At 43.3% G+C, this 121,160-nt stretch overlaps 6 protein-coding genes across 15 annotated transcripts in view; 3 read left to right on the forward strand and 3 right to left on the reverse strand.

Moving 5' to 3' along the window:
• Positions 1–6,845: 6,845 nt before the first annotated feature.
• PHAF1 (phagophore assembly factor 1) lies at positions 6,846–45,205 on the forward strand. Of its 4 annotated transcripts, none has more exons than XR_004080984.2 (18): positions 6,846–6,893; positions 7,314–7,441; positions 12,212–12,294; positions 16,019–16,102; positions 20,439–20,482; positions 20,804–20,883; positions 25,266–25,360; positions 28,070–28,167; positions 29,821–29,933; positions 31,901–32,034; positions 32,685–32,768; positions 33,447–33,529; positions 34,304–34,347; positions 37,273–37,316; positions 38,654–38,712; positions 40,226–40,298; positions 41,328–41,791; positions 45,186–45,205. XR_004080984.2 is itself a non-coding variant. In XM_005152250.3 (17 exons), exons 2-17 carry the CDS (start codon positions 7,378–7,380, stop codon positions 41,415–41,417), a joined length of 1,272 nt encoding a protein of 423 aa, XP_005152307.1. In that variant the 5' UTR covers positions 6,846–6,893; positions 7,314–7,377; the 3' UTR covers positions 41,418–43,388. The 4 variants fall into 4 exon arrangements, 2 of the variants coding, with proteins under 2 accessions (XP_005152307.1, XP_030907708.1); XR_004080983.2 differs by lacking the exon at positions 45,186–45,205 and adding an exon at positions 43,129–43,393; XM_005152250.3 differs by lacking the exon at positions 45,186–45,205 and having other exon boundaries at positions 41,328–43,388.
• A 3,391-nt stretch (positions 45,206–48,596) lies between these two features.
• On the reverse strand, positions 48,597–60,434 carry B3GNT9 (UDP-GlcNAc:betaGal beta-1,3-N-acetylglucosaminyltransferase 9). The gene is made up of 3 exons (XM_031051955.2): positions 60,020–60,434; positions 52,829–52,871; positions 48,597–51,996 (listed from the first exon to the last, which is right to left on the reverse strand). Exon 3 carries the CDS (start codon positions 51,930–51,932, stop codon positions 50,661–50,663), a length of 1,272 nt encoding a protein of 423 aa, XP_030907815.2. The 5' UTR covers positions 51,933–51,996; positions 52,829–52,871; positions 60,020–60,434; the 3' UTR covers positions 48,597–50,660.
• Positions 60,435–64,444: 4,010 nt separating this feature from the next.
• TRADD (TNFRSF1A associated via death domain) lies at positions 64,445–76,114 on the reverse strand. 2 transcript variants are annotated; one of them, XM_034072731.1, is made up of 5 exons: positions 76,071–76,099; positions 74,086–74,237; positions 71,229–71,506; positions 69,378–69,567; positions 64,445–65,436 (listed from the first exon to the last, which is right to left on the reverse strand). In XM_034072731.1, the coding sequence occupies exons 2-5, from the start codon at positions 74,225–74,227 to the stop codon at positions 65,228–65,230; spliced, it is 819 nt and encodes a 272-aa protein (XP_033928622.1). In that variant the 5' UTR covers positions 74,228–74,237; positions 76,071–76,099; the 3' UTR covers positions 64,445–65,227. The 2 variants fall into 2 exon arrangements, with proteins under 2 accessions (XP_033928622.1, XP_033928623.1); XM_034072732.1 differs by lacking the exon at positions 64,445–65,436 and adding an exon at positions 68,151–68,689 and having other exon boundaries at positions 76,071–76,114.
• FBXL8 (F-box and leucine rich repeat protein 8) lies at positions 75,128–82,813 on the forward strand. 6 transcript variants are annotated; one of them, XM_034072728.1, is made up of 5 exons: positions 75,128–75,291; positions 75,367–75,553; positions 75,754–76,426; positions 80,666–80,896; positions 81,414–82,813. In XM_034072728.1, exons 4-5 carry the CDS (start codon positions 80,733–80,735, stop codon positions 82,387–82,389), a joined length of 1,140 nt encoding a protein of 379 aa, XP_033928619.1. In that variant the 5' UTR covers positions 75,128–75,291; positions 75,367–75,553; positions 75,754–76,426; positions 80,666–80,732; the 3' UTR covers positions 82,390–82,813. The 6 variants fall into 6 exon arrangements, 5 of the variants coding, with proteins under 5 accessions (XP_033928619.1, XP_033928620.1, XP_030907645.1 ...); XM_034072729.1 differs by having other exon boundaries at positions 75,372–75,553; XM_034072730.1 differs by having other exon boundaries at positions 75,132–75,217.
• A 1,238-nt stretch (positions 82,814–84,051) lies between these two features.
• Positions 84,052–106,792, forward strand: HSF4 (heat shock transcription factor 4). Its single transcript, XM_005152247.2, has 13 exons — positions 84,052–84,174; positions 88,023–88,131; positions 89,471–89,598; positions 90,880–91,004; positions 93,695–93,770; positions 95,403–95,467; positions 97,373–97,472; positions 98,150–98,274; positions 100,112–100,336; positions 102,179–102,284; positions 103,724–103,789; positions 105,243–105,330; positions 106,553–106,792. Exons 1-13 carry the CDS (start codon positions 84,052–84,054, stop codon positions 106,747–106,749), a joined length of 1,533 nt encoding a protein of 510 aa, XP_005152304.1. The 3' UTR covers positions 106,750–106,792.
• A 4,987-nt stretch (positions 106,793–111,779) lies between these two features.
• The window catches only part of DNAAF1 (dynein axonemal assembly factor 1), a 15,900-nt gene continuing 6,519 nt past the window's right edge, over positions 111,780–121,160 (reverse strand). The window contains 9 exon segments of the mRNA XM_031051933.1: positions 111,780–111,901; positions 112,209–112,554; positions 114,518–114,586; positions 116,860–116,969; positions 117,490–117,738; positions 118,867–119,081; positions 119,533–119,654; positions 119,910–120,076; positions 120,944–121,160. The exon segment at positions 120,944–121,160 is cut by the window's right edge and continues 5 nt beyond it. Of these exon segments, the coding sequence (XP_030907793.1) occupies positions 111,807–111,901; positions 112,209–112,554; positions 114,518–114,586; positions 116,860–116,969; positions 117,490–117,738; positions 118,867–119,081; positions 119,533–119,654; positions 119,910–120,076; positions 120,944–121,160 (1,590 nt within the window). The 3' untranslated portion in view covers positions 111,780–111,806.

The following is a 121,160-nucleotide window of genomic DNA, read 5'->3' on the forward strand; positions in this document are numbered from 1 at the left end:
ATGGATGCTCAGCCCTGCATGCAGGCTGCCTGTGGTTCTGTTCCGGGTCACTTGCTCCAACTCTGTTTGAGGACAGAGGCCAGGTTGAGGAAAGGGTACATGCAACATGTGGTGTTTGCATGCACAGACTGCTCCTAGCTGCCCTCTGCTTGCCTTCTGCTTGGGCTAGAACTACTGCTGCTGCCTCTGAGAACCCTCTTGAGCCCCTTCCTGGCAGGGACATCCCCGCTCAGAGCCACTCGCCCGATGCTCCCACACAGAGGAGAGGACAGATCCTCTTTCTAGTTCTGCTTTCAGTTCTGCTCTGCAGAGCACATCTGGTGTATGGCTGCTGGGACCTAATGTTGGTGGGACCATGGGGAGCATGACTGAAACCAGCAACCCCACCAACGTGTCTTTGTCACCAGCTCCTTCAAGCCTTCTCTATGTCTTGCCCTTTGGTTCTGCATCCCAGGCAGGGCATCCTGGTGGGACTACAGGATACCACACTGCAAAACAGGACCAGGACAAGAGAGAATAAACTGGAAAATGAGCCACTGTGGTCCAGGAGTGTGAGATGGTTGCAAAGGGAAAAGGAAGGACCTTGTTCCGGCTGCTTGCCTCAGCCTAGAAGGGATGCCAGTCATTCCTCAGGCTCTTCTAGCATGGCGCTGTAGCTGTAGCAGGACCTCTTCTGTTAGCAGACTGGGCTTGTGCTCTGCTAGGATGAATCTGTAAGAGACTTTCAGTTGTGTCAGACAGCAGGTTCTATGAAAAGCTGTTCTTGTTATTGCACTGAAGTTCTACCACCCTTTTAACATCCTGCCCTGTGACTCAGTGCTGTAGTCCATTGCTCAGGCTGGGGATTTTAACAGAGCAGCAAGTAGTGGATGTTTCCCACTTGGTGCCTGCTGTGGCATGTGGTGCAGGATCTGCTTCCCCATTACTCCCCAAAAATAGTTTCTTACTTTGAAGAAACCGTTGGTAAAGGTGATGCATCCATTGAAGGACATGGAGGGTTTGCACAGGAGACGGGTGGCTTGGCTGTGTGGCTCACCTCCCTCCTAAGAGGATTTTTGGTGTTTTATGTCTGTCAGCAGTGTGACCTGGATTCCATGTGACAGCAGCAGCAAGCACAGATATTGGCTTATGTGCAAAATGGGTCCTTTGGGTGCAAGACTTTCTTGTTGGGGCTGGGCTGCTGTGGAGATACTGCGAGGGCTGGAGCACCTCTGCTGGGAGCCAGGCTCAGAGACCTGGACTGGTTCACTCTGGAGAAGGCTTTGGGGATACCTTAGAGCAGCTCCAGTGCCTAAAGGGGCTATAAGAAATCTGGAGAGGGCCCTTTTGACAAGGGCCTGTAAGGACAGGACAAGGGGGAATGGCTTTAACCTGACAGGGGAGACTGAGCTGAGCTCTTAGGCAGAAGTCCTTCCCTGTGAGGGTGCTGAGGCCCTGGCACAGGTTGCCCAGAGAAGCTGTGGCTGCTCCATCCCTGGCAGTGTTCAAAGCCAGGTTGGACACAGGGGCTTGGAGCAATCTGCTTTAGTAGAAGGTGTCCCTGACCATGGCAGGGGGGTGGAATTGTGTGAGCTTTGAGGTCCCTTCCAACCCAAACCACTCTGGGGTTCTATTCCTGGCCAAGCACAGAATTACTTTGAAAATCGTTCTCAATGTGCTGCACATCCATGAGCCCAGCACACCCTGTGGCTGGTGAGGAGGAGGATGCTGTCCCAGACCATGCAAGCCCCAGATCATGGAGGGTCTCTGGACAAGGCTCACAACATGCTGGAGTTTTTGTGTGTACAGGTAAACAGACCATCAAAAAAGGCCCTTTCTGTTCCGGGTGACTCCATGGGTATTGCCCACCTTGGTGAGACCCAGAACAGCCAAAGCTCTCAGTTGTCAGATCAAACCCCGCCAGAGAGGTGGTATAACTCCTGCATAGAGTCCCAGCCCTTCCCCAGCACAGGAGCAAAGCCCCTCTTGCTCTATAGCCACAGGAGTTGCAAACACTGGCACTGTTTCTAACTGCAAACCCAAGGCTTATCAGCCGGAAATGCACCTCTGAAAAAATAAAAGCCGCTTCAGATCTTTACAGTAATATCCTTACCCCAGTGAAGCAGCACTGCCAAGTTTGGGTCTGTTTCCAGAGCATTTTTATGCAGCCAAAGGACGGATTTCCTTACGGACTGTTTTGCGCTGTTGTTGAATTTCATCAGGAGAGGGCAGCTCGCCCTTAATGCGAGCCACTGCCGCGTTTCCCCACCCCGGCTGCAGCCCCGCCGGCCTGGTGTGGTTTTGATCCCATCTTTTGATTGCTTTTGCATTTTTTCTCCCTTTCTTTTGTCCGTCTGGATCACAAAGCCCAGCTCCTCTCTGCTAACATCTGCCTGCAGATGTATGGGGTTTGGGACAGTCAAGTTAAAACCTAATAATTCACTACAGCTGCTGATCCCACCCCAAGCTGTGATGGCATTGTAAGCTTTTGGTAGCAGGAACCTGGGTGAACACACTGCTGCCATTCCTTCAGTCTGAAATAGTCACATTGTTCATTTATTTTTGTGGCATAAATAGAAGACTATGACATTTTGTACAGTTCATGTGAACACGTATATCAAGATTGAAGTAAAAGCTATGCTGTGGGTGCCCCATTGCTGGTAGTGTTCCAGGTTGGACGGGGCTTGGAGCAACCTGCTCTAGTGGAAGGTGTCCCTGCCCATCACAGGGGGCTGGAACTGGATGAGGTTTAGTATCCCTTCCAACCCAAACCAGTCTGGGTTTCTATGAATTGCTAACAACTGAGACAGTCTTTAAAATAAAAGTGAATATAAGCTTCCAAAAGCTGTGTATTGCTCCCTGAGCCTTGGGACCAAACTTGGGTATTTTCCATTAATTGCTCCCTAATCTGGAGAGTGAGAAGGATATTATTATTTTTCAATCTATTTTTTTGCCAGTGCCAAATGGCTGCTGAAATGATGATGCTTTGCTCCATCCACCTTGAAAATGCTGTTCAGCCTGGTGTCACTGGAGGGCATGGAAGGGCTGCTTGTGTCAAGTTGGTCTCCACTCATGAACTTTGCCAGCCCCAAAGCACCCAGTTCATAGTGGAAACATGTGGGGCAGCTCCATCCTCTGGGATAGCAGTTGCTCCTGGCCCCTGGACACAGTCCCCAGTACAGAGGTGTCTAAAGGGAAAACTGCCTGCCCATGCTCCTGAGCAGGTTGCTGGTGCTGGGTGTCCTTGGCACACAATAGGTGATGGGGGAAATGAGAATCTTCATAAGCACTACTCAGCTGTGCAAAAGCATCCTCAAAACAATTCAGTAGCTGGATCTCACCCAGGATGGCCTTTGTAGGAGAGGAGAAAGTCAGGAGAGGGGTATGCCTGGAGGAGATGGAAGTGATCCCAGCAGTCTCCAGCCCCTCTGCAGAGCAGATGGTCCCCTGTGCAAACCAGAACTGTCCTAAAAGCAATGGGATCAAAAGCAACCTTCCAGCTGCTTGACGTCAGTGCTGCAGCCACCCTCTGTACAGACAAAGCCCTGGGTGTGTTTTCTGCCTTCTAGAAACTCAGGAATTATTTTCTTTCTTTACTTGTACTTGTTCTTTATTTTCTTGGTGGAACAAGAGCTGCAGTCTGAAAGGGAGCCAGCCCCTCTGGGAATCCAAGGAGGATGCTGTATGTGCACAGGGGGTATTTTCCTGCACTCAGGGAATCAGAGGGCTCAGTCTTGGTGGTGGGTATGGGTGTGAGGAGGGGTTCTGTCTCCTGCTATGTCTGTGCTTGTTCTCCTTCTAGATGATGCAGTGGGATGTGTAGAGTACCACATTGGTTTGGGTTGGAAGGGACCTTAAAGCTCATCTGTTCCAATCGCCTGCCATGGGCAGGGACACCCTTCACTAGACCAGGTTGCTCCAAGCCCTGTCCAAGCTGGCCTTGAACACTGCCAGGGATGGGGCAGCCACAGCTTCTCTGGGCAGCCTGTGCCAGTGCTTTGCCATCATCATAGTGAAGAACTTGTATCTAACCTAAACAACCCCTGTTTAGGTTTCAACCCATTACCCCTTGTCCTGTCACTACAGTCCCTAATGAATAGTCCTTCTCCAGCACCCCTGCAGGCCCCCTTCAGATACTGGAAGCTGCTATGAGGTCTCCACGCAGCCTTCTCTTCTCCAGGCTGAACAGCCCCAACTTTCTCAGCCTGTCTTCACACAGGAGGTGCGCCAGTCCCCTGATCATCCTCGTGGCCTCCTCTGAACTTGTTCCAACAGCTCCATGTCCTTCTTACATTGCAGACACTAGCACTGCACACATTGCTCCAGGTGAGGTCTCACAAGAGCAGAGTAGAGGGGCAGGTTCACCTCCTTCGACCTGCTGGTCACGTTCCTTTTTCAGCCAGCTGTGATTCACTACTGCTCCATGCCTGCACCCTGGGATCTCCCTGCTCACCCTGGTCAGTCCCTGCACTCAACTAGAGAACACACAGCCCCCAGGCAGCTTTGCTCTGCCCTCCCAGTTATTTCAGGGTTTATTTTAAGCCTGGAGACGCAGGGAGGGCTGGCACTCTCTCTGGATGGCAGCTCCTTGTCCATGCACTGGTTATTATTCCACAGAGCAAAGCACAGAGCCTGCCCCCACCGTGCCTTGAGGCTTGGGGTGATGGGTGAAAACTGAAGGAGGGTAGAGGCACATCCAGAAATCACAGAATCCCAGACAGGTTTGGGTTGGAAGGAGCCTTAAAGCTCATCCAGTTCCAACCCCTGCCATGAGCAGGGACACCTTCCACTAGAGCAGGTTGCTCCAAGCCCCGTCCAACCTGGCCTTAACCAGTTAGATCAGGATTTATTTTGTTACCCAATTGTATCTGACCTTTAGCCTCATGGCTTTCCAGTCTCCAGACCTACACAGGGATTCTACCTCATACATCCAATATTTTTTTCCAAAGAATGCTGGGTTTTTTGCTTTAGTGAAGCCGTGCCTGTGTCATTCCCCAGTTTGCACCACTCAGCATCCAAAGGGCATCACCAAAGGGGTGAGTTGTAGAAGAGTTTTTACAAAGACCAGTGGATCTACATCCACACACTTTCCACCCAGCATCCCTATCCAAGGGGTGTGCATGCCCTGAGCCTGGTTAAGAGTAAGTGCTGGGGTGTCTTTCATGTCCTTTTAAATAGGTGGGATATGCAAGATTTATAGATAGGCATTTGTTCCTTCAAGTGCATTTCTTATGGATATCACTATATAGATACACATGTATACAAATACATGCTGTAGTCGGAGCACCACGGGTGGCTCATGAGGAAGGATCAGCCATTGCTCCCGGTAGATGAAAGGCTAATTTCTCTTTTTGAGCTAACAAGGATGTGTCAGAGGGCTCGAGGAAGGGAAGGAGCTGGCAGCACCTCTGTGCTGAGATGTCACCATGCTTGGATTTAAAAAAGGAAAAGCCAGCAAGACATGAATAACAAATACAGTAGTGTGCATCTGCCTTCAGGGAAAGCCAGCTTCCCTGGGCCTCACACCACACTGCACACACTGAAATCTTGCTTGCTTCTGCAGCAACATGACCTGAAGAGAAGTGCTGAGAAATGTGGTGTTTAGAGCAGTGCCTGGCCAAGGTCCTGCTCCCAGATGGGGCTGGTATTTCTTTCTTAACGCTTTGATTCCCCCTGACAGTGATGGCTTGATCTGCCCGTGGGAAGTGGAACACCTAGCTGAACTATTTTAGTATTAAATATTAGAAGCCCACAGCTCTGTGGTAAGCTGCATGAAGGGTTTTCCTATCTGGTGTTTTCTGTCATGCTGCAGCATATTCCGTGGGATGGATGTTCTGTGTGATGATGTCCTAGCCTGCTGCAAACCTCCACTGGGATGTTGTGGGGTTGTGGGATAGGCCAAGACAGGACCAAGCATCACCACCCCAAGGGATGCAGCAGAAGAGGGGGACAGCAGATGGGTATCACCCAAGGAAAGGTTTTTCTTCTACCACACTTTAATAAACATGGAAAAAAGAGGTCTCTTCCCCACTCAACCTGCCAGCAGAAGGAATTACAGACACTTCCAGACCCTCTGGATCCTCTTCACTTTCCAGCCCTACGCCAGTGGCTCGCTCACTTCTAAAGGCAAGTCTTGCCTTTTCTTGTTTACTTTTAATTCTCATGTTGGGCAGTGCTTGGCCTGTTTCCATTCATCTTGAATCAAGTTTCTGTTATGAAATCAGTGATGGTCTGATGCGGGGTGTCCAGAGTGGTGTCAGTATCTTGGTGTCTTGGAAGAGCTTTGTTACCCTCGCTAGCTGTGCACATGCTGCCTGCTTGCACATGGGGTTTTCTGGGTCTGAGTACAGCAGGCTCATGTGTGGTGACCACTGTCCCAGGGGAAACATGGGTTTCCTTAGGGACAAGGCACTAGGGTGGCACAGCTGTGTTCTCAAATAACATTGCAAACACAATGACCTCCTTACGACTTTCTTCCTCACTGAGTCATTCCTGAGCTTGTTCTGGTAACTTTGCTCGTGCCACTGACTAATTTCTCCTTAACTCTTTCTTCCTCCACCCTGGCCTTTCAACTGGAAAAACTGGATGGAGCTGGGCTGGTTTGGGTTTTTTTCTTTTAAACCGTGGCTTACCGTGGCTGGCTGCTGCACGGTGTCACCAGGGCTGGTGCTGTAGGTCTGCTGACAGGGGCAGGGGGTGGCGGCGGGGCTGCACCCCCCACTATCGGGACAGCCCCAACGCTCCCGAGCCGGGACCCGAACCCCGCGGCTCTCCTTGGCCAAGCCGACACCTTCCCCTCCCAACCACGGCTGGTGGGCGGGGCGTTCACTCCCTTGACCACGCCCTCTTCCCGCCCCGCGCGCTGGCTCGCCTGACGACAGCTGCAAAGCAGATTTTCAGCAGCCGCAAGTGAGGTGAGTTGCGGCCCCGCAGCGCGGGGTGGGGGGGGCTGTACTCCGCACTCCCCTCGGCCGGGCCCCGCCGGTACGTGCGGGACGGACGGACAGACGGGCGGGCGGGGGGGGGGGGGGGGGGGGGGGAAGCAGCGGTTCCGTTCCCTGGCGGGGCGGGCGGGGACAGCGGCTGCTTCCCCCGGGGGTGCGGGTTAGGGGGCGGTGGCGGCGGCTGCCCGCGCTTGGTGCCCGGCCCGAGTGGGGCCGTGAGGCATTGGAGGGAGGGTAGGGGGGGGCGCTAGTTGCCGTGGCAGCCGTGCCCGTGCTTCCCGCTCCGCCCGGCGCCGGAGGCTCCTCTGCATGCTCAGCGCTGCCCTCCGGGTGTCTGTCGGGGTCGGGGCACAGGCTGCCAGCGAGCTTCCTTCCGTCCCGTTTTCTCAGAGGTCCGGCGCTGCGACCGGGTGACCTGCCGTGCCAGCCCGCGGCCTCCGCGCTACCTGAGCCAATGCTAGATCTGGAGGTGGTGCCCGAGCGGTCTCTGGGGAACGAGCAATGGGAGTTCACCTTGGGTAAGTGAGTGCCCCCGCGTCCCCTGGGCGTGAGCGGGTGGTTCAGGGCCCCTCGTGGCCTGTGAGGTTTCTCCCAGCGCTTTCAAGGAGTTGTGAGAGTGAAAGGGAGGGGGAGAGTTAAAGCTCGCCTTTTTCTGTCACTAAAAATACTAATTTATAAGCTTTGATAGTTTTAAGCCTCATCCTCAGGTTTTGCAGTGTGTTGTGCTTTGTTTGTCAGCATGTGTGCCTTCTTTGTTTCCTTCTTTGTTTACCTTGTGTTGCCTTGCTATCTTAGACTAGCAATTTTTTAAATGATTGCTGAAAGAGGAGGCATATGTGTACTGACTGTCACCTGGGTATGTCAGGTGATACCTGGCATCTTCAGCTGTGCTAATGCTTAACATAAACGCTGTGCTTTTTCTGTACAAACCCTTCATAAATGAGTCAAGTTTCACAGCTTCTTTGTGTTGTTGCTGAATTGCGACATTACAGTGGGTAAAGTAAGCTCTTGAGAGCTTTTCTCCAGGTTAGATAACCAGTATTTCTCCTAGCCAATAATTTGTGCTTTTCATGGCTAGGAGAGGTCCTTCCCTACCAGTCAGTACTCTGTTTACTGTGATGAGAAAGAATTTTTCCCCAGCTGTTGGAAATCTGGCTGGTGCTCGGCCCATGCCAGTTCAATGTGCAGTTGAAACTCAGTGTGGATTCTTCAGATGACCTGTTTTTAAGCTGATACTGGTAGTCCTTAGCACTCTAGAAAATACTGTATCTGCCACTTTTCCAGAGTGATTGATAGAGATACCAGCATTGGTGTCTTAGTTTTTCTACATCTTTGCTGTTGCTTTGTCTGGAGCAAAGTTAATGGTAGTCGTAGTTTGGCTAATGTAAATGGGGCTCTGCATGGCAGCTGCCTGCATCTGCCAGAACTTGACCTGCCCTGCTGCTGCTGTTGTCACCTGTGATGACAACGGGGACATACTGTTCCCTAAAAACACTGTTACACTGCTGCCACAGGCTTGGGTCATACCAAAGGAGGGTTGATGTGACCTGGAGTTGTTTAGGTGGAACCCATCAAACAGAAAGGGCTGTTTATGCTGCTGTGGATGTTTATGCTGTACTTCTGGGTCAAGTACAACTTGATGGTTTCAGGCAGCATTAGAAGTGGTTTTGGAGACTAATCATAGTACTTCAGGTCCCACCCTTTGAAATATCGGTTGTCTCCTAAGGTGTTACTGTGCTCTTTCAGCTCTATGAGACCTTCTGTGATCCTTTAGTGCCTCTATTACTTGAAAAGAACTGCAGTCACAAATTATACACCCTGACAATCTTCTTAATAGCATCTTCCTTCCATTCTCCTTATAAAAAACAAGAAAGGAGAGAAAACTGTCTTGGTTTTTCCAGGAACCCCTAGAGAGCCCGTTAATGCAATCTCCTCGTTAAAATTATACACTGTGTCTTTGTCTGTGTACACACGCAGACACATGCATAGATGCAAGAGGGAGGAAACTCAGCTGTAATTCTTGGAGTAAACATAGCCACCATGTGATGTGTCTAATATATAATTAGCATGACCTGCTGGTACAGGGCAGGAGGCTGACTAGGTATTAAGATACCTAACTTTGTCCTGTGATGTTGTATGAAAATTGTCCCTGCTGATAAACCTGGTTGAACTGTGTTGGTGGTAACAAGTCTGGAAGTGCTGGTGTAAATGGGGCTGTGGCTGCCAGCGGTATTCCACTCATGGTTTATTTAGGTCTGCTCTTAGCAGAACTACTGGCAGTATTCCTGAACTGCTGCTGACTCTGGCTTCCAGTATTGTGTCCACAATGGAGATGACTGAGGGGAAATGCCAGGAAAATTTTTTACATGAGTTTTTTGATTCTGTTTTTGGCTCTGGTGTTGACTCACTATGTGACCAGAGCATAAAAAATTCAAGCAAGGCTGAGTTTTGTGTTCAATTAGATACCTGTGTCACTGCACCTCTCAGGCTACATTCCTACTGTTTTAAATGAGAACAATTAAATACTTGTTCTGTAGTGCCTGTAGCTGTATTATTAGTGTTCAAGATGTATGATTTCTAAAGCATACTTGCATTTTTCTTGCTTTTTATACTTTCTTTTCCTACTAAGTTTCACTTCTTTTATTTAATGCATTATGAATCATCTTCTCTTTTAATCTTTATTCACTCCTCTACCACTGTTGTCTTTAAGACATAGCTTTACTATAGGCTAACACTTTGAGCCCTGTTATTCATGACCAGTGCGTGTGAGAGAAGTGTCTTGTGCTGCTTGTATTGCTCCAGCATTTAGCAAAGGGAAGAGTCTCCAGTGAGAGAGTCCTAGCCTGATCTTTGTGGGTGTTACTTGCCGTGGCTCAATTTGGTTGACTGTCTGATGTACTGGATACTGTTTGTTTCCCTGTTCCCCCTGCCTGGTGAGCAGGGGAAAAAGAATTCTTTGTTTTCCTCTTTGACTGCAAAGGCTCATGAATGTTGAGGAAAAGGGGGTGTTGTGTGTGTGTGTGTGCATGAGAAGGGTGGAGAAAAATAACCCAGTTTCTTTACTCTTCCTTTGGCTCTCTGCTGATGGAGGCAAAGGGAGGATACTGGCTCCTCCACATACGTTTTAGGTTCTGCGAACTGTTCTTGGAGAACTTAAGCTCCTCATTGCAGCTTTGCTGAGCAGCTGCGTGACAAAATCTGCTCGATTCTCAGTCATTGAACACTGAACAAAATCAGTCCATGTCCATTTGCTTGCAGCTTGGGAAAGCTCTGAGTAAGAGAGTCACATGAGCCATCTGTTTGCACACTTACCAACCCAAGATTGCATCAGTTTACATTGGACTACAGACTGGACTTCATGTTTGTGTGCACTTTTTTTAACCACATGCTTTTTTACTGAAACATTACCTGTTTCAGACACTGGGTCATTCGCTGTCTTTGCTTGAACTTTTACCATTAGTTTGTTTTTTAAAAGAGCTCATGGTCTTACAAGTCTCCGAGGTACCCTGACTTTGAAAATTATTTTTATCCTTCTAAATAATCTTTAACTGTAGCTCTTACTAGATTAAGAAATGTGAAACTTTCACAACAGCATCTTTGATCTTGTTCCTGTTCTTGATCCTGTTGTTATTTATGTTTCTGTTCCATTTTGAAAATACGTAATACATAGTAGCTGTCTCTTTAAAACTCAGCTGCTTAGGTTACAAGGCAACTGCTATTTCTTAGATAATAGGAAACAGTGCTGCTTTATTGTGTGGCTCTGTGCATTTTAATTTTATTACTGTTATTAAGCTAATAGCTATTCTTTTTGATATTATATAATCTTCTGGTGTATAATTTCTAGCTGAAAAAAAAGAAGTTTTTACAGGCTACTGGGAAAAACAGTCACACAGAAACAGTTGTATATCGTATTTACAAAGTTAATTAGTAAATTTACAATTTTAATTAGCTTATCTATAAGCCTGTTCTGCTAAAACTTATTTCATAACTGCAGAAAAACTGCAAGGTATGGGTGTGACAAGCTTGTTAGTTTGGAGTGACAGTGAAAATACTGTATTTTTCTTTAGTGTTGTGCTAATATTGCATTAAAGGAGTACCTGTGGTGAGATAGGGGTGTGTATGTGATATATGGAGAGAGATAGGGCATTTTTTCACTTTGATACTGTAGATAATGTCTAAAGGGTGCTTTGGAACATAATGTACAGTCTGAGTGTGAGTGGTGTAGCTGGTAACTAAAAATTTGAAGGCCTGAATTGTTACCTCAAGAAAAGTGTAAGTCCCATGGTAAATTTTTCCTAATCAAGGCAACTTTCTTGATGTTTAAAAACTAGAAATAAAGAAGAACAAAGCAAGGAATGTGAATAAGGTGTCAGATAACTAATTAAATTGACTTGCAGTGATTAGTAGGGAAATAAAACTTCACAATTATGAGCTCATAACCTCTCTTTATAAAATCTTGCTTTGAATCCAGGGACACTCTCATGTTTTGTTTGGAAAGGCAACAAAGGATTTAAGTGTGATAAAGGTTGAGATGATCTGGAGCTATTCTTCCTGCAGAATCAGCTGTTTCCACTTTCAAAAATTTATAGCTGTAACGATAAGATACACACTGAAGAAAAAATAATACAAGAAGGAGCCCTTGAAATTGTGTTAGAAAGTGAATGACTATTAAGCCTATTACTTCAGCTGAACCAAATTGTTTAGTAAACTGAGAAAATAAAAGTTCCCTCCTTGAGACAAATGTAGCTGTATTATCAGCTAATGTGGCCTGTTAAGTTGAAGGGGAATCATTGCTCCGCTTCCATATTTTTGTCTGTCCTATAGGACTACTCAGTACTTCATCAAGCTTAATAGAGGGTGTGCCATAAAATGTGGTCTGGGAGCCTACTGAATGTGTAACAGAATGCTCTAACTAGCTCTAGTGCAGTTTGGAATAGGTTATTTTATCAGTAACTGGATTGTTGACCCCCAAAAGTAGAAAATTTCTTGTCTGGGTTGTAGAAAGATACATGCTTTTTCTATCTGAACTTTGCTGTTTGATTTTTTTGCTAGAGATACTTTTATATATGCCTGACTAACTGGTAGATAAATAACAACAGTTCTGTTTCAGAAAAACAGGTCTGTGCTGATTCTGTGAGTCAAGTAGGCTTATTTGTTGATTGCATACCTTTCTGTTGTAACGTCCTGTTTGCTGATGATGGCTGTTACCTCAGGCTGTTAACCTGTCTGTTAAAAAGCACTGATAACTGGTCTCAGAACTGAAAAAATACAACTGTTTGTATTCACAGGAATGCCATTGTCTCAGGCCGTAGCAATCCTTCAGAAACACTGTCGCATTATCAAAAATGTCCAGGTTCTCTACAGTGAGCAGGTGAGTAGTGTGTGTTCTGGCTAGGTCACTCACCTCCTTGTGTTGCAGAATTAAGGCATACGGGTGTATGCTGATACAGTGTCATGCTAACATTATGTGTTGTGTGAATTGTAGAGCTACATGAAATTGAATTACCCAGTTATTGCCACCACATCAGAGGTGTAGCTTTTAGAAGTTTCATGTCAAGCATAATAATCCTCAGAGCAGTGCAGTGATTTAACCATTTTTGTATATACAGTGGTGGGGTAGTATTGCTTTTTGTTCAAGAAGGGAAATGTTCTGTAATTAGCTGGATAACTTAATTCTAGTCTTTTTACATTATCTTTGTCAAGCATTGCAGTATTTTTGAAGTACTGAATCCCTCACTACTTTACACTTTTGGTTCAGTGGTGATGAATCCCCTGGAAAGGCTTCCATGCTTTGGATCTGCAGAAAATGGATGCAGTAATTTCAGGCAGCTATAGATGTTCTGATCTTTCTTCATAACTAGCACTAAGTTTCTAATGCATTTGACTTCCAGCAAAAATGGGCTAGAAGCGAAACCTTTTTGCTAGGTCAAATAAAATTAAAGAAGTGGAAGGGAAGAGGAGATGGGGCAAAGGAGGATTGTGACTCTTCAGATGTGTGTTATGTGAAATGTGTGTTAATCAGAAGATGGTATTCATATGTCATAGATTATAGATCTAGCAAAGTGCTAGAATGTCAGCTTGCATCAGAATACTGATTGAGGCAATAAATGCTGAGTGGCTAAGGAACAAGCTAGACTCTGGTGTTTAATGCTGGGTACATAGTTGACATAATTGAATTATCCTTTTTTATTTCACATTATGTAGTTTTATGGGGTTTGTTATGACTGAATTGCAAATTGAAAACCTAGCTCCTTGTACTGAATGCATGGGAGCATCTGTCTGGCAGCAAATGCATTCCTTGGTATTTGTGTGCTTTGGGGTTTTTCTTACCGTGGTGCATTCCAGAATTATTTCTTGGTTGGTTTAGATAAATGATGAGATTCCTGATCCTCTCAGGTGTAGAATCACAGAAGGATTAGTGGTCCAGTGCTAGAAAGCAAGGTATACCACTGAATGGCTTTTTAAGCCTCTCGGAAAGCTACCTTGTGCTTGACCATGTACACTACATTTTTATTCTGTTTGGGAGTTGTTAGGGGTTTTCTTCACAGACTGTAACATCTGCATAATCCAACAAAATAGTAGTTCTCAACTTTGTGGTATAGTCATGCTGATGATATTTTTGCCCTCTATATGTTATTCCAGTTCAGTTTGTGATACTGGTGCAATTTTTCTCCATGTACCACTCTGGGCCTGCAGTTGATTGTCTGGCTATATCCTCACCTGCATACAGAGCATCATGCACCTCATTAGCAGCCAAGCACAAAAAGCTGCTGCTGCAGATCTTAGAAGATTAAAAACTTAAAAACTTTGTCATGCACAGCATTTATATAGCTAAACTAATATCTGAGCAGCTTCCATGTCTTTCCAATTTCCATTCTGAAAGAATGCCTTAGAGTGTAGTGATCTAATGTTATGCAATGTTGTTGTGTGTAAAGCACAGAATTTCTGATCCTGGAACTCCAGCAGCAAGTACTCCCTTTCAAAACTTCATATGATAATTAAATGCAATTAGATTTGCCCACAGCTCTCTTTTAAACTTGACATAAACGGGATGCCCAAACTGTGCCAAAAAAAGCTTGATGAACCCTTTTCTGTGACTGAAAAATTTCAACTCCTTTTTGGTTTGTTTAAGTGGGGTACTTAATTGCCTTTGTATATTTTCCTAAGCCTCTTCCTCAGGATTTGTGTTGACAGGATTGTTCAGTGATAACAGTTTTTCCTGCAGCTTTATGTAGATTAGCAGCATAACCATACATGCGTGTTTCTTCCTTCAGAAAGGACTCTCCTGTTGCTTCCTGGCATCGTCTTTCATACTTGAGGTTCTCTTTTATGTATTAAGTCACACAAACGAAATTTGTGCCCTTGAAACTCTTCTGTTAGAAAATATGTCAGCATAGAACAGAAATGATTTGCTCTACCAATTACAAAGCTCTTCCTCAGATGTTGGTTTTTGTTGGCTTTTTTTCCCATCCACTCAAAAATGCTTGTAATGCCCTAATTAATTTTAGAATAACACTAAAAAGGTTCTGCTTAGAACCCAGTGAAATGCAAAGCATATCCCATATCTGAAGAACTGTGTTGGTGTATTTAAATGCCATATGACACATGGAGTTTTTGCTCTATCTGTAGCCTTTCTAAATTAGATTTACAAGGGATTTTAAAAAAGACCATCAGGATCAACATTACACCTTTATATCACAGGATCATGGCTACATTGCAATGCTGCTTCAGTTCCATGCAGTATAATGAAGGTTTGCAGCAGTAGCAAAGTGTTGATGCCTCTGTTCGAGGACTGAGAGGATTTCATTTAGAAGACAGCTTATACACCAGGTCTCTGGTGTTCCAAGAAAGATGAGCTTGAACTGAACCTGCTTCAGGAAAAGCTACTGGGGTGACCAGGGGGAATGGGAAATCTGTATCACAGGGCATTGAAAGCCCATGGCTTGTTTTGAGCTAGCAGTGTGAAGTCTAGGATCTGATTACTTCAATATATGGTTTCGAAAGGGGTAGGGAGTGCATGTGAGAATGCATAAGAAGTATTCAGGCTACAGGACAGCAGTCACTTGAAAATAAATAGTTGAGAGAATGTAGGATGAAAATTAGGCTTCTGACAACCAAAACACAGACCTGCCAGTAGAGCAAAGGGGAGAGTACAGTTTTTAAGATGACTTACATTTAATTCATCAAAAGGGCTGAATGGTGTGTCTGCCTGCATTAGAAGCCTGTATATGTCCCAGATGTCCCATTTGAATTCTGTCTTATGCTAGGTAACTTCTAGGTGTGCTTCCTTTTTTGGTTTGTTTTTTTTTTTTTTTCATCCTCTGAGGAGACAGTCATGGAGGATAGAGGTTTTTGAAGGAAATGTGTTTTAAATGGCACATGATCAAATAGCTGAATTAGGGCCAACTGTCTGTGTACAGGTAGATTGTACTGGTACAGGAGCGAGCAGCTTTCACAGTGTTGCAGCAGACTGAGATGTTGAAGAGCCTATAGTGACACCAGTGAAACTGGTGGAATGCCTTATATTGAATCCAGCAAACTGCAAATTGAGCCTTTAGTTATTATGATTCACAGTAACTAAGGAAACCTAAATTCCCAACAGAAGTTTGAAGGCTTCCTTTTGAAAAAGGCCGTGGCAGTATTTCAGTTGTGAAGTGGAAATCTCTCTCACCATCCTTTTGTCAAGTGTATGTTTGGTTCTGCTGTGAGACTTGGTGAGATGGGCGGTTATTTTTGTGTGCCAAGAATGCAACAGACTGTCCCTGCATGATGTCTCTGCTAAACTTTCAATGCTGATTTTCAAGTTGGGTTTGGTGTTGTCCCCATACCTCCAGTTAAAGTGATGGACAGCCACCCTGTTGGGAGTTTGTATGTCTTATGCAGGCACTTTATTTTTTTTTTCGTAAGGGAGCGAGGGGGTGAGAGTTTTGGCCAAATATTTTTTTGTTATGTTCATTCATTGAGCAGTGTTTGTTCACAGAGCATGTTTTTATTTTTTCAGAGTAACCAATTCATATTCCTACAGTGATATATATCTTAACAAAGGAGCTTTGAAATTATACAGCCTAACAGCTTTTCTTTCATATGTTTTACAGTCACCGCTTAGCCATGACCTCATCCTTAACCTGACTCAGGATGGAATCAAACTGCTGTTTGATGCTTTCAATCAGAGACTTAAGGTAATAAAACACCCTTCCTGCAAACAAACCAATGCAAACCAAAACCCTAAGATATGATGATGCTTCACAAAGCATCAGTATGTGGTTCTTTAGGCATTTAATTTGCTATACATAGTGCTCTCTTGTGTTAATGAACTGCATTTTGTCAGTTTGGAGGTTAAATCTTTGTTTATAGGATTAAGATGCTTTACATGGTACAGGGGACTGTAAGTATGCCATAGTATAGTGGTTCAGTGTGGTCTCATTTGTCCATCTTGCCTGAAGTTGTAGCAGAAGCTGCTTCCTCCTATTCTTAGCATTCAGTTGAGTTAGGTTCACAGAATACTGTGGCTACAAGTACATGCTTTCTTCCAGAAAGCCATATTCAGTCTTGTTGGAGCACCTGCCTCCTGCTCTGACTTCGATTTGTTCTGGATGAGTTTTTATTCTTGTGATCAAAGTTCTCAGCTGAGTAATTCTGCTTCATAGTATCATAGAATCGTTTGTGTTGGAAAGGACCTTATGATCATCCAGTTCCAACCCCTTTGTCGTGAGCAGGGACACCTCCCACTAGACAAGGTTGCTCAAGGCCTTGTCCAGCCTGGCCTGCTTCTGTGTTTTCAGGTGACCACATTCTACTTCTCTTTAGGGTGCTTTGTGTAGTTACAATGCAAAATGGGGGGCAGGCTGGTTAGTCATCTCCCATGGCATATATGTTAGTGACAAGTCTCATGAAAGCAGTGTGTTTCATCCATACAAAATGGGAGACTGTCATTTTGAAAGAATTTCTTAACTGAAACACTTAAAATATGTGTATGTAATGTCTTAGTTACTCAGGGTGGTCCCTTAGTAGAACCAGCTGTGGTGAACAGTTGTCACTATGGTTCTTGTTGGTGTGCATAAATTACTCTGTGACCAAGGTGTTGATTTGCCTAACTGGGTGAGAGTATCTTGCTCTAACAGCCATGCTATTTAACATCTGAAAGCAGAAGTGTGGGGTTCAATGTGATGCTGAAAAATGGAATGTTTACCCTTTGGGTAAGTCTGGAATATGGTACTTGCATCTGTACTTCCAAGCCTTGGAACAGTGCTACAGGAAGCCATTTTCTTCTTACTCATGTCTCCAATAAAACCAGCAGCAAAATGTCAGCTCTGTGCTTTATCTGTGCTATCAGCTGAAATGTGAGCTCTTCCTGTGCTTTAAATGTATCTATAAAATTGTTGAGTAGCAACCCAAATTAGTAGGTGTTGGAAGTACTTATTTCTCCATTAATCTGTTTTATATTAATTATAAAAATACACATTTTGAATAATAATTTTCAGTTCAAATTGAGTTCAGATGAGGGACAGCTGTGTGCTCTTTTACCAGATTTCAGTTTGGAATTACCTGATGGTAGTTTCTGTTCTTTAAGTTGTCCTGTAACAATGGGTTTTTTATTTTTGTCAAGGTTTAGAAGTGAACTATTCAGATTGCATATGTGAATTTGCAATTTTTTTTTAATTTTTTTTTTGTCAGATGGGCTTTGTCAGTGTAAGTTACACCTGCTGTACAAAACCTTCTCAAAATATATCTAATTCTTAAGGAAACTGAACTCAAAACTGACATAACACTTCAGGTGCCTAGCTTGCTTAGTGATGATTTTTGAAGTGTTGCAATCTTACAGTGTTTTTTATGTGCTCTAATTAGTTTATGCCATATCTCTTCAGCTCCACTGTCTGAGGGTCTGACTTTTGTCATTTCAGTGTCCAGTGTTCTAAGAACTGTGCTAGAGCTATTCCTCTCACCTTTTTCCACAGTGTTTTTTAAAATTTCTTTTAAAGAAAGAAAAAACAACTTATTCTGGTATGTATGTTTAGGTTTTTTAAAAAACAAAACAACCAAACCAGTCTTTCCTGGTATGTTGTGGTTCAGTGGTCTAGTGATACCTCTGTTTAACTATGAAGAGTAAAGCACTGCAAATGCATACAATACTGTGAAAACTATAGTTTTCAGATAGCTTTATAGAAGAAATTCTATGGGATCAGTTCAGAATTGAGCAACAGGACCTCTTAAAGAATAGGTGTAGAATAAGTTAAATGCGTGTTTTCAAGTTTGTATGATACTCTTTTCAGCGTTGCTCAGCAGCACTGGAAAAATCAGAATTTTTTTTGTTTTGTTTTGTGTGGCGTTTGGTGTTTTTATTTAATATACACTTGCTATTACATTTGATTGTGGAAAAGAGGTTGAAATACAGGCTGCTGAAGTGGGAAATCTTGACAGACCCAAAGAAGCTGATGAAGGAATAAAGCCATAGGAATATTCGTGAAAAGTTTCTGCTCTTTTTTTTTCAGAGAGGGTAGTAAGGTTTGTGTATAGTCTTTATTACACTCGACTTCCGCAGCCAGAGCACTGCAGGTTATGTGAGCTAATGGGAAGGAGCAGATTCAGGATCAGGTTCTGAAAACATTGCTATGAATTTTAGCAACAAGGTCTCTCACGCACACTCCCTCTGGGGTGGAAAAAGAGTTATATTTCAGTGTTGGTCTGTTACTGCTGGTTAGTAGTAACCTTCACATTTGGTTATGAGTCTTACTCAGTAATAGTTAACAGGGAGTGTGACAAAGCATCAGGTTTTACTCATTTAAACCACTTGCCTTCTGGCTATATAGTAAACCCATCACTGAATAATCCTTAGTCTTCTCAGGTTTTGTTCCTCTGCACATAGAATCACATTAACCCTTCTGTCAGTGTAGCTTCTGTAGTTTAAAAAAGAAATCCTTTTCTAGTGCTATGTTCCACTGCAATTTCTTCAATACTTCTCACTTCAGGAATACCCAGGACAGGGATGGGGAATTCTGGGAGCTGAGAGTGGTGTGCAGGGTTGCAGTGGGGAGATGATGTGCAGGGTCACAAAAAAATACAAAATCATTCCTAGCTTTTCATAATACTAGCCTTTGTTTTTAACAAGCTGTGCAGCAAAGGAAACCTGGACATGTCAAACTGCGTTTGTATGACAATGCTGGATAACCAGTTTTTTCCAAGAAGCATAATTCAAAGTATATTTATTGAGAAGAAATATTTGTTTGCTGCTTTTTATGTTTTGCCAGAATGTTCATTTGTTACTTGCTTTGTACTTTGCTTGTTGCTTATATCCTGAAATGTGTGGGCTTCTGAGAAAACAGAGTGGTTCAGAGAACTCTTCCAACTTTTTATGAGTCAACAGTGTACTGCTAAATGCTGATTTTTTTTAGGTTTTTTTTTTTTTTAGGTTTTTTTTTATATATATGGTGTTTTAAACATGTTTTATTTAGGGTTACTTGATGGATATCTTCCCAGACCAGTACTTCCTTCTTAGCTGGTGGTATTTTTAGGCTTTAAAGTCACATTTGGTAGCAAGCGCCCTGGGGAATTCTTTCTATTCTAGCTTCAGATAGAATATACAAAGCAATAAAAAGTGTTCTACCTTTTCTTTACAGCAGTTACAATATACTCTACATGTTTTCATTTTCGTGCTGACACAGCAACATACATAGGGTGGGAGAAGTTTGTGTTTAACCGCAGTTACTTGCCAAAAATGATCTGGCTAAAGCCCAGTCAAGCCTCAAACTCCAGCAGCAGTCACATAAAAATCATAGGAAATAAATCTCAGACACATGTTTGCAGTAATGTATCTAGAACAAATAATCAATATTTAATATTAATATTATTATTATAATTATATTAATTATAATTAATATTTAATATCTGTAGAGTGGAGCTCCTCAGAATATTCAATAAGGTCTAAAATACTTCATATATCAAAACTAGGTATTATCGCTTGCTCTGATTATCTGTAGGTTGCTCTTCTGATTATCTTCCATAATGCTTGGGGAAATTGCTAGGTGCCTGTATATAGTATTGAAATGGAATATTACTTAGTCTTGCCATGTTCATCTTTTACTTCAGAAAGAACTGGAAACTTAGAACAGTGCAGTCAGGTGTTCTTCAGGGTAGTAGGAGTAACCCAAGGAATGGCCTACTGATTAACATTCATTAGAGGATTCCCTAATTAGCTAACCTTTGCTATTACCTTCCTTTGAGCTTGCTTACAGAAATAAGATGCTGATGCATTAGTGAAAGCTTACTTTGTGCAAGTCAGTGCTGATTTACACAGGATCTGGAGGTCCGGTACTGAACCCACAGTTGTTCTTCAGTACTTGTTTCTGTTGCTGAGTCAGTTTTTTGAGTTTAAGTTGTCTCAGTGGGATTTATGCTAGCAGAATTCTGTTAAGGAGGTGAGTGAGCAGTACTAACTAGTCTTGCTTTTTGACAGGAATTTACCTCTGTAATGACTTGCAGATGTGTGAAGTATGGTAATATTTGTTTCCTGTGTTTCAGGTGATTGAAGTTTATGACTTGACTAAGGTGAAGTTAAAATATTGGTAAGTGATCTAAGACTTCACATGATTTTTTCTTGATTACAGTGACTTTTTTTGGTAATTTTATTAATCCTGAATTATTTTTTTTAGTCATTCTTGTTGAAAGAACAAAAAACAAACCCAGACAAAACCAAACAAAAAAACAGTCAAAAAGGAATGTAGATGATCATCATTTCTTGAACGTAGCACATGGTTAAATTACCAGTTTACTGTTGCCTTATGTCTTGGAGACTTTTTCCAATTTAAATGTGGTATTGCCATTAGTAAATGTTTGCAGTATCCGTTCAGTATTCTTAAGGCAGATTAATTTTGTTTCTTTTTCAGTGGTGTCCATTTTAACTCTCAGGCAATTGCTCCAACCATAGAACAAATTGATCAGTCATTTGGAGCAACGCATCCAGGAGGTAAGCCAAAGTATTTGAGAAACTCACCTAGATCGACAGGCTTCTTTCTAGGAAGTCTTTCCTCTATGTCTGCCTAGAAAAATATGTAAAAAGTGTTGTCAAATAATGAGAAGTTGTGTTCCAGAATGGTTATATTCTTGTAGCTGGGATACCATGTAATATGTACTGTAAATTTAATTGTGGCTTTCTGGAAGTGCAGTAGTATGGCTGAGAGTCATTGGCACAGAATGGTGTGTTCAGATATGATTAATGATGTGGTTTGAACTGCCAGTACCGGAAAATGGTGAGCTTTGTTGTCGATGCTGCTGTTTTCCTACATTCTTATGCATGGTCAGCCCAAAGTGTTCTTGGGGATTAACTATACCATGAACATACATTTGTGCTGATCTCTGCTTGGCGTCAGCCAGGGCTCAGGCTTCAAGCTTTGAGAATGTGGCTGAAGACCTGCTAAGGCAGGATCAAGTTTGAGCCTATGTACAGCTGGCTTGTGTTTCCGTGCACCTTCTTCCTGTTACTGGGAGCACTAGGGAGGTGTGAAGCCAGCTCATGTGCAGCATGACCAGAACCAGAATAAGTTTAATTAACCTGGCTGAACCCACTCTGACTCTTTCACAGCTTCTTGGCTGTCCAGCAGCTCTGAAACAGGAAAAAGACCATCTTTAAGCTCCTTGTTTACATATGAAAATGAGAAGTGTATTTCAGGGGTTTGTTAGGTAATGAAAACAGGCTAATGGTGAAACTTTGAAGAGGATATTTAGAATTAAACTGTTCAGGAACCCTTAAGAATAGGAGCCACAAACTGGCATAACAAGAAAGATTAATTCCATACAGGCAAGATGCCCTTTTTAGAGCATCACTTTCTATTTTTAGCTTAACTCAGTCCATTTGCAGTAGTCAGGCTGATGCCAAATAAGCTGGTGTTCTTTGTGATCGATGGTGGCTGCATATCCAGTCTTTGTCCCTGTTCTCTGCAGACAATCTCTTGCACATTACAGAATAGGATTTATTAACTGTGTAGGGTCATGTGGCTGAAGTAATATCATTACATAAAAGCCTGCTGTAGTAGATGAATATCAGATGGAGATAAATGAAGCTTGGATGATTTCTAGTTATAATATTCCAAGGACCAGATTTGGCATTTTTAAACTTCACTTCGGTCATTTCCTCTTAGTCAGAAACTCGGAGGTCTGTAGCTTGATCTGTTAGGGAACTAGTCTGTACAAGAAAGTATGTAGTATTTAGAAGTGGTGAAAGTGGTTCCATATCCTTGACAGTTTATAAGCGATGATGGTTTATTTGCAAATATTTAGAGGTTAAGTGCTTGCAAAATTGTGATATTGTGAATGATAAAAAGACCTACTCAGCTGTAAGAATTGCTTACAATAGGAAGAGCATGGTTTATTACCACATAAAATTGTGTATAAGCACTTAAATCATAGATTGGCACCACATGTCCTCATGCTCAGTTTGCCAGATCTTGCATGCTTGTCATATTCAATTAAGAAAACCTGTACATGTGCATGTGATGGTAGTTTTTCGTAACATCTTTTCATCCAGTGGCATCTAGATACGAAAATATGTTTATTAAAATGTTGCCTCTATTATCACTACACTAGCGCATTTGCTTATTCAGTTTTCTCACTGGAAGTTCAGTATCTTCCATTAGCAGCCTACTTAGCAGAAGTAAATGCTCTGTTTTAAGCTGCCTCTCATAATATGATACAGTTTGTATCATGGAATGCAAGTCTTGATAACCTTTTTTTTCTTTGAGGTTTCTGAAACAGAAAAGGCAGAAAACAGTGGTTTTCAGCATGTGGGAGGGATGATGGCTGTCCCATGAAAATTTGAGCTAGGGTGAGGACAGAAAGGTGGGAAACTTTCCTCTTAATGTGACCAAAGTACCAGATGCCAGGTTTCATGTATGAGAGTATGACATAACCACTCCTTTTCTCCTCTGTACTAGTACTCCCCCAAAACCCCAATGCAAGCTTTTTAAGTTAAAGTCTTTTGTTGTGTATCTCTATGTTAACCTCCACTAGAACTTCAAACCAGATGTTGTCTTTCACTTGAACCTAAGGTGGTTGCAGCAGAGCTTTCCTGGAACAGGATACAGTGGGAGTTTCAAAATGTATTTCAAAAAGCTAGCAACAATTTTGTGTTGAAACCGACCTTCAGTAAGCAGTTTTGGTTTGCCAAATCAGTGGTTTTAAAGAAAGTCATCAGGAAAATTGCAACCAGCTTCATTACTTTTTTGGCTAATGTTAGTATGAAACATTGTAGTGTCTTTGTCGTGAGGGTGATTGAAATATGACCACTTTGGAGGTCAACAGCATTGTCGAAACCAAGATTTGATCCCACATGCCCATGATTCTCTGACCTGAGCTCCTGCTGGGAGGCATTTGTTCTTGCCAGTGGTTTTGCTGAAATCACATGCTGTTCTGAGTCCTCATGGATGTGGCTGTTTGCTGAAGTGCCATTCAGCGTAGATGAGGGCTATGGAATTGGACTGAAGTCATAAGGTAGAAATAAAAAATATCCTTCCCTCCTGCCACAGTGGCTTTGCAAGTGTGGAGGAGGCCTGCCTTCTACGTATGTAACTCCAGGAGACTTCAGAGGTTGCCCAGGTTTCCCTGAGGTGCTGGAAAAGTCTTGTTGGTGTTGGTGACCTGGAAGGCAAACTCTCTCCCTTACCCTCACTCAGAGTGCAGCTGCAGAACAGCAGTCTTTCTGCTTCTATCTTCAGGGTACCTGTGTAGAAAACCAATAAATTAAAAAAAAATTGAAATAAAAAGGCTTACCTTTTTCAGCCTTGTGATTGTGACATACGGTCCTGAGGGAGATATGAGAGAACTTCCTAAGGATAAAAACATTCCTTGCCCTTTAAGCCTAAGCATCAACAAACTTTGCAGGGGATGGGAGGTGATGCGATTTGTATAATCAGATATCGCACTTGGCATGAATAGGGGAAAAACGCTTATCCAGCTGGCTGTGGGCTTTGGAAAAGATGAATCATAATTTATCACATGAGATTTGTGTAATTTTCCTGCTGATCAAAACATTTCCCCTTCCCCACATGGTTTCCTATGAGTGACAAGGAGGGAAAACGCTCTTAGCCAGCACATTCTGCAGAAAAGACAAATGATTACTTTTGAAAGCTTAATGCTTATTGCTCAACTATTATTTTTCTATCCTGGGTGGTCTGGCATTGTCTAGACATCTTGTGGCATGTCTCTCAAGTTGAACATTTGAAAGGCACTTTGGGATGGAGGGAAAATACATATTTATATGCATTTTTCTCTCTATTCTGTGTCATCTTAAATATAAAATTGTAAGGGAAAAAGAGAATATTAATTCAATTTCCCTTGGTAAAGTGGAAGAAAGCAGCTTCTCTTGTTGGAGCATTTCTTTATTGTTCTTCAGCCTCTACTGTTTTCAAACTGTTTCGCAAATGAACCAGCTTCTGTGTGTTACAAGAACATTGCGTTCCCTGCTGTGGCTACTGGACGCAGGTTGAAGTTTGGGAGCATCAATCCCTGAACTGTTCCCAAGCTCCCAGTCTGCTGGGATTGTTTTTAAGCTTTCCACAGTCTCACAAAACAGCATGTCTTGTTAGACAAGTACTGGCATGACTTCTGTTGCTGTTTGTAGTTGATATTGTGCAATTTATTGGAGTAAATCAGGAGATCTTGTGAAGTGGTGACAGCTGGAGGTCGCTATGTGTTCTGATTTATTACTGCTCTTTGTAAAAGCTGACCTATCAGCTGCTGTTTCTGGTGATACTATGCTTAATTACCACTGTAAATGGTCTAGAACCTGTGTGTAGGCAGCATTTCCTTCTTATGCCATAATACTTGGGAACGTGGGTAGCTGAACTGGGACACACAGGCAAGAGGCTCTGCTAGGATGAGAGGTAGGTGGGTAACTGCGGGCTCTGTCTTGGGAACGTGCTTCTCAGTGGTATGAAATATGAAATCTATCAGTGCTCTGGACACATTGGTCTAAAAAGACTTTTCAGGTTAATATTGTTAAAGTGTTTCACATAACAGTGAATAGAATTGGTTTGCACTTAGTGGCTATTTAAACTACTTTAGGAATATTAAGGTGTAATTGATTGTGCCATACTGTATAATTGTATCATTAGGGATAGGCTTGTGCCTACAGGCTTGCCTAGCCAACTCTAATGAATCTAGAGTTTCTCTTATTGCCATGTTTCTACTGCAAGAAATTGAAAGCAAAACTATTAATTGTCCTGTGTAATTGTGTTTCTCCTGCATTTTGAGGTGTAGTAGATTCACTGAGGTGGTGAAAGTGCTGTTAGATCTGAACTGGAGAATTCTTAGTTCATTTTGGTAACTCTGTGTTCACTTTCTTTTCCCTTTTAGTGTATAATTCAGCTGAGCAGCTCTTTCACCTCAATTTCAGAGGACTCTCATTTTCTTTTCAATTAGACTCCTGGACTGAAACTCCGAAGTACGAGGTCAGCAATCTTTCTTAGTTAATGGATACTCTTTTTGCCTCTGTGGTACTTGCAAAGTAACACCTGCTACATGTCTTGCCTGCAAGCAGAAGAAACCAGTGATTTGGAAGGAATTTAACTCCTCAGTTATGCTCTTATTTTTATGCTCTTATTCTCATGCAGTCATTTTGAAGTTAAAAATTTTATTCCTTTTAGCAGAAGGCATACGCTTAGAGGGTTTCCTTGCATCGTGAACTGGGGCTAGCAATTCTGTTGCTGAAAGGAGTCTGCTAAAAATGAGAATGCTGTCTGTGCAAATACATAAATATTAAGCAATCAACTGGAAGGCTGTTCTTTTATCAGATATTTTTAAATCTCATCAAAGTGATTATGTAACTGATCTAGTGTACAAGTTCATAAAATACATTTTCATCTTAAGTGTCCTTCAGCATGAGTGGTTTTAGAAAGCCAGATGAATGAGCTTTATTTGTAGTGCCTGTTTGCATACTCACCAGATGTTCAAATGAGTTACTTAATAATTGAACATATTGTTGTGTTCTGTGAAATCTTTGGAAATCACTGTCTGTAGTGGAAACATGATGAGGTCTCTGTGATTTCCACCTATGCTAACAAAAATGTATGTATCACTTTTGTGTGGGAATGGAAAGGCTCTCAGTTGTATTGTCTGTTCTTACAAGGTAAAACGAACACATGCTATATGGTATTAAAATAAAAAGGCACATATAAAGAGCCAAAACAAAGTGGGAGAAATCCACCAACATCATGACATGTCTCATGTTACACCCTGGTACTTAAGTAGTTGTGTGTTGATATGTGAGAGAGCAGGGAGTAGGTAACCAAGGGAAGTTATTATTTAGCAGTTGTGGAGGTCAGCTGGTTTTCAGGACCTTTGGAAAGTAAATAGAAACCTAATAAGTCAAACAAAGAATGTCCTGTCAAAGAGTAGTTGCCTTTCCTACAAGAGTTCCCAAGGCATTTGTAAATAAATAGCTGAGCTGCTAAGAAAGACAATTGCTATACCAAAGATCTGGAAAGATCATGAAGTATCTCAAATTGCAGGGTGCCCATAAGGATCGTTATGTCCAACTCTGTGCTTATTGCAGGACTGTCTGAAAACTGAAAGATGTTAAAATAAAACTGCTAGAATCAGTTCTGGTCAGTGCATCTGCATGTCTTGTTTAGTGTATGGCTCAATTATCTGAGAAAATAGGGATAGTTATGAAATGCTAGGTGTGAATAAGCCTTGAGAGGAAAATAGTGTGGTTCTTGGGGATGATACAGTTCTTAAGGAGAAAATACTCTTGCATTCTCAAGTCTTTCATCCAGTTGATTAAATGGGGTTAGTAAAATGTTTGCGCAGAATGAAAGGCAAAATTGTCCACAGGATTATAAATAGGTAGAAAAAGGATAGCTTAGAAAAGAGTAGTATGAAACAGTCCACAGGGAGAACAGCTATTTGTGAAGCCTTTCAGGGAGGAACAGTAGGGAAGATTGAAGAGTGAAATGAAATTTGAAGATGTCAAAATCTTGCAAGTTCAGAGAGGACTGTACAGGGATTCTAAACTTGTTAGCAAAGCAGTGTAACCTCTGCTTATGGAAATGAAAAAGCTCTGTAGAAAACTCTGGGCTGCTCACGTAGGTGGTAAACTGCAGGTGAGAATATGAAAGCCTGCTCACACTGTTAAGAAATGAGGCTCATACAGCTCAGGTGCTTCCATGGCTCTAGAGAAGATTTCTCTGTTGCTAAGACGTAAGTATGTTAAAATATAATCTTAAGCCTGACCATTTTAGAAAGCTGTGTTTGAGTTTTTCATGCTATGGGCAAGTTCAGAAAGAGTATTGAAATCAGGGCATGTCTAGGTTTGCGAAGTAGTGCAGATTCCTTTCTAAACACCAAAGGCAGTGAAAGTCATTGCTCTGGGTTATTTTTCTTTTTCGAAGAACAACATTTTGTGTCTACTTTGTGATGTCCTGCTAAAGTGGACCAGGATAATAGTTTGAATTTTGTGCATCTTGGTTTTGTTCACTGTGTGACAAAAGTTAGTTTATTTTCTGTCCTGTGCCAGTGAAGTATGTTGATGGTCTTGAAGAAGATCCTGTCATCTTCAGAGTTGAAGGAAATAAGTCCTTAATATACTAGAAGAATAAATCTGATTTCCTCAGCACACTTTTGATTTAATGAGAGCACTCAAAATCCCCATCAAAACAGTACACAGAAGAATGGGGTGGTAAGGAGAGCAGAAAATCTATTTAATGAATGAGCCTCTGTTCATCAAATAAAGGCATTTTACAAATCAGCAGAGATGTTAAAAGGCTAAAATTAATGCAGTGGGAGACAAAAGAGAAGTTTTACCTCTAAGCCAGTTTCTGAGAACCTAAATAGAGTGTATCAGTGCAAATACCGTTCTAGCCAGTGAAGAGAACAAGCAAACTTGAATTCAGGATGCGCGCCATGGCTGATTGTCAGACTAGTGCCATCTTTTGGTGGATAATTATAGTGAGCATTCCACCCCAGTGGCAGAATCCAGGAGTGGTGTAATGTGAAGGAACACCATTGAAAAGGGGTTTTGTTGTTGGTTTTCACCCTTCTTCTTTGGCTAGAGACTTATCTGAATTGCTAAGCATACTCTGTATTTATAATGTAATTAATAACTTTGAGCTCAAGTGTCTACTGTGTCACGTAACAAGAATGTTTTTGTATGTCCACAGCCTAACTTTGCCCATGGTCTGGCCTCTCTGCAAATTCCACATGGTGCGACTGTGAAACGCATGTACATCTACAGTGGAAACAGTCTGCAGGATACCAAGTAGGTACAGCTGGTTGTGCCATTTTGATCAGTTAGAATACGCTTTTTCTTCCTCATTTATTTAGGATTTTGCAAATGTTAAATGCAGTCATGCACTCTTTTTAGTTCAGTTTTGGACTTCCATTAATTTGGCAGTGTGCAGAATGCTTTTAGATACTAACCTTTTTCAAATTTCCATAAACATTGTCTTCAGATGTTATAATCAAACGTTGATTTATGTTGCTATAAAATCATCTTGGCTCTGCTGTCATAGGTAATTCATTGACCTGAGAATGAATTCATTAAGTAAAGGAGGAAATTAGTGAATCTAGTACTAGGTGTGCTTAGGCTATTCTTACTCTAGGTTGTGTTTGCATGCTAATGGCCTCTCCCTAGACAAATCAAACTTTGTGTAGGCAGTCAGTAATTTTGTAGTGTGTTGGCATTATTTATGTCGTGGCAGGGTCCTACCAAGGGTCTTAAACTCTCTTGCTATACAGAAATAATGAAATGTGTATTTTCAGTCTTAAGGCACATGCATAATCTGCCATAGATTAAATATCTTTGCAGTTACCTGACTGAACTTACTGCTCTGAGGAAACTGATCTTCATGCCTTATTACTAATGGAATAGTTATATATTAATATGGTTAATGCTTTCTATTGTGTTGTGTTCTGTTGTCAATAAGTTTTGCTCTTTCTAAAAATGTTGCTCTTGGGGTTCCTTACTCAATAGAAAGGACTTCTGTAAATTCTTCCTTTCAGTTTATAAATACTCAGACTGATAAGGTAGTAGCTTTTGCAGAGACAGCTGTGTTTTAATGCCAGGAATAGATTAACACATGCTTGGGCTGTTCAGAAGGGAGGGAACCTTATTTCTGCAGATGTTGTCTCCTAGTTAGAAATAAATGCACATTGGGAAAATAATGTTGTCTCTGCCTGTCTGTGGCATGGTGGGTCCAGCAACAGCACTAATTGTCACATGGGGCTCAGGTGTATATGTGTGCATGAGAGCTCAAAACCTGACTTTTCTCTCGAGTCATTCACACAGAGGAGAAATTCACATAAGTGAAACTTGTAGGGCATATGCAAACTAATATATAAAAAAGAATCCCTTCTACTGAAAATACCTTACTTGGAGCTGTTACTGATTTCTCAAATATTGTTTTAATTGAATTAAGGTGTAACTTTCCCAGTAAAGTAGCACAATTATGTGTAGTGTACCTGCACAAACTGGTTGCATGTTCTGGGCTATGAAGTACCTCCCTAAGAACATCACAGAGAAGGCTCTTCGGCTCTATTTGAGTGATATGCCTAGTTCAAGGAGTAGGTATCCTTAAAAGCTGTGTAACTTCCATTTTCCCAAGGAGAAATCTGAGATGACACATCCTCATAGGAGGCCTAGATGCAGTTTCTTCAGTTCCCAGAATCTTTGAAACCTGCTGTTTGTTTCATTGCCAGTAAAGGTCCTGCATGTGAGTGGCAACTTGTTCCCCTTCCTTTTTCCCCAGACTTTCTGATCCTTGTGTTTGATATAACTTTCAGTCTTCAGCCTGAGCTAAATGCAGCTTTGTCAAAATTAATGTGCTCTGTTCCAGTGAACTAATACCAGCTTGTTAGTATGAAATTTGAAGATTAAGCAAATCCTTTGCACATTTTATATGATTGCTTTCAGGGCTCCCTTGATGCCTCTCAGCTGTTTCCTTGGTAATGTGTATGCTGAGAACGTTGATGTTCTGAGAGATGGAACTGGGCCCTCAGGTTTACGGCTTCGCCTCCTCACTGCAGGTATTGGTTACACTCAGAACATGGAATTGGTTGCTTTTCTCAGGAAAAGAGGGCTAAACATGTATAAATTATTTGTGATGATTTTACAAGCGATTTCAAAATGTTCTTTGTACCTTATTTTGATATATTGAAACAAAACATTTTGAGCTAGTGAAACAAAACTCCTGTGGAGGTGAATCTGCCTGCTGCTATGTTTCCCTGGCCCTGGAGAAATCACAGAGGACTGTAGCCCTATCCGCAATAGTTCCAAGTCCTTGGAGTCTTTTTGCAGAAAAGGAATTTTTCTCCAGGTGTATGTGTAGAATAAAACAGATGCAATCACATTACTGAAAATTACATGAGAAATCGATACACCTTAGGTACATGTGCATTTTCTGACATTCCAGTGAATTGTATGATGTTGTTATTTTTGTGATTAATTCTGGAAGGCTTTTAAAAATGCCAATAAGAGACTGCATCAATGCTGCAGCCCTAGACTGCACATTCAATTCTGTTTTCATTTGTTGCGAGAGACAGCAGTGGAAGTGACAGAAGCTGATGAGTGCCTTCTCCCTGTGTGTGCTTTCAGAGGTGGGGGGTGCTCAGAAATAAGGGAAAGATATAATGACCTCAAGGGAGTCATCATGTTAATTTACCAGAGCTTGAGACTTGACAATGTTTTTAAGAAAAAAATGAGATGTCTTTACTAATTTTTATTAGCAGGCTCAGCTTTTGACCTGTTCTGGCTATAGCTGTATGTATATTGAGGAAACACTTGGGATATTTTTGCAATGTGCAAAAGTTGAAAAGGAGAAGATTTAATGTAAAGAATAAAAATTATGAATTACGAGGGAGCAGATGCTTTCAAGATACTTTGCTTCTGTCTTTACAGAGGAAGATAATGGAAGGCTGCCTAGGACAGGGAGCATATATCCTCAAGTACTAGGGGAGGAGTTAGCTATAACATCATATTATAAATGATTTTGAGAAATTGGACATTTCTAAGGTAGAGTGTCAAGTTCAGTTAATATATATGGAACTCAAAGGAAATGTCAATAAAACAACTACTAAAATATATCACTAATGTTCAGACTAAATCTTGCAGAGGGGTAGTATGGACACGTCTTTCTGAAGTTGAAGAAATTCCTTTGTAAAATGTTATATGCCTGTTCAAGCACAAGTTTCTCTGCAAGTATATTTTTATCATCTCTTCCAAAAGAAATCAAAGATTACTTAATTGGATTTTTCTGATTTATTTTATTGGATAACTAGCTACATAAATAGTGTGAAAAGCTAAGTGTGTATTTAGACCCCATCCTATATTTTGCAGTAACTGCTGCATACCTGTACATGTATTATCATAAATGTAAGATGCTGCATTCTTGAAAGCAAATGGGTTTACAAACTGTAAGATGCTTCCATTTCTGGTAAGATAATTCAGGAGTTCGTCTATGTAATGGCTACTCAGTAAGATCCCTTTTCAACATTGTTTGCATAGGAACATACTTGCAATTGATTCAATAAGCTGTGGAAATCCTGAGTAAAGGATGTATGTTTTCCAATACAGTTAATATGGATGAGGAATTTCACTTCATAGGTTTTACTTTTTTAGCTGGAGATGGATCTCTAGCTGCTGAAGTAGAGTATTTTAGGGATAGAAAGAATTCCTGGAACTTACTGCTAATAACCAGCTGATCAAATTGAGCTGGGCTAGGAGAAAGGGTAATGTTCATGTGAATGGCAAGGAAGGGAAGATAGCACTGCTAAAGCTGGAGCTTAAGATCGGAATCTGTCCAGCAGTCAAGACATCGTTTTGATAAGAAATGTTTAACCTGATGAAAAATGAAGGGTTAAATGTAGCTTGGCACTGTTTCTGAAGAATGCAGCTGTTTGGCTTGTGAATAGAGGGAAGCTGACCTTTTGGTATTGACTTGCTGCTGATTTTCTGATCAGGAAGGATGAATTTTGAGTTGTTTTCCATTCCTCAGGCTGTGGCCCAGGTGTTTTAGCCGATGCAAAAATGCGGGTATTTGAGCGTTGTGTGTACTTCGGTGATTCATGCCAGGACGTGCTGAGCACCCTGGGGTCTCCCCACAAAGTCTTCTACAAGTCTGAAGATAAGGTAGGGGGAGTCATTCAGGTGCAGGACTTTGTCTCTGTTCAGCCATGTCTCAGGTTAATTGCAGGGCCTGCGTTTTGCAAGGCCAGTGAAATTAAACTGCCATGCAGTACAAATGAGTGCTTCAGTTGACGTGTGATAGAAAAGGATGAGCAGTTATATAACTTGTTTATTTAAAAGCTTTCAAATGCTAATTTAATGCAAATTGTTTAAATTAAAAACCAAACCAACCAAAAAACAAACCCCAACCAAACCTCTCCCCCCAGACAAAAACCCAAAAAAAAAAAATTGGAGCACTTTTTAATCCATCCAAACCTTAGCAAGTATGTACTCTTTAATTTTTTAATTATGTTTTATGTAACAACTTCAGCATATAATTTGATCCATTCCTAATGTGTTTATACATTATATATATAAGTTGAATAACTCTTTTACTTCAGATAAAGAGAAAAGCTCGTGTCATTGTGCCACCTCAAACAGCACATGACGTCTCATGAAACACAATATCTTACATATTAGAACAGGGGCTTCAAATGAGATTGTGGAGTTTAGTTTGACTGTAGGGATGTTGTTAATGTTGTTAATAGCTTTGTAAGAGCTATTAAATACATATGAGCGATATTAAATACATCTGAAAAACGTGTTTCTTGCAGATGAAAATCCATTCACCCTCGCCCCATAAGCAGGTCCCATCAAAGTGCAATGACTACTTCTTCAATTATTTCACACTTGGACTGGTGAGTGGGAAACTTCCCTATACACATTCATATAAAGTTTTGATTTAGTTACATGGCAATATTTTCAGAAGGCTAAAAGGCTGTGGGAAATGAGAGACTTCAGTCTCTTGATTGCTGTCTTAGAAATCACTGTATTGCTTTTTCTCTAGCACTTGCAGATTCAAACAGTAACATTTTCTTATCTCCACCAGTGGATGGAAGTCTCTTTGTTTGCCTTTTTCATTCTCAGGTTTTCTCCCTCTGCCATGGCCTAATGCATAGATACATTAGTTGTTTCTGAAACACTTGCCTCTGTCCCACGGAACTGAGAATAGGTAGCCCAGAGCACCCATGTGGAAGTCAGCCAAGCTGTGGATGCAGTTCAGCCTTCATGTCCTTAGGTTTTGCTTTAGTCCATGTTAACCTGAATAATATGCAGAACAAGACCTCCCTAGGAAATTTACCAACATTAGCAAATGAAACTGCAGTTGTAATTGAGTGCTGGAGGAGGTGTATATTTATTTGAATTTACCAATAGTCTTGTTTTCAACTACAACTTTTCATAGTACATTCAGTTCCAATAAGATAGATACATACCACTGCATACAGGTACTTTGGTAACTAATCTCGGGTTTGTTTGGGAAAAGCCACCCTCCTCTTTCCAGATTGTTTCATGTATGTTTGTTTATTCTTCAACAGGATATTCTCTTTGATGCAAACACTCACAAAGTGAAGAAATTTGTCCTGCATACAAATTATCCTGGTCATTACAACTTTAACATGTGAGTGTAAAGAATTGATATTTTAAAGAGTATTTTTGAAACACCCAAAAAAGAAATTTTATGTCCCCTTTATAGAATTGCAGTATTTTTTCCCAAGTGTCTTTGGTGTATCTGGTAACTGTTGGAGGTTCCAGCCATCATTAGCACTTTTTATTTTATTTTAGATTTTATTTTTACTTTTAAATGCCTTTATATTCTCAAATCTGTCTCAAAGCAGTAAATGAGGTAAGGTAGTTCTTGGTTCAGGTGTAACATACAAGCTCTCTTGCTAGAGGCAAACTTTGAATGAGGGAAAGTGTCCATTTATTGGTAGGTAAGCTGCTGTTTTTTTCCTGACATTATTTCAGTTAGTCATTTTAAAAAAATTAAATTTCTCTCATGCTTCAGAACATATTTTCAATACTCTTTAAATGTAAACTCTTCAGAAGAGGAATACGAGTTAAAAAATAAATTATTGTCTCTCTGATTTAAGCAGTTAGTGACAGAAATATGTAGTACTGTTTCTAAGCTGAGTATTTTTCTGTTCTGTCTAAAAGCAGAGTAATTTGTGCTGAAGAAACTTTTGTATCCTTTAGAAAATTGTTAGGATGTTGCCAGGCTGGTGCCTTTTTTTGATATAAAAAGTAGAAATGAGAATTTTTAGCATTGAAACTCTTTCATTTTATTCTTCATGTGATTTTTGTGCGTTAAACTGGTTAAGAGCTCCAAGTCTGTGCTATGCAGTTTATGTTGGGTTTTCTGGTTTCTAATAGCTTGACAATTTGCACTTTCTAGTTACCATCGCTGTGAATTCAAGATTCCACTAGTCATTAAGCGAGGTGAGTAGTTCATCTGTCATCCTGCTTTAGGGGGCATGTGCCACAACATGCTCAAAGTGGAGGTATGATCAGTTTTCATTTCTAATGCATCCATCATTATCAGAGGATGCTAACAGTGCAAGTCATCGAGATGGAGGAGAAATTTCAGGGTTAGAACCATAGAATAGAATCAGAATAGTTAGGGTTGGAAAGGACCTTAAGATCACCAACTTCCAACCCCCCTGCCATGGGCAGGGACACCTCACACTAGACGATGTCGCCCAAGGCTTTGTCCAACCTGGCCTTGAACACAGCCAGGGATGGAGCATTCACAACCTCCCTGGGCAACCCATTCCAGTACCTCACCACCCTCACAGTTAAGAATTTCTTCCTTATATCCAATCTAAACCTCCCATGTTTAAATTTGAACCCATTATCCCTTGTCCTGTAATTGCAGTCCCTAATGAATAGTCTCTCTCCAGCATCCCTGTAGGCCCCCTTCAGATACTGGAAGGCTGCTATGAGGTCTCCACGCAGCCTTCTCTTCTCCAGGCTGAACAGCCCCAACTTTCTCAGCCTGTATTCATATGGGAGGTGCTCCAGTCCCGTGATCATCCTTGTGGCCCTCCTCTGGACTTCTTCCAACCATTCAATTTCCTTTTTAAGTTGAGGACACCAGAATTGTTAGGTTTATGTTTAAGTGAAAAGATACTTCAGGTTAGCATTTCTCTGATTTTACTTACAGCACCTTGTTTACTTACTTGGATTATCTGACTATTTAGTTGCAACATGACTAACTTTCTGTAATTCTGCCACTCTGCTAAAATCATTTACCTTGTACTTGGAGGCTCAGAATCTGCAAGGCAGCGTTAATCTGTGCTGTCCAATCCATAGGTGAACTTTCTAATGCTGAGCTTGCTCTTTAAAGGCTTATTCATGATAGCAAATATAAACTGGTTTAGCTGGGAATGAGAACAAACATCCAGAATATGCTGGCTCTGTGTGCTATAGACAAAGTATGTGTTCAGTTGAAAATCTCTACTTGAAAAAATGCATATAACAGTAGTGTTGATTCCACAAGATACTAAGGTGTGTACAGCTGTCTGCATGTAAGTGATCTGAACAAAGCATGAGGAACCTTGTTTGAAGATTGTAGTGATCAAGGTAGAATTCTTTCCTTGTAAGAATTAGCAGGTGTACTGGGAAAGTGAGTATTTTCATTATCTGGGGAATACTGGATGCTGGGTAGGTTTTGGCCAGGGATGGTCTTCTCATTCTGACTGGTATTCACTGAAAGCACTTCCCTGTGTAAAGTGCAATTTTCCTGTGGCTGTCAATAGCAATTTGAGCATGTAGGGGAAAGGAACCTGCAAAAACTATGTCTCTATATACAAGCTTATGTGTAAGTTCATTCGTACTTCAGCCAAGAGAATAAACATGAAAGTTCTGGCTTTTTACATAATTTTCCCGTAGGTTATTGTGTAGCACTTCAAGGGCATTCATTTCTACCTTTTTTTTTAATTCACTTCAACTAATACCATGAATCTCTTCTGAAAGTGTCTGGTTTGAGGTTGGGTTTTGTTTTTTTTTTTTTTTATTTTTTAATATACCTTTCTGGTCTCAACCTTCATGTTCAGGACATGTAACAGGTTATAAACAGAAGAACCCGTTTTATTCCTTGTGGTGGGAGTGCCTGATGCAGCTTTATTAACTCCCTGCTGTGTAGTTTAACAAGAGTTTTTGAAAGAATAGTGTTTTCACTGATTCCAGGCCTGCCAACACCTGAGTCCTCAGCTGTCAGTTTTAGCTAGCTTCCATTCCAAATGCAGTGGGGTGTTTGGTCTTAGATAAATGGCTGTGCTAGGTATGTTAACTTGGTACAAAGAGATGTAGTTTTCAATCCCAAGCATTCCTTTCTAATTTTTTGTACTGTATTTCTCTGCACCATGACAGGCTAGGGAGGGAATGGGTTGAGAGGAGCCCTGAGGAGAAGGACCTTGGGATGTTGGATGATAAGCTCCCCATGACCCAGCTTCAGTGTGCACTTGAGCCCAGAATCCCCCTGCATGCTGGGCTGCACCCCCAGAGCGTGAGCAGTGGGTCAAGGGAGGGGAATCTCCCCCTCTGCTCCTCTCTGGGGAGACCCCCCCTTGCAGTCCTGCATTCAGCTCTAGGGCAACAATGCAAGAGGGACATGGAGCTTTTGGAACAAATCCAGAAGATGCCATGGAGATGCTGCGAGGGCTGGAGAACATCTCCTATGCAACAGGCTGAGAAAGCTGGGCTTGTCCAGCCTGGAGAAGAGAAGGCTCCAGGGAGACCCTAGATCAGCTTCCAGTTCCTAAAAAGGCTACAAGAAACCTGGAGAGGGGCTTTGGATGAGGGCCTGTAGGGACAGGATAAGGGGGAATGGCTTTAACCTGACAGAGGGGAGAATGAGATGAGATTTTAGGAAGAAGTTGTTCCCTGTGAGGGTGCTGAGGCCCTGGCACAGGTTGCCCAAAGAAGCTGTGGCTGCTCCATCCCTGGCAGTGTTCAAGCCCAACTTGGATGGGGTTTGGAGCAACCTGGTCTAGTGGAAGGTGTCCCTGCCTGTGGCAGGGGGTTGGAACTGGATGGGCTTTAAGGTCCCTTCCAACCCAAACCATTCTATGACATTTTCTTTTAAGATGGCATTCTTATATATAAAATTACAGCTTAAACATATAAAGTGTTAGAACTTGGAGCTTGCTTATAAATAGGCAGTTTGTATAATCACCTTAACCAGCATTTAATCAGTGTTGTTGACAGTTGTGGTTGCTAGTAAATGCTGGTTAATTTCAGCATATGAACTGATCTGATGCTTGTATGTCTTCTGCTATCTGAACTGATCTCCCAAAATAAAGGATTATACATGAGACTGGTTGAACACAAACTATAGAGTTTTTTTTTGTTTTTCTATCGTAGACAGTGCTGATTCACAGACAGAAGTATGTACAACATACAGCAAGGTAAGTTTGTGCAGGACTGCTTTCCTTCTTAAACTATGTACATGATCTATGCTGAATTTAAAAGGCACTTTGAAGAAATAGTAACAGTTTATCATGTTTTAAAATAGAAAAGTTGAAGGCCAAAAGTTAATGTATGTTTTGTAGTTTAAACATTTTGTTAAGGATTGAAGGCATTTGTAATAGCATACTTAAGGTAAACTGAAACAACTGCATTGTTGGATGTTTTGCATTGTAAGCTACCTGTAGGTAGAAATAAAACAGTAAAATAAATCATATGGGAAAGCAGTAGCAGTGCTGGCTAAATGTTGACTGGAAAAGATATTTCTAAACAGAATTTTTACAGAGCTTTTCTATTTAATGTAGTTCTTGAAGGCATGTATTATTTAACAAGATAGCCCAGTGCCCTTCCACTTTTTTCTGAAGGGTGCCAATAATGGGATATTTCTCAGGCAGCAGCAGGCATTACAGAAATGTCACTGCAGGTGTGACACCTCCTCATGACAGTGGAATCCTTGAAGGCTGTTCAGCTTTACCACCTAAATTAACATCCCCACTTGGCAGTTGCTGCTGCATCTTGGAGAGCTGTGTCAAACAGAAGAACTTCTCAAAAACTGTGTTAGGCAGAGTCTCTACAGTTAACATTCAGCCAGGGTCAGTGCTGCTTTCCTGGCTCCTGGGGAACCAAATTGAAGGCTTTCCTTAAGGAATGTTGAGCCCCATACTGGGAAGAAAAAATTGGAGTCAGCAACCTGGAAGCTGCCATTCTTTGCTTTGCAATTTGAGTTACTTACACCCTTTAGTGCTTTGGCTTACTTCGGTCTTGTGTGTGGAACTGCAGCTTTTTATTAAGTCTGATTAGAGTCGTGAAAACTGCAGCCTTCCTCATCTTTTCCAAATTTGTCACTTTAATCAAGGGAAGACGTTCAGAAGATGTAGCAGTCAATCCTATTTTTCCCTCTGCAAAAGTATGTAAGAGGATATTTTCTTGAAGGTTCCCACAGCTGCTTTGTTCTCTGAGGTGTACCTGAAATGCTACAGAACTTTACAGCTACATTTTACCTGTAAGACACATAGATTTTTTTTTAATTAATAATTCCAATTTAAAGCTGTTTTGAGACAAAAACAAGAATAAACCCTGAGAGGATTTCCTAGCCCTACATAGTAGTGGATAATTTCCACTACCTGAGTATGGCTTCAGTCACAAAATACATGTGTAAATAAAACCTCTGTGTTATTTGGCAAATGAGCATGCTGTGGACAAACATGTGTGACGCTTTTCCTGAACCAAAAGAGTTCATGTGCCTCATTTTAACACAAAGTCTTTCATGTATTTACAGTGGGACAGTATTCAGGATCTTCTGGGGCACCCTGTAGAGAAGCCAGTGGTACTTCACAGGTAAAGATCTCTATTTTGCTTGGCAGGGGTTGAGCTGATAACAGGGGGCGAGTTTAGGCAGAAGAAGAATGTTTATTGCACTAGTTATTTTGTGCTGATTTGCTGTTTAAAGTTTCTGTTTTTTTGGCTGCTAACAAGAATAGATAGCTATTCTCATTCGAAATAGTGACATGCAGAATGAAAACATTTCCAACATTCCTTGAACTGTAAAATCCAAAGAGCTAAGGAGCATATAAAGTAGTCTCTCTCTTCTTGTGTAATAAATAGGGTGGGTTTTTTTTACACTACTCACATGTGTTTCAACAACGTGACATCCTGCAACAGTGTGTAGTATATATGAGATCGGTCTGTCTGAAGAAGCTTTGCTTTTATGAACATACAGGGCTGTTCTACAGTTATTTTGGCCTGACTGAAGATGGAATAGTCCTTACATTTCCTGTTTCTACAGAGATTGAGCTGGGTCTTTGGCTAAATAGGTGTTATCTGTTTGTAGTTACTTTTCTGTGATATGAAACTATGATTTATCTCAGGACAAGTGTAAGTCATGGGTACTGTGAAAATACTGCAGCAATTTCAGATACACAAGGTATTTTCAAAAGGCTTTCATATGATTTTGAGGTTTGGGGTTTATTTCCCCCTTTTTTTCCCTTAAATCATTGTTCCCTTTGTTCTCCTTTATTCCTGTTTTATCCAGTGAGATCATTAAAGCAGAAGCCTCATGAAGTACAGCTGAGATGAAATAGTGATTACCTAGAGCCTTTCTATTTTTCATCTGTGATGTAGAAAGTAGTTCAGCCAGTTTGCTTTACTGAGCACATCTCAGATGTCTGAGACATGCTATCTGAGGAACTGGCCAGTTATAAAAAAGGCCAAAAGATAAGTATTTCCTATGGGGCTTTTTTGGCTATAACTCTAAATCCATTGCAGTCAGTGGGAGTCTGCCATTGTCATGTGTGTGTGTGTGTGTGTGTTTGTCAAAAAGTATCAGAAATAACGGAAGGATAAGTGCTGTATTAATCATGAAAAATACTGTTTAATAAAAATTGGGTTGTTCTATTTCAGCATCTTACAGGGTAATTTAACATGATAAAACCAGTGGATTAGTAGACAACATATAGGGAATACATATGGTAAAGGCTACGGCAAAGTAGATTTAAGAGCGGCAAAGGACAAAAGTAACTTATAGTAAGTTACATGGTGCTTCTCTCTTCCTATGGACCTGTTTATTTTCAGGGTTCTTCCTCTTCAAGTTAAATGAAAGAGAGTTTTCCTGTAGAGGTCGTTAGTAACTTGTTGATTACTTTTGGCTCTGTGATGTGAAGCAGAGGTATCCACTGTCTCACTTGGGAATCTAGCAGTGGTGTTTCATAATGTGGATTTATTTTCTTTCTATAAAAGCTGTGATAAAGATGCCATAATTTATGTTGTATCACTGAGTGGTTATTCATCCCTAAAGAGTTTGTGATCCTCATACATCCATCTTTATATTTTTTCCCCCCTCTTTTCTGTTCAGGTCATCATCTCCGAACAACACTAATCCATTTGGGTCAACTTTTTGCTTTGGACTGCAACGAATGATCTTTGAGGTTAGGAGAAAAACTTTCATATTTGCTTAAGCAAGTGTTCTGGGTTCAGCAGTAGCAGTCATTTTCCTACTTCTTAGTAGCTGGTGCAGTGCTGTGTTTTTGACTTTCAGCCTGGCAACAGCACTGATAACACCAATGTTTTTAGTTGTTGCTAAGTAATGTTTAGTCTAACCAAGGACTTCCTGAGTCTCATGCTCTGCTAGGGAGGAGGGGAAACTGGAAGGAAGCAGGGACAGGACACCTGACCCAAACTAGCCAAAGGGGTATTCCATACCACAGCACGTCATGCCCAGTGTATAAACTGGGGGCAGTTACCCGGAAAGGCTAGATTGCTGCTCGGGTTGGGCTGGGTGTCAGTCAGCGGGTGGCAAGCAGTTGTATTTTCTTCCCTTGTTATTTCCCTTATCATTATTATTATTGGTGGCAGCAGTAGTGGTTTTGTGTTATACCTTAGTTACTGGACTGTTCTTACCTCAACCCATGGGAGTTACATTCTTTCAATTCTCCTCCCCATCCCTCCAGGAGCAGGGGGAGGAAGAAGGTGGGGGAGTGAGCAAGCGGCTGTGTGGTTCTGAGTTACAGGCTGGGCTTAAATCACGACAGCAAGAGAAAATGAGGGGTTCACTGTGCTTATGATTGGCTTTTTATTTTCCATTTCAATAAAAGCCAGTGCTGGAGCATGGCTATTTTTTTAGAACTTACTGTCAGAGACAGGCAACTTCCCAGTCTCTTCTCTGAAGCTGTATATTTACATGTTAAAAGCTGGAACTTCAAGTCTGTCACTAGAACTCATACTAGCAGAGGCATATGCTCTACTCTCAGTAGGTGGAGCATGCTGGTGTTTAGATGTGACGTGGAAATCTAGAGACCGTATGTAGGAACTAGCCAAGAGCTTATTGCTTTCTTTTGTTGTTGGAAGTTCTTCTTTTTTCAGGCAGATCAGTTCCATATTCACCATTTTCACTCTTAGAGTTCCTGTTTGGTGTACAATTCTTTTAATTTCCCTTTTTCACTGCTGTCCTTTTGCAGGTGATGCAGAATAATCACATAGCTTCTGTTACTCTCTATGGCCCAACAAGGCCCAGCAGCCAGTTGAGAACATCGGACCTTCCCCAGTGAGCATCCCCTGCAAAGTCAGCTAATCTCAATGCTACGAAATTAGTACAGCGTGCCTTGATTTGCTGCCACTTATAATATGGAAAGCACGTTATGATTTAGTTTTTTTTTCAATAAGCCTTTCCACCTAGGAACGGTGTGGAGGGGAAATTCTCTCAACCCTTCATCATGAGGCATGGAACTGTTGATGAAGGAAAGCAGCTTAGGTGCCTGTGCCGTCATTTATTCCTCTCTGTTGCCCTCATCCTATGCAGCACAGACCTGAAGAGACTGTCCCCACTTCTCAGCTGGCAGAAGGGGGAAATGGAAGAGGGGCACGTAATGACTGCAAGAGTTAGAAGCACAAACTTTCTGAGCCTTGGAGCATCTCGAAGCAGGTATTGATTTTAGTCTGTTTGTGTTACTGTATTGATGTGGTGGTCACATATTAAGAAAACGTATGTGTGTATATATAAACACATCAGTATTTCTGTGGCTTAGGACATTGTACCAAGTGTGACAAGGATGTATATATGTCCATGATTTCAGGCACCACATCTTTGTGTAACTTTAAACCAAGCAAGTAGCATGTGCATAATACTTGGTTGTAACATTTGCACTACATACACTTTAATTACTTGATAAACGTTTTATCTTCACTGAGGAGCATCTGTGTACTGGGAGTGAGTGGGGTGTGATGGTTATTTAATGTATGCTGCGCATAAAGCTTATTTATACAGTGGATCAAATTTATCCACCTTCCTGCACTAATATGTACTTGATATGCTGAAACAATTTTTTTCTGCCATGGCTGGTGTACATTTTTTTGTGGGTTTTTTTTTTCATATGCCGTTTCAAAAACAATAATAAATTCTGGAAGAGGTTATTTCTGTGATTGAATTATGTTTTAGTGAAAAGATTTGATACAATTTTTCATACTAGGGAACTTTAATGAAGGAATGGTGTTGCCTGTTTCAGAATTTTTTATTCCTACTGTTTCCTTAGAGAAAGAACAGATGTATATAATGGTATCTCAGAAGGAAATTCCCAAGCTCTGCTATCACCAGGAAAACCTTTTCTGTAACTTTTGATGTATGACTTTAATTTATGCCAAAGGTTTAGCCAAAGACATCCTTATTGTAGTTTCACAATTTCTGTACATACATGCTAACTGCACACCCCACCCCAGCAGACAGAATATAGGCTCCTTACTATTTGGGGGATGCTGCTTGTGACATTTTATCCCAGGAGGATACTTTAGGTTTCTAGTTCTCTTACCAGTCTTATTTGGGGAAATAGATGGTCTGTCTTTGAAATATTATACCCTTTTTAAAAATGGACACGAGAAATGTATAATTTTATCCCATTTTTAATATTTTGGTGTCGCAACTTGTGATACATAGATGACGATTTTGTGAGTTTTACTATGTGTACAGATTTTGTAAATATGACATTTTTGTAATTTTAACTCCATGTACAGTGTAATCCTGTATAGATTATCAGTGAATGAGAGACAGAAAATTGAATGTTAACTGTAGGAAATGGAATGTTAACTGAAGTTTTGGATCCTGGACCAGTAGCAGGGATAAATGGGTGTGTGTGTGTGAGACATTCTTTGCCATTTAGTCTTCCTGTATTCTGTGATACTCTAAACTGTTTTGCTAAAACAAACAAAAAAAGCCCCATGGAGAATCTAATGGATAAGGAAAAAGTTACTGTTTACCTTTATCCCTAGGTGTCACTCCTGTTGAATCCCTGTTCAATCTGTGCTGTCTCCTGTGGTCATTGCTTGCTAAGAAAATTCTATGCCTCAACCTCTCTTTTGTTTCCTCTCTAATTTAAATTTCATTTTACATAGCCCTTCTGTAAATTAAATGGAATAATAATGAGCATGTACACTGAAAGAAAAATAAAAGAGACTCTCAGTTACTGTTTTTGTGTTAAATACAGTTGCTGGGTGGTTTTGTAATAAAATCATGGATGGTCTTGCTTTTTTGTTATGAATTTGTTCTTTTTATTTTATTGTCTTTGCCATGTCATATTTGAAGTACCTGACTAGTATTCCTCCTTTACAGCCCATACAGTATGTTCTCAAAGAGTATAAAAGCCAGTATAACTTGCAGTCTCTTTCCTAGGTACTTGAAAGTGTATTTTTATTTTATGCCCTGAAATGAAGAAGAAAGGTCTTTAAAGAGTGGTAAATATCACTGTGTCTTCTGTATTAGGTTCAAAAACTGCAATTACTATAGTCATGTCAGCCTTTGGGTTAGCATGAAAATTGATCAAGCTTCCAAGCCTTTGAATGTTTCACAGGAGAATAAAAGGCAGGCCTGCAGTAAAAGGAGCAAACATGAATTCTCACAGTGCTTTCTTATGCCCTAAGGTACTTCAACAGCAGAACACTGAAGTCTGCTTACCCTGCAGCAGCTTAGAGGTTAATGCAGGGCATACAGGATGGGATTCCTGTTTCCATTTGCGTTTCTCCTGCAGTGGCTGTGTAATGCAGGGTGGAACACTTGGCTCTCTCTCCTTTATCATCCTTCAGTTTTGGAATATAAAATGACTTTGCATAGTGCTTGGCTCAGTGTGCTCTGGGAGACTTTGATGATCTCTGAATTGAGATAGTGTGTGTGCTTAGGCTTGTTACTAAAATATGACAGCAATCCTGCTAATAATTTCAGTTAATTTTTAATGAATCCTTTTCTAATAAAGGCTCCAGGTTAGCTGCAGGAGGAGAGAGATTCTTGATGGGATGACTTGAGTTAATGGCCATACAGATGCTATCATTATTCTGCTCTCAAGCACGTTAGGTTGAAATTCTTCAGAAGTATGAGGTCAGGACTGCTGCTAAAGTGTGCACCTGAAGACTTAGGGCAGGATGTCCAAAGGTATCTAACAACTGCAGTGATTCACATCTTCACTTGTAATGCTTTGGCAAGTCAAAGCAACTAAAATGATGTAGGTATAGAAATGTGCTCTCTTAACAGTACAGATAGTTCACTAGGTCAGTCCCTTCATCATGAAAAGTTCCTCTGTAACACAGAAATTAAAAGGCATATTTGTATGTTGGCTGTTGCTGCTGGGCTGAGCACAAAGCATTTGACTTTTGAGAAAGACAGAGCTGAAGAAGGGCCCAGGGAGATAATGTGGAGCAGCTCTTCTTGGTGTCATAACCCTTCCTTTGTGATTGCAGCTGTTCCTAACTTACTTGTCTGAGGTGTTTTGATTTGTTTGCTACTATTTGGATGAAGCCAAGCTGTTCCTGTGCTGATGCATTAGGGGAGCGTGTGTGGAGCCTGAAGGACTTGCTGGCATGAGAAGTCTAGGATTTGTGGGTGGGGGCTTAACAGCAGCTTGGAATCACCAGAATAAAGAGAGGAAGGAGTAGGGAATAGAGGAGCTCTGGGGAAGAAGGTGAGAATGGCAGTATGGCAGGAAGGAGGGACTGGGACAAGGCTGGTGGCACATTTTGATATATGCTTTTTTCCTTAGTGTGGAAATTAAGTTTGTGCGTGTCTGCTTACCTTGATTATTGCCGTATTTTCCGCAGTATATCATTTGTGTACACCAAATAAAACCAATTGTTGTGCTCTTCTTTGGGAGATGAAGCTCGCATTTTGTCCTGTATTCCTTAGGCTTGCATGCAGTCCCTGGGCTCCTGTGAATTTTACAGGCAGTACTACGCAGATCAGTGCTGTGTAACACTAGAACCCTCTGTTCCTCCTGTCAACCCAGTTTTCTGTTGCCAGGACACTTCTAATTCTAAACAGATTTTTTTTTTCTTTTTTGCAGAAAAAATGGTAACCTGGTGGTGTGTGAGAAGTGATTCATATATTCATGATCATTCACATTCCAGAACTCCCATTAGATCTGTTTAAAACAGAATCTTCCCTAAGGCTCGATGGCAGCAAGATGGTGATTCATCAGTACCAGGGGCTGGCTGGAGGTTAGGTGCCAGCTGTTGTTTTCCAAAGGGAAAACCGAGTATTGGTGCCCACTTTACAGTGACTTTCTCCATGTTGTTAGAGCCTATGAGTAAGAACCCTGCTGAGCTGAATTTCTGGTAGGTTTTGTTTGATAGCTCCAAATGGATATGAAAGTAAATCTGAGAGAGAAATGGGATGTCCAAGCTGCAGCGGTTTACTTCCTTCAGAGTATTTGGACAAGGACCAAGGTGTTCTTAATTGCATCTCCTTTGTCTTGATTACCCAAACACAAAGTACTCTCCTCTCTGGCTGACCCTATCAGACATAACCTGACACTCACATGTAGCCAAATAAATCCATCTCTGTGTGTGTTCGAAGAGTTAAAATACAAATTCTGGTTGGTTCTTTTCATGTAAGGTTGAAGCAAACTAAGGTGAAATTAAAAATGGAGCTTACTAAAGATGTGACTCAAGCATTAGAATAGGATGAGGAGTTAATGAAGCAGGGGGCTTTGCTCAAGGGCAGGTTATAGTCAGTTATTGAGTGAAAACCCCATGTAAGAAGGGGTTTGTTCTTGCAGGGAATGTATCTGTTACTTGGAGGGTTCAGGTGGGACTTAAATACCATATTATCTCTCTGTGAATTTTAGGTGTAATTAATAAAGTCACTGTTTAAATGTTTAATCTGCTAAGCCTTACATCCAAGGCTCTTGTTTTGTTTGTGGGGATGTTTGTGATGATCTTTCCAGCAGGCAAAATCATTCCTTTTTATGATCTGGAAGTGCTGACTGCTTAAAACAGCAGGAAAGGTAAGCTGGATTTTGCAGAGCAGCTCATTACTGGAGTGTAAGGTACCATTGTAGTAGTAATTTTTGTTCTGGATTAGGCTGTAGTGATTTAACATCACCTTTTCTCTTTAATACCAGAATTAATTCCCCTTTAAATGTTACTAATTTGGTCATTTTAAATTACTGCCTGTTGCAATTTCAGAAGCGTTTTTTTAAGTGCCTTAATGTTTCCCACCTACACTACATATTCCATTTAATGCCTAAATTTTATTCCAGTAGCAGTATCCTTCAGAGAAATACTTCGTTTAAATACCAGTCACAAAAAAAAGCCCCTGCGTAATTATGCAGTCTAATCAACGCAGTAATCAAAATAGCCTGAATCGCTGCGTTCCCTTTACACCTCTGCTTGTCTCTCTTAGACAAACTGAAGCCCTAAAATCCTGAGTTTATCCTAGTCCTCTCTGGGGGAGCTCTGTTGCATCCACAAGTATCGACATTACTAAGATAATTTCAACCTTTTCTTTTGCTTCTGTAGCTGCAGGGAGTGTTTGCCTTGGTATTATGCCTTTACTTTTGCCCTGCTCATTCAGCCTCCGGTGACAAGGCAGTCACTGCAGACTTCTGGTACTTTATTTTAATCTGGTCTCAGCATTGGGGTTGTCAGTGGATGGGCTGCGATATGGAAGGAAAGAGAGATCAGTGAGGAACTGGGTTTAGATGAATTGCAGAGCGAGCACTGGTCTGGTCAGGTCTGGTGGATGTTTGTTGCACTTGGAGACATTTGATGCACTTGTCCTTCAGAGTTTAGTTCCCTCTCATTTCTCAGTATGGTTTTCTTGCTGACCACAAGCTGTTGAAAACGATGCAAAGTTGGATTTAAGAGTTTTACTGGGTTTGCCAAACATCAGTGGTGCTAGTGGCATCATTAGGACACGTGGTGGGCTAATTTTCATGGCTGCCAAGACCTGACTCCAGCTGAAAGGTACAACCTTGAGGATCAGACTTCTTCAAACTGGGCCCTCCACTCACACATCTAGTGGTCCTTCAGCACTCTCCAGGGATGTTCTCAGTGCTAATATCCGGTAGGGATTCTCTGAAGTGTTTATTTTGTACTGTTTGATTTCAGAGCTGGGGTTTGCTTCCGAGAACCTGCTGTAGGAAGATGAATAATTAAACTGCAGACAGGAAGCACAACATTTTAACACTCAATTGCCTCAGAGACGTCTTTGGCTTTTGTTTTTTATGATGTCTTAAGTCAGCAGTGGCCTGGCAGATGGATCTTAGCATTTGCTACCAGTTTATGTGTTCAGAGGTGCATTTGGAGGTGATGAATGTGAGATTCAAGCCAGCTCGCTCATTATAGTGACCAAATCTGGCTACTCATGTACAGTAGGAACAAAATTGGACTGTGTGTGGATCCCTGGGACTCAATAAAACCTACTGTACTCTCTTAGCTTCAGATGTTTATGTCTGCTTGCTTTCTTTGCTACTGGTAGAATCCACTTAGGATGCATTTATATTTTCTTTTCTCATCTTGGGCTAGTCGTGAAAAAAAATTGCCAAGCAAGGCTTTGTAGCAAACCCCTGACTGGTGTATTGAATTAGGCAGTAAATAGAAGCTGCTCAGAATGTCATTCTGAAACAGATGGGTTTGATTTTCTGAGATGCATCAGAAAGGTTGGTAGAGGGTCCTTCCTGCCCATTCTCATACACACCCAGGGCTTTAGGATTTCCCAAAAAGAACCCCAGCTTCTAGGAAACGATCTCCAGTTTGGGTGAAATCAAAGACATTTTGGCTGCGACATTTTGGCTGCGGTAGCAGTAAACAGAATTGAATAAACTGCAGGGGCTGCAGTGCTGCCCTCCAACATTTCCCCAGTGCATTATGCTTACATATGGTGTCTGTGAACTTCCAGCTCAACGCCAGAAGCAAATGGAAACTTAAAACCAGGTCAAACAGGCCATGCAGCAGGGCTGGAGAAAGAAAGGCAAGTGTATCTTTCATTAATAGAAAGGTCTGGTATTCACTGGATAAAAGAAATGAGCTATTCCATAGACTAAGACAACAGACTAATCAGTTGGCTCTAGTTCTGTTTCTGCCAGCTACTGGGGTATGTCCTGGTGCAGGTGAGTGTTGAATAACAACTTTGATCTGAGACAAAATGCACTTATTAATGCTGTGTTGTGGGTAGATTGCAGATCTGAAGTTACCATAGAGGGAGGAGTCAATCTCTGTGCATCTCCAAGCTTAAAAGGAAGACCTTAATAAGGACTGTTAAACCTGACTAGTCCTTGATGGAAATCATAATGTAAGCTGTGTTTATTTTTCTGTCTTTGCCATTAAATTAAGTCCAGCATAAGTAAAGACTTACTAAGTTATCCAAAATAATTAGCAATGTATTTTTCATGTTGCTGTCTTAATGAAAAATAGCCATGGTGTTAGTGTTAAAATGTGTGTGCGGGTGTACTTTACAGACTCACAACTAGAAGCACGTCTGCATGCTGTCTTTTAATTATGATATAAATAATTTCCCAAACTGTAAAATAATCACAGATAATACATTTCTGTACAAGCTCATCAATGCATAACTATCACGTTAGCAAACAGAGGCATCATTGGCTTTCTCCCACCAGCAAGGTTTGGCTTATTTCCACACCCTATAGAGCTCCTTGCAAAGCTTACAGGAGTATTTTGTATTCCAGCACTGCATCCTAAAAGTACCTTAAATCAACATACGGTGTTTAGACTTCTACATAGCTGAGCTTTTATTGGAAATACATTATAAAGCTTAAACTCTTATGATGAAAATAATATGTAAGACTGCTTTTAGTAGTCTAACAATAGATAATACCAGCTTGCTTTCCTCCATGTTGTGCACAGGTAATAAAAGGACTGAGCTGGGATTACTGCTGGGTGGAAGGAAGGTGATACCCAGATATGAAATGCAGCTGTGCTGCAGGCTCTGTTCAAGGAAAAGCGACTTGGACATTTACGACTGATTGCAATTTTCCTTGAAGCTGTGTGTATGTGCTCACCTGAAGAGGGATGGCATCAGAGATTCTGGGGTGCATGGGAATTTTGTTCAGGGGAAAAAATTGCAAAGAAATCAACAAACACAGTATCAAAGGTGAATTTGGGCTTTTTGCCCCATGAATTTCATCACTTTTTAACTCTGATTTAGAGGAATTTCCTTCCTCTTTGATGTCCAAGCAAAGTATGTTCCTTTAAGGTAAATTGCTGCTGGGAAAAAAAAAATAAAAGCTTTAAAGTATTGACTGTTCTTTGAAAAACTAAGCAATCCAGTGTTCTCGTCCAATGCTTAAACTACAAAGCTACAAACTGACCTTGGACAGGCCAACAGAAAGGTTGCTGTGTATTTTTGTTTTCTTGCAATGAATTCAGAAAGGCTTTTATTCTGAAGCCCTTTTGTCTGAAGCCTGCTTTCTCCCTTCACGTGACACCAGCAGCAATATGCAAAGTATTGGCTGCTCTTTGCAGTTGACTATATGCCAAGCAAGAGCACTGAAGTTTATAGAAACCAGCTCAGTCCATTGACAAGTTTCTGTTCGGTTTAAAGAAGCTCCCAGATGTGATGCAAGTAGTACCTCTGTGTGGTTTTACCTTCAGAAGCAAAGGCCAAAGGATCTCTCCAGATGCAAACCTTCTGAAGATCTGGATTAGATGGTGAGGGAGATTAGATATTGTTGTATTACTTTGAGTTTTGACTGTCAGGCTAGGGGAGAGAGCTGGAGCTCATGGAATTGCCACAAACTGGTCCCCTGAGTCCTGAGTGTGTCATGGAGCAGACACTTGAACTGAGGAGGTGATGTGAATAATGAAAAATCAAGACTTGGAGGGATCAACTCAAAGTTCTTCTTGTCCTTTCTTTAAAGACTCTTTGGAAGCCTGCCCCTTCGCAGTTATCTACTTGCCTATCCTTGCTCAACCAGGCAAGCCAGCCTCAGGATCCAGATTGTTTTCTTGCACTCCACCCTACCTGCAATGTATAGGACCCCATTTCAATACCTGTTACTTGCTCTCTTCTTGTGAAGCTACAGAAAGCCAAGCAGGCAGCAGTGATTTGATCTGAGCAGACACCAAGGTGACTTGATTTCCTTTACTGTAGTTACTGTGTAGTTCAGTCATTTCTCAAGGAGTCCAATTCAAGGTAACAAGTTGACAACAGTCTCTGTGCAACTTGGTGTCATCTCTTACCTGCTGTCTTTTTTCCTTCCTCACATTTCTAACGATGCTGAAAAATCTCTAAAGACTGTGGTTTGCAATGGCTTTTACACACTGGCCCACTAAGCATTACTGTAATTCTAATAAATAATAATAAATTAAAGATGCTGTTATTATTTTGACTCACTAATGGAGATGGACCTACATGGTATGTGTGTGTGTGTGCAAATATGGAATCTTTGCAAATTCCTGCCATAGTTTCTCATTTTCTCTTAACATTGTAAATAAGATATGCTAAAATACTCTGCTTCTAAAGTTAGTTCATCTGGTTGCAACAATTCTAGGCTCTGTTTCTCAGCTGGTCTCAGCTGCTATGTGTTTCTGCTCCAGTCTCCCTGCATTATCTGAGGGGTGATGCCTGCATTTGTTGTTTGAGCTTTCTTTTTCCACTGGAAAGGTTTCTTCACTTGCTTCTTCTGAGTGCAGGATAGATGTGGGCTGTGGAGCAGGTTCCACATTAGCCAGATTTCAGCAACTTTCAGACTGTGGACTACCATGAGATCTTTGTAAAAACAGGGGTCAAATGTCTGCAGGTGTGGGGCAGCAGAGGGCTTGACAATTCCAAAGGTCTTGAATCCTTCATGCAAGATGGGTTTGAGATTGATTCTCTGTAAGCACATGCCCAAAAAGACATCGTCAATGGGGAAGAGTTCCACTTCTTTGCAAGCCCTAGAAAGCTTCCTCATGGTGTGGCTGGACAGCAAAAAGCCTCCTCCCCCTGCATAGGCTGGATAGATGCTTAGCCCATACATGGTCTCTGGGATGTAGTATTTGCTCTTTCGGACACGGATAGGGCGAGCATTGTAGATGATGTCTCCAACAAAGAGGTCCTCGGTGGGGTCATGTCTCTCAAGGAAGTCAATGATGTTCTCAACATTGACAAAAACATCAGCATCACCTTTAAAAATAAACTTCACATTGTGGCAGAACTCAGCAGCCCAGTTTAGGAAGTGGATCTCCTTCAGGGTCAGGTTGAAGAAAGTGTCCATGAAGTCCCAGAGTAAAATGTCCCGGTATGTCTGACTCTCCTGGTGGATCAGGGTCTCCCACGTGGCCAGCACTGTTCTATTCTTTGGTGTTCCCAGAAGGAACACCCGCTGAATCTGCTCCCCATTCACCAGACCCTCCCTGCCCCAAGTTTTCCGGACAATCTCACGTCTGTCAAAGTCTTCAACTACTGATTTGATAGCAATGAGCAGAAAGGGACCTCCAGGTGTTCTCCTGCATTTCTTGGGCTGGTTAATGAGGAGATTGAAGTTCCTGTTATCCTTGTTTAGGAGATAGCCCTTGAAGGCAGAATCATTCAATGGTGATGGAGTTGTTGCTTGGACCCTTTTGTTGGCCACTTTTCTTTGTCTAAGGATGGGAGTTACTTGGAGCCTGTGTTCAGTTGCCTCTACTGGCATCAGTCTCCAAGGTGCTCTGGAGTCAGAAAACGTTTTTGATGTTACTGAAGGCTTCTTCTGTGTCAGCTCCTTGTTTCCTACAGGGACTAAATGTTCCAGCTGGGAGTAGAGCAAAGAGCAAAGCACTACCAGCAGGAAAAGGGTACAGATCGCATCCCCTTTGAGACGAACTCTCATTGTCTCTGCAGTGTTTCTGGGACTGTTAAAAGCTGTGTTTGAGTGGCCTGGCACCAGTGTCCATCTGTAAGGAAGCATACTGTGTCAGCAATGAGGATTCGGCAGCTTTGAGGCATGCAGGCAGATTTAACTGATACACTGTTTAAAAACTACCAGTAAAGTGCATTATATGGAGCGCTGAGACTGGTTAAAGGACTTGCCAAATGGCACACAGGTTGCAAACCTAATGCTGATCTTAGTGCTCTGGCTCTGTGACCTGGTTAGTTACCAAGCAGTTATACAGCATCCTGTAAACTATGCCCTCAGCATAATGTGAAATCAGCCCTTTTTCCCACATCCCTCTCTGCCAAACATGGTCTGCCATTTTGGAGATTTCACCTTTTGGGGAAAAACAGGGTGGAAAATGATGAACAATGCCATTCTCCCAGAAATCATCAGGGTTTTTTTCCTTTTTTTCTTTTTGTCTCCCCTTTCACCCCAGCTTGGTAACTGTTTCTTGCTGCTCTTACCCTTTTTGAGTGGAGACAGGGAGGAGCAGAGCTGGCTGCTGAAGGGCAGACTTCTCAGCTGCAGTGTGTTGCTGGCATTTCCCTGCACACAGAGCTAGCTCTTATTTCCCAACCATGATTTGTGCCTTCAGAATTAATACATTAGGCATCCTCTCGAATGTATATAGTGCCTTTTTGCTGCCATTAATCTTTATAAAATATTAAAGCATTATAAATCACTCCCATTAATAAGATTAGAAGGAGCCATGGGTGTTTTGCCTTTGCCAAATGACCCTAACTGGTAAGCAAGAGGTGGGCAAATAAATCCCAATATGCAGAAGCAAGGTTTAATTCATGTGTGATAGGTGAAGCTGCTTTTTAAAATACAAGATTTGACTCCTCACATACACTTTTCCTGGAGATCTTCTTCCTCATTGGATCCATTCTTCAACTGTAAACAAAACAAACCCCAAAGTTATGGAAGAGTGGTAAGAAGGCAGAAAGCAGTATTTAGTTAAGGGAAATTGCTATATGAGTAGGAGCCACGTCTGAACGTATTACGGTTGTCAGTCTGTCTGGGATTAGCTGAGATCATACCCAAAACTTCGTGAGTGAAAGCTGCAGGGTTGTATGGCAGTCTGCCTTCAATTAAGGCAACCCTATCTGAAGGCTGAAAAGCAGCAGGAAGCCAGGGCTTGTGCCCTGCAGGTCTGTTTTCAGCATTGTTTGCCTGCAGAGCAAACATACGGATGCTGAGCCTCCAGTGGAGCCCTGTAGCCACCCTTTCTGACTCAAACACCCAATGGGGCAGCAATTGCTTGGCAAGAATATTGTTATTCAGTGTAATTCTGACCTGAAAGGCATCAGTTTTCAGCAAACCTATTTTCCTTGTCATGGATTGTATCACCTGCTAACTGTTCATTAACCATCAATTTTGCATCAGCCATAACATTATCTTCTCAAAGCTCTAAATTAGACTAGCTAGTCCGTAATTGTGAAGTATTAAAACAGTGACACAGCATTACCTCCAGACCCTGTAAGATCTGGGCAATGTTTCAAGACTTATGAGAAAGGAAAATCTAATAAACCAGTTTATCTCATGGCCAGCCCCCTTAAAATTCCTGGGTGCACATTAATTGCACCTAAAAAAAACTAAACTATTTTGCTTTTTCGTTACTGGTTAACTGCCTCTCCATGACTGTTGAAATGGAGAGTATTTCATCATCATACGGTATAAACTCTCTGCAGCTCCAGAATATTAACTGACCTCATTGTCTTTGTCTCCACTGTTTCTGAAAACTTCATTTTAGCAAAGGGCTTATGTGTGCTTTGGTGTAAGGCTGTTCACATTCCCAGAGGATTTAAAATCTCTTCTTCCTTGTCCTTATGACCACACTTTTTTTTCTTAGGCCTTTTTTTCTTGCAGTTTTCTGGCCTCTGATAGAGATTGTTGCATTTTTTTCCATTTATTGGCTTTTTTAACTGTACCTTTCACTCTCTCCTGGGCTAGGCGAGTGTTCTAACTGGCTTATCTTTGATATTAACAGCAGGATTGCATCATCTTCTCTGCTCTCTCATAAATTGTTGTTAAAATGCTTATAATGATCAGAAGCTTCTTTCTCTTTATATCCTTTCTGCCACATGACTTGGCTTGTAACTATTTTCAGCCTTGTGAAACAGTCCTTCCTAACACATATAAGATGTTAATTTGCATTCTATGTCTGCAGTGTGCAAATTACCCATGGCAAGTCCTGATTGTGGTGCTCTGCAGCAACCCGCTGGGCTTCAGTTCTGTGCTAAATCATCCTTGAGCTGTCACAACGCGGTTCCCAGCAGGTTTTCTCTCATGTTGCCTTCAATAATTTTCCAGAAGCTCCAGGGAAATGGAGGGATGGTCCTGCTACACCCAGGACATGCCACTCATCTGGATCTGCTTGGGGGAAAGAGTCTGTCCCTTTTCTGCACATCACAAGCAAGAGCTTCTACTGGGTGCTATTGAGAAACCTAAAAGAGGGAGCCCATCCCAAAAAGAACGGGAATTGAGGCATTTTTGCTCCTGCTGTTGTGATGGGATAAGCTCTACATGCAGCTATGTCTATGCAGTCTACCGAAGTGAGTGGGAGCAGCACAGCCCATGGCAGGGTGGATCCGGCTAGTGTTGGGATGTTTGTGTCTCCACTCAAGCCCTTTGTAGAGTCTCATTTCTTTCCCCACTGTAATAGCATTTCTTTTTTTTCCTCTTCTGTGCAGAAGTTTGATCTTGTTTCAGCTGCCAGGCTCCAGATGGGACTTAAAGAACTGGATGAGAGTCCTGGCTCTTTCCTGTGTTTAATTTTGTCTGCGAGGGTTTGGAATAAAATGTATGTGTCATGAAACTCCTCATTTCCATGCCTTACAGATTTATCCTGCCAGCATCTCAGAGTCTGGCAATAAGTGCCCTTGGAAAAGCCAAGAAAAACCCTGAATTGTTACAAGCCTGCCTGGGCTGATAGCCTAGATTTTGTTCTGTGTTTTCATTTATTGAAATAATATGAAATAGCAGTATCCATGCTGAAAGAAAACAGTTCAGTGCTGAATATAGACATCTCCTTTTCAAACAAAGTTGACAGCCCTCGAAATGATTCCTTGATTGAGTTATACGGATTTTCCAGTCTTTGTTAGATGTTTCCTTCTTTTTAAGGAAATACCTTTGATTATTACGCATGGGAGAGCTCTCTCCATGGATGTCAGTGTAGGAAAAGCTGTCCTGTTCTTGAATTCAGAGGGATTGATGATTCTGGCAGGCACTCAGGTATGTTCCAAAGCCAAAACATTAATCCACCTTGACACTAGGGGAAAAACATAATTACAAAGCTATCAAAGCGAGCAGGGAATATTGGATGCCAAACAAAAGAGACGTGAGCACAGCAGAGCATTTCTCAGCACAGCATCTCGCTGTGTGTCTACATCCAAGTTAGACACACCTCTGCTTCATACACCATTTGGGGGTGGATCTCCATCCAGCTTGTAGCTAGGGGTGTAAAGCTGGCACGTCACTTGGTGCCTCAGGGAATTGCAGGGCTCAGCTGCCAGGGTTGCCCCCCATGTCTTCCAAGATTGGAAAAACAGGCAGTTGTCCCTCTTTGTGCTGGCTGCAGGAGGGATGTTGAGTCTGGCTTGGAATGGGATGATGCAGTTTGCCCCAGCAGTGGGACTAGGCATGTCCTAGGGAAGGCTGGGAATATTCTGTGCTGGGCTGTGATCACCAGCAGTATTAGAGGGCTGAGGTGGCTGTAGGAAGAGGCTGACAGGTGCTGTATCCATGAAGTGGCAATGTGGGGAGCCCCTGCACTTGGAACACACTGAAAGGACCAAGGGGGCCACAGCCTGCAGGCCCTGAGAGGCGCAAAATGCTCTAAGCTGGAAGTGGCCAGAGCTGGACACAGCACCCTGATGAGCATCCAGGCAGGGAACCTGACCTGTGCTGGTGCACACTTGGGCAGAGGGCCCAGACCTGTGTCTGGTTTTCATTTATTTGAGCGGAGGACTCTGAAATACAGCCAAAGAGTGCTGCAATAAAAGCACTTAAGTGATGGGTTTTAAAATAAGAAGTTTTTCGTTCCCAGCTGAATGATGTGAAGTCTTGAGCTCATCCTGGGAACGTCATTCTTTCGCAGCAGCCATCACATCTCCATCACTTGACACTTCTGCTCATGTGGGTCTCAGTGGGAAAGAGTCTCTGGATCCTGTCCCTGACTTCAGTCAAGAAGCTTTGGTGGTTCTGGCACGTTGCTTTGTGCCTTGAAGTGTGGTTATTCAACCCACCCAGCCTTGGGAAAAGCAGCTGCAATGGAGTGGCAAACTGAAAAACGTGGTACACCAAGCAAGAGCGTACAAAACAGTGATGAGTTGTGGCACACTCATCCCAGCCTGGCTCACAGGATCATCCATCCCCACCAAGCATGGCTGTGGGCTGTCCCCAGATCAACTTGCTGCTCTGCTGAATGGGAAATGTTTCTGGCTCCCTCCTGCTCCCCCCTCACTCCTGAAGCTGGAGCAGCCACTGGTAAGTTTGTGCAATGAAGGGGCCACATATGTTGTGGTTGCTGATGGAGATGTCTTTATTTCTCTGTAAAATAAGCTGAGAAAAGTGTTGGGAATCCAGCCCTGATAGGTTTAATGAAGTTGTTTTTTTTCTGCAGTCTTCAGGGCAACTTGGAAAATTCAGGATGGTAGAGGTGTTCTGAAGCAATGTTTGGGCTACTTGTTTTCAGTTCATATTGGTTGAATGTGTTTCATGAGAACAGTTGTAACACCCAGTTCTGGAAGCAGCGACCTGGGCTCTGGCCTGTAATGATGAGGTCTGCACATGTGTCCATCTCCCACCCCTTTGCCAGCAGTTTTCCCATCAGTTTCCCAGTTTTTCCATCCACTCAGCAAGTGCCAATCAATCTTCCAGGCTCCTCCTCACCTTGTGCTGCTGCTCCTCTGCCGTCTCCTGGTGCTGTTCAAGAACCCACCAGTGACAACACCACTGTGTGCCCACCCTGCAGCTGGGACTGTGTAGAACAGACGTGCACAGATGAGCTCCATCCCACCAGACCAGCATGCTAACAGCAGGAAGTCTGCACGCCCTGAAGCTCTGGTAACTACATCTTCCTAGTGAGTTACATGGTCCCATCCTCTGAACCCCTGAGGCTCGGGACAGTGTTTGACTCTGTGTCTGCACCAGTTTAACTTAAACACATTGCTGGACATGCAGACACAAGCAGCACTATGTCTTGTGTGGGGATCACTTTTCTCTCTTTAAGCCAGGTTAGGCTTCTGTCCTTCTCTTACCCTTGTAGAGAAACCTGGTGAGAAGTGCTAAGGCAAAGGTTTCAAACTCTCAGCTGAGTTATCTTGGCATGGGTCTTGTGTAGGCAAATTCTTGCCTTCATTTTGCATCGCATGGGTGTCTGGGATCCTCAGGGTACTCACAAGGAAACATGTCTGCTTCCAGCACTGGGTCTGTTCTGCCCCGTGTAGAAAAATACGAGTCATACAACTCAGGTTTTGCAGTTCAAGCTTGCTTTTGAGTGTTTAAAGGGAGAAAAAACTGTGTTTGGAGCAGGAGGAGAAGTGCCCTCACCTTTCTGTTTGGGTATCATGGAACAAGATTTATTCCTGTGTGGTTTCTTGCTTTGGTTTTGTTTGTTTGCATTTTGGTTTGATTCCTCCCCCACTTCAGGCAAAGTTTCTCATAAAAGTTGATGCTGCAAGTAGCTTTGGTGCCGGAGATCTCTGTGTTATGGAGTGTTTGTGGTCTCATTTGGAGCTATACAATTACAAAGCAATACTGAATGATTTGATCTTTTTGACTAGATGACAGGGCCAGCTGAAACACGAGAGATGCCCTTTGGCACACTGGTTAGGGCACAGCCCTAGAATAATGAAGTAACCAAACAATCACTAACTGCCTTAACAGGAAAAAAGAGCCCATCTCATTCAGCTGCTTACCAGTTTTGAAGTCTGTAATCACACAGAGAATGGGCTGTAGGATTTAGTCAGCTGAATGCCTTAAGAGAGCTATTCCAGGGGTGCAGAGGGCAGAGGCTCACACTGCTCAGCTGCACTGGTGCTGCCATCACAGCAGTGCTCTGGCCCTGTGCACAGTGTCTCTGCTACCATTACTTGTGTTGCAGCACCTGGAAGCAGGAGCTCTGTTGGTTGAAACAGGGTGCATGCAGGTAATAAAAATGCAGGTCTCACTCAAGAGGCAGTTTCCAGCTCTCATGATGGAGCTGCTATTCAGGCCAGTGCAAATGAATGGATGAGATCCATGTTACAGAACAGGGACCTGGGCTTGTTCAGCCTGGAGAAGAGAAGGCTCTGGGGAGACCTTAGAGCATCTTCCAGTGCCTAAAGGGGCTACAAGAAACCTGGAGAGAGGCTTTGGACAAGGGCCCTCAGGTGCAGAACAAGGGGGAATGGCTTTAACCTGACAGAGGGGAGACTGAGATGAGATCTTAGGCAGAAGTTCTTCCCTGTGAGGGTGCTGAGGCCCTGGCACAGGTTGCCTAGAGAAGCTGTGGCTGCCCCATCCCTGGCAGTGTTAAAGGCCAGGCTGGATGGGACTTGGAGCAACCTGCTCTAGTGGAAGGTGTCCCTGCCCGTTCAAGGGGTTGGAACTGGGTGAACTTTGAGGTCCCTTCCAATCTAACCCAGTCTGGGATTCGATGATTTCTCTTTCTGCTTTCCCCCGTCCTGCAGTATGTTGTTTCATCAGCTGCCCAGCTGGCTGGTCCCAATTTATTACAGTCTGTTGTGCTGGCAATGCCAGTCACACATTAGATAACTGCTTGCAGATGGCTGCTGTGATTACTTTTTAGCTTTCATCCCAGACAGTGAAGTTTTATGAAGTATACAACTTTAAATGAAGGGAAACTGCAGAGCTGCTGTGCACAGGCTGGAGGTGGATGCAAAGATGCCTGCTCTCACATAGAGGGGTCCCAGAAGGGAACTTGCACCATCCCTGGTGGGGAATGGTGTCGTGCAGCTGCAGAAGGCAGCAGCAGATGTGCACAGATGTGCCCTGATGACCCTGGGCAGCCCTGCCTTGGGTGCATGACCCATCTGCCCATCTGAGGCCTGGCAGCCTCAGGAGGTGCTTCCCTGAACCCAGTCCTGTGTGTAAGTGGCCTTATTTTTGGAATTACAGAGACCTCAGCAGCAAAAATCACACCCCGAGTCCTTCAGGGAGACAGGTTCCTCCTGGAGCAGCCAAGTGCAGGGCAAGGAGCCTGCCTCTTCCATGCAAACGTCCATTTCCCCTGGCCTCAGGAGGAGGATAGAGCCTTGCAGGCTTGTGAAGGGGTATGAAACAGCCTCTCAAAACAACTGTCCTCCTTTCCCAGCTCTTGCAAGACCTACTGGCTCTTCAGCTCCCTGACCCCCTTCTGATTCAATAAAAAACTTGCTTGATGTGCCCCAAACCCAGCAGTTACAGTTAGAGCACTAACATGGATGGGTTGTTACAGGCAGGCATGAACAGGACATGCTGGCTTGCCTAACTAATTTCAAGATGACACCCAACACATAATTTTATCAGAATCTGCCCAAGAGCTGTTAAAAATGTGACCAGTAGCTGCCCATTTCACTGGGACTGAATTCTTTTTCTGTGATGCTAGAGAGCATGAGAATTTCCATGTTTTTCTTAGAGCATACAATAGTGTAACACAGGGAGAAAATTCATGTCCTTTTAGTGTCGAGGAATGGCTTGTAAGTGTGACGTGCCACCTCTAGAACATGTTTGCAGCTGTGAAGAAACCCTGTCTTGGAGCACTGGAGACATTGTCTAAAGAAGACAAAATTTCTCCTGTAAAAATCACCTAAAACACCCAGATAAAGTTGTTTGCAAAGTAAAGTGTAAAGCACAAATAGCAAGGCTGGAGGCTGCGTGTTCAGAGCCTGTAGCTGACCCTGCTCCATGTTAACCATCACAGTTCGAGTTGCTGCACGTAGCAACTACAGCAGCAAGGCAAAGAAAAAACTGCTGGAGGAAAAGCGAAGCAGTAAGGACACTGCTTACTGCAGAACTCCCCAGCCCACCCTGATCAAACATACATAACCGATACTTACATCCCATTTGATAACGCTGATCCGGCGTCCCCTCGTAACGTCTCAGCAGCGGGCTGCCAAGTCGGCACATCTGGATGTAGTTAGTGTTAGACATTCCTCAGCCATCCAGCGAAACCGAGGAAATCCTCGTGGAGCAAAGCAGCGCTCTTTCTCCTGCTCCCTGTGTCGTTTGCATGCTGAAACACAGCACAGTTCTGCTGCTGCTGGCCGGGACGGGTGCGTGTGCCAGTAGGGCCAAGACGTGAGGCCGGGCTCCGTCCTTGCACACGCTGTAGTGGTGGAAGCAGCAACCTCACCAAGGGAAGGAGCTGGGGTGGCTTCCAAGTGCTGACACGTGATGGGCAGGCTGGGAGTGCGGATGGGATCCAGCGCCGCACAGCCCTGAGCCAGCACCTCCCCAGCTCCTTCCGCGCATGGTCCTCCATGGACAGGGACAGGGTGTCGAGGGATTGCATGCAGAGCCGGGATAGGGACTGCCACCAGTTCTGCCGTTCAGCCTGTTACAAACAACAACCACAAAAAAAGGCTATTTTTTTTTTGCTATAACTTTTTCATTAGGAAATGTACTGTTTTTTCCACATTCCCCCCCAGTTTGCCTTTTTTTCTTATTAATCCTCTTGTGATTATTGACTTTACCCCTGCAAAGACTCAAAAAGAAAATGAGGTTAGGTCCAGAAGGAAAATCTACTGGGGGGTTGGTTTCTTCTTCTCTTGTAGGGAAATGGTGGGAGGAGGCAGGAGCTGAACAGCGCAGAGGCTGAAGACAGATGTGAGGGTCCCTCCCAGACTTCTAAAGAATCCTAAACCACACTTCCCCCCCCCCCCCCCATTTTATTTGAATTACTTCAAAACAAAATGTTTTTATTTAGAGTCAAATCTAAATTGCTAGTGCTACTGACCTACCAGCTGACTGCAGACATAGTGTTTCCTTATCTCTCTGGCTGTTTCTTTGTCTCTTCAATGAGAACAGCAACTCTTATTCCTTTAACAGAGGCCAGTGGTCTGGGGAGTGATCCCTTTAGAATGCAAGTACTTTCATTTCCAGTGGATTTGTCACAAAAGCAGGTTTTGATCCATGCTGTTGTTTTCACAGATATCCAACTGCTTTATACCATAACATAAAAGTTTTCTTTATTGAACAGAGTGTCACTGTGAAAAGCTGTCATATGGACGGATTCCTGATGAGCAACCCTCAGGCCCTGCATTCCAGTGCTCCAAGCTAGGAAAGCCTTTTCCTTGTGATCTGTTTGAAACAGCAGTTCCTTGCTGAATCATGCAGCTGATTGGAAATCTCTGCCATAAACCTACTCAGCTTCACACTTTCCCTGCACCAAGCCAAGGTGCCTTTGTCCTTCTCCACACCAGCAGTCACAGGCTGTTTTTCATCCCTTCTCCATGAAGAGGCAGGTGATGATCAGAAGAGCAGACCAGTGCCCACCTTTGCTCAAAGGGGCTGGCTGTGGGGTGAGGAGGGCTCATAGCAGGTACTGCCACTGCGTTATCCCACCCAGATTTTGGGACCTGCTACACTTTTTGGTTGCTCCCATGGAGTGAGAGTTAAAGCAGAGGCTCTCATTGCAGCGCCTTTGTGGCTGCCATGGCTTGGGAGAGCCATGTCAGGAGCTTGGGAGGTGAAAGATTTTTCTCCTTGGGTGCTTCCTTTTGATTGCTGTCTCACCTGTATCTTGTTCCCAATGCATGGGTGATCCATTTTTGGCAGCAGGGGTGCCCTTAGTCTGTCCCATATCATGTCACTCTGTCTTAGACGATTGGTTCATCTTGTTTACTCTCATCAGTAGGTCAGCCCTGTTGACCCCACGTTGGCGCACTTTATGGCATGTGCCCAGCCTCCTTCACGATCGTAAGGAGGAGCCCTGCTCCCTGTCACTGTATTCCTGCAGGCACTGATCCATGCGGTTGGAATACAGCTTTGTGGTGAATAAAGAAGGGCTGATCTTGTGATTTCCAAGGACTGTCTGAGAGTTAAGTGACTCAGGGTGAAATACTGCTCTGCCTGAGTTCATGGCAAAAGGAATTTCCCCAGGTTCAGCAGCAAGGTCAGCCAGTGGCTTCCTGTGCAAAGCCACTGGAGGAGACTTCATGTCCAAACTCCTTGGCTCCCCACCTACGGGGCAGGCAGCTTGTGGGAAAGCTCAGGAACAGGGAGGCACTTTAGGATTACAGTGATGCCGTGGCCTCAGAGAAGTCCCAGATATATAATAGCACTGAAAGAAACACAGGGAGCTCTGCCAGGTGCCAGGTTTGGGACAAACCTCCCCTTCTGGCCTTCAAAGCAGCAACTGGAAATTGAACAAACATGGTGGATTACCACAGGTTTGACTTGAAATCAGAGCTGTGAATTTGCAGGTGGAGCACTGGCCTTGGTGTGTCAGTCGAAATGTATGACTTGGGGCAGGACCCTTTTGTGCATCCAGACACTTTGGCTGGATGCTCCTCTGAGAGCTGGTGATAGCCAGTATGGCCAGAACTGCAGAGAACTCCCCTCATTCTACTGCATTAAGTGTTTAATGAAAGTCTCTGAGACAATTTTCATCAAAAATATTTATTTATACAAAAGTATAGAGGAAAAAATAGATCAAAGTAATTTTTACTATGAAAGACAATTCCTTGGAGGTTGAATGTCCTAGACCTGAGTATCCATGGCACTGCAGTCCATATCTGTAGATGGCTGATATACATCTGATGCTGAATATTACAGAAATTTGGAATGAGAAAGTCAGCAAGGGATTTTTCCACTGATGACTGAGGGCCTTAACCACACACCTCCTACAGATTTCAGCTGGAGATGTATTGCCAAATCCCTCCAGTGGCTTTAAAATTCAAACCAGAGAAGAAAATTTTTGAGGCCTTAAATTGCCTGACTGTTCGAGCCCACCTCTGGACAAGAGACAAATGGCCAGACACTGATTTACACTGGACAAGCATATCTCACCAATTTTACCTACACACTTCACTATGTGGGTTAAACTGAAGAAACCCTCTTGACTCCTACCCCAGTGTCTCTTTGGTTAAATGTGTACAACACTAGGCTATACCAGTATTTTCAGTTAAACCAAACCAGGAGTTTCAGTGAATCTGAGGCTCCTTGTTGCTGTCCATGCTCACTTGTGGTTTCAGAGTCTGTGGACAGCTGCCAGAGTGTGACTCAGAGATGTTTCTAAGGTACCTTAGAGGGAAGGCAAAATGGTGACCAAGGCACCAAGACTCAGTGCTGAACTGGATTTTGAAATGAATGCCAAAATTAATAGGTAATGAAAAACCCCACAATTTCCTCACACTGGGAAAATACATCTGTCTGGAGCAGTGCCTGCACCAAGCACCTTGGCCTTCTCTGGACAAGCAGTTTCCCTCAGCCCTAAGCCTATGCACTTTTTTTTTTGCCTATATTGACAGTGGTACAAAGTATATGCTGTGTTCTGCCTCAACATCCCCCAGATTTTGAACTGAATACAGTTCTGAGACCAATGAAGGAACTCCAGGAAACTTCTGCTTGGAGGCTCTCATTTTTTTCAGTAAAGCTCTGTAACCTGCCATGCTGTGACATTAGCACCCCATTTTGCTTTAAAAATAACCATAGAATCATAGAATGGTTTGGGTTGGAAGGGACCTTAAAGGTCATCTTAGTTCCAACCCCATGCTATAAGGGTGATGGATAATCCAGATAGCCATCTTTTCAGTGTTAGGGTTGAAGCTGAAAATTTAAATCTGGGAAGTATTGCTGTGAATTGTTGATGTTGGTTTTTAGACTTGCTGTGAAAATCTGGAAGAAAACGTTATGATTTATTTGAAGTCCAGCTCATGACACTGAAGTGCTTCTGATCAATCACAATGAACCAATCCTTGTTTTTGAGTCAAGTACTGTTTCCACCTGACAAACTGCTCTACTCTAAGCAGCGGTGGCAAGGGAAAACTGAAGCTGCTGGAAGAGAGCACCTTCCTTATGTGCTGTGATGCTGCACTGTGATACTCAGCAGATTAATTAATCTATGGTGTATTGTTGCAAGCATCTAAGAGGGTTAAAGTCAACCTTTCAGTGACTCAGCCTCCAGAAAGCTTTGATATTTTCCTTGGTGACAACCATGTATCAGGGTATACTCTCACTATATACATGTACACTCATGTATCAGATGCCTCACCTCAAAGTGTTTGTGTTTTAACTTTCACTCTCCTGTTTGTTACTATCCCTTTGAACACTGTAGCTCAACTATGCCAAAACAAATCATTCAAATTCTCCTTTGGATGGATCTTTTATTGCTTCTGGCAGACTGAAAGGAGCCTCCTTCGTATATGAAACATTGCTAAAACTACAAAAAGAATCTCTATCACAAAAAAGCCCTCTTGGATCCCTTCCTGTAAGTGATTTCAGCTTGGTTTCTGCTGTTTTATATTTTGTCTTTTTTTTTTTTTTTTTTTTTTTTTACATGCAGCTGATTTGCATCTTTATTTGCATTTAGTATTGTGCTGTTTTGATGCATGTTTGATTCTGAGCCCCACTACCGCCAGGAAACGCATTACTTTTTTCCCCGACATACATTACCCAGAAAAGTGCTGTTAGGGGGTCAGGCCAAACTCACCAGCAGTAGCACTGCCCATGGCTTATCTCACACACTAGACATTAGGTAATTGATAAAACAGAAGGAAGAGAGTTCACTTCCATGTCACATCTGAGTAGGTGCAACATGCGCACAACTAACTTTGCACAGGCAAGAAAGAAAGGGGTCATTATTATCTAGCTATTATCTACATCATCTAGCATGTAGCACCGAGTTTCTGGTGGTATCCCTAACATGTAGCTCTTCCTTCAGTTCCAATTTTTTTTGCATTACTATTCAAGGCAAAGACACACCTCTAACTTTTTCAACAAATCTCTACTAATGTTTTTTTCTTTGTGAGTGCTTCTTGCTTCCCTGTTCAATCAAGTTTCCTTGTCTTTGGTGTAAAACCACTGTGAAATCTTCTTGGTAAAATAAGTAAATTCAAGGTCAAGCCCCAGCGAAATGCCAAATCAATGCAAATGACTTTGTATACTCACAATTCAATTGACCTATTTAATCCTAAGGCTTCTGGGAAAATTGTCTCATCTAAGCTTGTGCCAGCTAATAAAAAAAAAAAAAACAGTTCTTTCAGCAGGAAGGAGTCCACCTGAGACCAGAATTGAGTTTTCATTGCATCTGATGATGATGATGACTAATCTGGAAAAGGCAGCATTAAACAGCCACTGCTATGGTCCCAAACCAGCCATGTGCTCAAGACAATTCCACCATGGAATATCACTGGAAAACCCTTTTCCTTCGAGTCTCTGCAATGGAGGCACCTGTGAATGCTCTTAAAAGATGATGAGATTGAAGGAAGGTTGCCATGAGCTCCAGAACTTAATGGCACTTTTGAGAGGGAATCTGTGAGTAAGAGGAAACACATATGCCAATTTCTGGCTGAGCAAAAGAGTACATAAGGTTTGCATTAAGAAAAAAAGCATTCATGTCCTCTGTAATACAGTAATAGCAGCAAAGAAGGATTCTGGACTTTAAGTAGATGCTGAATAATAAGCCTTTCATATTTTGAGCATTAACAGATGCTATAAAAACTAACAGTTCTTACTACTCAGTGTCTGCCTTGTAACTGTATGAAAGTTGTGCACATGAATAGGTAGTCTGAGAAAATTAGAAATACTCATTACAAATGAGACACCAGGCTTATGCATATGTCCCTGTTTTTTAACAATCATTTTTTGTTAAAGCAATATTCAAATTTCTGCCTACTTTTTTGTTTGTTTTAAAAATACGGTTTGCCAGGTGGGTTGCTGTCAATCAGAGTGCCCCAGTTTGGCTCTGGCAGGAAAGCAACTGCTTTGATGTATGGTTCCACAGCAGCCTGACCTAAGATCAGCATTGCTGTGCTGGTCCTAAAAGCAAAACTGTCAGACATATATTTGCTTCATTTTGGGAAAAACACTGTAAGGGAGATGGTAGGATGTGGAGCAGGAATGAGGGAGATGAGACTGCAAGAATAATCACACAGAATGGCTTAATAAAAGGTCATAGAGCAACTGTCTTTGTAGCGATGGTGCCTGCATGAAGTCCTGCTTCCTTTGAAGGGCAAAAAGGAATCAGATTCACCCTGAAAATCTCCTCCTCATTTTTAACCCCCTGTTTCCTTTCCATGCTGTGTACATAACCTTGGGAATTCAAAGCCTGGCTTTTTATCTGCAGATTTACATTGAGGAATGTGATGCTCAGCTCATGTGAGGCCTGTGAACCCCAGCTGGGTAGAAGCTCCTGTCTAAATCCTGCTCATTCAGGCTTTCAGCTGGCTGATGCTCCCAGTATGCACTGCAGCAGAAGCAAAGGGAGCAGCACCAATCCCAGGAGCTCAGATCTGAGTCGACACCTGAACCCAAGGTTGTGTTCCCTTACTGAATTACAGCTTTTACTCCAGTAAAGGATTAAGATGTGAGTTGTGGTTTACGAGGCCATCAGGGCTGGACTGCATGAAAGCTGGTCCTACCATGACTACCAGCAACCCAATATCATGTACACATACAGACTTTGTGTGTGCTGCCAGAGCCACCCTCTGCTGCTGGAATACTTTCCCAGGTCCACTGCTATTCCTGTGGATGGGAAGGGCAAAGAGGGATAGAATTAATGGAAAAGGATAAGCAAAAACATACTGGGAAAGCATGTGGAATATGTCAAAGGTAATCAAGATACTGTTGTGCTTCACAGGACCCATGTCATGTTAGATACTTGTTGCTTTGTGCTATGTTATAGGCAAATGTGTAAACTCTGCTTCATTGCAGTCTGCATATCATATCATACATCCTATCACAGATTGGTTTGGTTTGGAAGGGACCTCAAAGCTCACCCAGTTCCAACCCCTTGCCATGGGCAGGGACACCTTCCACTAAAGCAGGTTGTTCCAAGCCCTGTCCAACCTGGCTTTGAACACTGCCAGGGATGGGGCAGCCACAGCTCCTCTGGGCAAACTGTGCCAGGGCCTCAGCACCCTCACAGGGAAGAACTTCTGCCTAATGTCTAATCAAAATCTCCCCTTTGTCAGGTTAAAGCCATTCCCCCTTATCCTGTCACTGCATGCCCTTGTAAAAAGTCCCTCCCCAGCTTTCTTGTAGGCTTCTAACCATGCCAGGAGACAGTTGGCTTCTCCCACTGGAACTGAAAGGATGAGCCAGCCCTGGTGTTTGGGTGCTTTGCCTTTTAAACCTTTTTTACACTCAAAACCAGGTAAATCCAGGCACAGCAGCTGATGGCCAACTGTCACACAGTGACAATGCTGCTATGGAAAGGCTCTGTGCAGACCCTGACACCTGGGACACACGACTGCGTGAACTATCCTCCCCGGTGACCTCCAGAGGCTACGGGCAGCTGGTTAAGAAGTAAGGGAAGGTACCAGCAGCCAGCTGGTCAGAGGTGATTGCTGTGAGCTGGTTCCAGGAGGGTATTTGATGCTGCAACACACCTTAGAGCAGAAGTTCCACTCTACACACCACAGGTCACTTGCTGACTAGGAAACTACTTTCCTTCCAGCACTGCTTTGATTTTCACAAATGCAGGCTCCCTCTGGCTGGTGGGAAAGAGCTAAGCACAAGGTAGTCAGTATGTTCCTGTTCACCACAGTCCAGAAAAAGTTGGGAATCATTCTCTGTGTTTGTCCATATTGCTTGTTCAGTGCCTGAAACTTGTTCCACAGCAGCAATCTTATGCCCTGTGGAAGAGTCTGACTGTCCCAGGTAAAAGAACAATTTCGGGTGGTGAGAGGTGGGAAGCAGCTGTACTAGAGCAGCGCAGGACAAATGCACTTGCTACAGATGTTGCTTGTTTGAAGAACAAAGAAGGAAAACAATGTAAAATTGACTTTTCCTTAATTTCCCCTTTGCCTTTGCTTGATGTCACATCTGAGGCCATAATGTCTTCAGTATTAAAAATATATTGCAGCTCTCCAGGTGATGGCTGTGAGACACAGCCTGAGAAACAGTGGCACTGTCTGCTTCCTGGAGAAGCTCTCTTGAGATGCCTTCCCTGCTTTCCCCTCTCCCCCACTATCCCCTATGCTCTCTACCTGTCTGGCTGTTTTCCTGTGACATTTCAGCCCTGAAGGAAGTCACCAGTTCATGGGTAAGTAAAGCTGACTTCTGGAAACAGAATGAAATAAGGAATGTCAGAGGCCTGTGCTGGCTTCTGTGAGCACAGAACCTCTCCCCTGGGCATCCCCACCTGCATGGAAACCTGCAGTGATTTTCAGGAGTTTACATTCCCAGACATTAGCAGCAGTCTCATTACACTAGCTGAAGCAAGAAAGCTCTTAGCAATGCCACTACCCTTTGGGCTCTAGATCAGTCCTGACTGGCATGGAGGCCCAGGAGCTCCTCAGCCAAGCTGATAAGACCATTTTCTTCCAGGGCTGCAATGAGCCGTCCTATTGTGGCCTTCTGCCCCTCTGACTCCCTAAACCTGAGCAGCAGCTGGTAGGCTTGTTCATATAGTCCCTCTCGGTCATACTCGAGAGCCAGGTTATCAATGACAGGATCACGTAGGGCCCGGCAGTTCTTCTGCAAAGAGCGACCCACTTGCTTCCATTTCTTTGACACAAGCTTGGCAAACTTCTGGTGGTCATCTGGTGTGAGCGTTCTGTTGTCTGAAAGGGACAGAGGGCAGGTCAAACACAGAGGTTCCACAGCTGATGTGGTGCAGCTTGGCCCAGTCCAAGGTTTGCTCAACATTCTGTGCAGCAGGGAGTCTGTTGAGGGTCCACAGCACATCACTAAACCACTGTGGAGCTGCTCTGCTTGTCCTTGGTGGTTTAACACCAGTTCAGCACTGTGAGCTTGGAGCAGACATGTCAAAGCAGCAAAGCTAAAGGGACTGCCGTGGGCAAAGTTCATGTACATGTCTCTGTGCTCCAACAGCATTCCTCCACCACTGGGAAGGGAATATCAGCTGGAGTAAGCCTCACCACCTAGTGTCTCCCTGTCCTCTCTGTGTAAGCTGCACAGCTCTGCTCTCCATGTAGTCTGCCAGCCCAGGGCAGTGCTGGTGCATGGCAAACTGGAGCATGTGGTGACACACTTACCTGCTCATGGCCACCTACCCTGGCACATCTATGCTCCCTGCCTTGCTTAGGCCTTCCCCTTAATGGAAAAACAGTATGAAGCCTGATCTGAAGTAGTATGGCAATATCTTAGGACTACTATAATTCCTTCCTTATGGGATGCTGGAAAACCCCTAATTTATCTGAGACCCCAATTGCAGTTACATTAATACTCCCTCTTGGCCTTTGAGATGAGGAAGACCAAGGGTGCTCTTGGTCAGCTCTAGCTACTCACCAAACTCTTGTCCCTGAAAGGTGAAGGTGACCTGTGGGGAAAGGGAGTTGCCTTGAGAAGGGCCAGGTAGAGATTGGGAGTTGAGAGATGTGCAGTCTTTTGCAGCCGTGTTGTTGATGCTCTGATGAACAATCAGTCTCTCCAGGCATTTCTCAAGCTCTGTGATCTCCTCATCCCTCAGGCGGTCTGGCTGCAATGCAAACAGCATCAGTGATGCGTGCCAGGTCCACTGTCTTGTGAAGCCGTAGATGCTTAGCGGGAAGGTGCAGCTTAAGATGTTGGTCCCAAGAGAGGAGCAATGAGATAGCTAGAATGCAGATTATAAACTGACCCAATAAGATAGTCTAATGGAGTTCTGGCTATAAATGTGTGAATTTGAATCTGTGATACGACATAGGCAATTTTGCCCTCCTGGGTTTCTCACATGCGGCAGTGAGCACTTACATGTTGAACAAAGCTGGTACGAGTCCATGCTTATTTTCAGCAGCCCTCTGCAAGAATTAGGGTGCACCAGAGGCAGCATGGCTTTTCTGCCTTAATCCACATTAGGATCAAACCCACAGAATTGGGTGACCTGATCCAACAGCTCATGGCCACCAAGGCAGGCAGCTCCTGCTGCCCCTTCTCTCGTTCTGTGCCTCTATTTCTTAAGTTTTGTTGTTCTTGGATCCAATCCAAGATGGTTTTTCTCACTAACCAAGAGAAAACTAGTCTGACCTCCAAAAAGCAGATAATGAGAAAAAGAGACATCAAAAGCACACGGGAAGAGTCAAACCTGGTGACTGCTCGGACTCAGTCTGTTGTTTAGCTCACATACAGCAGGTACCCAGCACTGCCCTCAGACACAGATGCCTTTGCCCTGGTGTTATCTGTCTGACTGTTGCATTGTTAGGCACAAGTCAGACTGAGTTCTCAGTTTGGGGAACTGAGAATAAGCCCATCTCCTTTGTCCAGTCAGCTAGTTCAGCAGAGGAGGGAGCAGAAAGTAGAAGTTGACAGGCTATGGGATATCACGTGTTGTTTGGTCCAGGGCTGAAATGTTTGCATTTCATTCTCTGTGCTTGCACAAAAGCAACCTGGCACAACATGCTCCTGTGCCTAATCTTCCCAAGCAGATGGCGCCTACCTATTTCCCAGGATTATCTGGAAGGAACCAGAGCTATAAGGTGTTGCTAGTTCCCAGTGGAAAAAGAGAGGAGCGGAAAAAGGCAATGAGTTTAATCACATCAGCTACCTTGGTTTTGAGGTAAGATATCAAGATCTCACTATTATTGCTAGCAGGATTAGAATGTCAGTGCCAAAGTGTGTGATGAGCTAGACTTCAGATGTTGCTCCCAAGGGACTTTGCCTTCAGAAGGGCAGAAAATTCCTGCTCACAGCAGATGCTGTGTCCCCCACTCTGTCACAAGTTGGTATAATGTGCAGACTGTTTGCACTCAGGCTCATTTCTAGGTGCAGTTGCCATTGCTGCTCTGAGGTGTGCGAGGTGGTGAGGAAGATGCTGAGCACTGATCATTCCACACTCTGCCTGCCTTGCAGGTGTATTGAGCACACTTGCTTTTGCTGTCCACTGCACCTTCTGTAATTCCTCATTTTAGCAGTGATAACACACATCTGAGACACAATAATTGTTATACACAGAAACCAGAGTGATTTAGCAGAATCTCTGTAAGCAGTTTTAGGCTCTTTTCTGGGGAAGGGCAGAGCTCACTCCATATTACAGCTGAGAACTGAAGGATGAAGAAGTCATCAACCCAGCACGCTGCAGCAAAGCAAGATTTGCACCCATCTTCCTGAGTCTTGTGCTACTGCTCCTCATTGCTGCCTGTACTCCCTCCCCCTCCCACTCACCTTTTCTCTGTAGATACATTCCAGGCAGTGATCCTCATCCTTTAGCATGCTGTCGAGGTGCTCACTTCCAGCCTTCAGCTCCATTTCAAGAGGCACTGTGCTTATGGCTAAGGAGAGCTGGAGGTGTTTCTGGAGGGACTCCTGGAGTGCTCCTTCCCGGTAGCTCTGCAGGAACCGGCGGCAGTTCTCCTGCTTGCAGAACTTGAGCTGGATTATCAGGTGTGGGTGGCTGCAGTGCACTTTGAGCATGTCCACACCATTTATGCTGCCAGTGGAGTCTGGAGGGGAGAAGTGAGCAGAGTCACTATCCACACATGAGACAGACAACCCAGACCCACTCCCACATCCACCTCCCAGCCTGCAATGGAGCAGCTTTTGAATTGTCATCTCTGTGTTGATGTCCTCTGGAATTAACAACCTGTGTGTAAAATCAAGAGGAAAGGATGAAGTTTTTGCTGTCTTGCCTCCATCCACCTCCATGAAGTATGGTGTCCAGCTGAAGACCTGTGGTACTACACATCAGGTAATTATCTCAACACTGTTTATTAGGAGAGGTTTTAAGTCTGAGGTTCTGTTTCCAGGACAGAAATGGTTATGCTAAACTGCTAACACAAGGAAGTTTTATACATGAAAATGCATATTCCAGCTGAGTGCTCAGTCAGTCTCCAGTCCTTGTGACTGGAGTTTTAAGCAGTGATGAAGGTCCTGGAAAGAGACACAGTGTTTCCTTTCCACTCCACCCCTGGAGGTAAATTTTGGCTGGCACTGAGCCTTCAACATCTCTCACAAACGGGGAATGATGGATCCAGCCATAAGAATTAGGCTGCTTGAGACTGGGCCTTGACTTGTTCAGCTGTTTTGCACAAAGAAATAATTCATGCTAAAATCTAAGCAAGAAGCAGCCAGGGACGTACCCTCTGACATTAGTTAGTCCAGGGGGAGCACAAGCACCATGGACAACAGAAATTGTCCAGCCTTGAGTCTCCCTTCTCCCAGCAAAATTTAATTTTGATTAGCTGTGTACACTGACCTTGTCTCCTCAGGGATTTTATACGCTGATGATGACAGTTTACAGTATGTGTTTGTCTCTTCTTTGCAGCAGAGGCCTGTGTGAGGCTTCCTGTACTGCTTCCAGATCTGAATTAACCTCTTGGCCTGTTGCTGTCAGGCCTGTATGGAGGTACCAGCACAGACTTGCTCTACATCAGGTATTTCTAAACCACATGTCCTGGCATTCTTTAGACATGCTTGGGGGACAATCCTAAAGCAAAATAGACTTGTGTGTTCCACATTAGGCAGAATAAGTGACCTGGCATTTAAAAGCATGTGATCTAACAGTGGCTTTACAGGGTTAACTGAGTCTTGGTTGCATCAGAAAGTCTAGTTTGGAATAGTGTAACTAACTGCGACATGAGGCTAGGCACCTAGGAGAGGCATTTTAATTCACTGTGGCTGACTAGAAATGTCCTTTTATCCCTTTCTTCATGCTTTTTTTTTTGTGAGTGATGGTCAAGCAAAAGTTACCGTAACAGGGTAAGAGGGCTGGGAAAAGTTGCAAAGACATGGAAACCTTTGTGAATGTTGTATGAGACAGCTGTGAAGCTACCTCAAAACAAAGGATTTTGCATGCTTTTCTTCAAGAAACTTCAGCTTCAGATTTCATACCCTTTTTAGGTCTGAATAAACATCTTAGGATTTAATGGTTTCATGGGCTTTCCTTTAACATGTGAGCAGATTCACATTCCAATGACATAAAGCAGCCATAAAACAAGTCTAACAGGACAACTGTGTTCGGTTTCCTGCTGGTTCCCATCTTTAGATTGAGCTGCAAGATGAGGAACATCTTGCACTGGATAAACTAGTGACTTGGACAGGCTCATGATTGCCAGAAGAAACTACAGAACAGTTACACAAGCCCCACTAAACAATATGGGCTCAGCTGTGTGACAGGTAAAGAATACCAGGGGAGTTTTTCTAGACAAGTATGATGAATTCTCCAACTTACTATTATTCTGTGGTAAGCTTGGTGCAAAGGTGGATAGAGAAATATAGTTTTATGGCCACTTGCATCTCAAGTCCTTTTTTGATGTAAACAGGGCTATATACACTTGAAGCTAATGTGTTTGTGCCTGTTTACATCAAAACACAGTTCAGCTGAACTGGCTAACACTAAGTTTAAAAATCAGCTTCTCAAAGCAGTAATCTCTGTGGTGGTATAAAGACAGGAAATACATCTCCTAACCTTTCCCCCTCTTATGTTAATGGGTTTTAACAAACATTCATAAATGGAGGATAAGTCATAGGATAGTTCAACTTGGAAGGAAGCCCAGGAAGTCTCTAGCCCAACCTCCCATGAAAAGTAGGGTCAACTCTGAGGTCATACCATGTTGCTCAGGGCTTTATCCAGTCCCATTCCGAACCCCCCCAAGGACAGCAAATACAGTCACTCCAGGCAACTGCATGACTGTCCTCATGGAGCAAATATTTGTCTTTCTGTCTGGTGTCTACCTCTCTTGTTTCAATTTTTGCCTGTTGATACCCATTCCCTATGCACCACTACAAAGAGTGTGGCTCCATCTCCCCTCCCTGCAGGTATTGGCAGGGACCAATAGGTAGGTTTTCCAAAGCCATCTGTTCTCCAGGATGAAATGGTCCACTCCCTCAGCCTCTCCTCATAGGACAAGTGCTCCAGCCCCTAGCCATCTTGGGAGACCTCTGCTGAACTTGCTCCACTTCACTGTCTTTCCTAAATACAGTCAGCACCATCTTTCCTTAACCAGGAGTATGAGATTAAAGAAAGACTGGCATTGCATGAAGAGATGAGATGGTGTGACAAGGTATCAGAAAGGATGGGTACCTGCTAATGCCAGCTTCAGTGCTTTGAACACACTAGGTTTCTTCTGGGAGCTTTCGTAGAGAGACGGCAGAATGATTGTCTTACATGTTGACTGGAGGAAGAGATAAGCGCAGCCAATCCAAGGAGCAGAGCTGTTTGCCATCTTCAGCACCCTACAAAACACTCAGGTGAGCTGAGAGACCACAGGAAAAAATGGCCTGATGTTGGGCGAGTCCTTACAGCACAGATTATGGAGATTTACCCATATTTCCTAGAGGAGGTGGTGATCTTAAAGCAAGTGTCACTTTTAAGGAATTTACTCTTATTCTGTAAAGCACAGCACAGTGGGGCATGGTGTCCCAAAGACGCTGCAGCTCACAAAGCTCTGCTTTAATTTTACATTTTATAGTCCAAAGATAGTCTGAACCAAAAGGTTTCAGTCCTCGTGCCTCTGCCTGCCCAGTCAAGGTGGCAAAGTTTAAAGGTGCACAGTTGGGGTGCTTCGGGGGGCATCCAGCAGTCCTGGTCTGGCACGTTCCCACAGACTGAAGCCCTGTTGCAAGCAAAGATGAATCAACACACCCTTTGGCTCAGCTCCAAGCATAGGTCCTGTCCCCTCTCTGACTGCCTGTGTGCGCCTTCCCACAGGCACCCTTCCTTCCAGCTTTCTTCCTAGTTGTACAAACCCAACAGCCTTCTCTCGGCTGCAAATACTGACAGTGTAACTGCTGGACATGACAGTGTCCCTCTCTTCAGATGCCTTTTAGCTTGCGGGTGTGAAGGTTTTTTGTCACCAGGGACTGCCATGCTGAGAAGGATGAGCTCCCGTGGACTGACTGTCCTCCAGATTGTAGCTGAGGCTGGGAACCATTGCCACCCTTTGCAGCATGTCCAACAGAGTACTGGAACATACGGCCCACCCTGTTTCCTTCCTAGAATCTTGAACCTGTGCCCAGAACAGGAGCCTTTTACTTGTTCAGAAAATACAGGAAATAACCAGTGAATCATAACATTCACACTGAACTTGGAGAGGAAGGAGTGCCTACAAGATGTGGGAGGGAGTGTTTCCAGGCTGAGGGATACACAGTGCACAGGCTTTTTAGAAAAGCATCTGGTAAAGAAGAGGAGGATGCGCACTGCTGCTGCAGTCCAGGTTTGATCTGAGCTTCCAAACACTGGAAAGTTTGGGATCTAGGCACCCATCTCCTAGTGTCCCATAGAATGAAGGTAACAAATCTGAGTGACATCTTACAGACACGGAATGTTTAAAAGATTAAACCCAGATTGATTTATCTTTTCCAGTGCAGATGACCCAGAGCTCCCAACCAGAGCAGAGGCAGGTGCAGTGTGGGGACCCTGTTTCACCACTGCAGCATGGACCCTGCGCCTCTGTGCCCCTTCCCCACACAGACCAGGCTCCTGCTCCTCAGCAGCCACCTGGTTCCACTCGGCAAGGCTGGGGAGCCTGGAAATGACACCGAAAACTCAGGTAAGAAGCCCTTTGCTGTTGTGCTTTGGCAGTGTTATCCCAGCGAGTGAGTTCTCCAGCCCATTGCCAGCCTGCAGCAGGGGACCCTCGCTGTGGGTCCGAGCAGCAGCAGCGGCCAAACTGTTTGGGGGTGCTCTGGAAAAGCCAGCCCCAGGCAACACAGTGCGCGCTCACCGCTGACTGCTGTCCTTTGCTGTCAGGCCGCTTCCCAGTTCCTGTGGAGGAATTCTAAGAGGCGAAGGTAGAAGACCCAAGCTCTGGAGCCAGCGCAGGCACCGGCCCGCAGTGACAGTCCGTTCTCCCGGTGCCCGCCTGTCCCTCCCCAGGCCGCTGACGCGCGGGGCCCCGCTCACCCGCTCAACTAAAGCCCCGGCCCCGCCGTGTCAGCCGAGCAGCACCGGGGAAACCCGGCCCGGCCCTGCCCTGGCCCGACCCGAGCCACCCAGTCCGGCGTCCCCGGCCCGGCCTCCCTCCCGCGGTAGCTCCGGGCCCGCCCGCCAGCTCCGGGCGCTTTTACCTCCAGCCACCGCCGCTGCCCGGCCTCGGCGCCGCCACTTCCGCCTCTGCGAGGCGCCGCCTGCTGCTCCGCACGGCCCGGGCGGGGTAACGGGGAAGCGGGGCCGGGGGGACCAGAGGGACCCGAGCAAGCCTGGCTGCGGTGCGAGAGTGCAGCCGCTGCTCCCCCGGACCTGCCGCGGCAACCGCGCTGCCCCGCAGCCCTGCGGGGCTGGCCTGGCGGCACGGGCGCTGTGTGCCAGAGAGGCCTGAGCCGGTCCCGCCGTGCCCTGACACCTCCGGGTTTCCATGCACAAGGCCGCGGGTCCGGTGGCCGCAGAACACTCGGCCAGTCTCGGCAGCTTGGTCACCCTCTAGGTGAGCATCTAGAATATGGTTAGAAAGCGCTCTGGTCAGATACCTGAGCCCGAGTGGGGCTGGCTGCGTGCCCCTGGTCCTTAGGGATGGAGGAAAGCAAGGTGCTGGGATAACCTCTGTACCTTGTGGCTGATGGTACTGCAAGGCTGCTGGGTCCCACCTGGCTCTCACCTGCTTTCCCCCGTGGAACTGCTAATGAGAATGAATGGTGAAATGAAGACTGGTTGGGTTAATAATTACTGAGCACTGGAGGAAGTTCAGTTCTTAGATCATCCCTTCCCTGGAGCTCACCTTTAAAAGGTGTCCTCAGATAACCTGTAACTGCAGCAGCTGTGACAGCATCCAGAGTGTGCCCAGGAGGGGAGAGGGATTCATGGTGTGGAGTTTTCTTCTCCAGACAAATCCATCACGCTCAACAGGACACTTCTGTCTGAAGAGTGCAGTGGGTGAAGGAGGAAAGCTCCCAACAGAAACAAGCAGGGAGTCTGGCACTGTTTATGGAAGCGGCACTGATGGGAAGGGACCTCTGGGACCCTGCTGGGCAAAAGCAGAGGTGATGCTGAGCTGTGCAAGCGGGTGGAGCATGGGGCTGGCCCTTGTGTCTCTCCCACAGGACCTGTGAGGTGATGGTGTTAACATGCTGCTGGGCATTCTGGTTTAGTCTTTCCTGCAGTGATACCTGAATGATTTCTCACCTCTTTCTCAGGCAGCTGAGTCTGTTCACTTCACAGTGCTCCTCTGACAAACTGAATGCACAGGTAGAGAGCATAAAGCAGCTTTTCCTGAGTCCATGTGTCACGGTTTGAGCATGTTTTGAGGGTGTTTTTGTTCAAGGTTTTTTCCAGCCAGGTTGAGGAGGGGAGTCTGGGAGGAAGGAGAGACAGGACACCTGACCCAGGCTAGTCAATGAGGTATTCCATACCATAGCACGTGATGCCCAGGATGCATACTGGGAAAGAGAAAGCTGGAGGGGTAGAGCTCTGGAGAAAAATGGAGGAGGGAGCACATGGTGCTCGGCCGGGCAGGGTGGAGTGAGTTATGGGTTGGTGGCTGATGGGGTGTTGTATTCTTTTCACTTGCTGCTTGCTGTATCATTATTATTTGTAGTAGTAAATGGCAGTAGGGGTTTTGTGTTATGCCTTAGCAATTAAACCGTTCTTATCTCAATCCGTGGGGGCTACATTCTTTGGATTCTCCTTCCTAACTCTCCAGGAGTTGGGGGACTTGGTTTAAACCACGACACCATGAGAGGTTGGTTCTATAGTGAGCAAAGCAAGGAGCTGGATTTGGGTCTCCATTGGTGAACCTCTGTTAGCAGTTTCCTTCCCAGGCTGTGTTTGTCTTGCCTGGAGGTCCTCCCACAAGCAGAGGGGTAACAGCAGCAGCATTCTTGTTTGTCCCCAGCTGGTGAGGGCCTGAGGCCAGGTTTTGTACCTGCATGTTTGCTGCTGTCACTCTGGCTCAGCAGTCAGTTTGTGCAGGCTCTCCATAGACCTGACATTCAAACAGAAGTGGAAAGCATTCTAAAACATTTCTTATATATACATATGTATATGTAATACATATAGATTTAATGCTATTTTACAACAACAGTATTTTAACAATATAAGCTCTTTTGTTTGTCAAAGGAAAATCTTCACTGAAAAGAGTTAATCCAGGCTGGTCTCTTGAGTGCTGTGGTTTGCAGGGAGAGGGGCAGGCAGCACCCACCAGCCCCTTCAAGCAGCAGCACTGCCAGTGCTTCTGGGAACCAGGCATTTACCTGCTGAAAATTCAAGAAGCAATATATGAGTTCATGCATTTAAGGGTTAATGGGGTTAAATGAGCCCAGACATCCCAACCTTCCCCTACAAAAAGCAAGCCTGAAACAGCTCCCAGAACTAGGTGGGAAGCACAGGGTGAGGTGCCACAAAGAACCATCACCCATGCAGGTCCCACGAGCATTTTCCCCTAGAAGGTAATCTGTTCTGTATATATGAAGGGTTAAAAACCCGAAAAGGTGGCTGAGACCCAAGTTCCTCTAACTCTGCTGAGTGAAGGCTTTCAGGGAGCAACCCACTGGGTGAAGTCCACATGTTTGATAAGCAGTTGGTGTTTCACCCTATTGCTTACCATTTGGGAGGGAAAGATTCCGGGGTAGGGAGAGTGGCTGGGCTCAGCGGGACTTGAGTGTAACGATGCAGCTGTGTGTCTGTCTTCATGGAGAATCCTTGGCTGGGGCAGGACAGGCTTCCCTTAGAGCTGGCAGCTGCAGTGTGGAAGGATCAGTGCTGGGGCCCTTCAGGGAAGTGGGGTGTTAAATAACTGGTGGGTATGGGTGCTGGAGCAGGAGGAGAAAGGGGCGCTGCCATCGAGGACAGCACAGCATCCGGGCAGGGAAGGGGCCTCTCTGCTGTTATTTTTAGCATCTCCTCCTCCGCTCCTCCCTCTGGGGCGCAGCCAGAGCTGGGAGCCGCGGGCAGCCAGCGCAGAGGAAGAGGGGCTCTGCTCCAAGAGGAACAAGAGGTACTAGTGCTGTGCCCTTGCCGCGGGTACTGGCGGGGATGCCGTGGCGGGATGCTGCGACGGGAGCTTCGCTGTGCTGCCTGCTCACAGCACTGGGCACCTCTCCTGAGCACAACACCGCCGGTTCCTGTCTGGGCCGCGGCCGCTCGCTCCCAGCCTGCTTCCTTGTGCTGAGAGCTGACGAAGATCAGCGCCGCGGCCAGCAGCAGCCCCTGCTCTGTGAGATCCGAGGTGGCCCGAACCCTGCCGTCCTCAGCGGGGCAGGCATCCAAGTCGGAACTAAGCCAATAAACTGCACTGCAGGCCATGAGCCGTGCTTCTCGGTGACTGAGTCATTTGCTTCATTAAAGTAGCACTAACAATTTTGTCTTTCTGCCTGCCTTTCTGCTCTCAGGCAACGTTTTTTAGCTTTTCCAAGCAATCAACGTATCACTCTTACCTTCTAAGAGAGTCAAGGTCCTTTTTACATGGCTCCAAGGGCTCAGGCTTTAAGGAAAAAGACCATAGTGAAAATTAAAGGAGCTGAGCATGTGAGATTTCATGTAGGGCAAAGAGCAGTTTAACATTTAGTGACATGGTTTAGCGGTGGACTTGGCAGTCCTGGAGTGATGGTTGGACTTGGTGACCTTAAAGGGCTTTTTCAAGCTGCCTGATTCTATGACTTTGACAAACATGTATTACAGGCAGTGTTAAGAGCAGCTGAAAGTAGGAAAGTCTGAGGTGATTGTCAGAGAAAATGCTAAAACAAGTTCCTGGGAAGGTAGCAGGACTGTAGCCCTTGGCTGTTGCAGCTCTTGCTGGGTGGAAAGGGGGTTGTCACTGATACATAGGATGGTAGATAGATAGTAGAGCTGCTGTGCTCCTGCCACCTCACACTCAATGAGTCACACATTCAAAGCTATTCTAGAAAAATGTGCAGTTGTGTTCCTCTCTGCATTATGCTTTTCTGCATCGTTACTCCCTACTACCTTAATGGTTTCAACTCTTTTCCTGCTTCGAGGATATCTAGAAGTGCAGGTTTTCATTCAACTGAAACCAGTGATGCTGAGATAAATGCTGTGATGCCAGGGGCCTGGGGCTTCAAAAGCCAGAGGGCATGCCATGAAACTCAGATTGAGATCCACACTCCAGTGCTAGCCTAGGAAGGGGAGTGTTTGCATGGAAAAATCTCTCACTTGTTTATGACAGGGTTGAAAAAATATCTTATGTTGATGGTTTTGTTTGTGTGAGAATACAGAAGATGGGTACAGCACACTTTGGAAGAAGGTGAATGAAGAAGTTAGGTAGTCTGATGCTACAAACCTCAGCCTTCTTCCCAGGCACTTATTCTTCTGCATTATATTTCACATGAAAAGTGGATTTCTGAGAACTGGGTTCACAGTAATAAAACATTTTTTTCAGACTTTCAGATCTCGTCATATATAAGAACCATTGTAATTCAGCTACTGGTCTCTACAATAGGCCTTCTGCATCACTGTCAGTAAAAAATGGATATGTGGGGCTGTTTTCTCCTGTAAAGTATCACCCAGCTTCTTAGGACTGTTTGAAAAAACTGTGCAAAACAGCTAGCCAATAGATTTCTTAATTTTTGTGTTCAATTTCAAAAGTAAGTGGAATTTCAAAATGGAAAAAATTTTGACCTCTTTTATGATCCAGCTGCACTGGATTGATAAATAAATTGTTAAATAAATCCTAATGTGTGTCTGTCCTTTCTTGTTTTGCTTTTCTGAACAGAGACTTTTGTGAATTAATTGCAGTTTTGGAAGTTGCTCTCACTTTTATTCCTGGCTGAATAAGGAAAATGCCTGCTCCAGCTCCACAACTGTGGAACTGCATCCCAGAAGAGATCCTTATCCAGATTTTCCATTATCTTTCTCTTCGAGATAGATACACAGTCTTCCAGGTGTGCAGACAATGGGCTGCAGCCGTATCTTCTAGCTCTGTCTGGTACTTCACAGAGATCAGGTAAGAGGAATGGGGTTCTAGTGTCCAAGTATCTTTGCAGCTGTAACTAGATCATTGTTTCCTGTGCATGTAAAACATTTCTGTCACTTTGCTATGACATTATTGGCATTGTGACTTCTATGTGTGATGATATCTTACATGTCTAACACCTGTTTATATATAACAGAGAAAATTGTGTTATATGCTGTGTTTTTTCAGTTACTGCTAATGATTTGAGTTCTGTGGGAAATATTACATTCTTAGACACAAGTTGCTATTTGTAAATGACAAGGGACAAAGTTAATGAATTGTTATCCTTCTCCTGATACTTCTCTGATGGGTCTTTCTGGGAACTGACTCTTCTCACCTCCTGATTCCTTCAGTGTTTGGCCTCACAGTGATTCTCCAGGCAGCAAGTGGGAAGAAACGCCTGGGGGATCTTGTTGATGTTTGCAGAAGCACTGATAAAGGAGAGTGGCTGCTCTGTGGTCACGAGCTCAGCATTCACAGTGACTGAGAGTTTGTTTTCCCCTTCCAGCTGTGATTCAGAGGATGAGGAAGGCATGCTGCAGAGCCTGCTCCAGTTCCTCAGACAAATCAAGCACTTGAAGATCGTGTTTGACCAGTCCAAGGAGGTCAACCGGAAGAATGTGAGATGCATCTTGGATGTGTTGGCAAAGCAGAACCACAAGCTGCAGCAGCTGTGCATTGTGTGCCACGGGGAGAACCCCTATTTCTACTCTGGCCAGGACATTCTACAAAGCATACAAAATATTTGTGACACTAAAAACCAGATAGATCTTCAGCATATTGATTTTCGGCAAATGCCTTTCACTCTCAATGATGAGCTTGTTGAACTCTTAGCTACCACTAACCCAAACCTGCACAGTTTGTTCATCAACAACCACACCCTGGTGTGCAATGTGGCTCCAGACACCATTAGGAAAGTTCTCAGAGCATGTCCCAGGCTCTCAGCCTTGGGGGTTTACTATGCCAGTTTGTCTGACAATGTATTTGAGGAACTGCTCAAGCCTGAAAGAGCAGCTTTCACCCATTTAGACATTTTCTGTGAGCGTCTGGATAAATATACACCAGTGATCTCAGAAGAGCTCTGGGCTGCTGTAAGTCAAAAGCATCCTCAACTCTGTGTAGACCTAGAGTTCGATCATACGGTCCCTGCCTGCAAAATACCACACATCCTAAAGCTGAATATACCTGTGAGCACACTGCAACTTAACACCTATAATTACATGGTAAATCAGATTAGGTTTGTCACCCAGAATTACAGCAGTACTTTAAAGAAGCTGACGCTGCAAACCACCTCCTCGGAGGACTTAAATTCATCTCTAGTGGATCTGGCTAGACAGTGCAGAAGTCTGTTGGAGATCCACTGCTACTGTGTGGTCAGCCAGGAGGTGGTAGAAGCATTCCTCACTCACTGCCCCAGTCTGAAACAGTACACTCTGAAGGTCACCAAGGAACAGCACCCTTGGAAACCAGTAGCAATTCAGTGACCAGTCTTTTTAGTTCACTACTTATTTATGTAGCAGGAAAGCCAGATTTACCCTTTGCAGATTTTTACTGAAGAGCTCAGTGAAACTTAATTTTGATTCTATATTTTAAAAGAACCTCGAAGTCAAGCACTTTGTGTCAGGCACCCAGCAGCCACTTAAATAGACACTTGAGGAAAGTGGCAGCATCAATGCAGCCATTTCCTGCCCAGTGGGGTACTTAGCCATGCAGATTCAGTGAGCTATAGCAATGAACTATGGTCATCTGATGGAAATTCCATTCTAACCTTGATAATTCCTCTTTTAGCATTTCAGTGATGGTGAGCTCACCCGTTATCAGGTAACTTTCAGCTTGGAGGGATAGAACAAGAGCTGAATTATGTTAGAAAATTCAAGCAGAAGAAAAAGCACTGAATGAAAACAATTCACCAAGTAGTAATAAAAGACATGTAGTCTGCAAATTCCCTTGTCCATCTTGTCTTTCTCTTCCTCAGAAATGCAGATTTCCAAGTTGTAAATTTGAATGCAAAGACCTTTGCTTTTATTACACTGTTAGTGTTTCTCGGGAGAATCAAGAGAACTGATGCGTGGATAGACTCCACAACTAGTTTATGTTGTAAAGTAGGTATGCTTTTATTAGTGCTGAGGTGCATGGGGATAGCTCCTCCAAAGCATGCACACCTCAGGGTTGTTCTCCCTTTACGTTTATTCTCTTAAGGTATACATAGACATGAGGTTGCTCAATCCGCCTATACATATTTATTATCTATCCCTGCTTCGTATTATAATGAGCCGGAAGGTCCTTTGCACCTGCGCAGTGCCCCTTCTGGTCATGGGCAGGGGTCTCAGGATGAAGTAAATGAGTCTTCCTCTTGTGGGTAGGGGTCTTCAAGATGAAATAAATGAGTCTTCCTCTTAAACTTTACACCTTTTAACCTTCAGACATGGCCTTAGGGTTTGGTCGCTGCTCAGTCTGCTTCTCCCCCGCTTCTCAGTAGGACAAAACACCTGTGCTTTTGTCATGGTCCTAGGGTTTGGTCGCCCAGTCTGCCTCTCAGTAGGACCAAACACCTGCGCTTTTGTCATGGTCCTAAGATTTGGTCGGCGCCCAGTCTGCCTCTCCCTGGTTTATCAGTAGAACCAATCATCTGCTTTTGTCCCTTGTCAGAAGAACTAGCATCTGCTTCTCCCCCTCCAGCAGTAATCAATGCCTTGTCAAGATGGCAATGGCAGGTACTTAGGACAGACAATACTTTTGTTTAAGCAAAGGAATTCCTTTAACCTCCTTGTACAATTTCTCTGTATTACCCCCCTGTACATTGGTTACCCCTGTATTACCTACATGTCCCAGAGGCTCTCGGCAGTGGATTCACCCCGGTGAGTTGCCAGGCTCCCAGCAGAAGTTGCTCAGCACGTGTTCCCTGTGCATGACGCTGCGTGTTTATTCACAGTGCTGAGAGATCGGCTGCAGTGCGCTTTCATTCTGTGTATTGTTCTCCAGGCCTGGTGATGCCATGGTATTGTGCTGAGTTTTGAAGAGTGCAAGCAGCACTGCTGATGTGACTCCCTGGGAGCCTACTTTCCACTGGCCCAGGATAAAATTGGGTGGTTTGTTCTCTGAACCTGAGAGCAATGAGGCTGGAGTAGCTGGGACACTGGAAAACTATGCAGGATTCACCCAGCTCTCTGGTGATGGATGGATACTCCAACAATGTGCCAGCATTCCTAACCAAACTCTGGACACTGGTGGAAGATCCTGAAACAAACCATCTAATCTGCTGGAGTACTGTAAGTACAGCAACTATGGGGTGTCACCAAGTGCTTGCAACACCAGAAAAACCCAGGTTCAAGGCCTGAGCACTGCATTGCACAGCAACTTCCGTTTGCTTTATGGTGCTGATGGCTAACTGGGAGAGTGAAAGGACTGACATTTCATCAGGAAGCCTTTTGGATATACTTGATATTATTTATCTGCAATATTGTGACTTTTCTGTTTGAAGGGGACAACTGGTTTGGGAGTATTTTAGTAACAATATATACACATTTCACTTGAAGCATCTTAAAGGGTGTCTTGATACTAAATCTTGTAAAAAGCCAGACTATTTGAGGGAGGTTTTCATTTCAGTTAAACCTGCACTTTCCTAAGATCTTCTAGAAAAAGTGCAAAAGTCCTAAAAATTTTCACTACTGTTTTTATTACAACTAAGAAACATGGCATTCACAAATGCCTTAGGAGCAGGCAGCAGATAAACAGCATTCAGACATCAGGCTAAAACTTACAGTTTAAACAGATATCAGACTGGCACCCTAGATCGCTCACATTTTGGAAGAGCTTTAGTTGATTTTTCAATGAGTCTGTGTGATGATTATGGCGATGTGCGTCTGTACAGCTTCGTAAGGATAGATAGCTTTGCTTTGGCTTCTTATTTGTCACTAAGGCATTAATATAGTAAATGCAATCAGATAATTGGAATTATTTATTTATCCCCCTCATACAGCATTTTGATACCACATTGTGCTTTTGACGTAAGACTTGCTGCCAATAATGTGATTTGTCTTCTGCAGTGAGTTATAAGTCATGGGCATTAACGTGTTCTCCAAAACTGAGAATCTATAACAAGAGCAGATTTAATTGTGAGGGGGAGGGAAGTCTAAAGCAGCCTTTCTGAGCCTGTCTGTCATGTATTTGTGTCCAGTAGAGTATTTGTTGAAGACATGAGATAGTATTTGAGCTGCATTATTATCCAAGGTAATGGTTGCTTTCTGATGTTGGTATTACATGGCCATACCTTTGAGAACCACCAAGTTTTGGTATTGTGTATTTTAAATGAGGACTTTCAAACTTGGAAGGATGTTCTAACATGCATGAATAGTCCCCTATCTGTTACAACATCATTATTTCTGACTCACCACCACCATGCTTTGCTTTCCTACAACATAACATAGGCTACAACAAAATTCTAACAACATAACAAATTCTACAACTACAAATTCTGACAAAAGCTACATTCTTGGGAGGTTTTGGTAAGGCTTTCAGATGTCTAAGTTTCCCAGGTTGCATGTTCCCATGTTTCCCAGTTTTTCCTCTTATATCCATCAGTGTTGTTCGAGCTGAGAAATTGTGTGTATGCCTAAGATTTCTGTACACAATCAGAACTCCTAGAAAATAGGACCTATGAAGGAGAAGAGATGGAGAGGAAACATGTTGATGGTTTATATCTACACTGAAGGCAGTTATAAGATGGAAAGCAAAAGTCTGCTGTCTGTGTCCATGGTAGATTGGACAAGAAGTAATTAAATGAGTAGGTTTTTTTTAAAATGGAAGATGCAGTTAGGAAGAACTGGCAAATTCCTGATGTAGCTTGCCTGGGCAGGGCACAGGGTGTCTGTCATTGTGTGTCTGTCAAAAACAGTGAAGATAAGCATCTGCCAAGACTGACAGAGTCAGTTTTGCTTTGGGCAGAGAAGACTTTCAGAGTTTCTCCCAGCTGGTGCCCCTGCAATGTAAGTCAAGCTGCTGTATGGAAACAAGCTGGTACATGCAGGGTTCATTGCTGAACGCACAGTAACACTGAAGTTTCTAGTGTCTGCAGGATCCCTTTCAGGTGTGCCAGCTTCTGAGTAACACTGCAGCCTTAAATGCAGAGGAATGACCTCTCAAGAGAGGCCATAAGGAGATGTTCAGGTCACAAAACCCTTGTGCTTCTCATTTCACATCAGCTTGTGCAGCCTGGGGTGCACAGCTGTATCTCAGTGCATGGACAGAAGCACAAGAGAATCAGGATAAACCAGCTCTTTCCCCAAGGCAGCCTTTGCAGTGCTGGGAAATGCTGGTCCCTCCTATTGTATCTGCAAGCTTGGTCTGTGAGGATGCTTCCAGCATAGAGGTTATTAGTGAACCTCTTAGGTTCTGGAATAGCCTTTGCTTCTGCTGCATGGGGTAAGGAATGATAGGAAAAACCCTGGTGATGGTCAAAGACTGCTGTCGAGGCAAACAGTCCTGTACAGTGTTTGTAGCAGTGAACAAGGAACAAGAAGAACAGCTGACCCAAAGTCACATGTCTGTGGGCATGCAGGGTTGTTGGAGCTGACAAATGAGCCAGAGCACAGAAGGAATTGAAGAAATTCACACCGTTTGGTCATGAAGATGTAGCGGCAACAAGTAGGGCAGCAGGGTTTGCCATGGATGTGTGGTGGGTCCTGCACTGGGTACTCACGGTCCTCTGTCAAGTTCCTGTCTGCTGTGAAATAACCCCCCTGGCTGACACACCACTTGACTGCTGGTAATAATGCTGACCACAGCAGGAGGATGACAGTGGCTGTGCTGGTCTCAGACCCAGCCTTGCCAAAGTCTTGCAGACCATGGTGTCTTTGGCTTACTGTCCCTTGAAACTTGGCTGCAGCTGGGTTGGTAAGTCCCTAACATCTGCTGGTGGCTTTGCACTAACACAGGTCTCTGCGTCTTGCCTGCCTCTATAAAGGTGAGAGCTTAGATTGCACATCTGGGTGGCTCCCCTGGCAGGTCTCTGCAGCTTCTTCTCCACAATCAAACCCAGTGTTTGCCCCTCAGTAACATTCTCTGCAAGTTTACAAAAATGCACTGTGTGCTGGAAAACCTGAAATCATGATTCTTCATTCCTCCAAATTCCACATGCTGCTACCCAATCCTGAGCAGAGAGCAGATATAAGCTGGTTTCCCCAATCCCCATATACTGGAGACATTGAGGCTGCTGACACTGGGCATTTCGAAAACATTAAAACTAATTGACAGTTCTTCTGTCCCTTATAAATCTTGCATGAATTGCTGTTCGTGGAATGTTTCAAGGCAGCTTCAGCGTGTTGTGTCTCACAGGCCCCCGCTGTATGAGCTGAACTCTCAGCAGGTAGAAAGCCAGGCAGGGAAAGCACATGGCCTGCAGTGTACCTGTCTCTACCAACAATCCCAGGCAGTTTGCATTGCTTTGCAGTCATGGATCTCAGCAGTGCAACCCCAGGAGCGGGTATTTTACCTGGTTAATATGGATGTTGCTAGTTTGGACTGTAGAGCATAACTGTTAACATATTGCAGGTTGTCTTTGTATCTGTGTGCTTTCAAAGATAATCAGGAGATAGTGCATACAGCTTCAGGATCAGTGTGGTATCTCCAGAGATGATGTGTTTTCTTGCCTTGCTGTGTTTCTTGTGCCACGTTTCCAAGCTGCAATCCCTCCAGGACAGCTGTGGTCTGGAGCAGATGGGTTGGGTTAGACCTATGCAATCAGATAGAGGGGTTATAATGGCATTTTCTACCTTCCAGGACCTCTTCAGACATCAGAATCTTTCTGTGAGGTCCACATAAGGGGGGCTCATCACAGGCTAACAGGATCTGAGTGCAAATGTCTGTAGTTTTTCTCCTATCTGAGGTTCTGAACTGAGCAGTGGCAAAGCTTAGTAGGAAAAGATGAAAACTGCAGCCATGGAGGACTGACCGTACCAGAACTGAAAGGAGCACTTGAGTCACTGGAGGATGTTGTCACTGCTCTTAGCTTCAAAGTGACAATTCTGCTGTAGGACTCAAGGGAACCACCACCTCCCGGGCCCCTCTCATAGTCAGGGATGCTCCTCTGACGGCGGCTTTGTCCTTGTCTCCTTTGCAGAATGGCACCAGCTTCCATGTGTTTGACCAAGGACGCTTTGCCAAAGAGGTGCTGCCCAAGTATTTCAAACACAACAACATGGCCAGTTTCGTCCGGCAGCTGAACATGTGTGAGTTCAACCTCCAGAGCCTCGCCATGGGGGTCCCACAGACATGGGGGTGACAGAAAGAGCAGGTGGAAAGGGAGCGTGAAAGAGAAGTGTGAGTAGAAAAGCTGAGATCTCCCATTGTTGGGCATTATTGGTTTTCTTGAAGAGGACTTGCCTCTGGATCCCAGACTTCCTTGCACTGACCTTTGATTGCAGCATGAAATTTCTGTTAGATTACATTGTGAGATGTACAGATTTTAAGTACCAGGTTTTCTGCTCCTCAGATTGCTTCAATTTGATAATCTTTTTTAATTTCTATTCCATTTTATTCTATATGGGGCTTTTTTCAGCAGCCTGATACTGTGCCACCTCCCTCAGAAACTGCTGCTTCTGAGGGTAGCATGCCTAGACCTTACCAATTTCACCAGCTGTACTGCTGAACACAGTACTTCTCCCCTATAAACCTTGTTTATACCAGTACTTGTTTATAAAACCTTTGTTGTATAAACCTTGTTTATACCAGTACTGCTATAAAACCTCATTTTATACCCGTACTTGTAAACCTTGCCTTGCTGATCATTTTCACTCCTTAAGGCAGGTTTAGGTGTAGTTTTCAGACACATCTAGATCACAACTGTGTTAAGTATGGGTCTTTTCTGATACCTTTTGGAAGTTTTTAGAATGACCAATTCACAGAATTCTCCAGTGAAGTTTTAACTTTGATATTTAACTATACAGTAGCACTACTGTACATTTTAGGCTAGCCATCAGATATGGTTTAGAAATGTTTCCAGGGCTTCAGAGAAGTACTCAAAGTGGATTTCTAAATGTGCATGGACCCTTTTTTGGGTCACCTGCTGCTGGTCTGTGCCTTTGAAAAGCCATCTCCTGAATTCTTTGGCTGGCAAATCCCAGGCTGGTTTGGGGAAGGGACCTCAAAGCTCATCCAGTTGCAACCCCCTGCCATGGGCATGGACACCTTCCACTAGAGCAGGTTGCTCCAAGCCCTTGTGTCCAACCTGGCCTTGAACACTGCCAGGGATGGGGCAGCCACAGCTTCTCTGGGCAACCTCAAACCAGAGATTTCATAAGAGTGGGCATTTGGGCTCCTGTCAGTCCAATGTGCCCAAGGGATTGCTGGAAAGTCACCCATGGTGTGGGCCAGTAGCTGGGGTGACCAGTGGGGTGCTCTTGATGGTTTTCTTGTAAATGTGGCCCAAAAGCATGCCTAGATGCAGGGAGGGGGCACAGCTTGAAAAAGTGATAGGGAAAGAACAGAAACATCCTCAGAAGTGATGGGGTGGGAGGTGAGAAGGAAGGCCTAGTCTGTCAGCCCTTCACCTGCACCCTCTCCCTGCAGACGGCTTCAGGAAGGTGGTGAACATCGAGCAGGGGGGTCTCGTCAAGCCTGAGCGGGATGACACCGAATTCCAGCACCTCTGCTTCCTGCAGGGCCACGAGCATCTCCTGGAGCACATCAAGAGGAAGGTGAGGGGACACAGGGTAGGGGGGACCCCTGATGAGCCTCTTGGGTGGGAAGGAAGACTGAGGCATGGCAGATCCCTGGTCCAGAAGGTTCCACACCACCCTTGTGGAGAGGCTGCTTGGTGCCTCTACTAAACGTTGCTCACCAATATGCCACACAATGTAGTCTCTGTGTGGAGATGTAGCTCTCTTTGTTTGCTTTAAGCCTGTTGTCTCTTTATTTTGTTTCCCTCAGGCCTTCTGCTAGGAGAGAAGTAATGAATACTTCTTTCCCATCCCTCAGGTGTCTTGAATAGGAAATGCCCCAGTAGGAGCCTTGGGCCTTTCTAACCCTCCCAGATCCCCTTTTTGGGGGTGGATTGACCAGAACAGCACTCCATGGTCATTGTGAGGATTTCTACCACACCTGCATTCCTCTCTTTGACTCCCCAAATGCTTTATTGCTTTCAGACCACAGGACTCTGTGCTATGGACTGCTCAGCATAACTCCACAATCACCCCATGGTCTGGTTTCTGTCCATCTCCATAGACAGTTGGGGCAGGGGTCCTTGGTGTTCAGGCCTGGACTTTCATTAGAGTTTTGACTGTGTTTATTTGCTCTGTTGTCAGTATTACAAGACCTTTGTGTACTGCTGCACAGTCAGGCTTGATTCCACCTCTGCTTTTGAATTGTTAGAAGTACAGCATAACTCCTGCAGGGTCTATCGACAGTCATCTCCTGTTGTTACAGGAGAGATAACATCTTTTCTGTCCTCCTTCCTGTTTTTCAGCCTGTTACTGATGCCCAGAAAAGGCTGTCCTCTCTGAATTAGCACAGCAACTCCAGGAAAGGGGCTTCAGCAAAAGTCTTCTGGAAATCCAATGTAGTACATCAATTTGACAGCTTCATCCATGTAAAACACAAAGCTGAATTGGATCTTTCTGAAGTTAAAGTAGAAGGATTTAATCAAACAAGACAGTTCAGTTCCTCCCTGCTCCTCAAAATACTTTGTTTTTCTTTCTCCCAAGCTGATTTGAAGTAAGTTCCCCCTCTGCTGGGAAATGTTCTGCTGCCTACACACCTTTTGCATGAAAGGATTTGTCCCACTCTTTGCTCTGTTTTATCCCTTTGGCCCTTGCAATAATACCTTAGGGGTAGTTCAGACTCTTGTGCATGTTGCCTTTCCCACCATTTCAGCACATCAGAGCCCAGCTAGTGGAAGTCTTTCCCTCAAGTCACAGCAAGAACTCTGCCCATGGCCCTTCTCGTATTGGTAAAATCAATGTTTGATTTTTGCTCCTCAGGTGTCAGTAGTGAAAAGTGAGGAGACCAAGATGCGCCAGGAAGACCTCAGCAGGTTGTTATACGAGGTACAGATACTGAGAAGTCAGCAGGAGAACATGGAGTGTCAAGTGCAGGACATGAAGCAGTAAGTTGAATTCTACTTAGTCTGCATTTGCTTCTGTAGAGTTGTTGGTCTTGGGGGATGTTTGAAAGAAGGAGCCATGTGGGATTTCTATGCAGATCCTGTGATCTACAAAATATGAATAAATGCTGAGCCATTCTGTCTTCTGTGAAATGCAGACATATTCTCTTCATTTGTGTTTTCCCTTTACAGATGAGGAAAGCTCAGAGGCAGCTATATAGGAAATATGTTTATATCACAGAATCATAGAATCATAAAATAGTCAGGGTTGGAAAGGACTTTAAGATAGAATCATAGAATCATAGAATAGTTAGAATTGGAAAGGACCTCAAGATCATCTAGTTACAACCCCCCTGCCATGGGCAGGGACACCTCACACTAAACCATATCACCCAAGGCTTCATCCAACCTGGTCTTGAACACTGCCAGGGATGGAGCATTCTCTACCTCCCTGGGCAACCCATTCCAGTACCTCACCACTCTAACAGTAAAGAATTTCTTCCTTATATCCAGTCCAAACCTCTGCTGTTTAAGTTTCAACCCATTACCCCTTGTCCTATCACTACAGTCCCTAATGAAGAGTCCCTCACTAGCATCCCTGTAGGCCCCCTTCAGATACTGGAAGGCAGCTATGAGGTCTTCACGCAGCCTTCTCTTCTCCAGGCTGAACAGCCCCAACTTTCTCAGCCTGTCTTCATATGGGAGGAGCTCCAGTCCCCTGATCATTCTAATGGCCCTCCTCTGGACTTGCTCCAACAGTTCTATGTCCTTTTTATGTTGAGGACACCAGAACTGCACACAATACTCCAAGTGAGGTCTCATGAGAGCAGAGTAGAGGGGCAGGATCACCTCCTTTGACCTGCTGGTCACACTCCTTTTGATGCAGCCCAGGATACAGTTGCCTCTCTGGGCTGCGAGCGCTCACTGCAGCCAGCTCATTTTAAGTTTCTCATCAACCAACACCCCCAAGTCCATCTCTGCAGGGCTGCTCTGGATCTCTTCTCTGCCCAATCTGTAGCTCTGCCTGGATTGCTCTGACCCAGGTGTAGGACCTTGCACTTGGCATGGTTAAATAGTTAAACCACATCCATTGTTAAACCACATGCATTTAGTCAATGGATGTGGGTTTATAAATCAGGTACTCTGAGAGGTTTTTACTTGCCTCCAGAATTTTAATACTCACAGAGAACTCTGTTTAAAAAGCACTTCAATAATCAAAAAGACCCCAACTGAAAGCTGGTATACATACATCACCAGATGTCTCTGGCATCCCAGGCTTTGACAGAACACCTCACACTGGGAAGCTTCATTCCAGCCCAGTACACTACATGCCATAGATAAATACTTCTATCCTACCTCAGTTCTTAATGATTCCTACACTTAGTATATGCATGAAAAACACACTATGCAATCCAGGTGCAGTGGCAATGAAAGAGTTTCTAGGCTTGTATGTTATTTAATTTTTAAGGAATTCTAGCATCAATGATTTGGCCTTGATTTTAGTTTGTTCTCCCTTTGGATTTGCTTGCTACTTTCCTCCATCTAGCAAAAGGCAAAATTGCATTCAACTGAAGAAAATAATACAACTTTTGCAAAGTAAGACAGACCAGAAACCCCTGGCTGAAACCATGGTGCAGAACCATTAAGGACATAACTCCAGTACGAGCTATCTGACTAAGGAACCTGCTTTGCTGAAAATCCTGTCAGTACCACTTCAGAAAGTTCACTGCAGAGATCCTGGCTGTGATACTAGGGCAGCTACTGTGCTATTTCGAGCCCTCGCCCTTATCTTCCCAGTTCTAGCATCAATTCACACTAGGAAAGCTAAAAAATCCCAAAGAATTTATAAATTTTACCTGTGTGATCGGTTTTGTGGCCTGACAGTTTTCGTACATCATGTACTCAAGATAAATTGAGTGACAAAATCTTCTGCTCATGGACTTGGCTGGCATCCTGATTTGCAAGCAGTGCAGTAAATAAACTCAGCATCTTCCCATCCCACTTTCTGGGATGATTGTTCAAGGAAGTCTGCAAACTCCCCTGTGTGCTGCATCTGCAGACAGAAATGAAATATGCTCTATGCTGTTGCAAGCTGGACACAGGCCTGTGCTGGATGAAATCAGTGATTCCCACTAATAAAATCCTTACAGTCCTCCCAGTTCAAGGCTCTAAGATGCATCTCTCTAGCTGCTCCATTCACTCCCAAACATGCCTCAAACCACCACATGTTTGAGGTTTCAGCAGGCAGAATACACAGAAACCCTATACATAGGATCTCTTGGCCCCTGGGGGCACTGGGACAGTTGTGGAGGTGTTGCGCTTTCTTAGCTCCTGCAGGAAGAACAGTCTTGGTATTCAAAATCATAATCAAGTCACAAGTCAGGCCTTGCTGAAATTCTGAATCTGGCCCAAATGCCTCATGATATCTACACATGTGCCCTCTTGTACTCTCCCCTGTAAGTGCTGGCTTCTCTTCTATTTGTTTTTCCTCTGTGATTTGTTCTTTTGAGGTCAAGGAAAAACAAGGAAAGCAACTGTGTGACCCTGTTAGGGATACCTGAAAAGAACCAACCACTGCAAGTGCCCCGGAGTGGGACAAACTTTGCACAGCTGGGTCTGCTGTTCATCGTGGCAGCACTATGGGCTGTTGTGATGCTTCTGTGCTCATGGAAAATAATTTTTTTCTCTTCCAGGCAAAATGAAGTTCTTTGGCGGGAAGTTGTTTCTCTCCGGCAGAACCACTCACAGCAACAGAAAGTGATCAACAAGGTAATGCTCATATTAGCTCCAAACTCACTTGTGTGCCATAGCTTATGTCCTCCTCTGATTTTTTCTTGTCCCGTAATCTTCTCCACACTGATACTGCAGTATATATAGTTTCCCTCTCTCTCAAACTGTGATGCTCTTATGTGTCCTGTGGAAAGTGGCCATTAACAAAGCACAGATTATGCCCTTAAGCAAAAGATTTTAATTTCACTGTGAGTCCTTGCTGATGATGATGTTAGAAAACACTTTTCTGTTGCAGACCTGAGCAAGGCAGCACAGCTCCCACTAATTGCCCTGTATTGGCTGAGTTGTGGTTGTGCAAGTGCCTTTGGACTTCCCAAGTCTTTTCTCTTTCCTTCCTACAGGAGAGGAGCCTCCCCCCTCTGCCAGCATTGAAGCTGCAGGCAGCAGAATTGATTAGCTGTTCCCGCAGTGGGGACCTCCAGCAACTGTTACATTTGCTGGTGTTACTGGTATAGAATCCCAGACTGGTTTGTGTTGGAAGGGACCTTAAAGCTCATTCAGTTCTAACCCCTGCTATGGGCAGGGATACCTTCCACTAGAGCAGGTTGCTCCAAGCCCTGTCCAACCTGGCCTTCAACACTGCCAGGGATGAAGCATCCCCCCCGTTCTTTGGGCAGGTGTGGAATTACTGGTTGAGGAATTACTGTACAACCTTGTAGACCCAAGGAGAGCTGCAGAACCATTTCCCATAATGCCTAGCATGACCAGTGCTAGAAAAGACCTCTCCAGTGATTCCCAGATGGTGCTGACGTGACTGAGCATGTCACATTGCCCAATCCTCCCGAGAGCCACGATCTGACCTTCACGTGGCATCACAGAGTCATAGGACCAGATAGAAATGCATGAGGCTATCAAGTCTTCCTCCAGCTCTGAGGCTGGGCCAGCCACACCACTCATGGTGGAAACATTTATGCAACTCTTTTGTGTTATATTGAGCAATGAGTAAGAGACAGCTGTGATAAAATAAAGCTCTTTGTCTGGGGGGCAAAGCAGAGCATTAGGCTCAAGCCGACCTGGGAATACATTGCCAAGTGATTCCTCTCCAAAGCCATTCTGCATCCTTTTTAGAGTCCTCTTCTGTTGATACTGAATTTCACAAAGCTGAAGAACTCATCCAAAAGAGCTGGGAACTCCATCCAGGGTCTTCCCTAGAGGGTTGCCTCTTTCACTTGCAAAGTTTTTTGTCAGGCTTTATAGAACCTCTTGTAAAGGTCTCTAAAGACTTTTGTGGAGGAAAAGTCTAACTGTAGTCCTAGGAATGTTTGCATATGTACTTCACAGGCAGATTCCCAGGTCTAATCAGGGTAACTGGAGCTCTGCTTGTACAGAAGCAAAGAGAGAAGGCACTCAGCACATGCATCTATCAGCCTTTGCCCAAAGCAGGCACCTGGCTGAGTTCCTTGAAAGCCAGGCAGGTCGTTTGATTTCTTGGAATGCTTGGAGATGTCTTGGGCTCCAGTGTCTCTTGCCATTTGGCTCCCACATTTCATGGCTGCTCCCAGCTTTGGGTGGTGTCAGGAGGGAGGTATGCGTGAGATAAGGATAGCTGTGAGAGCAGGGAGTGCTGAATCACTCTGCTGATGAACAGTGAATTTTGATCTCTCCTGACAGCTGATTCAGTTTCTGTTTGGCCAGCTCCAATCAAGCCCTAGCAGCACTGGGATAAAGAGGAAGCTGTAAGTACCCTTCTGTGGTGCGCACACGCTCACGGGTGCATTATGCTGCCCCTCACTAAAAGCACAAGCTCAGCTTGCCCGGGCGGGCGGTCACCGGACCAGGGTACCATGGTGATGGGAAATGAATGGGCTGAACTGCCGAGTCAGACCTGCTGACATGCCCCATTCAGTGGCCTTTAGAGAAGCACCGTGTCAGCTTGTGACCTTCGCTGGGGGAGCACAGTGCGTGGTGGGAGACGGGAGCACTGATTACTGGGAGGGTAAAGGGCAGGACCCCACTGCTGGTCCTACAGTTTTGCCACTTGCCATTAGCAGGAGCAGGGCCTGTACAAAGTAGGAGCAGAACGCAGCTAGCCCATAGGCACGCTTAGATTGATCCACAGTCGCTGCATGGGGTGTGTCTTCAACAGAGGTTTGGTAGCAGGTAACCTGCAGGACTTAGAGAGAAGAAGGTGGAAAAAGATTTTAGCTGAGATAAATAAATAAGCTCTTCACAGACAGGATTGATATGTCTGTAGGTGTCACAGGAACGTCTGACCCAGGAGGTTTTATATGGGTTAGTTGCCAAAGTTACTTTGATAATAGGTGTTGGATGGGAGGGTCGTTTGTGGCCCTTGGAGCAGAGAGCTTGATGCTTAGAAATTCATAATTAACTATGATATCTCACTGGGTGCTGAAGGGCAGATTATGCTACATCGAGGCCCATGTCAGGGTGATTCAAATGTTCTTTTCTATTCCGTGTCTTTAGTTAATATCACAAAATAGGAACAGACTCGTAAACAAGCTGTTAGATCACACTGAGATCTCAAGCACTGTGGTCACTGTGACCTGCTATATAATGCCCTTCACTGTGGGATCTAACTGGGCTGAGCAAACCCATACATTCTCCCAACACATCCAGCTCCAGTGTCTGTAGAATGAAAGGAGCTAGGAATGATCTTCTGTTAAGCCTGGTGGACATTACTGGGGGAAAAAAACTGTTGGCTTTCCTTGCTGCACCCCACCAAAACCCTGTCTTCTAAAGGAGCACTGAAGATGCTTTTCCTGGCTGCAGGACAGCAGGAGTTAAAAAAAGGGATTTGCGAGACAGTTTTATAGGATCATCACAGCAGTAACAATAGTGGGTGTGTAGGAAAATATACCATTTTCCAGCTCCTCTGCGACTGTATCACAAGCCCAAAGACTGCCACCCAAGAAGTTTCATGATGGAAAGGTAGTGCCAGTTTGAGGCTCCTCATTTTCTCTTGGTTTCAATTATTTACTAAACATAAAGCACTACTGTACAGGACCCAGCACACAGACGCTTCCTACTGTCAGTGAGCACATCTGTAAAAGCCTGTCAATCATTTATTAAAAGCCTGTATGCAATGAGTTTAGGCTCTGCTCTGCTTAATGTTTCCCTCTGCTTTGTTACTCACTTAATGGGTGGCATGGGTTCCTTTTATGCAGTGCTATGTACAAAGATCTAGCCTTGCCAAAGAGGCCCTGAGCTTGAGGGAGCTGGTAACAAGGCCAGATTCCCAGTATCGTACTAATAATTCCAGTGTAGCTACCCTAAGCAACTGAGGATCCAGCCTAGAGCTTGAAAACACCAGCAATTAGAAGAAAGCATGAATTGAATTTTTTCAGTTCAAAATATTAATAGGTTATTTTACTTGTATCTTTCAAATGAGATCTAGAAAACTTGAATCATCTCTTCTCCATATGGCTAATGCCCCTTTTTAACTGTGAGCTCAAAAACTGTTTCCCTTCCTTGTCCATAACACTGGACAAGAAAGCACCTTACAGCTGAGGAAAAGCAGAGTACCAGGGCAAAATAATCCTTGCCTGAGAGATGTTTCTCATACAAACAACCAGGAACCAGTCAGCTGTGTGTTGAGAAAACAAACCTGTTTCTCTTCACAGGCCTCTGATGCTTGACAACGGGATCTCAGCTCCACAAGTGTCCAAGTTCAGCCGGCATTTGTCTACAGACCCCCTTCATGATCCCTATTTCATACAGTCGGTAGGTTTGCACCAGCCTCTGAGCTTTGTGGGATTTCTTTGGCTGGGGAGGGAGAATGTTTGAAGCAATAATACAGGTTACACAGCAAGTAGTTCGGCAAGATCTTGTCAGAGAAGAGGCTCACCAAGCTGGGTGACATTCAGTATTTCTTCAGCTCCCCTGTTTCAGGAGGAGCACGTACTTGCATGCCCTTGTGCTGCTGTGTTGATGTGGGAGGGAAAGGCAGCCCCTGCACACCAGACTCTCCATGGTGTTACCCCAGCCTAGCTCACCTCAAGGGCAGAGAGAAAGAAGTATGTTCTAGCAGGGAGTACTATGATCTTTGTGACCAGAGCCAGGTTGTTGCAGTTGCTGACAGACAGCAGGTCCCAAAGGGGAGCTGTGCTCTGTTGGATCTTTCCCTCCAGAGGAAGCAAAGCAGCCTAGGCAAAATATCAGCCATGGCAAACCCTCTTGGTAGCTGACACTTCGGTCACAATGCTTATTTTGCACCTGTACCTCTGTATGGTTGGAGGAAAGACAGGAGGAAATTGTATTGTTGCACAGTAGGTAAAACCTTTCTTGGTTTCTGTACAAAGAGGACTCAGGGGCATGGCGAGCAAACAGTGTCTCAGATAGGGCTTTGGGCTTGTTCTGGGCCTCAGAAGAACAAATACGACTTTTGCTTTCTTTTTTAGCCATCAACAGAGCCTGCCTCTTGCTTAAACAGTCCCACAGTTGCTGGAGGACCCATCATATCTGATGTAACTGAAGCGTCACCATCCAACATAATAAATATGCATTCTCCCCCTGAAAATGACAGGTAAACGTGTTTGTGATTAAAACCAGGGTGAGTCTGGTGTGGAAATGCATAACTTTAAAAGAGTTTTTCCTGGCCATAACACTACCAAAGTCTGTGTCTGATTCACAGATTTCTATAGGAATGGTGGGCTGGAATATTTTATCCAATGTAGGTCAGATTGTCCTAATTAGGGAGGGATAATAGTAGCATAAATTTGGAAACAAAGTCGTAACTTTCATGCTGAGAACCTCCACTAACCTCTTGGAGAAGTATTCCATGGTTTTTTATACCTTGTTCTCAGGACAGGGGCTCTCTCAGACTTTGTCAGATAATGAGGTACTAGTATTTGTTGGGCTTGTTGAGAGAGAGAAAGAAGTTTCCTTTTTGGCTTTGGCAAAGAAGAAACAGAAGCAAACTTGGTCATCTTTCTGCTAATGAGAACAGAAGGGCTGCATCACAACAACTTCCGATGTTTGACAGCTTTTCTGTGAAAAGGCCCCAGTAACTTAGGAACTGAAGGCAGAGGTATTTTAATGCTTATCTCTTCCTGCCACAGACATGCAGTGTATTTAGGGCTAGTAGCAGAATAGAGCTAATAGTGTCAGTGGAAAGTAAGTAGACAGATGAATCATGGAAACAGTTTCTCAGGCGTAGAGGCAAGGTAGCTATACTTCAGAAATTGCCTGTAAATCTGCTTTGTAATTGAAACCATAGCCATAAAATTAGCTAGAAACATGCAAAGAGCTCCAGATAGGGAGCAACAGCAGCAACAAAACCACTACCACCACCAGCAAAACTACCACCACCACCAAAAACCAGGAGCCATTTCTAAAGCAGAAAAAGTCAAGTTATAACCTTCAAGTTGCTTATTTCCGCTAATTACTGAGTGCCATCTGGTGGCCTCTGATCTGTGCTGTGCTGGAGGATCTGAGCCATCCATGGCCCTCATGAGCTTAGCACTATGCTACTTCATAAACTAACATGAGCTTCTGGTGGGAGTTTAGGATTAATGAGATGAGAAGATGATCTGAAAGGAATGCCGAGGAAGGCTTTGTAGTGTCACATCCCATCCCCTGTGTGTTGTCATACAGGAAAGCTAGGCTGTAAGTGGTGTAAGACAATATTTTTCCAGTATGGCTTTCCATGCCCTATACCTATTGATCTACATGACTTTGTCTCTCTGGTTCCAGTTGTGCAGGATTCCAAGGAGCTGTAAAATCACCTACTAGTAGTATGGAGTAGATTTTTACATACAAAATGCTACTATTCAAAACTTCAGTGTCTGCCTAGCAATAACAGGGAGTGCTTTTTCCACTGGAAAAAGGCAGACCTCTGATTTCAAACCAGTAAAACATCTGACTGGGACTGTCAGATCTTGACAGCTTCTGTTCCAAATCCTTCAGAGCCCAAGGTCCTGACCTGTGTTATTGGGATCTAGAGTGCTTGCTGTTTGAATCTTAACTCTGGCATGGAAAAGGTCTTACCAATCCCATTCCTATCTCTAGGGTGGAGACTTTTTCAGGGGAACCTCCCTAGCCTTGTGACCCTTTAGCTTGTCTCAAGTTTAATACTCTTCTGAGGAGTGATTTACACATGGAAGTGTATTTTCCATATTTGCAAACAGTGAAAGGGGCAAATTCAGTATAACTCTGAGTGGTGGAGTAACTGAAGCTGTTCCAGATGAGCATGTTTCTAGATCTTGCTGAAAGGTTGCTGGTTTCTTTTGCCTCTCTAGGGAAGTGGAAAGACACTGTGGGGCAGTTTGGGAATTGAAAGCAAGCCTTTGTGCTACTCACTTCCCAGGAAGGCCTTTGTGGAGCAGATGTGTGTGTGGTGCTAAGTCTTGTCTCTGATACAGAGAGAAATGCCTCATGCTGATCAAGGAAGAGCCAGTCAGCCCTGGAGTGAAAGCCACCACCGAGCCTGGTGTCCCGCTGCCAGGTTGCCAGGCTTGCTCCGAGCCACCTGTGCTCCCTGTGGCCATGGTTCAGTCTGTTCTGGAAGGCAAAGGGAGCTGTGGCACAGCTCCTCCAGGGACCTCGCAACCATCTGAGAGAAGAGGCAGAAGGGCACTGCTGGACAGGTGAGGGGAGCAAGGGATTGTTGACTTCCTGTGTGTTCATGGCCCTCTTTTCCCATTCACAGCAGGGAGAAGGAGGCTGAATTTGTCATCTAATGCAGCCTGGTGAGCTCCATCCTCTACTTGTGGCACCTGCTTAGAGAATGCTTGAAGCCCAGGGGACAGTTCACAGGGGGAGGGGGATCTGTGGATGAGTTTGCTTAAGGGACCCAACAGAGAAGGAGCTGTCAGAGCATGTGTGTCAGAGCCATGGGAGTAGGAAGAGGCTTTTTGCAGTGAGAGGGATTTGTCCAAGTTCCAAGTGTCCATACCTACAGACTTGCAGGCCACTGCACCACATTATACCTCCAACAGCTTGTGTGCCCTCTGCCACTTGTTTTGTTGAGTCATTACGTAAAGTCAGAAGGAAGTATCTGTCAGTGGTGTTTCTGTGCAGTGCATGGGGTGTTATTTGTATGCCGGTATGCAGACAGTGATGGACAGTGACAATCACTAAGTAAGGCATATATTTGATAAGGCATCAAAGCATTTATCAGGTCCAGGCTTGGTCTTGAGAAGGAAATAATTTTCCCTGTCTTTTCCTCTCCTGTACTGTGAAGTCGAATAGACTTTTCTCCTTAGTCTGTTCTCCCTGTGCATCTCCTCCTATCCCCTTTCCAAGATTGCTTTCTTTTTTCAGTGCTAGATCTGTCCTCAGAGGGCAGTCACCATGTGACAGCATGCTTTGGGGAGGCACCAGGGAGCTGACACCACAAGAGATCTGGTTTCCCCATCTCTGACTTAGAATGAAACCCCATAGAACTTAGCTGCATTGCCATGCTTGCCTCCTTGAGCTGGAGGGGCTCAGTAAAATGCTAGGCATTCAAAGCAAGGCTTTATAAAAGGGTGCAAAATCATGCCTTAAAATAATGAAATAGGAGGTGAGGTGACTTGCAGGGGTGGAGAGTAAGGAGTTTATGTTCACTGAGGGCAGAATTCTGGTACAAAGGGATGGAGGTTTCATTATTTTGAAGCCAGGCCATTGCAGGCATCCTGCATGTGACAGTCACCCAGAGGATGATGTCCTCTTGCAAGGGGCTTTAGCAGAGTGCCATTAGGCTCAGCCACAGAGCAATTGGGGTGAGCCACTTCTGGAGCTGAAGTCTGCCATGGGCTGAGGCTGAAATCCCAGTAGCACCAGTGTCATGAGTGAGTGCACATAAGACTTCAGCTGGAGCAGAATGTGGTCTACAACTGCAGAATTAATTCTTGATGGTAACTGTGGCAATGTAAGGAGAACTGGGCAGAAAAAAACACTAAGGGTTATCAGAAAGGCTTCTATTTTCCTTTGATTCCTTACAGAGAACCAAATTCCTCCTTCTGAACCCACTGAATACTTCAAACCATTTTATTAGAAGAAAAATAATCCTAAAAAAATCCTTGTAAAATAATTTCAAGGCAGGCTTCCCTGAAAACCATTAGTTAATTCAGCCATCTTGGACCCAGTAGGATGGGAGTACAGCCTGTTCTGGATCCCAAGTGCCTCTCTAGGATTTCTGCAAAGGAGAGCTTTGAATATCCCAGTCTTGAGGAGATATGCACAGACTCTCCACCCCCAAACCACATGTCATCCAGGAAAGTAGTCCCACATGTTTTACTGCCAGTCCAGCTCCCTGTGTGCTCTGCTGGGTTGTGCTTCTGGTACTAAAGCAAGTTATATGACATAAACCCAGGCTGACAGTGAGCTCTGGTTTTTCAGAAACAGATTTAAGCGTAAACTCATGTTGGAAGGCTGCTCCGTCCTGCTTTCTATATGTATCTATGCAAGTCTCATTTGTGGCAATATTTCCCCTTGTTTTTTCTCAGAACAGATATTTCAGATCCCTTGGAGGGCTCCGACTGGAGCTTGGAAGGGCTGCAGCTGCTGCTGAGGAGCCAGCAGTATGGCCTGGAACCAGCCAGCCTTTTGGATGTGAGTGTCCAGCTACAGGGAACAGTTGTGGGGTTCACAGTGGTACTTCAGGCTGTAAACCAGACAGACACACAGACAGTGCTGCTTGTCCTGGTGTGGCACTCTCTCTGTCACATGCTGCCCTATTTTGACCTGCTCAAAAGAACTGGAAAGATTTCAGACTTCAAATGATGCTTTTTTTGCATTTGTTCTGAAAATACATATTTGAACTTCACAGAGCACAAAACACAGTGCATTTGGTGAAGACATCAACATGAGACGTAACACATTTATGTGAAGTAGGTTTAATACAACTGTCTAGCTACTTTGGTAGTTGCTTTGGCTGAATTAGAGTATATTTTGCATCTTAGATACTCCGAGACTGTTTAGCTCTACTACCTTCCCCTCTTCTTCACATTATGGGAAATGTAGTTGATGTCAGATTTTCTCTCTGCTGAGATATTTATCTGTCTGCAGTTCATAGGTCACTTTTTTTCTTTAGAAATGGATGGTGCCTTTTTTTTTAACTACATATGCAACAATATGAAGCTTTGTTTATTTATGTCTTTCTCTCTCCCCCCATACATATAGTTAGTATATGAAAGGTTTTTGCCAATAATCAAATAACTCTGTATATAAGAATCTATATGTCAAATATATGCTCCCTTGAGGAGGTGCTTCAAATACAGAGACACGGTAAACTTGCATGGATAAATAGGAATGAAAAATCATTTTAAAAATCAATCTTATTATCTTAAAGCCAATTCCCAGGCGTCTGTGATTGATTTTGACTTTACAGTAAGCTTTTCTAATGACCTGCTCTATCACTGACTCCGTTGGTTTCTGTTTCTCATTTCTCATTAAAAGATGTTTTCCTGTTACTGACACACTTTTCTTTCTGTGCCACTCAGCGTCACAAGGGTGATAATGAATCATAAAACTGTATCCCCAGATCAACAGCTCTTTTCCCAGATTGCTCAAACTTCTTAAGAAATGGCCATTGAGGTATTAATGCAGCAGTAATTTGCCTTCTCCTACAGTGCTTTGGAATGCTTTTTTAAAAAATGTTAATCTGGAAGTGTCCTGGAACACAAAAGCAGCAAGAAAGGGCTTTGACTTGGGTGTGCAGTAACAAAAAGAGCTGCCCTGGTTTACAGCATGACTGTGGCACAGCGTGTCTGCGCTGTCCGTGCTATCCCACCGCCGGCAGCAGCAAGACTCGTGGCTCAGCACAAGTGCCCACCACTGCGTCCCTGCTGTTCTAGCTGTGCTGCAGATCAATAGTCAGCCTGTAGCTTCAGTCAGTGTGTTGTAGGAGCTGAGGCACAGGCCAGAATTGCTTTCTGGCATCTCTGCCAGCACAGCTGTGAACCCAGCAGGCAGCCAAAGCAGGCAGATGAGCATTGGAGTATCTTAAACCATGACATCTTTGAGCCCTAATTGTATTTTTCTCTCAACAGGTCTTTAATCCCAATTTATCTTTCAATGAGTGGAATTTGACTGAAATGGAAGCTAGCCTGTCCCCAGTAAGCAATGTGTGTTTCTGAGATAGTAATAATAATAATAATAATAATAATAATGCAAGGCTTGTGCATAGCTGAAGAATGCTGAGATATTTTACAAACAGAGGGGAGAATGGTAAAGCACAGCAAGCACATGTCTCATGAGGCTAGGCTGAGCGTGCTACCTTATACTCTTGGGCTGCCTCTCCCACTAACCCAGAGCTTGCTTAGAAACACACTGGTGTTGTGGAGTCTTTAATTGAAACTGGCTTTGAACTTTCTCTTGGCATGAATATCAGATCCTGCTAATACCAAAGATTCATAAAGTGTCTTTGTGGTAAGAGCTCTTCATAAAGTGCAGCCATCCCTGTGCATCTCGTGAGCAGTAAAACCATGTATAATTAGAATAGAGGTTCATGCATGCCCCTACAGAAGAAACAAGGAGGAATCACTTGGCAGTATTTGTTTGAGATTGACATTGACACAGGCATTTCTGAAATGCACATGGTGATTTAATAAGCAGTGACGGAAATGTGTCTTTTGTGCCTGGGCTCTTTTTCCTGCTGGATGGAGGGTGAATTTTCAGAGCCTTCATTGCAAGCCAGGTTGGATAAAGACTTGGATGGTTCTGCCATCTCTACAAATGTGCAAGCAAAGTGTAATCTGTTCTCATGAAGTGTGAAAGGTCTCTAAGCCTGCTTCATGTTATCACTGTCCTTTTTAAGTTTTGATTCAATCATTTCAAATTTATTAGGTAATTCCACTTCCTGAGTGTTAAGAGGGAGAGTCTTTGAAGAGATAGATGTTATTAGCAAGTTGTGGAATCAATGGACAGTCTCTTTTTAAAAAGGATTACATTAAATAAAAGGACAAGGAGGAGGCTGCAACTTTCTGTAGTTCAGTTCTCAAGTCCACTGAATTTCCCAGCATCTGGTGTAGCCCCCCGTAGGTAGGCTTGCTTGTCCTACAGGAAGTTCTGAGCACAGAGAATCCTGGAAGAAAATATCTGCTGCAACTCTGTGCCTAGAAGTGCCATGCAAGCAGAAGCTAGTTGTACTTTAAACAGTCAAAGGCAAATGAAATTAAATGAAGATTCCACTTATATGGAAATGGAAGGAAATCCATTAAAATATGAAAGATTCCTTTCATGTTTGTTGCTGGCTGCAGTGGACTCTGGGTTTGCTTTGTTTGTCACTCAGGTGGGGATAGCCAAAGTGACGCTAGTCTGGGCTCCTTGTGTGGCATGAGCCTCATGCCATCCTAGCCAGTGCTGACAGCAGGTTACATCTCCTTTAGCCCTCTCCATCAGGCATTCTTCCCTTGAACACACACTTTTGGCTGTTTTAGTGAAGTGGAGGAGAGGCAGGGCAGGGAGCTCAGCATTGATGAAGTACTGATTTTTCAGAAATGGTCTAGTTCTAACGAGCTCCCCTGTCTTTGTATAATTGTACATTGTAGTCTATATTTTTGCATCAAGATGCAGCGCCTCACAGTGGATCTGGAGAAGAATGCAACTGAGCTGTCCTCAAAAGTGTTCAACCCAGCATTTAACAGCACCTGCCCAGGTAGGAGCACTGGCAGCTTTTGCAGACTCAAGAATGGGGATGTAATGAAGATGTTAGACATGTCAGTGGCTAGATGCAACGTCCAGCACTGACCATTTGCCTCTTTAAGGGAACAAAACATATTGGTTATTTGACTTTCACAATTGTCAATCTGCAATGTTTCCATAAGAACTGTGAAACTAGTTACTGAGCAGTGGGAAAAGTATGGGCAATAAACTGAGGCTTAAATGTAATTTACCTCTGTTTCTGCTTGGGTCTGTGCTGTATCTACTGGTATCTCCTCTGCCTATTCATTGCTACGTAATAGCAATGTGGGGATGTAAGTGGGTAGGGGTAGTAAGGACTGCATGGGTTCTGTGTTTCCTTTTCCTCCTGCTGCAGAGAGGTGACCAGGTAGCTGTTAGCAGCCAGAGGCATAGGTTATGTCTCAGCTTCTCCAGACATTTTATCAGACCTCAAGGGAACTGTCCAGCTGGCCTTCTCTCACCCACTGATTCTGATAAAGTGTGTCATCAACCTTAGATATGAATCCAGATGTGTTTTCCTGGTCCTGGAATACTGATGTTATTTTCATGTGTGTTCATCTGGGACAGACCTGAAAGAAAAGGTTTTGTGAGCCTGCACTTGGTACTGTAGTCACCTGAGACCAATCCAGAATCTGGACATGTTGTGTGCTGTTCCAGGACTTCCAGTCTCCACTTTAAATTTAGCATCTTGCATGAGCATCAAAGGTGTTAGAAACCCAGATGTGTTGGAGAGAATTCTTCAGAAGGCTGGAGCCGAACTGCACAGGAGGAGCATCCTGTGAACTGCACAGGAGTTCGCAAAGCCTTTCTGGTCCCTGCAATGGCATGCTGCTGGAATAGTGGGACAATTGACAGATGTCTCCTTCTGCAAAGTTGAGGGAAACCAGACAATTCGTGAGTGAAGGAGAAGCTTTCCAGTGTCTCCAACAGTTTGGTCATCCATCTTTGACTTCTTGTGCAGCACCTTAGCATTCAGGCAGAACCTAGCTTGGCAACCTGCAGAGATTCCTATTGATTTTAATGAGCATTTGAGTGAGTCTGAGTTTGACTCAAGTGTTTCTAAGCTTTTTTTGCCTGAAATGAGGTCCCTAACCTCCTGATGCAGTGGGGATTTGCCACTTTTCAGTTCTACAAACATAAAGCCAGGCAACTCGCCCTCCAGTAGCTGAGTTTTCTCTTGTCAATTTGCATTACAGGGAGAGATGTCATTCTTGAAAGCACCCAGCAGTTCCTCGTTGATTGTCAGTCAGTCTTTGGAAACGACTTCATCAACTTGCCTGAAAGTTCATCGCTTTATCTTCCATCTGACAGTATGGCTTCCTACCTGTCCTCTGTGGGTGTCCAAGGGGAGATCCCATTAAACCTGAGCTCCTCAACTGATAACAACCAGTGATTCAAATTCCAAGAAATGACATCTCACTCCTACCCATCCAAGCATCCACAGGTTTGAATGTAAAGAAACAAAAGTGACTCAGAAACACACAAGAGAGTTTCTTTTTGTGCCCTTTCTTTTTGAGTAGATGGAAATGGTCAGTAGCTGTTGCATTACCCTGCCTGCACCTGGATTTCAGTGTTTGCCCAGGATAGCAAATTTAAATGAAATACTGCTTCTGGTGCTTGCTCCTGTGGGGAGTGAGAAGTTGGCAGGTTTGGGGCTTTTTTGCCTTGTAAATACTTTTAGAAGTTTCAAATCTAATAAAATTTAAGTGAAGAGTAGCTTGAAAGTACATCAGAGACTTCATAAAATATAATGATCCCAACTAGTGTCTGCAACAGCAAAATACTGCATTTTATTGGGGCAGCACAGATTAGCTAAGATGCCTGACCCTTATGGATGCTGTTTTTTTTTTAATAGGAAAATAGTTCTACATGCCAATCCAATGCTCTAAAAATATTCCTTTGTCGATTTTCTGTTTTTTATAGGATGTACTTGTGCCTCTTCTTTATTGTCCTAGGGTGAGTAGGAAAATGAACATCTCTTCTGGTGTGCAGAAGATAATTTTCTGAGTGACCACTCAGAATGTGTCTCTGGCTCCCAGTGGAGCTACAGACCACTACAGAACCCAAAACATCCTGTGCTGAGTTGAAGGGGTTTGTTGTTTGGGATGTTTTTCCCCAAAATTTATTTCCTCTAACATACAAACAGAAGGGATAGATTCTTCTGCATGCACAATTTTCCACTTTGCAAAGGGGATAGAGGAGGTGGACTCTGGGTTTTGGTGCTGGCTAAGTATTCTGTGTCCAGTCCAATGTTTTTTTCCCCTTGGCCTTGACCTGTTCTATTTCCCCTGAAGTTATGCCTGTTGGTTTATTGATGTATAAAATTTGATGAACCAGTTTAATAGATTGGATCCCCATTTTAGAAGGGCTCTCAGCTGCTCAATGTAGGAGAGAGGCAGAGGGGTTAGTTCACCATGTCCACTAACTTTCTTCCTGTCCTTTGTGCATCTGAGACCAGCCTCCAAAGGTTGAATTAATCTTCCTCTTCCATGTGGTTTCTGGCAACTGATTTTCTCAACAAAGCAGAGCTTTGTTTTTTATTCTAGTAGTTCTAATGAGAACGTATTATTTATCTCAGTAGCTTCTGAGTTGCTTTTCCTTAGGAAAGCTACCCAAATGCAGTAAGAAAGATCCAGGAAATTCAGCTAACTCAGGCCTCCTAAGGGCTTAAACAAGGAGGTGTGAGCTGTGCCAGTATCATTTGAAGAAATGCTCTGATTGCTTCCATTGCCATGATGACTCTTGGTTCTAAACTGTATTTCTGAGCATCCACCCCAAAATGTAGTCAGTTAATCAGGTGAATGCAGGCTCACATTCTCCTTAGTAAAAAGAGCATGTTTTCAGTGGACCTTCTGTCACAGCCCTTCCCTCCATCCATTTATCAGTATGTGAAAGATGTGTTAGTTCAGAAACATTAATTTTTGAGCATGTTTTTCCCCAGGTAATTACTGTGTGCTGGGAGCTCTGCCACCACTGTGGTGGTGCAGACTTTGCAGGAGTGAGGTTGTGAGAGCTTCTGAATTAATTCCAGCCACTGGTTGTTTTTGTTCAGGACTGAGGAAGAATGCTGGCAGCCCCCATTGGCCTGGTATTTAGATGATGTGCTTGAGTGTAGGTTTCCCTTTCTGGCAGGTTTGTGCTTTGACAGTTCACGTAGATCAATCCATTTGCCACTGTATTTTGTCATTTTCAGAGATGGAAAGTGGTTGAGTTGCACTCTGTTTACTTCTTTTCTCATGACTGAAAACTATCTGGTGTCTCCTATTACCTGTATGTTGTCCCTATTCAAGATTTACATCCTTCTCTGCACCTTCACATGCTTTATTGCCTTAATGTTAACACTGAATGTATTGATCTGGTAAGGTTTAAGCTTGTGCTTAACTTCAAGCTCCTAGTAGTTTCCCCATATTTTTATGAAGCCTATTGCATGCTTGAGGTTAGACATATGCTTCCAAGCCTTACTGGATTGTCTAGTTAGGGTTGAGAATGAACCACCTTAGGAGAGCTACTCGTGGGTAGGCAGGAGCGCAGCTCAGGCAGCAGGGGGCTGCAGCATTTTAACAGTGCCGAGGGGCAGACTGCACCCTCTGCAAGCAGCCCCTCAGAGTGGCTCTTGGATTATTCTTTAGGCTTTGTGCTCTCCTATAAACAGAAGATTGGAGCTCAATGGTGAGAGAGGAATCTTCAAGAACAGTATTCCAGAGCCAGACCTGTGAAGAAGCAAGCTTGTGTTCCTTGGCTTTTTACACTGTTAATTTGACTTGAAGGTGACATGCTGAGACTGCGTTTTTGCACTATGCTGTATATTTGTAAAGTTTTACAGAAAGCTCTAATTAAACATGTTTCCTTTTTCTGATTTAGTCCTGCTTTGGCATTTCTCTCACTACTTTCACCTACCCCTTGCTCCTTTCCTCTTTCCCAAGTCTTCACCAACAGATAAAAATCCCTCCAGGAGTTCAGGACAGTCACCTGAGAGATGATGTTGGGCTCACTGGTGAGATCTGGTGGGTAAAATGTGGCACACTAAACACAGCTCAGAGAGCAGCTGAATTCTAGCAATTAAAATGCCAGTCAGGGTGGGTGTATCTGGTAAAATCGGGATAAGAGTAAAAGAATCAGTAGTTCTTTTGCAACTCTTATCTTTATTTTCTTGCTTTCAGTGGTATCAGAGTTCAAACTTCACTCTTGCAATTACCTTTTATATAAACACTTTCCTTTTGTAACTGGGACATGATCAGATTGTCCTTCCTGCTTGTTTTGTCTTAGGGCATGATCTGGAGAAATCTCCAGGAACTCAACAAAGTTTAAGTTGACAAGCAAGTATTTATTGCAGTGCCGAGGAACAGGGGGGATAGCTCCTCCTAACGTGTCTCTCTGAATTGCTAAAGTAAGCCGTTCTTATATAGGCGCTAAACATACATATTCATTATGTATAACATGCGTATTCATGAGTCTACTTATGTATTACGTCATTCTTCTAGAAAGTTTCCCCTTGTGTGTACAAAAATGTGGTGGTGGTCTCTGGGGGTCGTTTACTTCTTCCAACAATCTTCATCGCTTCTGGCAGTCTTGGAAGCACATGCAGTAGATACTGCTTACTACAGCTTAATTGGTTATGTAACACTGCAGACATAATCATCCTGTCCTTCTACTTACCAGTTAGCTTAGCTGCAGCCCATACTGGACACCTGCTAGTTTCAGATAGTCTTTATGTACATGCCCTGTTTTTCTATCCTGTTTTTCTTGCACTTATTTTTGTACTAAGGTCAAAAGGACCTAAAACTACACCAACTACAATGGTTTATCTCATACAAGGGTTCTCATTATGTTCTCTAGCTCCACCCTATTTTTTTTAGTTCTGTGAAACATGTACCTCACTTGTTTTCTATTGCTACTGTTACAAAGCCATCAAACTTGATGTTACTTAGAACTGATTTTACTTACAAAGGTTTGTATTTCATTTTGGGCCTCCTTGTCTCAGGCAGTAAAGGGAGAACAGGACAGGTATTAGTATGCAGCACAAAATGGCACAACCCCAAGCTGTAAGTTTTCTCTCAGAAAAGGGGAGATGATTGTTAGATGAAGCTCACAGATGTTGTTGGCATTATTTGCAGCTTTCCAAAGAGAAGATTCTTGTGAGGATGCTTCCAGATAAGCCTGTCCTCCAAGGCTCTTGCTCATCCTCCTGCCCTGTCCTGGAGGCTGTGGATTTTATCAGCATGTTTGTACTCACAGAAGTTGGAAAATGGCTGAAGTTTAATGAAATTGTGTTGTCTTCTGTGAGGGCTTTTTATGATTGTGTTAGGACCAGTTCTCTTGCCACCAGATGGCACTTAACCCAGATAGTTGGAAATTATCTTTCCAAAAGCCCATAGTAGTATTTATTTTCTGTAAATATGCACATCTACAAGACCTGTTCATTTCTGTTTATTAAACACTATTAGACATGTATAGAAATATGAAAAAAGACATCCACCTAAACTTGGGTGTGGCTTAATGATGTGAGGTCACTTAATGCCTAACCTATTCCTCATGTTGCTGTTAAATTACAAAAACATCAGCACTTGAAGATGAAGCAAACTGATTATGTTGTGCTTAAACAGTGTGCAATTTACTTTTTTAAACTCCTGTGTGAGGAAAAGGAGCCATTAATGCCTCAGCAGAACAGGCCAAGGGTTGTCCAAGTGGTGTTGGACAGAATCTTTTGTGGTGTTGCAGAGGAAGCACTGCTCTCAAGCAGTATCTGCTTCCTCAAATTTTATTCTCCAGCTCAGAAGAGGGGGAATAAGAGAGAACCTGGCTGAGGCATCACTGCTATTATCTTACATTTTATGCTGGCACAAGACTATGACTGTGGTATAAGAGAGAAGCAAATGGAAGAAGAATTCCTTCAATCGGCTTTTAACACTAAAGCTGCCTTTCTGCCATGACTACCAAGCTGGTTATTTTCCTGTTACATTTGAAATTCAGATCCTGACATACATCACACAATGAAAAATTATGAAAATGGCAGATATAATCATATGCTCCATCACAGATGGTCGTAACAGGTAAAACCAGATATTCATGCATGGACATTAGTTCTGCATCTGGTTTTGCATAAACAATGATGTCTATGAATGTTAGATCCATAAAAGACCATGTTGAGAAGCAATCTCCATTTGTCATCAAGGTTCATCTGGTATGGAGTATGACATTATACAAGTTAAAATATATGTGGTTACAAGTAAAGTCTTTATTTAGTTCAAGTGAGAGAAACATGTTACAGTATGCACTGAAAGTACATATGTAATGAAACCTTAAGAAATAAACATTCAACCAAGTAATTCCTAGGATGCAAGGGAAAAAATGACATCACAGAAATTAATTTAACTGTAACACAATAGTGCACTCACAAAGGAGTGAATGCTGCCAGCTGCCCTGAATACTTGGAGATTTTTTTCGAAGTGACTAATCTAAACCACTCTCACCGCCCTTGTCCCATGCCTCGTGAGAATATCCTTCACTCTCAGCTGGGTACTGTGCTTCTCCATCTCTGCCATTCCCTGTTGAAAGCATGAAGGCAAAAGGCAAATGAAACTCACCAGCGGTCTGTAATACTGGAAAAAGAAATGTAGAGCCTGAGTTTTAAAAAACATTTAAATAAAACTCAGCAAGAAATCATGTGTAGAAAAAGAAAAAAAATAACATTTTAGTTCCTAATTTATTGGGATTCCCACATAAATAAAGGGAAGAGGTGACTTAACTAATCATGGATAGAAATTTTCTCAACAAGAGAGCTGGCATGTACTTTTAATGTGTATGTGCCAGTCACTGTTTTCTCTGTTATAAATTATGTCCCTGTAAACTTACCATCCTCTTCTGTTTGGCTTGGGTCAGCTGGTTGCTTGTAGACTGGTGACAAGAGTAGATTACCCTTGGGCTCAGTGTTAATCTCTTGTATCAAGGGTCTTGAAGGGCTTGTTTGTTGATCTTTGATCTCCTGGTATCTTTTGGAATTAGCAGGCTGTGTAAAGAAGCTTTCAACAAGGGGTCTTATGTGCTCCTTTCCATGCTCTTTATGTATCTTACACGCATTTGAAAAGTTTGCTGTTGGAACTTCTTCTGAATTCTCAAACATGCTTTTATCATTTTCCTCTAATGCTGAATCACTGTCATTTGTCATTTCAGAAATTATTTCAATCTTTGGGTGATATTCCTGCTGTAAAGGTGGAAAATCTAATTAAAAATATATTATTCTAGAGGTAAAAGCTAAAAGCCGTCAGCTTTGATGTGCCAGTCTCCCCGAATGTATGGGAAATATGCTTCACCCATAGCTCTGCTCTCTGTGGATGAATCTTGGGTTAACTATTCCTCAGGCATTAGTGATGAGCTACTAATAATTTGTGAAAAGAAGACCTATTTCAGCAATTCAGAAATGTGGGGGCTCAGTTCTGTTACTTTACCTCCAAACAGAGGGACCTGACTAATATCTTCATCTGACATTACTTAAGAACCAAACACCATTCAGGGTGTGACAGTGCTAGCATATCCTCTTTGTTCCCTTATCTTCTTTTAATTGGAGGCTTTGTTGCAAAGATATTTTTCAATGCTGTTATTAGTCTGTGACCCAAAGAGTAAATAAATTCCATGCCTTATGGAATCATAGAATGGTTTGGGATGGAGAGGACCTTAAAGCTCATATAGTTCCAACCTCTTGCCATGGGACACCTTCCACTAGACCAGGCTGCTCCAAGCCCTGACCAGCCTGGCTTTGAAACACTGACAGGGATGGGGCAGCCACAGCTTCTCTGGGCAACCTGTAGCAGTGTTTTACCACAGTGAAGAACTTCTTCCTAATGTCTAATCTAAATCTATCCTCTTTCAGTTCAAAACCCTTTCCCCTTGTCCTATCACTACATACCCTTGTCAAAGGTTGTCTTCAGGTTTCTTGTAGCCCCTTTAGGCGCTGGAAGCTGCTCGAGGGTCTCCCCAGAGCCTTATCTTCGCTAGGCTGAACAAGCCCAGCTCTCTCAGCCTGTCTCCAGAGCAGAGGTGCTCCAGCCCTCCAAACATGTTTGTGGCCTCCTCTGAACTTGCTGAAGCAGGTTAATGTCCATCCCTGTCTCCCATATCGGATTGTAGTTATAGTTATCAAGAGCTGCTGCTTCCTCTGTGCATAAATTTGAGCCCCCAGCAAGTACAGTGCTCTGGTTCTGAGGCTCTCCTGCATTTTCATCCTTGTCACATTTGTTTAATCAACTTAAACAGCCTGTGAGACCATGCAATATTTTCAGCCATTGCCTCCCTCAAGGAATGAGCAAAGTACTCCTAGCAATATGGGATTGTCATCTTGCTGACAGCTATAATGAGCTGCAGCAGCATTTTAGACTACAGTCTAAACTCATTTTTAGCACAGCATGGCCCAAGGACAAACACATCAGGTTAAATCCACTTCATATAAAAATGATCAGTTTGCCTTATGCTGACTGAAGGAAAAGTTGTCATTAGCTTGGAGGGACTTGTAAGAACGTGCACTGTATTGGCCTCTGTCTCCAGCAAGGCAAGTATGAGTTAACATCAGCACAAGAATCAATGCTATGCAGTTCATCTTTGTTGCTCTCTTTTTCTTTTTTCTCTTTTCTCTTCTGTTTCTGTTTATAGGCTTTTGCCTAGAAGACTATTTCGAGCCCAGCATAATGCTAATGTGTGCATGAACTGCCTTGTATCTGACTAGCATGCAGTGGAGCTGTGAAGTTTCGATTTCTCTGTGTTTTCAGTTGAAAAGACTGATTTTATTCAGTTGTAGACATTTTGTTCTATCTGTTCAGTACTTTGCAGAATATTAGTATTGTAAAGTATATTTTAAGTAATTTTCATAAAACCACTACTTACTACTAAGAAATTAATCTTAGAATTAAGCTAAGAAATTAAACAGCTGCATTACTTGATCTTAGGTATTCATTCTTCTATTTTTGTAATACAATAATATAAAACCTTAAATTAAGAAACTATTTACAAATGGATAGAGAAGATCTTCTGAAACAACCCTTTTATTTAATAAATGCATGACTGATTGCATCTCCCAGAACCATTTCACAAATGAGATTGTCGTCATTTTGCAAGACAATTTGTTGCTGTGTTTAGGGAAGCTCCATCACTTTAATGAGTAAAAATCCTACCTTTTTAACAAAGCTTTCCTCTTCTGGTGGAAGTTCATTTCCATCAGTGTCTTCTAAATCAGGCAATTCCTGAAAATGATTATGAGATTATTGGTCAGTGGGAAAAGCTACTGTAACCAATAAAACCTCTCTCTCATGTGGAATCTTCTTCAAAGCCATGCTTTTCTGGGTAAGAAGCCACAGCCAGCACTACCACACTGTCATTTTCTCCAGTGTGACAGTTTCCTCTGTTAAACAGTTGTGGGAAAAGGAAAATTTATGTGTCTCCAGAAATAGCAGATGGGAAGGCAATAACTGTAATGTCAGCCTGATGCTGCTTTCTACTGTGCTGTGTGATCATGAAGGAGAAAAGGATAAACAGCAAGACATCAAAAGGATTTTAAAAGCAAGCATGATTTACATCTATGAGCTGTTTCATAGCTATTCAACAGACTTCACCTCAGCTGCAACTAATGTTTATGGACAACAATCTGCAGTCTAAACTCTGTTAACCTAAATACATCCAATAACACAATAGTTTAGTGTGAATGCCTCATAATTAGGGATACAGCACTGCAAGCTTTCTGAGAACTGAGACATGTCCAAGAACAGGAGCTTGTTTCTGCTTGACAGAGGGGTGTCATAGAATAGTTAGAGTTGGAAAAGACCTTAAGATCATCGAGTTCCAACCCCCCTGCCATGGGCAGGGACACCTCCCACTAAACCATGTCACCCAAGGCTCCGTCCAACCTGGCCTTGGACACTGCCAGAAATGGAACTTTCGCACCTTCCCTGGGCAACCCATTCCAGTGCCTCACCACCCTAACAGTAAAGAATTTCTTCCCTATATCCAATCTAATAACCACCACATTACAAATCCTCCTCCACTCTTCACACTTATATTACTATTGAGACCATCTACTGACTCCAGGAGATCAGTAAAGACAATGAGCTGCACCAGAGCTTTTCGCAAGCGGCATCTTCACAGCCGTTCCCTGCCATGTCAGCGCTAAGTCTCTGGAAAATCCGCACAGCGTAAGTATTGGAGGTTGTTGCAAGAAGCTCTTTCCATTACTAAACATCAGTTGAAGAACAAAATAGCATAGAACATGAAATGTGCATTTGTGTGTGATTTTACTTTGTTTCTTTTTCTGTAAAATTACAATAGTCATACTTTTTATGCATATGTTGAAATGTTATTTCTATACCATGTTAAAGTTTGCACAAAGGAGCTTGCTATGGTGCAATATAGCACCAATTAAAAACCCAAACACTGAATCTATGAGATTTTTACATTTTGGGTACCTGCAGTACTGCTATTTCTTTAAAGCTTTTATGTCAGCCCCTGCAAGATCTACTTACAAAAATAATATTGTATATACTTGGTATTGCTTCCAATTCTCTCCACTGTCCTTGAACCTGTTATTAAAACCAGTCAAATGGGAGGATACAGCAGTAAGCCTTCTACTGAAGCAGCAGGTAGAGCCCTTTGACAACAGGATGGCTTTTTTCTTTTTTTTTTTTCCTGGGGAAGATATAAGAGGCTTTTCTAAAACATTCCAGCAAGAATTTAGTTAAGGGTGTCAGTGTAAAAGATCAAAGGGCATATTAATTGGTCTGGGAAATCCTAAACTCAGAAGTTTGTTATTGCTAGTAATGTCATAATTACGACATATTGAATAATTCTTCTTTGAAGAGAGACTGTATTTTTCAGTGGCATCCATGTCCTCTCATGATTAAATGTGGTTGAATATGTTAGATCTTAGATAATAAAAGATCATATTATAAATGTCAATTGCTTATTATATATCTGAAGAATACACATTCTGCTTTTCTTAGAAACACACTTAAAAGTTATATTTTGAGAAGTCATTTATAATATCTAATACTGCTAGCTGACATTTACAGTGTGGCTATTTCTTCCTTATGCTTTTTCTGTGACAGTTCACATTTTCAACCTTATGTTTCATTTGAATTTTGCCTAAGAGGAGGCATCTATCCACTAGATTCCTTTTGTTGTGAGTTTTGTTTTTTAAATGAGAACCCTCATGAACTTCTCCAGAAAAACCAGAGGTGGAAAGTCAGCTGCAGGTGATTTATAGCCAAAGGACAAAACAAACTTTGGAAGTGGTGGTAAGTATTTTACACATGCTATAGTGGAGAGATTGAGAAGGGGTACTACAACTTTCTTTTGTTGTTTTGTTTTGTTGTTTTTTTTTTTATTTTCCTTCTACTTTTCTTACCAGTGGACCTTTCTTAGAAACTTCGCTATATAGTTTTATTAACCAGGATGTTACAAGAATTAATTTGGGAGCAGGCAATAATGAAATATGAAATTCTCAAAATCTGAATCCAATACATACATCAAGACAAAGTTTCTCCAGTGTATCCAGTTTGGTTTGTTTAGTTTCAGCATATTGATCCAGTTCAGGAAGTATGGCCTTTCCAGTAGCTGCCTTTTCTCTTAGTAGATCTAAAGAATAAACAATACTCAGTTGCAGAGAACTGACTGAATAAAAGACTGTCTGTATTGCAACAGCAAGCACTGCAAAATCAGATTGCTGGGGACCTGACTACCACTTCAGAATTCACAGCTGAATCCTGCACTTTCTTACATCATACACCTGGTCTCCCTTATATTGTATAAACTAATGCTGGCATTTTGCAATAATGTATTCCACATATCTGAAAAACAGTGCTTCCATTTATGAAGGCACAAAATCACCTCTAGAGTGATGTCCAGCTTCTGTGGCATGTCTATTCCTGCTTTATATAGCAGAAATTTCAGGCTGAGCCCTGGGAAATTTCTGTTGTTGTAGTTGAAAAATATTTTATCCAGTATTACTTAATTGTCACCTAGTCACTGTGGTAATCTAGTGAGATGTTCCTGTCTATGAGTCAGTTGGTTTGAATCACAGCAGAGGCAGTGCTAAGAGTTTGGCTCATCATCTCTGCATCCTCTGTTTGGTTTGGTTCTTCACCGTGTACATTACCATCTGTCTCCTTGTTGAAGTTTGGGCATTTGTTACAGTTTGATTCCTGTGCATCCTCTTGAATTCTAGCAGATGTGAAATCTGTGTTATCTCTTCCATTTCGTAAAAGTGTTATCACTTCATCATGACCATCAAAACTTTCATTTCTAAATTTGTCAGTCTTCTCTTGAGTTTCTTCCTCTTCTGATATACTTGAAGTCTCCTGTGTCTTAGAATTTCCATCTTTGTCATCTGAATTTTCAGATGCCCCTACAATAGAAACAAGTTCATTAAAACTGCTGAATTAATCTACCATTACTCATTTTAAATATCCAGACTTTACTAGATAGTCTCAATGGTCTGGCCTAAAATATGCATCAAAAGCTCCTACTTGGTTTGAGCAACTATTCACGGATCAGCAGTCCTAGAGAAAACACTACAGTAAAGAATTTCCTCATATCTGTAGCTGACTCTAAAAAGACTCACAAGTGACTATGTACTTCTACATGCTTGAGCAATAAGATGGATTGATCAGTGACAGATGTTGAAGTTATCCTCTCCTTTATGCAACCTGCCTGCTTGCAGAAAAAGTTTCACTTGTTGGTCAACTATGTTTGACTTCTGAGCCTGTGAAACCCAAAAAAAGTATCAGATGATAGATAAACACTTCTCTGCTCTGCAGTACTGCCTTCTTGTTTGGCTTCAGTCCTGTTTATTCTGAAACATGTGTACTTCTCTATAAAGGTTAGGTTGGAACCTGACCTGTTATTGGTTGTAAAATGTTTTCCTCCTTGAGTAATGTGACAGGAGAATTCGTGGCATAAAAAAATGGCACTAAGTAAGTGAAGCTAATTATTAATGACCTTCCTATTCCTGTGCCTTTATTACCACTGCTGTAGGCTCTAGGCAGAAGCTCTCACTGCTTGTGAACGCAGGACTGGAACGCTGTCTGGATGGGGACTGATGAGGCAGTTGTCACCAGGTATTACTGGAGCCCACAGCCCTGTTGAAGACAGCACTGTTCTGCATCTTGAGGAAAGATTGCTCTTGGTGTGTAACTGCCCATGAATGCCTGCTGGAACCATTATGACACTTACTAGCATATGGTCGCTTCAGTGAAGAGACAAGAGCTTGAAACACTGGGACATGATTTGTTGATTTTCTGTTTCATCAGCAGTGAAAAAGGTAATGATTGCTTAATGATTGTTGTGGTTAATCTAAGATGCACCAAGATAAATAAAGCATTTCATATTGGGAAAGAAGATTCATAAATATATTCAAAATATTTCATCAGCCTGCTTCTGAACTTTAAGGAACTATTCAGTTCCTATACTTGAAATATTTTAAACATTCAAATTGAAGCAGACACAAACATGTTCCAAAATAGTAACCACAAACCTTCTAGGATGTCTGGTGTATCTCCATTTCCAGATTTAGCACTTGCCTCTTTTTCTTCCATATACTTTCTTCTTTTCTTTTCCTCTGCTTTCCACCTGATTGCTGCTAAAGCATCAATGCTATCTTGGATTTTTTTTCTCTCTCTGGTTTCCCATTTTTCCCTTTCTGCTTTCTCAGCTTCCAGACCTCCAACAGCCCAGGCTTCTGCACAGGCTCTAATGAGAACACAAAAGCCTAACTATAATATAGCTATAAAAGCCCATCTTTATACATGAGACATATATTTTATCTTGTATGTGGAACTGCAACAAAAGAACCAAAGATATCCAAGTGCTGGTGACTGCACCACCAGAAATCTGCCAGGAGTGCTGAACTCTGTTTCCAAATACCTGTTCCATTTCTGCAGAAACCAGGATTTGCCTTTGATCTACAAACTTGGTGTAAAACGATTCTGTTAAAAAATTAATTATCTGGTGAAAAAATGTTTGTTTTTTTGTTTTCTAGGTATGTCAGATGTAGAACTCTGTAATACAATACCCTTTCACCCTCATATATTATACCGGTCAGACTTCCTTTACTTCCCTGATAATATTGGCAAAAACTGGAGAAGTGATCATCACCATTTGATCTTTATTGCTGTGTAAAGAAGATGGCTCTGTTTCTTACCTATCTTTTGGGAAAACTGGTCTCTCATCCAGATATGTTAGTTGTTTTAGTCGAACAGTAAGTGTTTTTCTATAATTAGCAATGTTCTTTATCACTTGGTTTCCCATCAAGTTCAGCACATGCTGGAGAAACAAGGGAAACCATTTTTAAAGTTGAGTTGCAAAAAACCCCACTCTAGGTATGCACTTCCCCTATCATTTTAAAAATAAGAAGTGAATAAAATATCTTGGGTGTTACAGGTAACCTACAAAACCCCAAGTAATATTTAATAACATTTCTTTTAGACCAGTACCTTATGTGAACAGGCCTAGCCAATGAAACCTTTTAATGGGATCATCTGTATACACAATGCAAACTTTCAGCTAGATTTGGCTTACCAAATTAGGCATGGTCTCCAGAACAGTTATAATAGCTGGATCACTTAGATTGTTGTGGGAAAGATCAAGAACTGAAATACTTGGGCATTCTTGCAAGTGCTGTATGTCTTCCACTGTTTCTAACTTGTTGTGAGCAATCTGTAGAGTCTGCAGGACCTTCAGGCAAGCTGTCAGACAAGAACAGAACAGTGAAAAGAAAGGTGAGAGCCATTACTTCAAAGAAGGTTTTCTGGAGCAAGTAGAAAACTGCATTGTCAAAATCATAGAATCACAGAATGGTTTGGGTTGGAAAGGACCTTAAAGCTCAGCCAGTTTCAACTGCCTGCCACAGACAGGGACATCTTTCACTAGACCAGGTTTGCTCAAAGACACATCAAAATAATTGTTTCTATTGAATTGGGAGGGTTTTTTTTCTAAATTCATTATTCTGCTATATGCACTTTCTGGCTATGCCTCCAAAGCTGCTTTCTTCACCCCAAAAAAAACCAGTTATTTGGTTTAGTGGAGTGGCTGTTTTTAATTTGCATTTCAAAAGAGACAGTTACACAACAGCAAGAGCTTGTGTTTCAAATTACTCCCAATGTACACATGATAATGTAGAGGAATTAATTTTTATTTTCTATTGAAAATGGAATACATCCTTTAACAGTATAAAAGATGTAAAATATTTGGTAAACTTGTCTGCAGCTGTCAAAGCACACCTTAATCATAAAGTAAGTAATGAAAACTGGATTTCCAGCCTGTCTGCAACGTCTAAATACTGAGATATGATTAAGAAGTGAGAAAAAAATACTTAATTATCCTAAGTATCCATATGTAAGTAACTATTACATCCTTTTTGTTTTGTCATCTATTTAAATTGCAACATACATAGGTTTGACTCTTCAATAGAAGCCTTGTGGACTTTGGTATTGTGCAAAATTTTAACAGAAATAAAAACTCCCTTGAAACTACTGCCTCTAATAATAGCTTAGTCAAAGCTTAGAAATATGGGCTCATTATAGGTTAAAACATGTTGTTCTAACAGTTCTTACAGAGATTCTCAATGGTCTTGATGTAGTTGTTACTGATATTGAGGGAATCCAGCTTTTGTAAGGGTTCAAGGTTTTCAATTTTCTTAATTAGATTGAGTTGCAGGTAGAGACAACGCAATTCTGCCTGAGCCTCCAAGTTTTCAATTTTTGTAATGCCATTGCATTGCAGCCATAAACACTTCAACCCAGTATACTCCTCAAGATTCTCCAGGCGGTC

Source organism: Melopsittacus undulatus, chromosome Z, assembly GCF_012275295.1.
Source record: "Melopsittacus undulatus isolate bMelUnd1 chromosome Z, bMelUnd1.mat.Z, whole genome shotgun sequence".
Lineage (NCBI taxonomy): Eukaryota > Metazoa > Chordata > Aves > Psittaciformes > Psittaculidae > Melopsittacus > Melopsittacus undulatus.

Excerpts from the sequence above, each read along its gene's own strand:
- PHAF1 (XM_005152250.3), top strand. The coding sequence starts at position 7,378 with ATGCTAGATCTGGAGGTGGTGCCCGAGCGGTCTCTGGGGAACGAGCAA. Across the intron at positions 33,530-34,303 it reads GGTCATTACAACTTTAACAT|TTACCATCGCTGTGAATTCA; the intron begins GTGAGTGTAAAG and ends TGCACTTTCTAG. Across the intron at positions 34,348-37,272 it reads TCCACTAGTCATTAAGCGAG|ACAGTGCTGATTCACAGACA; the intron begins GTGAGTAGTTCA and ends TTTCTATCGTAG.
- B3GNT9 (XM_031051955.2), bottom strand. The coding sequence starts at position 51,932 with ATGAGAGTTCGTCTCAAAGGGGATGCGATCTGTACCCTTTTCCTGCTG.
- TRADD (XM_034072732.1), bottom strand. The coding sequence starts at position 74,227 with ATGGCAAACAGCTCTGCTCCTTGGATTGGCTGCGCTTATCTCTTCCTC. Across the intron at positions 71,507-74,085 it reads ACTGAAGCTGGCATTAGCAG|ACTCCACTGGCAGCATAAAT; the intron begins GTACCCATCCTT and ends TCTCCCCTCCAG. Across the intron at positions 69,568-71,228 it reads AATGTATCTACAGAGAAAAG|CCAGACCGCCTGAGGGATGA; the intron begins GTGAGTGGGAGG and ends TTTGCATTGCAG.
- FBXL8 (XM_034072728.1), top strand. The coding sequence starts at position 80,733 with ATGCCTGCTCCAGCTCCACAACTGTGGAACTGCATCCCAGAAGAGATC. Across the intron at positions 80,897-81,413 it reads TGGTACTTCACAGAGATCAG|CTGTGATTCAGAGGATGAGG; the intron begins GTAAGAGGAATG and ends TTCCCCTTCCAG.
- HSF4 (XM_005152247.2), top strand. The coding sequence starts at position 84,052 with ATGCAGGATTCACCCAGCTCTCTGGTGATGGATGGATACTCCAACAAT. Across the intron at positions 98,275-100,111 it reads TCTCCCCCTGAAAATGACAG|AGAGAAATGCCTCATGCTGA; the intron begins GTAAACGTGTTT and ends TCTCTGATACAG. Across the intron at positions 100,337-102,178 it reads AGAAGGGCACTGCTGGACAG|AACAGATATTTCAGATCCCT; the intron begins GTGAGGGGAGCA and ends GTTTTTTCTCAG.